At 45.3% G+C, this 142,781-nt stretch overlaps 1 protein-coding gene and 1 long non-coding RNA gene across 3 annotated transcripts in view; one reads left to right on the plus strand and one right to left on the minus strand.

Moving 5' to 3' along the window:
• The first annotated feature begins 4,576 nt into the window (after window positions 1-4,576).
• On the plus strand, window positions 4,577-117,723 carry SCRIB (scribble planar cell polarity protein). Of its 2 annotated transcripts, none has more exons than XM_059815399.1 (46): window positions 4,577-4,738; window positions 25,092-25,209; window positions 25,457-25,535; window positions 26,979-27,068; window positions 27,765-27,821; window positions 31,650-31,713; window positions 32,983-33,057; window positions 33,147-33,291; window positions 33,651-33,769; window positions 34,416-34,615; window positions 35,442-35,608; window positions 36,210-36,334; window positions 37,308-37,433; window positions 37,995-38,228; window positions 38,704-39,021; window positions 41,208-41,270; window positions 52,764-52,853; window positions 53,451-53,528; window positions 55,650-55,964; window positions 56,454-56,534; window positions 63,066-63,323; window positions 63,573-63,683; window positions 67,158-67,334; window positions 67,780-67,896; window positions 71,257-71,445; window positions 72,345-72,464; window positions 72,716-72,772; window positions 76,987-77,043; window positions 77,785-77,868; window positions 82,178-82,585; window positions 84,817-84,885; window positions 88,199-88,249; window positions 88,862-88,903; window positions 89,780-89,908; window positions 92,178-92,285; window positions 94,164-94,171; window positions 95,870-96,021; window positions 98,626-98,794; window positions 100,412-100,501; window positions 100,811-100,999; window positions 105,263-105,427; window positions 106,108-106,247; window positions 106,621-106,658; window positions 107,523-107,597; window positions 110,835-110,886; window positions 115,371-117,723. In XM_059815399.1, the coding sequence occupies exons 1-46, from the start codon at window positions 4,577-4,579 to the stop codon at window positions 115,532-115,534; spliced, it is 5,925 nt and encodes a 1,974-aa protein (XP_059671382.1). In that variant the 3' UTR covers window positions 115,535-117,723. The 2 variants fall into 2 exon arrangements, with proteins under 2 accessions (XP_059671382.1, XP_059671381.1); XM_059815398.1 differs by lacking the exon at window positions 94,164-94,171 and adding an exon at window positions 95,569-95,616 and having other exon boundaries at window positions 89,783-89,908; window positions 95,856-96,021.
• A 22,598-nt stretch (window positions 117,724-140,321) lies between these two features.
• LOC132316784 (uncharacterized) overlaps window positions 140,322-142,781 on the minus strand; it is a 3,710-nt gene continuing 1,250 nt past the window's right edge. The window contains exons 3-4 of the long non-coding RNA XR_009483939.1: window positions 140,986-141,074; window positions 140,322-140,862 (exon numbers count right to left, since the gene is read on the minus strand). This is a non-coding gene — a long non-coding RNA (uncharacterized LOC132316784). The remainder of the gene's footprint in view (window positions 140,863-140,985; window positions 141,075-142,781) is intronic.

Here is a 142,781-nt window from a genome sequence, read left to right on the forward strand (position 1 = left end):
TGTATGAGCTAATTACCAGACTTTTCATGGGCAAGTCTGTGGAGAGTTACTGCCGAAGATGTCTGTCAGTCTTTCCTGACAATCCATGCCTGGATCTCCCTTGCATAGATCCTGCAGCAGAGCTTCAGCTTTATCCCTACTGTTCCCATTGACATTAATTAGTCCTCTCAGTGATGATACTTCTTTCCTGCAAAGACCTGGCACAGCTGCTGCTGGCAAAGATCTCTCTCGCATGTGCATTTTGCACTGGGGGTACCCTTATTTCCTCTTAGATCTAACCTGTAATTCCCAGGGACTGGTGCAGAAGAGCTTTAGCCTTGAAGCTGTGGGTCTTCCTATTCTCTTTGACCCAGCTTCTTTCACCTTGGCAGTCTTTTCCCCGCTGTTCATAAAGCTGCCTTGGCAATTGGTTAGTTTTCCATAAATGGGACTGTATCACCTGAGGCTTTCATCTGCTCTTTCAATGCCCAGTCCTTGCTTCCTACAGAATAAACCAAGTGGACTTGCACTAAGTGACAGCTGTACTGTTTCAGACAAAGGGCCCTTCCTGCCCGAGGCAGTGGCCTGTGCAGGTTCCTAGACAAAAGTGTAGAACAGGGCAAGCACGGAATGTATATGCTTCAGATGTCAACAACTTACAGGTAAGGGTTTTCCTAAATTAGAGGCTGCATCAATTCATGCACCACGAGCTAAATCCTCATTCTGGGGCATCATGCAGCACTGGACTTGGTGAATTTCTCATCCCTGAATCCATGCAAGATCCACTGAAGTAGTCAAGCGTGGCTGTCGTCAGAGCCCTTTGTACAAAGCTCTGCTTCTTCTCCCACTGTCTTTGACCTTCCTCCAGCTGGGTAGGAAGCTGAAGTACTTGAGGATTCTAGGACAGAGTTTTTTGCTCTGGGCCTGTTTCTGTGAACTTCCCGCAGAAGCTGTTGTAGGTGCCTCCATGGGTGATGGATCTAGCAACATTCTAGGGGGGCTCTGAGGCTGAAGGAGGCGAGTACCCAGAGCAGCAGTCTGCAACAGAAAGAGCTGTCTGGCTGTTTTTCAGGACATGCTCTAGGTCCAAGCTTCCCGATGAACCTGTCGTTTAATGAAACTTCATGGCGAATAGGATGCAGTTTTCCAGTGAAAACAGAAAGCTGAGTGGCTTAAATTTTCAAGCACTGCGGGGCAGAGGAATGGTGTTCTGCTCTGCAGCAGCTAAGCATTCAAGTATAATGAAGTCCAGCCACAGAAAACTGGTTGTTTCAGAAACTTAGTCCCGCAAGTTAAGACAGCACCACACAGAGACGGGAATAAGGCTGTGATGGGACTTTTCCAGTAATCTTCGACACACTTTATCCTCAGTTTGGTTTGCAAGTCAGTGTGTGTGTTAGCACTGATTCAGCATCAGATCCTTCCTGCAGTGGGATGATAAAACCCTGACAGCGGTTCAGCACATCAGAGGCAGAGCTGGGTTAGTGCTGCACCTGTAGCAGCTGGATAGAACAAGAGAAGCTTAAACAGAAAATACAGTTTCCTTCTTTACCAATTAGGGAAGATAGGCTTCCAGAGAAAAGCACATCAAATCCCTGATTTGTTGAGAATCAATCAGGTTCAGCGGTGTTTCCATCTCTTATGGTTTGCAAGATGAGCAATGTTAGGTGCCTTCAGAGCTTCCATAACCGCGGGCTTGTAAACGCAATCCTGTTGGGGCAGCTGCTGTTAAATGGCTTCCATTGCTCAAAGGCGTTACAGAATTTTCGTTCTACCTTGAAGATTTGAGCTCTTTAGTAAAACCATTTTATTCCCACTTAGAGCCCTTGAGAATAGTATCAAAATGATGTTAGCACTGGGAAGATGTGCAGAGTTCATAAACGCTGAGATTTACAGATAGATTATTTTTTTTCCCAACTTGCTGAAGTTGGAAACCTAATGTTAGCAACCAGTTTCATACCTGCTCTTGTATTAACATCTTTATTTAGCTTTGATGGGTCTTTTCTTGTTTTTACCCTTATTTGTGTACTTTCACAGAATATGATTTCTTGCTATTATTAGTGTTTTAGTAGGCTAGATGAATCAAATTTATAAAATCACCTTCCTTACAAGTTTTCAGTTACTCTGATAGTTCTAGTAGCTGGTCTCAACAGGGACACAATTTGTAAGCTCATTTTTTTTCTTGAACTATAAGTGACCAGAACTAGGCATTTCAGACATCTGCAAGTACCTATGTGATCAGTTGCTTATCTGTCTACTATATTCATTGGATACATCCAAACACCCCTCATAGTTTCAGCTCTCTCACAGGCACCCTTTTTGGGTTGTTCTCTATTCTGGGTGAATTGTTTCTGTTTCTCCTACATCATGTCTAACCCGTGAGCCCTATGCATAACTGAAGATCTTGTTCTTGTCTCTCACATAACCTTGCATTTGTGCTGAAATTTAGGCAAACCTATTAAAGAAACCATCTTCAAAATATCACAGTTTTTGCTTTGTTGTGCTGCCCCTCCATTTTCTGGAAAACACAGCTGGGAGATTCCTACATTTTGGTACAAATGCTTGGAGCTTGTTGTAAAATATGAGTTTCAACTTTCTGTTTTCCTGATGGCTGACTCATCATCTATCTTACAGTTCCTGTAGTCACCCCCATTTTTTTCCTAGCTGCATTTGTGATTTCTGATGGGGTACTACACCAAGTGATGCATTACAGTAGTTAGTACTTTTGCCCAGAAAAAAACCGATTTGTGTTAAGTCGTAGGTTAATGTGGCATGATTTCTCTATTATAGAATACACTGCAATTGAGGCAAATGAAAGATTAATAAACCCAAATGTTTAAAAATTCCTTCCTTCAGAATTTCACAGTCATTGCCCATTACTAACAGTGAAGCTGAAAGGCCCTGCAGTTGCTTGGATAACTCTCACCTCCTTCTGCTTTTCACAAGTGCCAGTGCCTCACTCTTTCATGTCACTCATTTATTAGTCACTTTTCATTTCTATTCGTTGCAGAAATATTTCTGACTCTTTGCAGTATGAGGAAAGCAGAGTGTATAAAAGGAGCCTGTGTACTGCCTTGGGTTGGTTGGTGTCCGAGGCTGTTCCTGGGGTGCTGGGCTCTACCCACTGTCACACAAGTGCACGTTTTGAAGAGATGCCCTATTTGAACAGTGAGGAATGAACAATTTATCTCTAAAAGTTTTGCTGTGAGATGAATGTCCACTCTAAGAACTGGTGTGGAGGTAGAGACCTGTATGCAAGGCAAAAATAGCTGGGACAAAGAATCTTGTTTGGAGAGCTGAGTGTAATGACTGGGTGACACAGCTGGGCTGGAGGTGGGAAATTAAGAGATGGTAAATTTAAACGAGCAGAAATAACTGGCCAAGAAAGATAGAGTGATAAAGAGACCAGGAAACTGTGAAAGCAATACAGGATGAGAACAAGGAGGATTGCATTGTCCTCTGGATAACTTAGAGGTAACAACTTACTTTGGACTTTACGCTTTGTTGCAGAGCAACATCCTAGGCAGTGTATCCCAGAATTGAACGCACGTGTAGATTTTAAACCTAGCCTGTCACGACTGTGCCTTGCTGCGTGTGGGAGTGGATGGAGATGGTAATTGCTGTTCTTTATTTCTCCTTTTGCAGCACTTGTTTTACAAGCCTCTGTTGTGTGCCCCTTGACTCATGTTCTTCTGTGTGCAGGCATTGTTCGAGCTCTCTTCATAGAGAACCTATTTCATACTTCTGATAGCCTTCGTGTACTATCTTTAGAAGAGAAATGTTGATGCCTCACAACTTTACACAGGGGCAGAGGCTTTTTTCAAAGTATTTTCCGAATAACGTTTTGCATCATAAACTTGATATCCAGCAGCTGCCAATTAGGAGAGAGTGTGTGTGTATATAAACTATTTAGGAAGTCATCACCCTTCTCACTGTAAGTAAAGTTGGGGCGATTCTTCCCTGTGATGTTACTTCTCCGGGGTGAAGCGAAGAGCTCTCGGGGCGGAGCTGACCGCGCCGCTCCCCGCTGTCGCTGGGGTGGCACCGCGGAGCCGAGACACCCCCCTCAGCGGCGCTGGCTCCTGCTCCCACAGCCGGCCCCGCTTTATTCCCCCGGCACCCGGGGCCGCCGCTCTGCCTCCGCGCCCCGGCCCCGGCCCCGCCGCCCGGCGGCCGCCGCCCCTCCCCGGGCCGGGGCTGCCCCGCCCGCTCGGGCCTGCCCGGCCCGGCCCTCCGCCTCAGCGGCGGGCGGTCCCTGCGCACCGGCCCGAGGGCGGCGGGCGCGGGGCAGGGCGGGAGCGGGCTCCGTTTCCCAGGGACGCTCGCGGCGGGCGGCGCGGCCCCAGGAGCCGACCGGGCCCGGGCGGGAGCGGCGGAGCCCGAGCGCAGCGGCCAGGCCCGAGGGGGCGGCGCGGAGCCGGGCCACAGCGCGACGGGGGCCGCCGCTCGGCCCGGCGCAGCCCTGCCGGAGCGCCCGCCCCCCGCACATCCGGGCCCTCCCTCGGGCAGGCCCCTTCCCGGCGCGGCGGCTCCCGCCCGGGCCCGCCCCTGCGCGCCCAGAGCCGATCGCGGCCGAGCCCCGGCGCGGCCCGGCGCGATGCTGCGGTGCATGCCGCCGCTTTGGCGCTGCAACCGGCACGTGGAGGCGCTGGACCGGCGGCACTGCTCGCTGCAGGCCGTGCCCGAGGAGATCTACCGCTACAGCCGTTCGCTGGAGGAGCTGCTGCTGGACGCCAACCAGCTCCGGGAGCTGCCCAAGGTGAGGCCGCGGCCCGCCGCGGGCCTCCCGCGCCTCGGCCCTGGCCCGGCCCGGCTGGAACGCGCGGCGGTGGGCCGCCGGTGGAGGCCTCGGTCTGCTGCGGCCCGGGGAGCGCGGCCGCCGCCAGGCCCCGCGGTCCCGGCTCGGCCTGGCGGGGCTGGAGGCCGGCGGAGCCCGGCCGGGCCTCGCGGGAGGCCGCCCCTTTCCGTCGTTCTCTCGGGGCCGCCCGTGGCCGCCGGCGCCTTCGCCCCTCAGCCGCCTCTCGGTGGCCCGGGAGCGGGGCGGGCGGGCGCTGCCCCGGCCTACCCAGCCCCGCTCCCGGGAGCGGCCTCCTCCCGGCTGCGCCGCTTTCCTCCCCCCGCGTCCTCGGTGGGGAGCGCGGCTCCGGTCTGTCCGAGCCCCGGCCGACTTCCCCGAGCGTCTCGCCCGGTCCGGGGCCGGGCGGCGGAGCAGAGGGGCTGCGGGAACCGGCGGGTCCAAGCGCCTCCGCTGTGGGAGCGGGAGTGCGGGCACCGGCGGCCGTGGGCGCTTGGCTGGTTCGCCACGGGAAGGAGAGTCCCTCGCCTCGGGAGCGCCCGGCGGGCGGGTGGGTGGGCGCTGTGAGGCTGAGCTCGTCTGCTCGATAAAGGGGTCTGCTGCCCGCGGAGGGGAAGCGCTTTACCTCCGTCAGTAGTCCTGCGAGCCCCGCTGACTGCTAAGCAACGCACGACGTGAATTTAAAGACTGGTTTAATCCGTAAACCACAAAAGGTATCAACTGCGTTTATTAAAAGTGATAGAGGTGCTTTACACTTATGATCTGGGACTTCAGCCTGCGCTTGCAACTTCTTCCACAATTCTGTTTAGTCACAGAGCTGTCTGCACAGGTAATGCTGGTGGTAAATCCTTAGCGTGCTGCCACACACCATGCCGACATGATTTCTCTGTAGAAGCAGAGGACTGGAGATCTGCTCAGCAGACAGCTGCTGCCTCGACCCAGACATCTCTGACTCCCAAAGGGTTTGCTTTCACAAGGCAGGAGTCTTGGGTACAGGCCGAGCTCTTGTGTTTGGGCCCTGAAGTACCATTCAGCAGGAACTGAAATGCTGATGTTCCTATTCTGCTGGGTAAGCTGGAGCGTAGGACACTGCAAACGAGAACTGGAATTTGAACCTGCCTCCCAGGAAGGAGAAGGCCTTAAGACGTTACTGGGCTATAGGATATTCTGGAGGAAGTTTTACCATGTATCCCCTGTGGAAACTACCGTTTTAAAAAAGTTAGTTCAGTATTACTTGTGCCGGAGAGAGAAAGTATTTGACTGTAGCTTGCTTGGATAGATGCTCGTCAGTGAATATAGACTAAGTCACCCTTTTATTAAAAAATTGAGAAATAGGTCATTACCTTTTGTTTTAAAGTTTCTTGTTTAATTACTGACATGTTATGAAATTTGCCATGAAATCTGGAAAAAAAAACCCCAAACCATGCAAACCATAAAACTTGTTTTTGATTCAGGCCAACATAATTAGGTTCTGTTTTGTTAAACTGTACAATTTATGCATCCCTACCTAAACAGATTCTCTTGTATAGAAATGGCAGATTCTTGCTCTCCTGATGTCTCTAGTATTTTTGTGTTCTCTCTACTTGCATTCCTTTGAATTACTGTGAGCCAGGCTGCTTGTAGGATTCAGTTGTGAGTGTGCCTTGTTCAGGTATGGAGACGCTAGTATGATATTTATCAGCTCTCTTCCATCATGTAGCTTGGGATCTTGTTATACTTTAGGTGGGGATATTTCTCAAACTACTGGAAAATTTTTGTTACAGGCAGGTTAGGACTTATGAATGAGTGTAAGCCTTCTGCAGAGGAGGCTAATTGCGACATATCTGCAGTGAACTCCCCAATCCTTGTGCTGCTCAACTCCTTCATATCCTGCTGAATAGTCACAGTCCTATGTTGTGTTTACATTGAACCCGTTTGGGCTGAGGTATTATTGGGTTTTGGTTAGCTTTTGAAGAGCATCTTTTGGGATTATAAATGCAAATTTTATACTGACGTTTTATTTACTCTGTGATCAGATAGATATAATGCTGTCTGTGAAAGCAGGTACTGTGCACCGTGTCTCCTTCCTGTTGTCACCCAAAGAGCTTGTATTTGTGAACAGCTGTTGGGTCTGTTGGGCTTGAGAGCATCAGAGCTCTTGCCATGGCCTATCCTGGGATCGCAGATTCCTCTCTGGTGTTTGAGTTCCCCCAAATTTTTAGACTCTTCTGGCAAAGAATTATTAGAAAAATGATAGAGAGCAGACGTATAAGATTCTGGTCCTCTTGTCTCAAAAGAGATGTAGTAAAGTCAGAAGAGGTACAGAGAATGGGGAGCAGAAAATGGTGTGCTCAGACCCAATACACAACAGCTTTTGCACAAGGGAAATGGAAGTTTACGAGATCTCTTCAGTCTGTCTGAAAAAATAGTGCCATTCCTCCATCAGATGACAGAGGTCTGGAGTATCGCGAATGGCCTGGAGGGAATGAACAGAGAGCAACTGACCACTGTTTCTTCCTACATGAGGACTGGAGGGCATTAAATGAAACCAAAAAGGGCTCAGTTCAGAGTAAATTAAATAATTTTTCATGCAAAATATAGTTAAGCTGAAGTGTGGAACTACTTGCCATATGATGTAACGGATGCGCAAAGCTTACATGAGCTCAGGAAAGAAGTGGACCAGTTCATGGAAGAGAAAACGACCAAAACTGAGTATATACAAAGACACCATCTTGCTTGTGCTCATATCCCAGGAGAGACTTAAAGGAAGTATTGTTTTGGACTAGCTGTACTCGCACTCTTCCGCATCAAGTAGTGTCTGCAGCTGCCCTGGGCTTTCTCCAGTCCTGACGGGTTATCAGCCCATCCCTAGCAAAACCTAATTGCCCTCTCCCTCACAAGCAAGGTGAGCGTCAAATACGTGCAGCTGGGGAACAGGAGGGGAAACAAGCAGAGCACCCCTGAGTGCTAACTGCTCCTGAAAAAAGCCAAGGAGCTGGCGGATGCTGCCTAGAGGTGCTGTGCCCTGGAGACACGTCAGGAAGAGTGAGCAGAAGTAGACCCCACAGTCTTTCCCCTTTCCAGCCCCCCACCAGGTTTCTTCCAGCTGGTGCCGTGGGTGGTCCAGAGGCAGTTGATAAGGAGAGCTGCAGTTTGGTGGAACGAGGATGCAAGGTTAGATCCACCTGAGGTTTGACCCAATATGTGTCCTAATGGTTTGTGCTAATGGAGCTTACCTGAGCAGTGAAGAGGTGCACTTTTTAGTCCCAGGCACACAAACCATGCGCAGGAAGGGCATTATTTAAGGATATTATGGTTGGCGGCCATGGGGGTAGGGACGGATACCTAATGTAGGAGTAAGAATCTGCATGTTATAAAAGGTAGATACGGGATGAAAATTGAAAATTAATTGCCCGTCCACCAGGGAAAGAGAGGACAGCGATACTAGATTTGGGCACATATTTTCCCTGAGGGAGGGCAATGGGAGAGGTCTTTGGTTGGGGTAGGGAGGATGCTTTCCCTTTGAGGAGCACTTCATAGAAACGTGCCTTTTGTGTGAGAGAGAGACTGGGAGGAGAATTTGTGTGTGCCACGAAGGAAGATGGGGGGGAAAGGGAAGTGTGCTTGTTTCGCAGAATAGGGCTGCATGTACCCGTTCCTTGGGAGAAGAGTTTAAAGGACTACTGAGATGTGCATGTAGGGGCGGGAGAGGAGAGCAGCAAATGGAGATCAGTTAGAAAAATGTGAATGAGAGTGTATATACAGTCTTCGGTAGCAAGTTTGACCAGAGCAAGTTTGTTTTTAAGGGCTCAGGCAGGATTTTTGGGGAAGGCTTCCATGTGGATGTGATTTTTGAAGCAAAAGAATGGAGGGGCAGCTGGCTTTTGGAAAGGTCATCTTGTTTTACAGTTAACAAACAACTTCCTTTAAAAATGTTTGAATTTATCTGACTCCTCTTCTGTGAGTTTTCTCACCTAGCGCCCACTACCAGGCCACCTCTGTCTGACATGCTTTTATTTGTCTTTATTCCACTTGTTCCAGAGTCCAGAAACACTGGCAATCTCTTGCTCTTTCTGTGGCACCGTTTTCTTCTGTACCAAAACTTCCCATGTCCCCTTCCTGCTGCTGTGTTGCTCTTGATCGGATTAGATGATCTGCCTGCCTCCTGGCATTTCTGAATGACAGCACCGCACTTTCCTGAGCTCTCTCTTCCAAGCTGTAGAAGTGAATGCTTGTTTCTCTCCATCCTGCAGTGCCAAATACTCTTCTGTCTGCTCTTGCTTCTTTTTTCTTTGTCCAGCGTGGAATCTTGCCTGTTTTGAGTCGAGATTTTTCATTGTGGTGGCTATATTCTGGTTGTTTGAAGTGATAGATTAAATCTGTGTTAGGAGCATCTGCTGCCTTGTTGCAGGGATTTGCTGCCAGGGTGATACAGCACAATTTAATGGGAAATGATAAATTCCATTTGATAAGTTCCCCATGCTCTTCATGAGGGTGTCTGAATTCCAGAGGAGGAAACGCCTTGCTCTGTGCTGACTTCTGCTCCACCTGGTGTGCATAAAGCGATTTCTGCAGGACTGCGAGCGTGTAGCACACTACAGCAGCAGGATAAATAGCAGATCCTTCAGCTAGGGGTAGAGGTTTCAAGGATACAGCCTGCTAAATCATTACATGAGAGCTACAAAAACCACCCGACTCATTTAGTCTGCTCTTCGTGAGCACTTCAGAGGTGCAGGTCTCACCAGAAAGGAATGAATGCAGTCTGGAATTCGGAGGAGGTGGACGGAGCCGGTTGCAGCCCAGGAGCAGAGCGTGATCAACAGGGATCCAGAGGCTCTTGGTGTGCTTTCAGAGGAGTGCTCAGGTTTGCAGTATGGGAAGGCAAAAGGGAGAGGTCAGAAGAAACCTGGGTGGAGCAGAGCCCGTAGGACCTGGTGTAGGAGTAGGGACTGAAAATTATGAACAAGTCCGTGCGGAGGAGGGAGGAGACCTGTCTTCTGTGTCTGCAGAAGTATGCAGAGGGACGGGCCACTGCTGGAAGGATAGCTGGGCAGGAAGCATGGTGAGGTTGAGGGGGCAGGCTGAGGGATCACGCAGAGAGGGGAAAAAGGAGGAAATTAAAGAGCTAGCTTTGATACCAAGTTTTTGAATAGTGGCGGTGCTGAAGAGGCAAGCTCTAGGGATGTCTGATGGAGGGGTTGCAGTTTCTCTGCTTTGCTTTTTCCTTATGAAAGCTCCCATGACAAATTGGGCCCAGTGCAGAAAACGTTTTTTTTTTATACTGTCCGGTGAGCTGTTATTAGCTTGCACTGGGAATTATGAGAGCTGGACACCTGGCTAGAGCACCAGGGAGAGGAGGCCTTTTGGGTCCAGTGCAGATTCCTTCCTGTTCTAGCTTGTTGCTATTTGCATCTTGGCAGGGCCATTTCCAGGCTGGTAGAAACAGTCCAGGTTTCAGTGGTTCCTCCTGTTTGGCTGCCATTGGCCTGGGGCAAGAGCATCGGTGTCCTTTGTCCAGAGCCTGGGATCCTGCTGCACTGAGCAGGGTGAAACCTGAGAGCGGTGTTTGTCACTTTCCCAAGACAAGGTGGGGCCTTGCAAAGCTAATTAAGAGCAGCTTTTAATTTCCTGGCATCTGGGACCTGCAAGGAGGAGGATCTTGGGGTTTCTTTACTTCCATGGAAGAGTAAAGCTGCTCCTTTTAATCTCTCCATGCTATTAGCCCTTCCCCGAGAAAGTCAGGGAACCACGAGTCATCAGTGACTGGACTCCTCAGTGGTTCACCATGCTGTGAGGAGACTGAGCGAGCTTTGGTGTCCATTAAGGCATGAGTGTGCCGTGGGTGCCTTCTCTTGTTTTGCATGTGAATTCTTTGCATCACAGGCTTTGTCAAAACTGCAAGCTGCATTTGTTTAACAAAACCAGCCAAGAAACTGGTTTCACTTGATTGTTATGAGACCTGTGCACAGAGTTGGCATGCCTCTCTATTCCTTCCAGGAGTTCAGGAGCCGCATGAGTTAATGTGTACAAATGGATGTGGTTTGTTTCTCCAAAAGCCAGGTATTCTGGATGTGCCGCTGCCCAGAAGTTGAAATAAGTGCAGGCCATTTCACCCTCATCCTTTTCTCTCTGTGCAGTAACTGTCTGTTGTGTAAATCCTGGGTGGTGATTAGGGGGATTGAGGATCTGTGCTGGAGTGGTGATAGCTGAGTATAGGCTCAGTTGTGGGAAAAAGAGCTAATAAAACTCTTGGACATACAAACAAGGAAACAGGAGCATGGAAGTGATTTTATGCTTTAAGGTCTACAAATAAGAATTGACTATCAATATTCTGTTGTCTGTGAGCTCCAAGGAGTGTAGTTAGTTTTGTTGTTGGACAGCATGTGGGCATGCTTCCTTATGTGGCTCTCAAAAGGAACTCAGGTCTTGGAGAAAGTTCAAATGAGTGTAACAGTGAGGTTAAAAAGGCATACTGGGTGGCAAAGAGGTTCAGTGAAGCAAACAGTTCATGAAGATTTAGGTGACTATGGCCTAAATGGTGCTGCCTCTCACCAAATCTTCCTGTGCACTGGTTTTGTACAATGTAGGGAGGTCATCAATGAAAGCATCTACTCAGTCTTTCCCCTGGGTTCAGCTGACCCGGTTATTGTAAGCCTCTAGATACGTCTCTGTCATGTGGTTAATAACGTTTTCCATGTCTTTGGGTACATCGGCTGCTAAGTTGGCTGCTTGGAACGAGTTTGCACCTTTGGTATTCCTCCTGTTCCTCGGTGATTATTACTGGCAAAGGTTCACCTTCCCTCACTCGTGTTCCAGGACGCTGCCTCTAAAGCGTAAACGTGATATCACAGTGGCCCTACAGAGCACTTGCTCATTACCTGATCTGCTTTCAACTCTAAGATCTCTCCTTATTCCCTTTGGCTATTGCTGGAATATCTGCCAGGAATGATTTAGGTGGTGTTTCATTGATGGTTAGAGGTGAAGGCAGGACTAGGTTAACCCCTTTGGGTCTCCTGGCCTGCTATGTATTCCTGGATTTCATAACCTTGTTTCACCATTCCCTGATAGAAACTCAGATGAGGCAGGGAACAGTGGTGAAAGAGCACGGTGGATGGCAAGACATGTTGCTTGCTGAGGCAGAGGGATGTGATGGCCCGCAGAGCTCTTGCATTGCAAAGGTTCTCTGCGGTTCCTGACTCCTCCTTTTTCCATTTCTAGTTCAGGGTATTTAATGGTGTATGTCTGAGCTGTTCCCCTGAGAGCTGCTTTGGCACCTTCCTATTCTTTGTACTCTTCCTGTTCAGAGGAGTTGTTTGTGTCTTTTGTGTCTGAGAATCTCCTGCTGTCCCCTTCCACACAGGGACGCTTAACTCTTCTTTAAGACTTTTCCAGTCCCCGAAATGCGCTTCTGTGAACCCCGAGTGTACAGTCTGCTGTAGTCTGAATGCCCTGCTCTGTACCAATTAATAAACCTGATCTTGTCTGCCTGGTCTCGGTTTCCCGGTTTCAGGGTTAGAGCTTATTTGTTGGGGCTTTTTTGTTTGTTTGTTTTATGGTGCCTCTCAGTGCTGGAGATGCATCTGTTGTGTAAACTTACAGGGTGATACGATTTCTCCCTCAAGAAAATACAATCCTGTTTGAAACAATTGGAACAGGTTATTGTATAACTCTTGGCATTTTTCCCTGTTGCTAATATTTGTGGCATTACAGATAAGTAACTTACTTTTTGTAATTGCTAGTTGACCCTTCTTTGGTCAGAAGGTGGTTTCGAAGAACACTAGATTGGTAGATCCGGTCCCTTTGTTATACTGGAGAAGGGCATTCCGGAGGTGCTGGTATGCCAGGGAGGGGGCTGGGTGGGAAGAGCTAAATGGTAGAATAGATAAGAAAGGGGGAGAGGTCTTTGGATAGTTCTTGGGGTATATTAGGTTTTGCTTCTTCACCCGTAGTGGGGACGCTGTCCCGTGAAGCGTTTGTGTTTAAGATGCAGTAAAACCCCCCATCGCTCTTTGCAAGAGCGAGGTGTTAATTGTGGTGTTGTGATCCAATTCTGGCTTGGGGATTTCCTTTCTGTGGCCCTGAATTGGTTTGTCATTTCATTTGGACCAGAGATTCCACTCTGCTCCTCCGTGCAATCCTCAGGCAGCGTGCGGTCTGCAGGGGAACAGTTGCTGCGTCCGGCCCCAGCGGGGACTGCATTCCTCAGTCCCTGCTTAAATGCCTGGGAAGAAGCAGCTGGTGAGCCTTTGGCTTGGAGACAACTTGCTTTGTCTTAGCTGGAATGTATTCCTGACGCTTAAGTACTTTTATATATTTGAAATACATTCCTCAGGGCCTGATAGGTGGGGTTAAATAGTCGGAAATCCGGCTGGTCTGCCTTAGGGAGGGCTGTGTCCCAGCAGCCAGGGAGCAGCCTGCGTGTGTGTAGGGTCGGTCTCCTCCCCGGCTCTGAGCTCCGGCGTGTGCGGGGGCCTGTGGAGCCGCTTGTGTTGGGTGCGCTCAGCGTGCCTGCCCTGCCTCGCCAGGCCCGTCCCTGCGTCTCCTCCTGGTCCTGGGTCTGCCTGGGGTGGGCAGGAGAGGAGCGTCCCCTCCTCCTGTGCTGTGTGGGGGCTGACGGGGAGGGGAGCACCCCTTTGCTGTCCCTGCTGATGCACAGGGAAGGTGGCCTGCCGCGGCGGTCTGGCTGCCAACCTGAGCTTAGCCAAAGGCTGCTGTGCCTCGTGTTCGGCTGCTGCAGAGTATCAGCTCTTTCTCTTTGGGACTCTGCTGAGTTGCCGCCTTTCAGGTGTTTGTGATTACGTGCTTGTGGCCAGAAAAGGCCGAAGCCAGTTTAGTATCTGGCAAACGCTGTGAGGAGAGGAGAATGAAACGCTGCTGTAGCTGGAGTCGTTGTTTGGGAAGATCCCTTGTTTGGGACGGCAAGTGGTCTGTATCCCCTCCCTGTGGTCTTGCCCCATGCCGGCTCAGGTGGGTCAGACTGAGTCTCCAGGTAACTGGCACGAGGATCTCTGAGGAACGCCCAGGTGCGAGGGTCTACCCGGAGAGTAGTAGTGGAGCCCTCCCCTTGGCTGCCGCACAGGGGCTGAGGTACGGCCTCTCTGCTGGAGCCCCAAACTGATGTTCTCATCTCTCAGCAGCGGTGATCACTTTTTTGACCTCTGCTACCATTAACTCCATTATCCTCATAAGATTTCAGATGGAGTGATTCCTCTTCTTGAATCTGGCTGTTCTGGGAATATACGTTGCTTGTGTCGTTTCTCTCAATGCAGGGGAAGGCGTGTCTTGGGTTCACTGCTCTGGTGATGCAGCCGAGTGCTAACTGGAGGCACTTGGCTCCGCTAGAAGCGGACTGACTCCTGCTCTGCTAAGGGAGCTGTGCAGCCTCTGGGACTGGCGTCCTGCCCGAGCTGCCCAGCTGTGGGATAGAAGTCTTTCTGGTTCTGTGTCCTCACCTGTAAGGTGTTGGCTTTGGGCACAGTGACTTGGAAGGACTGAGATTAACCTTAGAGCTGATCAACTCCCAAGTGTTTTGCTTTGCAGTTTTTGCTTCCAGCTCTGCTTGAATCTGTCTCATACAGCTGGCTTTCCCCAAAGGCAATCCCGCTGGCACAGTCATCAAAGATCAGCTCTTTCTTTCGTCACGGATGTAAAAGGAGGGACCCCAGTTCTGTTCACACTTCTCCTACCTGTAGGTCTCCGAGACTGGAAAGGCAGACATGCATGCTCCTGCGTCCTGACGCCTTGGCTGTGGAGCATGCAGCAGAGTCTCTGCTTCCTCCATGGGCAATTCTTAAGATGTCAACCCTGCCTTTAACCAGGAAAATACGAATGAAACACGAGGCTCAAATACGTGATCTGGTTTTGCTGTGAGCATTTCGAGGAGCTGCCTGAGCTGTGGCATTTCACTGCTGACGGACACTTCCTGCCCGCGGTGGCAGAGTCCTGTGCATTCGTTCTGGCTGGGGACAAACACAGAGCTCTGCTGCGTGCTGCTGTGAGCCCAGTCTGTGGTGACATGGGAAACCAGGCCCTCTTCTTGCTCGTGAATTACCAGGAGAATTGTAATTATTTTCCTGCTACACAGTCTGATCCTGCCTTTAATTAAACATGTGCTGTCCTGCTGAAGGCGGTGGGACTGTACCAGCAGGGTTTGACAGTTGGGCTTGAAATTCTGTTAAGAGTAATGAGATGTAAGGAGGACCTGTCCTTATCACTGGCACTTCCAGGATCGGAAGGGTTAGCAAAAGCCTTGGATCCCCTTAGCCTGTGTTGGAGGAGGAGTAACACAGCAGGCACTGTTGGTGTGCTCAGTCCCTGCAGCAAAATCACCTGGTCCAAACACCTCTGGCTCTGGGGCTTCGTCTCGGAGGCAGCCTGGGTTGTTGCAGGTTGTTTTTGAGGAAAAGGAGGCATCTGAGACCCGCTGTTTGGCTAGGAGAGCTTAGGAACACCTTGATAGTTTTGGCTGCAGAAGCAGGAAGGTTTTGTGCAATTCCAGTGTGAAGACCATGTTTACAGTGTAGACCCAGTTCCTGGTCTCCAGATGTCTAAATTGTCACCGCCTTATTTCTAAGATGTTGGCCTGTGTGTAAGATCACTGTGGCTCTATGGTTGTGTAAGTTGGGTGTCTGACTCCTCCTGTGTGCTCTGGCACACATCCTGCTCCCCTTCAGCAGTGCTGCAGCCATCTCACCTTGAGAAATGCCCCCCCCATCTTTAAGAGGCATTTCGTTGAAGCCTGCTTAAAGCATGCTTGCTTGAGGGGAGAAATGTCCCTACGGGCTGATGGCACTTGACAGCTGCCCCCCTCCTGTCTGCTGTTTGCAGCAGGGGTCCTGGTGCCAAGGCAGCCTCCGCGAGCTCTCTGTGCTGCAGGACAGCGTGGCTCCTTCTCCAGAGAAACTGGTAGAGGAGCCCGGGCGTCCCCTTGCCCTCCTCCCTCCATCTTGGGCACCGGGGAGATGGTTCCTCTCCAGGTACAGGCGGGAGCATAGGGGCTGGCCATCGGAGGAGAGCAGGAAGGTGATGCCGGGGAGCAAAGACCCCCATGTCCTAGTTACCTTCCTCCAGGATTAGGCATGGTGCCTTTGGTGGGACTGATGTTTGGGGTGTGAAACGGGACAAATGCCTCTGCCCAGATGTGTGGGACTGCTTCACACATATCTCAGCGTTGTGTGGTAGTGTGGGGAGTGCGGAGGGGATCTCCTTGCCTAAGCAGTGGCAGGTGAAGGTAGAGCTGGAGTTCAGCCTCGGGTAGGCCAGAAGCCCTTTTGCTATAGCCTCAAGAAAACAAAGATTCGGAAAAGAGTCATGAAACTAACCTGGACCTGGGGCTGACCTGGAAGGGGGGAGCAGTCTGTGTGCAGAAGCAGTCAGTGTTTTCCAGGTCCCAGGCTTCAGCACCCGAACGGCTTTCTCTGCTTGCTTGGCCGTGAAGATGCGTCTTTCTGCGGGTGGGATGGGAGCTGTAGGACATACGGGCTTGTGTTGCCATCCTGTGAATCATGGATGGGCACAGGGCTCTGGCCTTGTTGCAGAGACTCTGTGGCCGTGATTGCTGCGGTCTGGATGCCAGCGTGGCGGGCACCGGCAGTCTGCACGGGAATCTCGGTGGGCCTGGTAGATCTGTGTCCCTGACCCTGCTGTGTGTCATCAGACTGCCTGGGTCGTTCTGGGACTGAAGCCCTTTCTCTCCCTCCTGCCAGAGCAGCGGGGCCAGCTCCACCGTGCCTCTTCCGAACAGCCGGTGGCAGTGCCGGGGGGGCTGGGGTTACCCAGCGCTGTCTGCCCCGCTGAGCCGGGCTGGCTCTTTGGCTGTTAATCCCGTTTGGGGAATGGTTGGATTTCCAGGCCTGCCCTCAGGATTTTGTTGTTTCTGGGAAATGGCATATTTGAGTGGTAGCTCAGAGGGTTTGTTCTGATCCTTTTATCCATTGTCCTTTCTCCTTTTTTCATTTTCCACCTCTTGATCTGACTGAATAAGTGAGCAGGGGGAGGAGGCAAGGCTCTGCTAAGCATTACTCTGCAGAAGAAAGGAAGCCCTTGGGGGTGGTGTCCAAATTCCCAGCATCACTATCTGAATACTGTGGTTCTCTAGGCTAACCTAATAGCCCCATTAAGCTTTTTTTTTTTTTTTTTTATGTCCTGGGGCTTTGCTGCAGCCTCAGTATGAATGCTGGGAGCTTCATAGATACAAACAGTCAAAGAGGCAGGATTGAGGTTTGGAGAAAGTACATCACGTCAGCAAGCTGAAGAAACACAACTTAGTTGGAGGCATGCTAATGGCAGAGAGGAGGATGGAACCTCCTTCAGACATTTTCTAGGGCCTCTTACAGACAAGACACTGGGCTTACAAGGGCCCTTTATGACTTTGCTGTGTATATACATGCTGTGTGTGACTTTGCATGTGCTGGATTGTAGTGCTGCTGTTCAGAGGGACCTTGACAGGCTGGAAAAATGAGCCAACAGGAGTCTCATGGAGTTCAACAAAGGGAAATGCCAATTTCTGCGCCTGGGGAGGAATAACCTCGTGCAGCAGTACGAGCGGGGGACTGACCACCCGAAAAGCAGCTTTGCGGAAACACTGTGGGGCCTGGTGGACCACAAGTTGACCAGCAGTTAGGAAGAGCATTGCCAGCAGGTCAAGAGAGGTGATCCTTCCCCTCTAGTTCTGCTCTGATGAAACCACACCTGGAGGACTGTGTCCAGTGCTGGACTCCCGAGTGCAGGGAAGACATGGACAGACAGGATTGTGTCCAGTGAAGGGCCGCAAAAATGATGAAGAGACTGGGGCATCTGTGGTATGAGGAGAGGCTGAGAGTTGGGATCGTTCAGCCTGGAGAAGAGAAGGCTTAGGGGGATTTTACTAATGTGTATATGATGTTGGGGAGGAAAGGAGATGGAGCCAGACTCTTCTTGATAGTGTCCAGTGGCAGGACAAGAGGTAACAGGCACAGAGTGAAATAGAGGAAAGTCTGTTTGAACATAAGGAAACACTTTTTTCTTTCTTATTTTTTTTTTTTTTACCGGAGGCGTGGTCGAACACTGGAACATGTTGTCCAGTGAGGTTGCAGAATGTCCATCCTTGGAGATATTCAAAACCTGAGTGAACACAGCGCTCGGTAACCTGCTATAGCTGACCCTGCTTTGAGCAGAGGTTGGACTAGCTGATCTTGAGAGGTCCCTTCCAACCTCAACCATTCCGTAGTTCTGCTGGACCTGCCTCCATGATGCAAATTGCCTTTTTGAGTGAGCTGCTGTACTTGGAAATCTGCATCTCTCACTCGCTGTCCTGCTACATACTCCTTTGCAGTTTTGCAGACATTGGCTTTCTAGAAACTTACCCTGCTTTCTAAATTTAGCTGGAAGCTCTGTGCTAGCGTCGATAGGCAGTGAGATGCCTTCCTCGTGCTGATCGAGGCTGTGTGTGAAGGCAGTGGTGGTTAGCTCCATTCTCTCTTGCAGAACAGGAGGCAGCTCATGCAGCCAGTTTTGGAGTTGGACAGAGTTCCTCACATAATGAATGAGGGAGGGATACAGGGGACTGTCAGATTTCTCTCTCTACTCAGGAGTTAGGCGTTTCCCTCTCTTATTTTGGCCAGCACCACCTCTAGTGCCACCCATCTGCATTGCTGGGAGCAGTCACGACATGCTGAGGATGAAGCTCATTTCTAAATCAGGTGGGTATTTCCTCCTTCCTGAGTTCACTCTGCTTTCCCATGTAAGAGTTCACCGTTGACCAAAGCTGGAGCAGTGGGCTAACCTGGCTTATAAATTAAGTGCAGGCAAAGTGCATGTATACTGAACTCCATGGGATCAGGAACTTTTGTGCTTTTGTGTCTCACTGGGTGAGAAGCTCTGCAAAGTGGGGTGTCAGGCATCCTTGCATTACCAGTAAGAAATGTGTCCTAGATCAGTGGGCCTTGGCATCAGCATGTGAGGCTCAGGACTTTCTCAATACACAGGTATTTCAATTCCTCAGCAGAAGCCAAAGGTGAATCTGCCAAATGGAGCCTGTATTTGCTGCTACCGGTGTTTCTTGTTTTCATGAACTGGCTGAGCCTGTTACTGTTTCGCTGGATAACCTCAAATAAAACCGCAGTGTGCTCTTTGGAAATGTTCCTTGAGTGGGACTGACCTAACCATTGAAGATGAGTGCTGTTTGGTCAGGATGGCTCTCTGCTTGGCTGTTTGTAATATTTCAATTTGAAGCTGACATTTCTTTCCCTTTGCAATGACGATAGTTTTGACTGTCATAGCAGCGATTCTGCTCTATTAGTCTGATACTTTTGTTGTATAAAATTACTCTAAAGGCAGTGGTCTGAATCAAGAGGTTCATTAATAATTGCACTGGGGTTTCATCCTTTCTCACTTCTGCATATATTATCATATTTCAGTGTTGAAGTGGGTCTTCCAGAGTTCCTGAGACATCAGCCATTGTTAAGACAGAAGTAAACTCTTTCCAGTTTAATTGTGGCTAGCTGGACCTAGCTGACAAGCAAGTGTCATCTACTCTAACAGGAGTAGAATAAATAGCTCAGGGTGGTCTGTTAGCTTACCTGGAGTTTCTTGGGAACCCAACCCATTCACAGCGGGTAGCTGTGTAACTCGCGTAAGTGTAGCTTCCAAGTGACTGGTGTGGTTTAACTGTGAAAGGTTTGTCACAATCAGGGGTGTCCTAAAATTTTGATGGTTCTCTTCCATTGTTTATATTGGTTGCACACTTCAATATTTGTCTGGCAACAGCAAAAAGAGACATTTGAGGCTTTTTATTTGGTTATGCAAATGGACCCGTGAGCCTGACTTCACGTTGCGTGTACTATTGTTGGCAACGTTCTTTGTGTATCGTACGTGGCTACCTCCTCTCCACTCTTCCTGTTGGATGTTGTGCTAAAGGTGCTCGGCTTTCATCCTTGGTCCGTGTATTCAGAGTTCAGCTCCTCGTAGGGTCTAGCGGGGTGCCCTGGCATCACGGCGGGCCAGCAGCGTACTGGACGGACCGATAGGAGCACACCCACAGACTGGGGACTCCATAGACCACACTTCGATACCGCATCCATTGTGGGGCCCACAATACAAGAACGGGATTGCCGGACTGGTCTGAGTTCAGGAGAGGGTCCACAGGGTGGACGGGGGCTGAAGCACTTGCCCAGGCAGGACAGGCCGCAGGAACAGGACTTCTTCAGCCTGGAGAAGACACTGCGTCGGAGGGACTTCATAGCAGCCTGCCAGTGTGTACAGGGAGGTTATCAAGGAGACGGAGCCCGGCGGTGCATGGGGGAGGACGAGAGGCACAGGGCATCATTGAACTAGCTGGTCCCGTTTGGGTACAAGGAAGCTTTTTTTCACCGTGAGGATAATTAATTGGTGGACCTGGGGGCCCAGAGGATTTTTGGATCCTCCATCGTTGGAGGTTTTGAAAGACTTGACTAGAAGAAGGCCTGGTCTGAGTTCATAGCTGACCCTGCTTTGAGCAAGAGGATGCACTCGAGATCTCACGAGGTTCCTTCCAACCTGAATTATTTCATGATTCTCTGATAAAGGTCTGTGACATACAAAGGATTAGAAGAATTTTACTTCATTGTCCCTTTTGACTGAAAAATCCATGGATCTAGGTTGCCTTTTTTTTTTTTAAGAGATTGAAGTAATTTAATTTTATTTCAGAAATTATAGATAACTCTTGAATGGCTTCTCATATGTTTGCCTGCTTTTGTCCTTAGAGGGGCTGCCGAATGAGGGTGTTGCATCTGGAAACATGCTGCAGAGCCTGTATTTCACACTTTTCTGTCTTTTTTGCAATGTTACAATTTTGTGGAGTATTTCTTTTGGCTTATACTGCTTTACAGGCTCTTTATGCCTTTCACTAATTTTCAGCCAATCAGTACATTAATGAGAGCAACGGCCTATGCATTTCTGATCTGTTATATTGCCATTACTCTGCTCTGGATATTGCAAGAACTTATACCCCCTGAATCTTCTTTCCAAGACAATTTTGTGGTTGTTTTCCATCTTAGCCATCCCGTAACCAGTCACATACTTCAATGTTAGAATATCTTTGTGACATATTCTGATTTACAAAGGCTTTTTCCCCTCCTAGTTAACCAGCTATGCTGTTAATATAATAGTACACGATCTTTGTTTTGAGCCTTTTTTTTTTTAAATTTGTAGTAACTTCCATCAGCTGGCTGAATTCCTGTGCACTGGAGTCCTTTTCATACCAATCCGTGTTCGCTTTGTGCGGTCTTTAGGCTTCTGGCATGCTAGGAAACAGTGAAAGATTGCTGCTTATTTTTTTTCTTCAAAGTTCTATTTTTGATCTTGTATCAGTCTAGTTTGGACACTGAATGGTCTAGGGCATGCAGATTTGGTGAATTTTTTTCTTTTTATATTCAGAAAATATTGATGTTGTATGTTTAATCTTAATAGAGACATTCAGTATAGTGCTAAATTTGTTACTTTTTTTTTGCCAGCTGTATGAAACAGGGTTAACATTGATTAGAAAACGGGGAATTGCCAGTCTCCAGAGAGACATTTGCCTAAGTTTTCACTCTTGGTTCCAGTGACAATTTTAAAATTAATTTGTTCTCCATTTCCAGTGTCACAAATGAATCTCTTCTGCAGTCTTGCTTTGTAAATTTGGCTGTTGGACTTACAAGTTGAAGTACCCAGTTCACAAAATACCGAACTGAAAATTACATGCATCATGTTAGATACAGTGTTTGCAGTCTTATCAGTTCTTGATTACATCATGTTGCTGTATTACATCATATTAACTATCATGTTGCTGTATTACATCATATTAACTGTACTCCTAGTAGAGATAAGAGCAAACTCTGACTGCTTGCTAGTTTTCTAAAAGCTTTGCTAGCCTAAGTGGGAAGCGCATCTGTTCTGCACTTTTAAGTGCTTATTCCTGAAGACGGTCCCATCTCTGAACAGCAGCCGAACAGCCAGCTTCAGCAGTGCTGGTCTACCTTTGCATTTCTATGATGCAATGGTAGTTAAGTCTACTAGACTGGTTATGGAAACATCGGTATTCTCTGCTGGCGAAACTGTTTGTGCTGCTATAGTAAAGACATTCGTGAGCCAAGCAGTTTGTCAAGGGAAAATACATACTTGTTGGTGTATCTGTGCTTCAGCTAGCAGTATTTCATTGACACAATCCTGTTGGTAAGGGGTTAGTGATGAGGAGTAAGTGGCTGGTACCTAACAATTCACAAGGTTTTGCTAGTCAGAGTAGACATGGTGGCTTACTTGGATTCTGCTTAACTTTCTTTTTTTTTTTCAAATAGAAAATCTTAATTCTTGCATGGGAACGCTGTAATTCTGCTTTTGTTTTTTGTGTCCTCCACTGATGACTTTTGAGTAGTTTGAATTTTTGCCATATCAGAATATTTTATTCAAGTCCAGCTTAACTGAATCTTAAGAAGTGGGATGTACTACTCTTATTGTCTTGCTATTTGCTGAATGGAAATTTGTGCACAGATCTCTTAATAGTCTGTCAGCATTGTGAGATTTTGGAGTTTTTTGTGTTACCTTTTTTAAAAAAAAAGAAAAAGCTGGTGGAGAAAAAATGCTGTTTAACTGATAAAAAAAGTAGTATACAAATCAAGGTATGTCTCCCTGAAGCAAAGTTAATTGGATGGGAAGAATTGCGAGATTGTCACGAGAGCCTAATTCTGAGGCTTGGTCTGCACTTGCCTTCACAGGCATCTCTGTTTGCATGTAGGTTCTGATCATTTTCAGTAAGGTAGTTATGCTAGTAAAAGGCCTGTTATGCAGTTTGTTCTGTTAGATTGCGATAAACTGCATGGATACAACTGCTGTGCTAGAGAAGGGTTATGTTGTTTTGATTTTGATGGCCTAGGTAAGAAAGTAAAACTTAACTGTAGGTAAAACCAAAGTCAATGTTCACAGCTGCCAGTTTGCCCCACTTTTTAAACTCTGTTCTGTCACTAAGCACTTCCCATATATATTGCAGTGCAACATATATCATGATTTTATTCTGGTTTATTTTATTTTATTTTTTTCTTAAAGGTGTACACATCTATTTTGAGACTGCCTAAAATCTGTAGGCAAAGCGCTAAACGTTTGGACTATAGATGTTCTGTTTCCTTTGTTATTTTCCAACTTGTAGACTCTAGCAGGTCAACACAATGTCTTGCTTGGAATTTCCTTGCATTCTAAAATAAGGAGAGGGATCTAGGAAACAATAGCAAATCAAGTCTCTAAACCTCCTGCTCTGGCCTGAACCTTTGTTGTCATTTAGACTTTCACCTACTTCCTTTCTTATTAAACTGATTTGCATTAGATAAACTGAATTAAAAGGAACTTGCGCTGTTCAGAGTCAAGAGGACTTTTTTTTTCCCCCCCTTCTTTTTTTACTTATTATGGTCTCCCATACTACTTTAGGACATCAGGAGTATGAATTTCATATCACCGCTGTTCACCCCAGAGCACTTCTCCCTTTCAGTACAGGGAGTGATGTGGAAGTACAACAACCTCAGTGTAGTGAAGGCTGTGCCATGTTTTGCAGTCCCTCAAACATGCACTTGCACCCAGCAGCGCTTCCTGACTGAGACACCTCTATGGGAAACTGCAGAGTTTTGATCTACAGCAGCAAAACTTCTCAAGTTACATTATGAGACCTCATCATCATCCCTTCTAGCGCGGTGAGCAGCTCTCTTTATGGTCTGTGTATCTTTTCACAGTTGTGTTGTGCATTGCCTTTTCATTCCTTACCCCTCCCTTCCCCGGTCCATATTACTGTTCTTTGCAATGTTATGAGTGACAGTTGTGGGTGTCCCACCACCCCGAACCTGAACAAATCTCAATACCCGCACAACTATTCCGGGCGAGGACTGTTTCAGCAACCTTTTATGTAGATGGATTACTGGAAAGACAACTGAGAAAGAAGGTTCAGACCTCAAATTCTTGTTTGATCCTTCTCAGTGTGGTCTGTGTAAGCAGCCCTGACTCTCTGGACATGTTCTCTGATCTGTAAGTAATCCCGCGATTACATCTTCTGTTGCTTACTGTAACTCCCTCTCTGCCTCCGGCATAGGACAGACAGGATGAATACATGTATTAGAAGTGGCTTCTGTATGTCACTTCGTAGACCTGAGTTTGTGCCTCACTTCATCGTTATCTTTCTTTTGCATCACGGCTTGAGTTACTAGCTTCTTAAGGTTTGGCCATCTAAAACTCATCAACTGTTAGAGGTGACTTATAGCACTTGTCTGTACCATGGCAGAACCCAAACACATAATCAGAGAAACAGTGTTACTACGTGTGTGTGCATCGGTCTCTGCCTTTATCTATTTGTGGGTTATGGGTAAACTTCTTAAAACTGTCTCATTTTCTGCAGTGGCCCAATATTGTTTGTTTGTTGTTCCCAGGCACTCTGAAACGATCCAGGAAAGGCAGCAAACACCACAGCCTTGGTTTCCATCCTGTCCAGTATCCTATGTCCGACAATAGTTAGAAGCAGCTGCAAGATTTGTTCAGTTGATAATTATAGTATGTTGAGTTTAGTAAACTTACTGAGAGGCTGTTGATGTCTGGAAAGAGTATGACTGATGAATCTTGTAGTTTACCATTTATAGCTAATATAATTGACTTCTGAGGACAAGGGTGGGTGTGAAGAAGTTGGATGTTGTTAGACTAGGAGACCTCTAGAGGTCCCTTCCAGTCAACATTTCTATGACTGTGGTGTTTCTAGAAAGGAATTTTCTTTCCTCCTCTAATTCTTTGTTACTTGGACCCTACAGATAGTTTGCCTGCCTCTCTTCTTTTCCAGTACAAGTGGCACAAACGCTTTCGCTGTTGGTGTAGGGACCTGTCGCTGATGTCCTGACAAAATGTACTGTACAGCAGATGTGTATGACTTCAGTCTGGAAGTCCCTTCATGTTTCTCCTTTGTTGGCTTCTCTGGACCAGACTCATAAACACTGTAGTGTCTGCTGGCAAGCTGCTTTATAGTGACTTCCTCATGATGCTAGTATTTGAATGCCTAAGATGAACTGTTATCTTACGAAACAAGGAACATCCATTTTGTATCCTACAAGGGAGGGAGAAGAGCAGTGGGATAATAGAGATGTTAAATGAATCATCAACCTAAACTCATTAAATGCCTTTCTTCTTTCACCCTTGTCTCTTTTGTAGACCTTAATCGGGGTTCTCATCTGTGCAGCAACTGCACTTTGAGGACCTCACCAGGACAGAGGTTATGAGAGAAGGCAGTTGTCTCCGGGGATGGATGCTCAGGTTTGCCCTGAGGTGAGAAGACAGGTTTCCCACAGAACTGCTGCTGACCCAGTTTTGTTCTCTCCTGTCATAGCCTTTCTTTAGGCTTCTGAACCTGCGCAAGCTGGGTCTGAGTGATAATGAAATCCAGAGACTTCCCCCTGAGGTTGCCAACTTCATGCAGCTGGTGGAACTGGACATCTCCCGTAACGGTAAGCTAAACGGGGAGTGGGTACCCCACAACCACACTTCTCTCGGCGTAGTAGTACTGCCTTGTGCACTCATGTTCTGGAAGAGGCAGTACCTTTTCACAGTCCTGCAGAGTGATCTCTTGTGGATCCTGAGCTATGAAAATATGGTTGTCTTACTGTGTCTTAGGCTGTCACCAGTACCTGGTGTCCCATTTTCCACGATAGGCTCTTCTTAAGCCTCTGTTTTCTTTCACGTATTTTTTTCCAGACATTCCAGAAATTCCTGAAAGCATCAAATTCTGCAAATCCTTGGAAATCGCAGACTTCAGTGGGAATCCTCTCTCCAGGTAGGAAGGCATATGCAACCCTTTTGTCCAGCTGAGAACGAGAGTTGAAGTTCCTCCTTCTCCCTAGCTTTCTCCAGTCTTCATCTTGTAATTGTCTTCCCTTGAAGTCAAGGCCTAGGATCACCCTGCCTTTGCCAAGACCTGCAGATGTTTGCTCTCTTGACAGGTGGAGCACTAAGTATAGGGAAGAGCTGGTCTGTGGTCCCTCTTCTGCGGGGCCTTTGGCTTAGATTGATGAGCCTTTAGTCATACTGTTGCCACTGGTGTGAATGGTGAGGACTTTTGTCTTCTTGGAATAAGTTTGTTACTCCTTTCCCACCCCTTCACCCCAGTGCACAAACCGGAATGGATGTGGACTCATGGTACTGCAGAAGAGTTGAGAAAGGCCTGCATGCTGTCGTCCTTGCTCTCTGTCTGTCGTCCTTGCTCTCTGTCTGTCGTCCTTGCTCTCTGTCTGTCGTCCTTGCTCTCTGTCTTCTTATTTTATAACTTAGGATGGCTGTCCTTTTCACTCTGTGTTTGGTCAGTTTCCCTGATATCTCAGTGCCCAGAGCTATGTCCAAGAATGGGGCTCTCTGCCTTGGCTCTTCAGTCTTCTGTCTCTACAGCTCTTAATCCATAATGTTTTGGGAATTTAAATGTGGCTCCTCTGCCTTGGTGAACCATGCTTTCAGGCACTGGTGTCTTGATGTATTGTCTGCCAGGGTCCCTGTAGATGCCAGTCTGACTCCAGATGCCTGCTGCCCTTGCTGCTCCTGGGGAAGTGCTGCCCAAGTTGCCCTTTAAACAGATTTAACTCTGTTTCCCTCTTGTGGTGCCACACACTGCCAGAATGGGACAAGCTTTTCAGTTGGTGATAATCCCTGTACCACAGGAATGACCAGCACTTCTACGCTAGAAGTTATTTTTCAGAGTCTTTTTGTGGCCCAGAGTTGTAAGATCTGTGTTGTGAGCAGTGGGGCAGGGAAGCTCCAGGAACTGCCTGTGAACAGCAAAGGATTTCTCCTTTTCGTGGGTCTTTCCCTGTCCTATTGCACCGTGGAGCTGTTATGATGATACTACTTGGTCCTGGGGAATGCTGCAGTGTCGTCTGCAGAAATATCCTTAGATGGGCATTTGGATTACTTGGTAGCCCTCCCTGCTTCCAAGTTTAAATGATCACTTGGCATAATTTAGTCTGGGATTTATGCTTGAGTATTGCAGAACCAAGTTTGCATACTTGGGCATGTAGTGAGTTTGGTACAAGGGGGGGGTATTGTTGTCTTGGAAAGAGGGCATATCCTGGATCAAAGGAGCCAGGGTCAGAGTTGGTTCGTGCTCCTCTTCTTTCCACATGTTGATACCAACTGGGATAAGACTGGCTTTTGGGGGATTTAAGTGAGGAATTTAGGGCTTGTTTTGTGCACAGAATTAATGGTGTTTTGTTCTGTCATGCTTTCACAGGCTTCCAGAGGGCTTCACACAGCTTCGGAGCCTGGGCCATTTGGCCTTGAATGATGTGTCCCTGCAGAGCCTCCCCAATGACATTGGGAAGTGAGTATGCCCCTGTTCCTCCTAACAGGGAGGAGGGTTGGGGTGGGGACACCATGCTGTTGGGGTGACGACACCAGCAGGAGGGGAAGAGCGTGCCATCCCAGTTACAGCTTGCCACTGTACTGGACATACTCTGTGAGCACTTCGAAGCATTATTCTTGTCAAAAGACAACCTTTTTAAAAAGGTGCCTTTCCTGGTCTCAGCTGCTTCTCCTTCTCTGTGGTCTGCGGCACAGGCAAGGAGTGCATCCAGGCTTCTCAAATCCTCTATCTTTCCTTATTTTATGAGTGCCTGTTTGCCCCTTTCCAAACAGGTGTGGTCTGTCTGATGATGTTGAAATGATTTATGCTGCTAGCAAATGGCCAAGACAAAGCCCATGGGGTGCAGTGTGGAGGGATTTAATCTTTTTGGGCAGACAGTCCTGTATGTGATACCATGTTTCCTTGTCCTGAGTTTGGGCACAGTGTTGTTTCCCCATGATTTTGCAATAACCAGTCACCTTCATCAGAAGTCATTTAAGATCCTGTTTGTTTTTTTGTTTTCCCCTGTCATCTCCATTCATGTGTACACACTTACATATATGCATTTGTGCAGGTCATGAGGGGTGGTCTCAAGGGAAGGGATATGAGCATCCCCTTGTATCCCTGAAGCCTTATTCAGTGAATCTGGCTTTCTCGCTCCCTTTTCTCTTGCAGTTTGGCAAACCTGGTGACTTTGGAGCTACGTGAGAACCTGCTAAAGACTCTCCCCACGTGAGTGTCTGTCTGGTGGCTTCAGGAGTCTCCTGCCTGATCGTTCTTACTGATTCGTCAGGGACTTGCTGTTTCTGTAGTACAGGCTCTAGTACTTTGCTTGGGAGGACTCAAGGCTTTGCACAAATTAGCTACATCTTGCTGAATTTCTGTAAATTGGGGTGAGGAGGGAGAGAGATGGTATAGGGCTTAAGAGCAGGGAAGGATGTTCAGAGTCTGTACTCAGCCTCTGTGTCAGGATTGATTTGGAATAGACAGGGTTCCACAAGAAAGCTGCTGGAAATGGTGAGAACCATTTTTCCTGGAGAGGTGGAGCAGATGATGGATTCTTTTGGAAAAAGAGAGAAAAATGTACTGATGTGGGTATAGGAAGAACTCTGTATACAGTGAAGTTCATAATTTGAAGAGTAGCAGAATACGGCTGAAGACGTATTTTGCTTCTGAAATCTCTGTTTTCTTGGGTATCCCTTCTGATTGTTCTGGTTGAGCAGTTTGTGGGAATGGGTGGGATAACTGGCTTCCCTGCAGCAGACAAAAAATAAGCCAGCAAGGGAGAAGAGGTAAGTCTTGTTAAATGTTTCAGAGACTTAGGGACAGAAATGAATTCCTGGTAGAGGATCTGGTTGGTAAGCTGATGCTATCGGGTAGATAGGATGTGGAGAACTAATGAGTCTGTACATTAATCTCTGGTTTGGAGCCCATGAGAGTTGTTTCTTGAGTTTTCTAACCTACATTAGCTCTGTCAGCTTGTTTTCTGCCTGCTTATCCATCCAACTGATGATTCCCCCAGTCTTCCTTGAATATGTGTTGGAAGGGATTCTACCTGACTTCTTTTTGAATAGCAATGTGTTTTGGGGCCACACAAACTCAGTGAATGTGTGAAGCATGCAACTATTGTCACCTTTCCTCAATGCCCTCTTACTATTCATGGCAAGTATTCAGTTTGGCTGCCTGTACTTCCCCCCTTGCTCCTCTGCTTTATTTAAAAAAGAAGGCAAAGGAGGCACCTGATGATACGGTGTTCAAGCAAGGCTTTGAGACTCTAAGCAGTCAGGGCTTTAGTCTTGCTTCTTCTGTGATGGCCATGCCTCCCTCACTGTGAGATGTTGCTTTGACTCTTCCTGATGGTTATTTTCCTCTGGGACCTGCAAATACAGGCTTTATATTACATCAGTTATATCTGCTTGTAGAATTCGTGTGTCAGCTTTGACCTAGAGGACATCACTTCCAAAAAGGAGCTGAAAGAGTCTTCACTGGTCAGCTCCCAGGCTTCACATCTGGTGATTACACAATGTAGAAGCATAGTTCAAATTAACACTGTCATCTTGTCTCTGATGCCAAAGTCACTGGATCTTTTCTGCACAGAATTTGTCAGCATTAACACCCTGTCACAGAAAGGTGATATTAAGAGACCAGCTGAGATGGCCCCACATGGAATATAGCTACAAGGGAGAACATGAGAGCCAAAGCTCTTTATGCCAGGCTGAGAACAGGCAAGCAGGAGAAGTTTGGGTCCTGGTGTTGGGACCCACTGCTGTCTGTTCCGTGTGTTCTTTGTGTTCATACAGACAGGTACCACCACTGTGATACACCATATAATCGAAGAGGTGCAATAGCTGCATCCAAAGTTGGGCTTTCAAACTGCAGTGAAGAATGGTCCCAATGGCTTTTCACCATCTAGGAACCAGCAAGTATCTGGAGTTTGAGAATTCAGTCTGTGATCAAACCCATATGGTTTCTGGGGAGATCTCTCATGCCCAGTGCTCCCTTGTTTCCCTATGTTAGATTTGTATGCCATTCAGCAAGATACTTGTAGCATGCTATGAGTCTTTGGGGTTTTTCTCTGAAATATAAGTCCAAGCTTGATACTCACTCTGCAGTGCAATTCCAGCTTCTTTTCATCTTTCCCCAATTCCCCAAATTCTACTTTTGGATGATTTCCAAAAGTAGAAGGAGGATCCTGGAGGCCAAGGCAATTTTTGTCAGATCTGTCAGTCAAATATGTGATCAAAATCAATGTCCAAAGAAATTTCAGTGGTACTGTCAGGTACTCTACCCGGTCTGAAGCTGTTGTACTTAGTCTGGGTGCAAATTGTGCCCAAGAATGGCTCTAAACAAGTCCAGGTGATCTTGCCAAAGAGTAGAATGACTTATTGAAATGGACGATGCTTTCAGTTTTCAAGGTTACTGAGTCCAGTAGGCAGATGGGCTTCAATACTGTGAATTTGTGACTGCATAATGCATCAGTGTCCTTTTGATTTTTGCTCTTGAGCTCCTTAAAAGATCCAGCTTGCAATGACCTTTACTTATCAAAAGTTAATTTCGTTGGTTATTCTTCTGCTGTCAACTGAGTTCTGAAACAGTTCGTCTTGTACAGCTGGTTATCACTCCTCATCTCTCCCATGTAGATGTGATGCAGCTTGCCAGTAATTTGGGAAGGGTAGCTCTTGTTGATGTATTCTCATGGAATAATGGAGGGTGATCTATACTGAGGCATTTTGCAACACCTCGTATATCAACGTGGATTCCACAGCTCGCTTGTTCCTATTTTGGGAATTGGAACTGTGAAGGTGTGAAGGGACAGTCAAGGCTGCTTCACGCTTCAGAGAAGTCAAAGAGCAAAAGTACAGTCATAATGAGAGACTGCTATACAACAGAATCCTTTTGATGATCCTGTTGTTAGACCCTTGCTTGAGTTAATACAATATCTCAAAATCCATCACTGTGTAAGGTAAGAACTTGCTTTTCCTGTGTAGCCCAAATACTTTTATAGCCTGGCCCAGCAAGACAGATCCCTTTTATTGCTTTCTCACAGATTTGCAGCCCCCAACTTCCTTAGTTTGGATGGTGTTGAGATGTATAGCTCTATTTCCAGAGAAATATAGTGATTTTTGTATTAGGACAATTCCGTATGAAGGGAATAAAAAGAACTGAAGACCCTCCCTACGGGGGAAGTGGGCAAGGCTGAGATGGCAGTTCTGCCCTAGTGTAAAGTGAGAGACAGCAACCCCTGTTTGAGGAAGTGGGAGTTGGAGTTGATGGGGTAGGACTGAGAGCTGAGGACACGTGAACACCTGGGCCATGTCAGAAGAACTGAATCCTGGTTTTGTGGGGTTGCAGACTGCAGCTTTTATATCACCAGATTGTAACATGTTTGGATGCTCAGGGCACATCCTTGGACCACCAGTGTTGACAGGCTTTGGTTCCCGTGCAGGCTTCTCGCAGTATCTTGCCTAGTGAGCTTCTTGTCTGTATGTCTTGACCTCTTCTGAGACATCATGCCAGTGTTGTCTTTCCCTTTCTCTTAAGCAGCATGGGCATCCCATCTGGGGAGACTGAGACTGTTGAATTTGTCATTCCTGCCTCTCCCTGCAGCTGTGCTCCCCTTGCCCTCCAAATATGTATTGTCCTCTGCTGACTCTCTCCTGTTATCTGTTAGTCTGTGCCCAGGGTCCCCATCCTTGCTACAAAATTGGGCAGCACTGTTAAGGTGTGGCTTGTCATCTGTCATGTTTTTGCTCAGAGTATTTTACGGTGGGAGGGGGAGAAGGCAAATTGGTGACAGCATGGAAACTGGCCCCTTTGGGACTGCTGGTGCTACTGAACCCAAATCCCTGGTGCAGATGGTCTGGCTTGGGGAAGGGTACCAACTCCCCTAAACTGCTTGGCTCAGAGGGACTATGGAAAAGGTCCCAATTGCCCCACCTGTTTTAGGAGTTATTAAAAATTATGTAATTTGTAAGATGTGTGTCCCAGATGCTAACCTTCTGTTCTTTCTTTCTTTCTTTTTTTTTCTCTCTTCCCCTCTCTACTCCCTGTATCTTGCAGTTCACTCTCCTTCCTTGTCAAGTTAGAACAGTTGGATCTTGGTGGCAATGACCTGGAAGTACTGGTAGGTGAGGGATGGTGGGGAGGGAATATGGGTGGTTGGTAGGGGCAGAACCCTGTACCTCTGTGGAAGCAAGTGGTTTTTCATCTGAAATGCAAAGGAACAGACCTGCAGGTTGTTTGGGAAGATTCTGATCTGCCCACCATGGCCTAGTCATTGTTCCCAGCATAATGTTCTCTTCGTGTGTTGGCTCTTGTGTCTTGCTTCCCACTGTCCTCATGCCCTGCTCTGCTCTTTCTAAGCATTTTTGCTCTGGAATGTTAATTCTTGCTATCTAGCTGCCTAAGGATCATTCCTTTCCACTGAGACTCTCTGGTACTTCCTTTCTCTTCTGTGTTGCACTGCCCCCAGCTGTTGTTTTTCACTTCTGCTAGGCCAACTTTCTGCCTTTCTCCTTTCTGATTTTCTGATCATCTCTACTGCAAAGTGCAGGACCGTTCCATGTTGCTCCTGGCAGTGAAGTCAGCCAAGCATGGGGTGTGTGCCCTCTGGATTAGGGTGCCTCCATGGAGGGCTCTGAGTGTAAGTGTGCTGAGAGCCAGTGCACAGTCTTGAAATTCGGCTTGTCTTGACATACAGGGACATCCAGTGATATTCTTTAATTTTGCAGCTATGGATTAAGCTGTTACTGAATCCTGCTCTTAATGTTCTGGAATGCTTTTTGGCAGAAACACATCTAAATTGGGAGGCAAAGGAGTTCGTTCAGCTTGCTATGCACAAGGCTGCAGCTTATATTTGTGAGAACAGTTGTCTGACGCTTGAACCGCACTCCAGTGGTGCATTAATTCCAAACCCAAATATTAATCAGTGTGTGTGGTGTTTGTGAAGTGATGTTATGAATGTATGTCCACCATTGCTGATGGTGCTGCGATATATCATGTTGAGTTGGCTAGCATTATCCAAATGTTTGTTTTCAAGTCTGAGAGGAGGAAGAGAAGAAAGACTCATTTCTTCTGTAAGGCCAGAATTTCCAAAACCCTGTTTAGTTTTTGTCTTGCCTGCTACCAGACAGTCCTTGCTGTTGTCTTCCATGTTTCCTGTTGGGACCTTTTGCAGCCAGTATGCCATCCCAGACATTTCCAAACATACGTGCTGCTATATTGTGGTACACCAACACGTTAGCTTCGTAAACCATTTGGTGAACGGTTCTAGGAATTGTGAAAGCAATAACAATGTCTAGCTTTGCAGAGGTGTGATGTGATTTGTAGCATCCTAGAGCAGCTTCTCCCCTGAGGAAGGGACTGATGCTATTACTGTCCTGCTCTGTTACAGCCAGATACTCTGGGAGCGCTACCAAACCTGCGTGAACTTTGGTTAGACCGGAACCAGCTCTCAGCCCTACCTCCAGTGAGTACCTGTTCAGGGCCATTGATTCACCACTTTGCTCCCTTCCTCAGCTGCTCCCTCGAGCCACAGTATCTCCTTTTTGATCCTAGGAGCTGGGCAATCTCCGCCGCTTGGTCTGTCTGGATGTGTCGGAGAACAAGCTGGAGCAGTTGCCCAACGAGATCAGTGGGCTAGTAGCACTGACAGACTTGCTCCTGTCACAGAACCTGTTGGAATGCATTCCGGATGGGATTGGTGAGTATTGTAGGATGGGGAGCAGTACAGGACTTCACTGCCCAGGCAGTGCTCCTGGCTGGGGGGCTTCAGGCAAGAGTGTACGTAACAAAGTATTAGGGCTTGATGGACATAGTCACAGTAGTTGAGTGCAGAAGCAGTAGATGATACTGGTGAGCAGAACTCTACAGGGCGAGTTTAGGTTCTTGATCTGCATCATGCATGGGTGAAACATGTGAACAAGCCTGGTGGGGAAGAAAGGTAGTGCCTGTATTATCAGGTTACGTAATTCCTGATGGGAGGCATTTTGGCCAGATGAACATAGAACAGCGTTATTGTCTCTGTGGCATAGTTCACACCTAGCTTGTTGCCCTGGCCAGGTCAGCTGAAGCAGCTCTCCATCCTCAAGGTGGACCAGAATCGGCTGACAGAGGTGACAGAGTCAATTGGGGACTGTGAAAATCTGTCAGAACTCATCTTGACAGAGAACATGCTGACAGTAAGTACACCAGCAGCCACCCTGCCTCTCCTGTGCTCTTCAGTTTAGCCACACGCCAGGGATCTTTTCCCATCTTCTGGCCCCTGAGCCGGATTCCTGAGCATGCTCCAGCTGCTCTCCCTTCAGCTGCTTTGATGCACAGTTTGACCTAGCTCACAGGCTTTTGAGAAGACCCTGGTGGAAGCTGTTTTCTCTCATTTTTTTTTTTCTCTGAAAAATTCTCTAGGATAGCTAGGATGCTGGCTCTAGGATAACCAATCCTGAAGCCCATCCAATGCGATGGGAGCAGGACTACATCAAAAGCTGCATTTGGAGAGGGGCCATGGAGTAACGTAACTTAAAACGGCCCTGCTGCAAACTGCTCATGATTTGATTGTTAAAACACAAGTATTGGGAATGGACAGATGAACATGAGAAAAATCTTGACCAGTGGTATTCTGAGTGTGCTGTGCTGAGGTGAAGAGTTGGCATGTAAGTCTGTGAACCTGAGGGAAAATCTGTCCCAAAGTTGTAGTGAGAACTTCATCAAAAATGTGTCTGTTAGGACAGAAGGCAGCTTTTTCCCCCCAGATAGAGGGCTTTGTGCCTTTATACCTTTATTGTACTGCTCTTATCTTTTGCAACTACTGAATCATCTCCTTCCTAGGCCTTACCAAAGTCCCTCGGCAAGCTGGCCAAGCTGACGAACCTTAACGTGGATCGGAACCGGCTAACATCCCTTCCAGCTGAGATTGGAGGCTGTGCCAATCTGAATGTGCTGTCCTTGCGAGACAATCGCCTGGCCCTCCTGCCATCAGAGCTCGCCAACACCACTGAGCTTCACGTCCTGGATGTGGCCGGGAACAGGTCAGCAGCAAGAAGGGTAAACAGGCTTGTAGGCGTGTTCCTAAGGAGGGTGCTATGAAGGAGCAGCATGGGCTGGGCCCTGGTGTCTTTTGGGAGACACTGGATCTGTGCTGATCCCAGGATGTGCGGTTTGGAGAAGCCCAGACTGGCTGCTTAGGGCTCTGGAAAGAGAGCATGTGTCTCTCAAGCTTTGCCTGTTAAACCCTTCTCAGTGTTACTTGAATACGGGGTAGAACTAATGCAGAAGTGTGGGGGCATTTTGCTGTGTGTGAAATAAAGATCAGGGGAAATCCCTGGTCCACTTTGTTCCTTCCTGCAGATTTTGTAGTTTTGTGTCGTCAGTCCTCAGGTGATTGATGCCAAAGCCGTGTTTATGATGTGCACAACCCCACAGTGTGCAAATATCTGTGATTGGCTCTGAAAGATTCTGCAGGTTTTAGCTGCAGTTCTGTTAGCTGAGGCTGGTATTTTTTGTAGCACTTGGAAGCTGACCAGAGCTTCTGTTTGGAATACTCTCTGTATACTGGTCCATGAAAGCATAATTTTTCTGTCTTCAAACCGCTCTTCAAAGTTCACCATTTTCACATTGTTGATGGGAGTTGTCCTCTGCTAAAAACTGATGAAGGTGGGTTACTGGAGTCTAGCCTGTGGGCTGTGGCAGAGCCATATGCGGCACGAGCCATTTCCTCCGGTGTGTATAAGAGTGAGGGATCCTGCAGTGGCTTGGCTCTGTCCTTCTCCAGTGCGGGTGAGGCAGTCTGGAGCTAAGTTGAAGTTCCTTCATTACCAAGTAAGTTTAACCAGCAGTTCTTCTTTTCTTCTGCAGACTGCAGAACTTGCCATTTGCTTTGACAAATCTTAACCTGAAAGCTCTGTGGCTGGCAGAAAATCAGTCCCAGCCCATGCTGAAATTCCAAACAGAGGATGATGAAAAGACAGGAGAAAAAGTTCTTACTTGTTACCTGCTTCCACAGCAGCCCTCTCCTAGCCTAGGTAAGAGACTGCATTATGAACTCTGTCTGCAGTACCATGTACTCTGGAGAGTGCTGTAGGGAAGAGGCCTTGAATCTTCCTCTCTGCTTGGTTAGACTGTTGTTCATTACTGAGATACTTATAGCAGACCTAGGCTCCTGAATAGCTGGTGGCAACTTTCCAAGGCAGAGATTGTTAAAACTGAGAAATTGCTACTCTGCCAGGTGGTAGAGAAGCTGCAGCCTAGTCTTCAAGTCTTCTGCTTTGATCTATTGACAGAGTAGTTCATTGTCTGTAAGGTTTGCTTCCTGTCATGATGTTATTCTTGTGTCAATACTTCTGATCTGTGCCTTAATCCTACCTTTTGCCTTAGTTCTTGGGTAAGGAGTGCTAGAGCTGAACCGTTCCGGTCCTTTTGTAGAGACTGCTGTAGATCTGGTGGGAGACATAGAAGAGGTGACAAGATCTGAAGGCTACGTCCTTTGTCCTCAAGGCCTCTGTGGTTTGATGCCCTGGGCAGATACAACAGAAGTGCCCTGATGGGTTAAGAACTGCCTTTCATCCAAGCTTACAACCCTGCTCATTCAGAAACTAGCTCCCACTGTGTTATCTTTCTCCCCAGAGAATCTTTTGCAGAACAGTGTGGATGAGAGCTGGACGGACACCAATTTAAACAGAGTCAGTGTGATTCAGTTCCTGGATGAACCCAAAGTAGATGATGAAGAGGAGTCAGGAGCTGAGAGACGGGTAAGGAGGAGAGTTTCTGCAGGTTTGTTAGCTCCCTATGGAAACATAGGCACAATCTAAACTTTTTTCCTAAGATGGGGAGCCATTATAGTGTTTGTGTTTCACCCTGTAATACTGCTGCAGACATATACTGTATTTTTGCAGTCCGAAGGGCATTTGGTGCCCTGAGGAGACAGGCAAGTATAAAAGAGAATTCCTTGAGAGCCTTTGTGCAGGTTTACGTTTTGCCAGCTGTCTTGTGGGAGTGGAGCTGTGACTGCTAACCTGCCCATGGAGCATTCGGGTAGTCCAGAGATCCTAATAGTCAGAGCACTGTCAGGACTGGATTTTAGTTGACCCCCCCCTCATGGGGAAGAGCTGCACAGCCAAACTCAAGCCAGGCAATCTCCACTCCTCCAAGCATGGAGCCAGATGCAAGCTCATGCTGTGGAGTATTCTGTTACTAAAGTAGCTAAATGCTGTAAACAGACAGCCTCAAAAACTGTGGAAGATCATTTTACTTTAATTGCAGATGCAAAGGGCAGGATAAAAGTTTCAGTTTTCAGCAAGTACTCTGTTGGTTTAAATCTATAGGATTTTTTTCCCCTTTTTATCTTGTGGAGAGAGATTCTCTTGTGATCTGAATCCTTCTAATAAATTGTATTTGCATCTGTCCTTGTAGCATGTATATGTTGCTGGTGTTTGGCGGATTTATGGGGGTTTTTTGTTTGCTTTTAACATGGTTATTAATTTTAGAATACCGTCTTTCTTGACTCTTAGCTGGGATGGAGCTAGCTAAGCATCACAAATTCTGGTAGCATACGGGCTTGTCAGACATGTTAAGAAACACCAGAGGAATTAAGAAGATATTCTACCTGTGTGTTCCTTTAGGGCTTTCTGTGTTGACACTTAATTTGAAGTGGTTCAGTCTTGAGGCATGGCATATGCTGCTCTGACTGTTGAGTCTCCTGCTCTGAGTGTTTTTCTTTGGTAGGGCTTACAGCGCAGAGCAACCCCTCATCCCAGTGAACTGAAGGTTATGAAGAAAGTGATTGAAGTTCGGCGCAATGAGGTATATGCTGCAAAGCCTGACACGGACCTGAATTCTCCTAACTCAGAAGTGAGTGCTGTTCACTAAGAAATGGATAACCATAGAGAACATGGAGCAGACTTGAGGAATGGGGAGGCAGTGTGTGTAAGCTGGGCAGAAAGAACTTAGTTTTGGGAAAGATTGGAAGGGACTGAGCATGGATTGCCTGGATTCCAAGGGTTGGAATCTGCCTTGTGGTGTCACCTGGGGCCACTGAGATAGAGCAAGAGATGCAACCAGGACACAGAGAACGGCGTAAGGGGAATTGTGTGCATTGGTACCACTTTTGTCATAACACAGGGAGAGGAAAAGAAGGCTCTGATATTCTCAGTAAAGAATGATGGGAGCAGAGTGCTCAGAGGAGGCATCTTGCTGCCCAGGTGTGATACTAAGAATAAATGTCTACACAGATGGTGGAACAGGGGTGGACCTAGGTGAGATGCAGCAGGCTTGGCAGGGAAAGCAGCAGGCAGCCTGAAGAAAAAGCTGGTTCTGTTGGTACTGGATCATACCCCACCTTGCACCAGTCACACTGCATTGCTCCATCTGCTGCTTTGGTTTCCATCTTGATTTTTACAATCATCTTCTCAGGAGAAGAGGCTGAGTGCCACGTCAAATCGCAGCGAGGACTCCCACCTTTCCAACAGCACTGCCTCTGCTGACTTCAGGGGAGAGGAGCAGGGAGAGGAGGCAGAGAGGAATTGGCCTAATGGGCAGGTGCCTGAGATGCAGGAGCTGGAGAAGGAGGCAAAGCCCAGAGCTGAAGAGGAGCATAAGGAAGCTGCTGACCAAGAGGAGGAAGATGTGGAAGTGGAATACAATGAGGTAGGAGCCTAGGAACTGCAGCAGGGTCATAATAAAAAGTGGAAGGACTTGAAAGTTTCAGAGAAAATGGTAAATGGATGTACAGAGTGTGATTTGGGCATCACTAGAGGCAAATATAGGCTGTAGAAGCCAAGTGCAAGTAGAGATTCAGGCAGCCTGTGGGAGCTGGGTCCATGGGAGACTAGGAAGGACAGTGTGGGAGCCAGACAGGGACTAGGGGAAAATCAGGGTTACAGGTTTGAGTGCCCTCAATCCCTGGAGCTGACAGAAGGTGTGTGTGGGTGCAGTAGTTGATATGGAAAAAGTCGAGTATGATGAAATATTAACGTGTATTCCTGCATCTTCTTTAGCGCAAAAGCAGCAACACTGGCTTTGCCTGTGTTGGTCGGGGCGGGGGGACAGCGGGTTTCTGCACTGCCTCCAGATATGGCTGGTACCTGAGGTTCACAACCTTTCTGGGGCTTTGCCATTGTAGCCCACTGTACACTTTGCTGAGGACACACTAATACGGAGTGAGGATGAGGATGAAGATGAAGAGCGACCATTCCCAGTGGAGAAACAGAGGCTTATCCGCAAGGACACGCCCCATTATAAGAAACACTTTAAGATAACTAAACTGCCCAAGCCAGAGGCAGTGGTTGCACTCCTGCAGGGGCTGAACAGTGATGGCGTCCCCAAAGAGGAAGAGGAGTTAGGAGGCTGCAATAACAACGCAGAGCCCGAGGACCAGGAGGAAGCGTGGGATGACGATGACAGAAAGAATGGAGCTTTATCTGCTCAGCCATCAGTGAAGGTAAGGTCTTGTGGGGAGGGGGGAAGGTCAGAGGGCTGCCAGACCTCCCTTCTGCTGCTTTGAACTACCAACCAGGTTGATGTGGTACCAATAAAAATGTTGGCAAGAGGCTCCAGCACTTCAGGAGCGACGTGCTGAGGGTGGGAGAGCTGAAGTTCATTCTGGGGCTCATATGATTGTCCAAGAGCTGTGCCATGTTGCTTATGTCTGACTCCTTGCGCTGTATACAGATTCTTGCACCCTCCCCATTATGTGTGATGTTGTGTTCTGTGCTGCAAGAACAGTTCTTTTGTCTCATCACTGACAGGTTCTTCTGTTCCTTTCAGTTGCCTCCTCACTTGCTGGTTGTTGCACCTCATTTGTAACAGGATGAGCTTTATCCCCGGATGGATCTAATCTCAAGCTTACGTTCAGGCTGCTTACACTTGTCTTGCTGCCACAGTGCTTCCTGGAGAGGAGTGGGTAGTGAGAGCAGACAGGAGTGTGCCCTTCCCATTGTTTCCACCCTTTGCCTGCCCCAGCACAGATGCAGTCTGATGAAGTGTGCATTGGGATTTAGGGGAACTTGTGCTCTGGAGTTTTGCCATTACCATGGGCCATGGGGCCGGGATTGGCCTTTCTGGTTATGCTGGGGGCTGATGAGATAGGAGGTACTTGGTTCTACTCAGCTGAATCACCATGTTTGGTTAGGGACACACAGAGATTCTTGCTTGAGGAAGATTCTCACAGTGGAATAGGAATATACTGATGTGGGACACTGCATGAGCTTAGACCAGTTCTTGCTGAAGTTGGCGTGATGATTTTGTGAGGTGTATTTGGCAGGCAGGGATCAGGATGTGGCTGAATCCCCATCATAGTCTGACACCAGCAGATCTCATGGGTGAGATGTGGGTCTCTGAACTGGTGGAAGACGCTGGAGTAAAATCTGTTCTTGCTGTACCGCATACACTCCAGACTCCTGGGATCATTTCCACCCCACACTGGGGTTCAGATGGTTCAGAGGAAGGTTCTTTCACTCAAGTTTGCTTTGGAGCCTTTCTCCTAGTGGATGCTTGCCTTGCTGTATCTGAGGTGATAGAGCTCATCCCTTGCTCCCTAGGGATGAGGCATGTAGTTTCCTTACTGTTTGTGAAGTTCTTCAGAATGAAAAGGAGTTGCTGCTGCTTGTAAGAATGCGTGAAGCCATTCTGAGTCACCTTCATCCAGGACCTGCCATACTTGGGAAATGCCCTCACCCAAAAAGCTTATTTTAGTCAGGGACTCAAAGCTGAGGATGCACTCACCCATTGGCAAAACCTGTAAAGTCTACATAGGCGTTGAGACCACAGGTTTAGTGTATCTATCAGAAAGTTACCTTTGTTACCGGCTAAGCCTTCTGCCTGGAAATCACAGGTTTCCTTTTTGTGGGGCTGGGTTGGATGCCCACTCCATGAAGGCAGATTCATTAGCTTGCCTCCTGAGCTGTCTTCCAGAAGTGGGAATGTGGGGAGTGGTGTCCCTGTGCAGTAGAGTTTCAAGTAAGAGATGTTGCATACATGCATTGAAGAAAGAGGTAGGACAGGGTGTGCAGGAAGCTGAATCCTTAAACCAGAGGGTTTTTTGCAAAGACAGTTGGTTTTCAAGAGAAATTCCAAGGTTTCCTGCATTTGGGAGCAGGTTCCCTAGGCATCTGGCAGGATGCACTGTTCCACTGGAGGCTCTTCCCTTTGCAGGAGGGACCAATGCAGTTTGATTTGGGATCGCTTCATTCCTGTGCAGCAGCTGGGTGGCACCAGAGGTCACTTTGTGCTTTTCTCCTGTGTTTTTTAATCCTTCCTTCTTCACTGAATGACTTGGTACAGAGGGGGTAAAATCAGCTAATAGTGTTCAGCTTGTGAGCTTGGTGATCACAGCCTCAGAGTGCCAACACAGACAAAATACGGCCTTAAAGATGCAGCTTCCAGTTAGCTGGGCCAAAGAGCGCTGACACTCTGCACGTTGTGAGCCCCGGGAGCAGCCCTGTCACTGGTACTCGCTGGTAGGTGGTAATCAGGAGTGGTGTGAGTGGGGTCTGCTCTGGTGCCATGTGGCCAGACCTATCAGAGTGGTGTGCGTTTGTGTGTTGGGTGGTGGTGGTGGTAGTGGTGGCGGGTTTGGTTTATGCTCCACTAATCCGCATGCCTCTTTGCTGGTTCCTGTCCTAACAGGGGGTGTCGTTTGATCAAGCCAATAATCTGCTGATTGAACCTGCTCGCATTGAGGAGGAAGAGGTCTGTACCACTCCTACTGTTCTCTCTCTGCCAAAAATCATTCAGTCTGCTTGATTTGCTTCCCAGGCTCACCCATTGTTGTAGGGGAAACTCTGATCTCTCTGGGTCAAGTGGCTTCTGGACCTGACTTGATCACAAACACACAATGATTGTTTCCTCCCCTGCTTTCACCTCCTTTCCCTACTTTTCCATACCTGAGGTGAGAATGGCTGCTGCAGATCAGGAGTGAGATGGAAGAAAAGTAAAAAAATCCAAAGGGGCTGAGGTGGAAAGTTCAGTTCCAGTTTGCGGTGCACTGAGGAAAGAGAAGGTGGAAGAAAATAAATGCATATTTCTGGGAGTGGTGGGTAACCCTGAAGGAGTAGAGGCCTCAGGAGTCTGCTGAGTGCTGCGTATGACCCTTTGGGGGAGGGAGGAGGATCTAACTCAGGACACTGTGCCATTGCATGAGAAAGGTGGACTGGAGCTAATGATTCGTGCATCTCGTGCAGCCCCCCCTATAGAATTCCCTCAAGTCTTCACACGCAGCACTTTGGGATGTCAGAAAGGGGCAGGTGGCACTAGAGGGTCCATAAAGCCCCTGGCACATCTGTGGTGTGCTGTGCCAAAGTTTGAAGTCCCGTGTCTTGCTGCCTTAGCTCATCCTCTGACTATGATTAACTTCCTGAATTTGTTTCCAAGTTTTCAGTAGGCTTGCGTGATCATTTGGGTCTGTGGGCTTTCTGCAGGCAGTGTTTCCAAGGAGCTGTTGGAAGCAGAGTGCTACTGCCCACTGGCAAGAGGCAGAAACTGTTGTCAGTACTAACGGCTTGCATGAAGGTTTCTTTCCTTAGGAAGTACAATGGTACCAGACCCATGTATTACATGAGAGTTCTGGCCTGGTTGTCTCTGTGAACTTGGCTCTTTGCTACTTCCTCAGGTGTAAAATGGAGGCTTTTCTTTCTTGGTTTTGGAGTAAGACTTTCTGGGAGGGAGATGACAAATCCTTTCCACTTCAGGCAAAACATGAGCTGGCTCAGATGTGGTCCACTGTTAGTGTGTCCTGAAGATTTGTCCATCTTAGCTCTAGATCACTGAGAAACATACTAATATTTCTTGTGTTTCTCTTTTGCATAGCTCTTCTGTCACTCAGAGGCAAAACTTGAGTATAGCCAGGTGCTTCCTGATCCCTCATTTGGGAAATCACTGCTCTTGGTCCTTCTTTCTGGCTGTTAGATGTCATGTTCCATTTGCAGAGTTTTCTTGCTCCTCAAGGTGCAGTGGCCCAGGAAACCTCAGTCTTGTATCAGGAAACAGTCTGCTTGCCTCTTCCTTGGCTCCTGCCTGTGCTCCACCTGCCATCTGATGGAAGTGCCTAGAACTTCTCTGTGGTGGATGGAGAGGGTAGCTGGTTAGAGGTCCCAGGTTTGCTCTGTTGTCCCTGCAGTCCAGTCTCTTTTGTGCAGATCTGCTCCCTCACTGTAAAGAGCAATGTGGTAGAGCAGCTCCCAAGGACAAGCATACTAGAGATCCACCAGATGGGTGGTGGTGGCTGAAGTTGCCCCAGAGCAGACTAGCTTTGGGAAGCAGGTGATTGTCCTGCAGTTCTGGGGGAGCGCTCAGCTCAGCGGATGGTTGCTGACCTCTCCAGTCAGTGATACTCTGTCATTTTAGTGGAATCATGCTGGGCACCTACCAGGGCTGCAGCTCATGTGGAAGACTCAGTCTCCAGAAACATCAGTGAAAGCAAACTGTGGGACTCGGGCTGAGAGTGCTGTGAGAGCTGAACTCAGGCACTGCATGGCTGGGACACCTCACTCATGCTGAGAGGGGTGCCTTTGCCATCTTTCCTAGCACGTCGACTGTGAAAAGCACGTTCCTCTCAGTGAGTAGGCAGAGGACAACAGGAGAAATTTCAGAGCCTTAAAGACTACTTAGCATCTGAGCAGAGAATTAGCCTGGGAAGTGACCGATCCCAGAAATAGCATTTGCCTGCTGTTTCCAGGGATGATTTCATGTTCTTGAGAAGAGCCTGTTATAGCTAAACCAATGGGCTGATGAAACTAAGCAAGACCATTGCGGTGTGGAGAGCCTGGTGCCCCTTGGGCAGCACAGTTTAAGTTCATAATGCTGCTACCACATTCCTTGCATAATTTTATACAGCTTTTAGAGAGAAGGAACTACTGATAGTGTGTTCTTTAAGCCTAAACCATTGTCCTGAGCCAAAAACTAACCTTGCCAGAGTAGAGCTGGAGACACATGCCTAACTTCTGTCGGCACCCCAGCATCAGGGTGTAGGGAGCCTGGTGCTATGTATGCAGCTGGTACTTCCAGAGCTCCTTTAGCTGTTAGTGCCACTGGGACTCTACTACAGTGAAAGAAATAATTTTGTTAAAGCATATGATATCTCAGAGTGGATATTTGGATTCCACTGCTGACTCTGTTCCCAATGTTTTGTCTCAGTCTCCATCTGCATTGCAGAAATGGCTGTATCTGGGTTGTAGGGAGGCTCTTGGAGGAGAAAAGAAGTGTATCGAGCTGCTATTTGAAGGCACGAGGTTGCACCTGAAGTCTGTTTGTATTCAGATAATTTATGAAGAAATAGTCCAGAAAGAGCTGCTGTGCAGATTGAAGATAATAGTGGAAAGAGGGTCCCAAATTCTGTTTACGTGACCAATGTTTCTTTGTCTGCAGTAATGGCTGATGTCATCCTTCTGTGTTTGTCCAGGCTTAACCCGTCTTCTGCAGAGCACCTGAAAATATAGGAGTCATGAAGGGCTCTGCACTGGCAAAAACTTGTGCTGACTGAGGAGCTTTATAGGTTTTTGCTTCTCCCGTGATGCTTTCTCCCAGCTGCGCAAGGCTATCTAGAAAGGCTATGCTGCTAATTTCCCTCCCTAGGAAAAAGCTAGGCTGATTTTAGATGTTCAAAGCACCTTGACTTCCTTGCTGAAGGGTGGAAAAGATCCTGTCAGCTGCTTCTGCTCAGATGTCATATCCTGTTGCTCTGGAGTCAGAAGCGAGTCAAGTCTTCTCCTTAAAGGAGTCTTGTCCCGTGGAAATTGCTCAGAAATACTACCATTTGTGTTTGAATGCAGACCTCGTGCTTGGCACCACGATTACTGTTTGCCAGAGGCAGACTGTGACAGCACAGCTTGGTCCTGAAGCATCCAGTGTTAAGGGGGTTCAACTTTGAAGAGGCTGGCCCACGTAGTGCATCGCATTGGGATGCCCAGCCATCATGAGCAGTCCTGTTCATCTCGGTGATGCTGCTGCAATGCTGCCTTTACACTTGGACCTCTGCGCCTTGGTCTGTTTTTATTGTTTACTGGGTGGGACTGCGTACTCATCAGGACATTGTCAGGCTTAGAATTCTTAAGTAGCAAATTTTATTTTCCCACAATGTGACCTGTAAATTTTAAACCCTGAAAAGATTAATAAACCTCTCTTGTATAATGCAAGAAAGATCATGTCGCCTGTATTTGCTCAGCTGGCTTGACCGGAATACACTTTCTGACAGAGCAGGGTCCTCTCGAAGTTATGAAAAGATGCAACACTCTGCTTTCTCTCATTTAATTATTTAAATGACTAAAGTTCCCATTGAGCAAGGAAAAATATGCCATATTTTCTGTTTTAATTTATCTGGCTTTTAATTTATTGCCATATGCCATATTTTCTGTTTGAATTTGTCTGGCTTTTAATTTATTGCCATAGGAATGTTTTTATGACCTTTTTCTACTGGGTTGAAGGGCTCTTAGTATTCTTTCTTATGGTGTGACCCTCCAATAGTTGGGAGGTAGGGATTGTAATCTCTTCTTGTAGATGTACAACTTCACATTCAGGTCTATTAAGGCACAGTTTGAATGTGATTCACCTACAAAGTGACAGAGATTACTTGTGTGATTGCTGCTTATTCATCATAATATATTGCTCTGTGTCAACTGCAAATTTTATCTGATCTGGAGCTTTCTTAAGGACCAAGCAGCAAACTGGGGAATGGTTTCTCACACAAATGCAGAACTATCTGCAGAGTTTCCTTTTCCTGCTCCAAGAGTGTGGCACAATCATCTGGTTTGCTTTCTCAAATAGAAAGAACAGAAAGCAATAGAGGAGTGTTTTTAACAGAGAGAGAGAAGATACCGTGTTTAAACAAAACACTCCACTGCAAGGCTGATTTTTCGCTTTTAAAATAGGAAAATGCAGAGTATAAAACAGATGTGGGTCTTGTTGCTTAGGACGGGGATTATACAAAACAACGTAGGCATTAAAATAATCCCTGTAGAAATTAATGGGGCTTAATTAAAGGCAGGCTGTGCATGCCTTTAAAAACTGGTCCCTAATTTGCAAGCTCAATAGTATTTTCTGACTGTGCCAATAGAGGAGAAAGGTAACTCCTAGAATAGTTTTGAGACTTTGTGATAGAAGATGATCACCAGCTTGGATCTGGGAACTGAAACGAAGCAAGATTGGGATAGGTTGCCTTTTCTGGAAGATACACTTTAGCCAAAAAAGCACTATGCTCAATTCAGGAGCAACAAGCTAAATTTACGACGAAGATAACCTAGATTAGTTGGAAGAAATCCTGAAGTCAGGTCTCCTACCACCACTAGCAACCAGATGCTATATTTTGTAAGTCAGTCAAACTATTTGTTAAATATAGATTGTTTCCTCCTGTTACTCGACGTGTGTGAACACACTCAGGTTCCTCCTGCTGGGAGAAACAAAAACCTTCTCCAGATTTCTACTTCTTGAATGATTAGAAAACTTACTTTCAAGCTGAACTCCCATTTGTTAGTTCATTGTTTTCATTATATTTTATCTTGAAAAATCTCTTTCCGGCTGTCTGACCCTTTGTCTGCTTGTCCTTGGTATGTTTTTATGGACATCAGTCGCAACTCCTTCTAGCCTTCGTTTTGCTAGACTAAAGAAACCAAGTTCTTCTAGTGTTCTCTTGTAAGATAGATTTCCGTTCCGTCTTTCTCACTGCCTTTTCATTCACCTGTTCTACTTGAATTCAGGTTTATTGACTGTGGAGAACATGACAGAGTTTATTCAGACTTCAGTTCACTGAATTCCGTAGTTTTTCTTCCACTTCAAATGTGGTAGTTTCTGTTCATGGATGGGAATTTTCTTTGGCTCTACCTAGCTTTTGTTCCTGCATTCAACATCGAGATCCTCAGTGAGTTTTGTCCTCCAGACTGTTGGTGTACTTAAAGATGTCTCTGCTTGTGTGTTTTAAAATGACTGATGCCAAGTTTAGTGCAAGAATTTTCTATTTATCTCGCTGTCACCTTGGACAAACGCTCTCTCCTACTGTGCTGTTTGCCCTTAGCAGCACGAAGTTGAAACAGATTTTAGAAGAGAGTTGTAAATTCTCCAGTCCTTTCAGTCTTTTAATTGTATATTAAATGATGGGCTAAAATGGACCTTTAGAACAGTAAGAAATTATTGGGCTAAGAGGAGTTTCTAAGTGAATTTTTTGTAGTCAGAATGATGCAAAATGAATGGGTATACCAATGATTTTACCACACAAAAAGAATCAATGAGAACAGGAATAAAAATTCTTTACTGCTGAAGAGAGGAAGAAATATGTGTTTCAGTGTCACTCATTCCCTCTGAATCCACAGGACTCCATGTCTAGTTTTTTTGTCCAATTTCCAGTTCTGGGAATGGTTCAAGGCTCGATAGTTTTGTCCAATACTCTTTTTGTTTGTCTAAGAAGTTGAATGTTTTCATTTCCAGAGGGACTCTGTCCTGATGCATTCCCCAGTTTAACCAGCCCAGTTCCTTTCGGGGTCCCCTCTTTTGCTGTTGATGTTTCCATGTCTGTGGCAAACCTGGGTGCCCATCGTGATGAGGAGGAAGTACTAGATTCTTAAATCCATGTTTCTGGAATTCATTAATGGAAGAACTAATCACAGAATCATAAAACAGCCTGTGTTGGAAGGGACCTCGAAAGGTCCAACCTTTTGTGGGAAAAGGAGCCTAGATGAGATTATCTAGCACCCCGACCAATTGCATCTTGAAAACCTCCACTGATGGGGACTCTTCAGCATCCTTGGGGAGTTTGTTCCGGTGAATGATTGTTCTCACTGTAAACATTTTTTCTTATATCAAGATGAAATCATATTTCTATAGAGACACACATACATAGATACAAATATTCATATATATCATGATATATGATTCATATCTATATGATAGCTTTGTATTCATATCTATATATAATACCAAGATTAATCATATCTGTATGAACAGAGTTTTTTATTTAGGGTTCAAAAGTCATAATATTTAATATTTTAAAAAATGCATCTTTTCTTCATCCTCATTTAATGAAATGTTGTTCACTGTCTTGGAATCTCTTTGGGGAAGGGGATCTGCAGGAGTACACCAGAGCATTTAGCATTACAGGTCGCCTGTCCCATCTGCTCTTAATGCTGCTGTCAGTCACTGGGGCTTGCAAACTTCTCTTATTTGGCGCTCTCTTTGCTTAGTACTAAACTGGCTGGAGAGGTGTCTAGTTAAGAAGGCAGTAAAGTGCTTAACTCCTCTGATCTGTATCCTACCATCTCTGCCTTGCAAGTATCCATTCCCTCGGTAACTAAAAAAACCATCTGAATGGATGAAGAAATGACATCAGAGCCATAAAATCTTGAGCTCATACCCAGCAGGCTGCTCCTCTGCCAGGGCAGGATCTTTCCTTCGTGTTCCTTTTTCCGTTGTTCAGTTTTAATTTAGTTCTCAACAGCTCATGCAGTAATCTCCCACCTTCCATTTGGTCACTGATATTTTCAGCCTATCCCCTTGTCCTTATGAGTTATTGCTTACTGAAGCAACCCAGATTTAGCTCTTCTAATCTTTCCTGGTGAGTCAGTGCCTCTGGCTCCTGAACTCCTGCGTGTCTCTTATGCTTATGTGCTGTGTAAGTATACCCTCTCTTTTGTTGAGGTGTTCCTGGAAAAAGGACACACTGAGTTGGATGTGACATCTGTGTAAAAACGTCTCTAATTGTGGGTGTGAGGGGCTTTCTTTGTGGATTAGGAAGCACAGACCTTAGCAAGACACGGTGATCCTTTCACTGGTATTTTCCCAGGTCCTAATAATCTGTAGTTTAGGTTTTCTGGACTGTTCACACCGTTGTACTAGATGCAGTGGAGCTGCTGTCTATGAAGTTGTCTAATGTCTCCAATCCCTTTTATACATTTCAGTTCTACAGTATTTAGTGGTAATAAATTATGTAATTTACTTGTGCTTTATATGAAAAAGCATATTTTTTTTAAGCCTGCTGCTGAAATTTCATTGGGTATCCCTAATTCCTTTGTCATTACAACCATGGAATAATAATTTCCTATAAAGTTAATGGCATGAAAAGATAAAAAGGTGTCTGTATCTCCCCCTCCTGTATTTGAAGCCTCCTAGCCTCCCCCCATATGGAACTATTAACATTTTTACTGTCAGTGATTTGGAATAAGATCAGGCCTGATGCAGTTCTCAGTAGAACACTGCTTCTTGATTCTTCAGTGAGGACTAGTACTTGACCTCTTCTAGTTCTTAGCTTGTATGATATACACCTAAAACCAGCATCATATGATCTCAGTAAGAATGTCTTCTGATAACAAGTTTCATGTTTTACAAAAGTCTTCTTATTAAATCTTTGCTATTACTTTATCAGCCAAGTTTGGAGTCTTGTCAAAGAATGAAATAGAGGTGTCCTTGGTTTTTGAGAGACCTAATTTTCATCAAATTCAGCTGTTTAGCATGAGTGCTATTTCTGTGTGCCTGGTAAGAGGCATGCACGTTCTTCAGTTAGTTTTCTGGAATTGGTGCTAGGGTGACAAGCTGATAGTTACAGGCATCATCCTGTGTAATCTCTTAGTCCAACAGCAGAATGTAAATGCTATTTCAGAGCATCAAGATTCCAGAATTTTATAAATGCTGTATAAGCATATCAGAGGTCTCAGTCAGTTGTTAGGACTCTTGGGTACAAGTTATCCAGTCCTTCTGACTTTTAAAATGGTTATTCCTTATTGATGATGTTAGATGGATTCTTCAGCTGCTGTTGGAGTGAAGTGTGATTCATCACCTTCATGTGATGCATGTACATCATCATGCTTCTGTCCAAATATAAATCAGCATTATTTATCGCATGTTTGTGTTTTCTGTGTCATTGTTGACAATCTAGTCTCATTTAAAGTTTCAAGTGATGTAAATGCAAGGATTAGACACGTAGATGCCTCCAGAGGTATAGCAAGTTATAAAAGATGCCTGTGCATGCAGAAACTTGCTGCCTTTGGGAAATAAAGGCCTTAAACCCCAAATCCCTTGGGTATGTCTGGAGGAACAACTTGGTCTTTCAGGAGGTTCTGAAGTAAACAGCTCCATGCTTTGGCAGTTGGATCCTGTGAATGTCTATTTTGCTGCCTCTGTGTCTGCTGTGCCCCTGCCAAGAGCAAGCTGCAAAAATCCTTAGCTGGCAGTTGCAAGGCACAGCATTGAATACTGTTTCAGGGCCGTTGGGCAATGCTCAGGTACCCCTGGCTGCCGCTGAAAAGTGAGCCCATGCGTGTGTGCAACATTTCTAGTTTCTCCAGAATGGTATACATTTACTCACTGCAAGTCGGAAAATCTTGCAGGATCGAGTGAATCTGTTAAAAGATAGCTATACTAAAAATGTATCAAAAATAGGTTGAGGTAGAATCAGTCCTTGTTTGAGTGTGTTCCCCGAAGACGTACCGGCAGAAACACAGGTGGGACTGAGGGAGAGAGGGGAGGGGGACATAACTGCTTTCTTGGCTTGTGCTTTGGTGCCATTGATGATAAATGGGTTTCCCCCTAGTCGTCGGTGGGAGTTCAGGGAGATGACAACTCTGGGCTGAAGTGGCAGCTTTTTCAATTTTTCCACTTTTCTCCTTCCCCAGTAGCGCTTTTTTATGGAGGGCATGGATGCTTGTCTGGGAGGAACTAGGCAGAAACTCTGGATATGTTGCCCACTTAATGAGGGTATGCCCTTTCTGCAAAGGAAGGAGCCAGAGTCAGTTGAGCAGCATGTTTCTAGGTGGGGAGCATCACAGATCAGTTGTTACCTCTGAGATGAGCTATTGCTGGGCGGCAGGTGGTTCCCTGGTTCTAGGGGAAGAAATGCAAGAGAAAAATACCCAGGAAAGTCACTGGCAAGAGTGATGGCAGGGGTGGAAGCTGTGCTGTCCCTGCTGTTAGGGCAGCTGTTTGCTGTGTTTCCAGAGTATCAGTCTAGACATCATGGAAGTCAAGGCAGCTCTGAAGCAGCCTTAGGACAGATGTGCTTTTGGGAAGAAATAACTTACTGATTTAGTGCAAAAAGCAGTGTCTGGGCTGTAATGTGAAATATTGAATATAAAAGCCATTGTAGGCTACTAGATCCAGGTCCTTCTTCCTCAGGTTCATACTCATGTCAATTATTCTTTTCATAGGCTTCAAAGCAACATTCACCAGTTCAGTTTCTTACCACGCTGTTTTTATGGGAGAACTAATTTGCTTTGGGAGTTTGAAATCTTCTTTCCAGCCTAAATATATTTTTGGCCAATTCAAGCCCATTTGCTGCTGTTCTAGCAGTGTCTTTAGGTTTAATTAGGTCTGGTTCCTCCTTGTTGTTTTGCTTTTTCAATGTATGCTGATAGATGGAAGGTTCTTAACCCTCGGTCCAATTGACTTTTCTGGCAAACTTCCCTATATTTTCAGTCTTGTTTCTACGAATTTGTGCAATCCATGGGTTTTGTTGTTTATCTTTCAGTTAGTTTACACAATCAACTTACTGTGCAACTGAAAGTGACTTTCTGTAACCAAGTGACATTGTATATCCCTCATTCGTTGTCAGAAATAGCAATCCTGTCCTATTGATTCAGGCACTGAGCAAAACCATTAGCTATCTTACTTGGAAATACCTGGATCCTGTTATTAGAATACTTTCTAGTCCTTGTCTGGAGACCTAGTTTTCCATCATCCTTAGAAGTTTTTGTGTAGAATATAGATCTTTAGGACATTACTAAAATCCAGTCAGACTGGAAGAGAAAAAGTGGTATTTGTAGTTAGATCCTAATAGACTTCTTCACGCAAGAAGTGTCAGTCTAATCTATAGCTGGTTTTAAAGTGTGCTATCAATGCAATGCTATCTCATGTCTACCACACTTCTCTGGCTCACCTGAGCAATCCTTGTCTTCCAATACCTGGATTTTACTCAGTCTCTAGGTCTTGCACCAGAGAAAATGTACTTATGGTCTGTCTAGAATCAGGGATTTCCTTACGAAGATCCCAGCGGCTTTCTGCTACGCTGTTGACTGGGCACCAAAGGAAATGGTTTTAGTTTTAGTTTCATTTTAGTTTTGCATTTCCTGTGGTGTTTTTTTTGTTTTGGTTTTGTTTTAAATTTAGCAGAATGTGAAGCCCCACAGGCTGTTGCTTCTGTCATTGTAGAAAGTGAAGAAGGATTTGAAGGGAGGGGTTAGGGAGAGCAAGTCTCCCGCTTCCTTTGCTGCCCATGCTGTGGCCCAACCTAGGCCAAGAAGACCTGATGTGGAAGCTAGACACCTCTGCAGCAGCCGCTCTCTGTTCTGGACTTTGTTTCCAGAGAAGTGACATCTGGAAGACAGCAAATTTGGCTCTCTCCAGGAGTCTGTGTACATCTCTGTCACTTACCTCACCAGCTCCTTGGTCCTTGGCCCTGACAGATCCCTGAGAGAGTCCTATCTATCCCATTCCTTTCCCTGTATCCTGCTACATGCTCCCTGTCTTCTTTCTCATGACTGGGGCAACGTGAACAGTTTAGGCTGGTGTCCTGAATATAAGCAATTTCAGTTCAAGTTTGTCCAAAAGTTTTGCTATTGGAAGTGGGCATAATTTGGTATGTAGAGGTGGGAGATAGGAAGGAGAAGAGACTTCTGGATTGCACAGCTATAGTCCTGAGCCTGCCTGTGCAGAGGGGAGAGGAAGGAGCCAGCTGGACAAAGCAGATGGCTTTTCTGGAGTCATGCATGGATTTCCATCAATAGAGCAAAGCCAAGTATCTGTCCAGGGTATTCTGGAAGAGGTGCCATTCTTGCTACTGCATGCTACGTTGGGGTGCCCCTTAATCTCCCAGTAGTTGTTTGGAATTACACCCCGAAGGGAGCCATGTGGTAGAGCTGGGCTGTGATGTGAACACTATCCCTGTTTCTTTATCCAGTCCCATCCCACTGCTGCTCAGTTTACTTTGTGGTGGGCATCTCATTCTGATGTGTTCATTACAGGCAAACTGACACTTGGTCTTGAGATACGGTTCAGGACTCAACTGCAAAAGGATTTGTTTGTTTAAATGTATTGTGAATTTGGTGCCTTTGAGGCGTGGATGCCACAGCTTACACAAATATCTGAGCAGATGCATGCAGATGAAGTTTATACTCTTGTGCTTATTCTTTAAGTAGTCATCCCTTGCTCTTTAAGATGTTTTGGGCATTCTCCCGGTCTGCACTGACCTGTAACCTGTGTCCATTCTGCTTCCAGTTGACACTGACTATCGTGCGGCAGACGGGGGGGCTGGGCATCAGCATCGCAGGGGGCAAGGGCTCCACCCCCTATAAGGGTGATGATGAGGTAAGACCCTGGACTGTGTAATTATTGAAGCACCCACTTTCAGGGACTAGTTCTTTGTAGCTGTTGGATGTCCCTATGTATCAGCTTTGTGGCTGGGCTGGGCTTTCAGAGCAAGGTGGGAGCAGCTCTCGACCCACCCCGAAGCAGGAGGCTGGCAGGGCTGACCAGGCTCTCGCTTCTGGAGCACGACGTGTTGCACCTTCCTGCTGCTGACCGCAGAGAGCAGCAATGACAACAGCTGTTTCTTTCCCGTCTGCGTCCTGATGTCCTGCCTCACAAGGCAAAGAGTATGGGGTTGTCTTCCACACGTGTGGTGGCATCAGCTGCGTCAGGTTCTCATCCCACTGGAAAGGGATTAAAGTGTCATTCCCTTTTCGCCTTTGTCACCTGTGGGGTAGCCCTGCAATGGGATTTCTTTCCCCTTTCTACCAACCCCTGAATGGGGTTATGTGGCTGTACTGTCCCCACATCCAGGGTATGGGATTGGCAAGGGATTTCCCCTTTCCCTTAAGTTGAATGGGATGGAGTGGTCTCTCTACACTTTAGAGAGTTGAGGAATGGGCTCCACCTCTTCTAACAAGTAGTTTTTGTTTCCAGGGCATCTTTATTTCCCGTGTGTCAGAAGAGGGTCCTGCAGCTCGTGCAGGAGTTCGTGTTGGGGACAAACTTCTGGAGGTAAGAACCTAGCTACTGTGAAGAAGTAAATGCTTCTAATGCCTTGAGAGTGGAGGGAAAAGTCCGGTTTGGTATTTATTTGCATTGTGCTAGTTTGTAGGCCAAATAAAGCATCAGGAGCTGTGCAAGAGCAAAACAAAAATTGCCCTGGCTCAAAGAGTTAGTTGTTTAATTAACGTTGCCGTTAATATTTTGCTGCTTTATAAGGACAAAAATTGCTCCTGCATTCACTCTCCCCCAACTCTGAAGTGTTGTGTAACCCAGGTGGGAAGAAATACTCAGCAGTCTGTGCCCCTGTCCCCACCGCCCCGGCCAGCCAGCCTCTACACATCTGCTTTCCTGTGTGGGGCAAAAGGGGACCTTGTAAGATAACTTCTTAACCAGGGAGCCAGCCATATGCCATGCTTGCCTGTCTTCAAATTATTTAAAAACATGATTAATCATACAGGATTGGGATGCACTTGAGGAAGAATTGATTGCATTATGGAGGGAGTAGGTGTCACTACAGCGCTGGACAGAGATCAGAGGAATAAGTGGTCTGTGTTGGGGGCACTGGCCTGTGTGCGATCTGGTGTGGTGTCTGTAGGTATCTCATGTACTTCTACTCACTGCAGCCTACATATTAGCAGTGGAGGCCTGGGCATTTGCCTGAGTAGATGTGCCAGTCTTTCTCACCACTTAACCTGGCATTGACCATGGTAGAAGTCAAATAAAGTGCAGTATGGTTCTGTAATGAGAAGTTTTTATATTGTTTCATGAGGAAAAACTTGATTCTGGAGTTTCAGAAGTTACCTGTTCACTTCTGCAGTTATCGTAGGATTGTCTTCATAATTCCATGGAGTTTAAGTCCAAAAAGGAATATGCACTTGACCTAGCCTGGTCTCTTGTGTACTTTAGGGCCTTAAGTGTCACCAAGCATCCTTGTGCTGCATGCATCACACTGCATTTTGCTGCAGAATGACTTCCAAAAGGGAGTCAGATCTTGAAGATTGAGAGATGATTGATTATTCCCTTTCCCAACAGTTAAGTTCATGGCACCCTACTATTTCATTTAAAGTAGATCCCTCTTCAGTTACAGGTTTGGGAAAAGACTATTGTTTTTCTACTTCTGATTCACTTCCCATGATGCCCATTCATCTATGCCTCCTGCAAAAGTGGATGTACCCACACAACATAACTCAGAGATTTGTTGTATTCCTTCTAAAAGACTGTGTTATGTCCACAAGTAAGACATGGCTGAGGCACATCAGACTTGGGTTCCATTCTCATTGGCTATGAATTGTAAGGAATACCTCTTTACCCCTGGAGTAGGGATACAGAGCATTGCTCAGTAATGAAGGCCATGATGGGAAGAAACCCTAAATGCCATGAAGTGGAGGAAATAGATTTGAACATCTAGTTTTCAGGCTGAGAGTCAAACAATCTTTCCTATAAGTGTGTGTTAATATGAAATGAGGTAGCTGCTATGGAAAGATTCTTCAGCTTCACGGGCCCCCACTTTGCATTTCCTCAGTCTTCTGATGTGGGTAGGACTTTTTTTCTAAAATCAGGGAAGCAAGAGTTGAGGGAATCAGGTTGCTTCCCTGAGAGCTGCAGAACCGGTGTCCTCCCTGCAAGTACTTTACTAGTTTTGTGTGGAGGGGAAGGAAATGGGTGTTTCAGGAGATGAGGAGGCAGATGTCCTTCTTCAAGGTGAACAAGAAGTTGTGTTGACCTGAGATGTACTGAGATTTGTTAGGGGAGCTAGTTCTGGGTGAGTGGTTATCTGTCTGGGAGTTTGTTGCCTGCTGGCATGATACAGGTGATAGGGAAGTTGGAGCTCCCTGTCGGGGGAGAATTCCTCTGAAAGGACCTTTACCATGCTTGGCAGGGGTTGCCCTGGCCTGGGGCAGGCAGTATGTGTTGCGGGAGCCTCCTGTGCTGTGTGAGCGCAGGGGAGCTCCTTTACGGGCAGCAGGTGAGGTCTGGGTACCCCTGTGGGAACAAGTTGTCGACCCAGCTCTGCAGGGGATGAGCTGTTCTTCTGTTGGGCAGCAGTTGCTAAGGCTGGAGCTGTCTGTGCAGCTGTTGGAGGAACTCCCCACGGAGGTAAGGGTTCTGCCTGGCTCTGTCTGTCCCCAGGTGAATGGTGTGTCCCTGCACTGTGCTGAGCATCACGTGGCAGTGGAAGCTCTGCGTGGATCGGGAAGCTCTGTCTCCATGACGGTTCTGCGGGAGCGGATGGTGGAGCCAGAGAACGCCATCACTGTCACACCGTTGCGCCCTGAGGATGACTACAGCCCTCGTGAAAGGCGAGGTGGTCTGCGCTTCCCAGAGCGACCTGAGGGGGCACCTCCCACAGAGAGATATTCTACCTGCCTCATGCGCAATGAGAAGGGCCTGGGCTTCAGCATTGCTGGTGGCAAAGGCTCCACACCCTACCGGGCTGGTGACACGGTCAGTAATGATTCCCTGGGAATGAAGGTGCTTGATTCCCGAGTCTCAGCACAACTTGTGGGAGCAGCACGGGGTCTTCCTCACTCATGGGCAAGCAGCAGTGCAGTATGGCCCTGGGCTGGTGGGCCAGGCGGGCTCTGAGAGCCAGAATCTGCTCTTAAGTTGGGGAAGGAGAGAAGTTCAGAAGGAGGTGGGGCTGTGGCTCACAGTCCCTGCCAGTGACATTTAATCTTGTTGCTGTCCTCTTGACATATATTCTGGGCTCTCGGCCACATGAAGGCTTTGCTGCAGCTGGAGGTTTTGCAGGTGGCTCTAGAAGCAGAAGAGGGTTTGTGTGGAGTGAAGAACAAATGGGAAGTGCCGGGGCAGGGGAGGGGTCTGCAAAGGGGAAAGGGCTGAGACCTGTCTGGTGTCCAGGAGCGATTCTGGAAAGCCAAGCCCTGGTGAGGGGAAGCACAGGCTGCTCTGACCCTTCTGACTGTGTTTCAGGGGATCTTTATCTCACGGATTGCAGAGGGTGGTGCAGCCCATCGGGACGGGATCCTGCACATAGGAGATCGCGTCATCTCGGTGAGTGCGGGTGTGCAGGGAAGGGGTCTGACTCAGCTCCCTGCTTTTCCTCATACAGGGACTGGTTTTCTGTCATTGATGCTGGATTTTGGGGGTCCTTTTTTCAGCTCCTGAGCCTTCTGGGAGAGCATTTAATCTTGGTGGTTCTACCCCTGCCTGTGACTGGTGGTGGGTGCAGTTAATGCCTCCCCTTTCCCCAAGAGCTGCGTGTGAGCGCTTCCCCACAGGAACGGCATGTGGCAGTCCGGGCTGTACTGGAGAGAGATGATATGACAGCATTGCCCTAGCCTGGTGTCCCTCCAGAGCCTTGTAGGACAGCCTTGGAGGGCTCTGCCGCAGCGTGGCGTGTGGGGAGGGAGGGAAGCCCTTTGGGGCACAGCTGACCAGCTCCCTGTGGAGAGCAGGGTGGCAGGGGTCAGCGTAGGCTGAAGTGGAGGGGTCTGCCTGAGGGTGGTGTGGAGCTGGGCAGGGCTTACTGCAGTGCTTCCTCCTGCTTTCGTTTGAAACTCCAGCCCCAGTGTCCCTTCCTGTTTGCGCCAGTGGTATGGATCTCACTGCTGCCTCTAACCTCAAGTCTCTCTGCCTAATGTGTCATTTGCTCCCCCTCCTGCGGGGAGAGTCTGCTGAGTCTCCTGACCCTCTTCCCAAGCTCGCATGCTGCCTCCGAGTGAAAGCTCCTGCATCCTGGTGCTGGTGGTGGGTTTCTGATCCAGCTGTTGTGGTAAGAGCACGTGTTACCACAGAGCTGGCGTGAGTAAACACTGATACAGCCTTGTCAGTGCTGGCTTCTGTCTGCTCTATTCCTAGGCTGGGGGCTGTGTTGTATTTGCTCTGGCACAAAATTTTAGCAGAGCTCTGGCCCAGGTCTGACATTCGTATCTTGGCAGGAGGCTTGAACTGGTACAGCATCTCTCACTCCTTGCTAGTGCTCCTCCCTCCTCCCAAAATCAAGCGCTGACCCCAGTTGTTGCCAGGTAGCCTAAATTATTTTGGTTTTGCTCATCTTTTGATGCTCCACTGGTACGGAGGCATGACTGAGAGGCGTAATTGCAGGCACAGAGTTTATCATGTGGTGTTGATTTGCTCTACCTGTGGCAAGGAGGAAACACAAGATCTCAGAGCCATAAGTCAAACCTGTCTCCACCCCCCATTAGCAGCTCTATTTATATCTGTGGGCAGCTTCATAGGAAAAGCAGGTCTAATTCCCTAGTAATAGCTTGCACTGTCTTCAGATTGCAATGTATGGGCTCAGAGCTTACAGAACCCAAGGCCCTTGTTAGATTTTAACGTGGCTGAAGGCCTTGCTGTCATTAGTCCTCTGACGTACCCTGCTGCAATGATGAGTGCAGTGTTGTTGCATAGGTAGGAAATATGTCCATGCTTGAGAGCATGGTCCTCTGCTCTCAAAGATGTTACCTGTGCTGAAGGGTGTGTAGTCATAAAAGGTTTGGTGCTGAGCATCAGCTGCAGTTCAGATCTTGTGCTCAGTTATAATGAAAGCAGGAACAAATGACTATCTTCCAGGAGAACACTTACCTAATCTGGACTGTTCACTTAACTTCTGTGACTTCCAGCAAGTGTCTGAGTGTTGTTTTTCCAGCAGCCATGCCTCCTGGCAGGAGCTGCCATTCTGCCTTTCCTGCTTGTGGGGATCACTGCTAAGTATGATATCCATGTAGTGGTAGTGTTACATCCTGAGGCCTCTCATATCTTCTTGGTGATACTTGTCCTCGAGAATATCTGCTTGCTGTAAGAGATGCATGAGCAGCTGTGTGAGTTTCACTCAGTCTCTGGCGAAATCTGGTGCTAGGTTAGAGCTGTGGGGCTGCCCTTGCCCAGTGATACTGGATGTTGAGAGAGTGTCCACTTCAAAGCAGTGCCCGCATAGCATCACGTAAATTCCCTGTTTACCAAGACTCTTTTGAAGCAATGGTTGCACGTTTTTATTGGAAGGCTTTTCAGGATGTGATGATGCCTGGGATGTGCAGTGCAGGTTGCATGTGTTCCCCTGTACCTGCATGGGGAAAGCAGGAGGACACTCGTTAGGATACGGGTGGTTTCATAGGTCCAGCAGGCAGAGGCCCATTTCCAAAGCCATAGTCTCCTAGTCATGCCTCAGTTCTCACTTCGCCAAAGAATTTTTGTTTTCTTAGGAAAAGAAATACAGCACAGCTTCATACTCTTCCCCTGTGCTCTAAATCGTCCTGGACTTCTCTGCAGGGGAAGGACTGGAATAGCTCTTTTTACTTAAGGGAGCTTTGAGTACATGGATTGAAGAGCCCAGCCTAGATCTGTCTTCAAAGTTAACACCCCACAAAACTCACCAGTGATTGACTGCTAACTCTCCGGCTTTCCCCATATTCTAGTGTGCCTTGAGAGTCATCACAGGCATCTTGAGGGCCATTTTGGTAGTGGAAGACATGGGGCAGGGAGCTGCAAGGGGGGGGGATGTTGGAGAGTTTGAATCATGGGATGGGAATCTAGCAGGGAGGATGCAGGATTGGGAGCAGTGGCTAAGGGCTGTTAGTTTTTTGGGATAGGACTGGGAGTAGACTGAAGAAAACTGATTCTAGGGGAGATTTAGGACAGTAGTAGCACTAGCCAACATGTGGGTGTCCTAATGAGAGCAGTCTGATCACTAAGAAATGTGCCAGAATAATATAAGTCCCTGGCACACAGAAGAATGTGTGGAGCTGGGAAAGGACAGATGACACTCATTCCCTTCCTCTGGGCACTTAGATAGCCGAACTGCACTGGTTGACCTTGTTCTCTTGCTAAACAGAGACATAGCAATAAAGGCCACTGAAAACTAGCTGTCCAAAAGCTGGGAAGGCATCATGATGGTCAGGTAATGGAGAAGTTAATGAGTAAAAAGCCATCAGGGGCTGTTATATGTGATATACCTCTGACTCAGGGAGTTCCTGTGTCCCTGTTCCCTAGTCTGGGGAAGTACCACTGTATACTTTTGTTCTGACCATTCTCATCTTCTTGTCAGTGGCGGAAAAATAACAGAGGGGAATGCGTGAAGTCAAGAGTGCGTGCTGCTACAGCAGGTCTGTCTGTGGAGTATGTTGGGCCTTGATCTGGTGATAGGAACCTAAGGGCCAAGTCTCTTCTGCATGTCATCTTTGTTAAAAATTGGTGTATCTGGCAGACAGGAGGACCCAAGGGGTTCCTCCCTTCCGAGTCCACTGGACACAAGGCTGCTGCTTTTCCCCATTCCCAGGTCCAGCTATCAGGAAGGCTAAGTGCAGGTTCCAAAGATGAAACACCCTGCAGACATGACTGGCCACAGATTTACACAGACAAGAAGGGAGGCAGTACTTTTACAGGCACACACATAAACACTAACAGTCCTCACAGGGCATGAACAACACAGACAACGTAACCCTGTTCCTACCCTCTGGCTAGTCAGGTTTAAGGTCTGCTACTGGAACATGCACATATACTCCCTCACTCAACACACATAAATATTCATGTTTGCAGGTCTCTTCAGTCTCTGGCCCAAGCATCACATTCTTCAAGGCTCTTTGGTCAGACCCTGAGCCTTTTATCCAGTTTCTGGGCCAGCTGTTGGGTCTTTCCACATTTTGGATTCCTACGTGCTGACTAGTCCGATTTGAATTTTACTAGTAGATCTTGCACACATACCCGGAATAGAGAGCAAACTCGCACAGTAAATACAAGCGCAGTTTGATAAAGAGATAGAGCAGACTGCGGTGATCAGGCACAGGGCTTGGCCAGGCAAGCATACTGACCAGCAGCCTGCTTGCGTGTGATCAGTCTCTTTTATTCTCCATCCTCTCCATTTTCCCATGCTTGTTCCTCCCCTCTCCTCCTTGCCCACTCCCCTTTCCCACCTGTGGTCCTTCTGCTAAACATCCCATAGTAAGTTTTGCACATTCCCACAATTCCCCTTAAAACTTCCTGTAGCAAGTTTGCTCTTCCCTGTGAGAGCTGTTCTGATAACCCATGATAATCTTGATTTCCTCTGCATATTGATTCCCAAGTTTTTGGTCGCACTTCTTTAATGTTACCATTTGAGTGAGTCCTTTAATGATCCATCCATGAGTGTCTTGAGTCTTGTTGCTGTTATCTGCATTTCATTAAGGTTTGTGCAGCTGCGTGTTTAATTTATTATCTTTTCTGCTTGTCGCCTTGTCTCTTACGTTCAGCAGCCATTACCCAGGTAGCTTTACATCCTTCCTCTTCCTGCATGCATGTGCAGACTGGCATGCCTTCACATCCTTCTGTTCGTGCTCTGTGGTTGGTGCCAAAGGTGTCCCTGTGGGGACAGTCCTGAGTAGAGGAGATGCTGTGGGGCCGAGAGTTTCCTGTTTGTGTCCAACAGCATAGGGCTGTCTTGCCTGTCTTCTTCCATGTCGTAAGGGGGGTAGCACGCTTGACTGTGGATGGGATGGGGCAGGTCGGGTGCGGGGGGTGGTGGTGATGTTCATGGAGGTTCTGGACAAAGCCTTGTCAGACTGTGCAGTCAGCTTTGTCCAGAAACTGCTGTCTTGGAAGGAGCTGGGGAGTAACTATAATATTTCTAGGAATGACACAGTGAGGAATCAGGCTACAAAATCCGGTTGCTGTGGCTGTTAAAGTCGCGTCATTATTTCGTAAGCTGATCAAACTCTCTCTTAACAGTTGTTATTTTAGCGTCCTCATTGTTCATTTTGGAAAGCTTTTCCAGAACCTAAGGACTAGAAACCTTTTAATTTTCAGCTTCAACTTTTTCATGGCAAGTTTTGTCCTTTTGACAGTGCTCTTCTAGCTTAGCTCTCCTCTCAATATTCTGTCCCTCCTACATTCATGCAGAACAGTTGCATCCTTTCTAGTCCTTTGAGTTTCTAGGTGTCGTGGTTTAACCCTAGCCAGCAACTAAGCACCACACAGCCACTCGCTCACTCCCCCGCAGTGGGATGGGGGAGAGAACGAGAGAAAAGGTAAAACTTGTAGGTTGAGATAAAAACAATTCAATGGGACAGAAAAGGAAGAAAATAATGATAAAAGAATATACCGAACAAGTGATGCACAGCGCAGTTGCTCACCACCCACTGAATGATGCCCAGTCGGTTGCCGAGCAGTGGCTGCGCCCCCACCCTGGCCAACTCCCCCCAGTTTTTTTTGTTCAGCATGATGTCATACGGTATGGAATATCCCTCTGGCCAGTTTGGGTCAGCTGTCCTCGCTGTGTCCCCTCCCAGCTTCTTGTGCACCTGGCAGGGCAGTGTGAGAAGCTGAAAAGTCCTTGACTTAGTGTAAGCACTGCTCAGCAACAACTAAAACATCAGTGTGTTATCAACATTATTCTCATCCTAAATCCAAAACAGAGTACTATACCAGCTACTAGGAAGAAAATTAACTCTATTCCAGCCGAAACTAGGACACTAGGCAAGCTGTTGTAAATCCTAATTTTGTAGGAAGGGCTCTCTGTTCCCCTGCCTGTCGTAGCAGCTTTTCTCTGGACATCTTTGTTAACTTCTGTTAGGTAATTATTTTAGTGTGTGAAGGATGAGAATAGTATACAGTTTTTCAGATGAGTTCTCTTCAGTGCTTTATATGAATGACATTGCTGCTTCCCTGTATGTGCTGGACGTACCTCTTCAAAGCGTTCTATCTTTCACTGATACCACAAGATGACTGTAGTTGTATTCTTGAAATTATTTGGCATAGCATATTGGATAATGTTTTCTTGTCCAAAAGAATTCTAGTTTCCCTTTTGTGTCAGCCAGTCAGTCACTGTGGACTAGCAGTGTCTCTTTCTCAGTGCTTCCAAGTCTTTTTATACCTGGGATACACTTTTTATGGCTTAAAACTGACGTCTTCCCCAGACTGCCATGGCTTTGCCCAGCATGGGCAGACAACAGCCCAGTGGCAGGTTCTGTTGCACATCAGCTCATGCTCTTCAGTGCCTGTGTCTGGGCTTTGAGAGTGATTGATAAGGGCATATGGCCTCGTGCAAAGGCAGCTGATGCTATGGCACATTAGTGTGCTGTGACATCACTCTGGGAATCACTGTTTTGTCGTCTTCCCATATTGAGATCTTTGGACCCATTCCTTTAATGCAACCTGTTGGGCTTCTTTTGTTGTGACTCAGTAGGAAAGCTGAAATGCAAAGCCAAGAAGGAGTGACAGGTACTCTCCTGCTAATGAGTGAGCCACAGCATAGTCTGGGCAATAGCTAGGTTTGTAGTGCTCCAGGAGGTGGAGCATTGTACTTGGTCTTCATGGTCCTCTGGAGCATCACTGGTGCTGTAGGGGCTTGGAGGTGTACACGGAAGGTGGGAAAGGGGCTGGTAAGCTGTCTAGAAAGAGGATTGTGGTCAGGTGGGAATGAGCAGGTGCCTGTGTCCCTTTGCCAGATAGGAAGGAGTGGGGTAAGTTACAAAGTGCTTTGGGGAACAGGGTTTCGAGAAGGGGCAGTGTTCCAGCAGAATGGGGTCCCTTAGGGTGCTTGGCTAAGTGCTTAAAATGACAGGGTGTACTTGGGTGATGGTCTGACACTGAGTTTGCGGGTTGTTCTAGATCAATGGGGTAGACATGACAGAAGCCAGGCATGATCAGGCAGTAGCGCTGCTTACCGCATCCTCCCCCACCATCGTGCTGCTGGTAGAGAGAGAGGGTGCAGAGCAGCTCAGCGAGGGAGACTCACCAGGCGTGCCACGAGTGCACATGCACTCCCCACCACCGCCTCCCAGCCATGGGGAGAGCCCACCAGAGGAGATGCCTTTGCTGCAAAGGAACCATCTGTCTAAAGGCCTGGAGGATCAATATCCCATTGAGGTGAGTCTGTCTGTTGGAATATGGGATAGTCTAATCTTGGGTATTTTTCATTTGAAAAATTGGTAGTCTGATGAGGGCTGGCCCACTGTGTTACTGGGGCATTGAGAAGTAACGGGGAACCCCCTTGTCCTGTGGGTGCTTACCTTGTGCTCACTCATGCAAAACATGCCTGACTCCATGTTTTTCAGTGTTTGTGGTCCTTATGTGATATCCCTTATTCCCTTTGACTCTGCTTCTTGTTCCCTCAAGGAAATTCACCTTGTAAAAGCAGGTGGTCCCCTGGGACTCAGCATTGTAGGAGGCAGTGACCATTCAAGCCACCCGTTTGGGATTCATGAACCAGGTGTCTTCATTTCAAAGGTAGAGTCCTGTGTGAGCAGCCTAGCAGGGGACGTTCCTGAGCTGTTTAATTATTGGGATTAAGATGAAGGATTTTGATGCAAGAGTCTGAGAAGTACAGTATAGATTTTTTTTTTTTAAATATGGGATGGGGGAGGGATGTGTGCATATGTAAAGAGTTAGCTTATACTGGACATACTGCTGCTGTTGTAGAAATCTAAATGGCATGTGAAAGCCTGCAAACCTGTATAATTCATGCTGAACTGTTTGGGGACAGTTAGCTTTGAAATTACTGAGCTTACGTTATCTTTTAATGAATCCTAGAAAGATGCAGGCATTTCATAAAACCAGTCATTACTCAGAAAGCGTTAGTGGGATGAACATGTAACTGCAAGGAAAAACGTAACTGCTCTTCTGCATTCAGGCCAGTGTCCTTCGACCCGACATTCTCTTTCCAGTGGTGGCATTAGCTGAAGCTATTTAGATACAGCACACAAGCCAGCCACTTGCTGCAGTTCTTTCCCTTTGCAGTCCCGCACATGGACACTCATTGGATTAGGGATGTTAGAGAGGACATCCCTGCCCAGCCCCTTCTGCACCCATATGTCTCTTGTCCCTTGGACATGCTGAATCTTTTTCCTCTAACACCCATGGCTGCAAGTCCCAAAACATCATTACCTGTCACCTGAAGAAGCACTCTTTGATCTGCTCTAAACCAGTGTCCCACTGGTTACACTTGAGTGCTCCTCCATTCTTGTGTTGCCAGTTTGGTAAACAGAAGTCCTGTATTCAGCTTATTCACCACCTTCAGTGTTGTAAACCTCATTCATTCTCCTTCCTCAGCTTTCTCTCCAAACTCAAGAGTTGTGGCCTTCATTTCTCCTTGCAAGGTGCTGCTCCATCCCCTCATTATTTTAGTAGCCTTTCTGTGGACCTTCTCTAACCCCACCATGTCCTCAAGATGTGGCATCACAGGATCATTCAAGTTGGAAGGGACCTGCAGAGGCGATTTGATCTCTCTGAAAGCACAGGACCAGCCTAGATCAGCTTGCTGAGGGCCTTGTCTATTCAAGTTCTGAGTATCGCCAAAGATGGAGATCTTGCAGCTTCTCTGTGCTCCTCTTCTAATGTTTAACTACTATTATGGTGAACGTTTTCTTCCTAATATCTAGTTGGATTTTGCCTTGTTCCAACTTGGATCCCTTGCCTCTCTCCCTATACCACTGTGTACCTTAGAGAAGCGCCTGGCCTCTGTTTTCTCTGTACCATTGTGTTCGGTAATTGAAGACCGCAGCAACATCTCCTTCAGCTTTCTGTTCTCAAGAATGAAAAACCCCTGGTCTGTCTGCCTCTCTTTGCATAAAGTATTCTATACACCCCTGTTCATCTTCTTGGCCCTCCACTGCACTTATTCCAGTTTATCAGTGTCTGTCTTGTACTCCAGATGCAACTTCACAAGCGCTGATTAGTGGGGAAAGATCACATCCCTCAACTCACTCGTTACACCCTCCACTGTTGCAAGGGCACACTGCTGACTTAGCTGTCTTTCACAGTATACTGGATCCAAGCCTCTGGCTAGCAACAAGCCTCCTGAAACAGCAAGTCTGTTTGACAGATGTGTGCCTCTGTCCCTTGCAGAAGTGGTTTCCAGTAGGTTTCACCTGACGCTTCCTGTTGGTGCTGACATGTGGTTCATTCTGGGATGGCTCCAGTGCCTCCTTTTGTGTAGTTTGTTACTCCATCTGCTACAAGGCACTATACCTATTTTTTAGATGTGTGTCAGTAGAGAGAAGGACTCTTCCTTCTGTTGCCAGCAACTTCAAGCTCCCAGCCTTCCCCAGCTTGGGAGCCTCTGCTAGTTGTTTAAGCATAGCCCCTAGCTGACCCTTCTTCTGTACAACATGGGATTTGGACTTTTCTCTCTGCAGGGTTTCCGCAAAGAGCCTGTTGCTCTCCTGTTCACTTTCACTGACGCTGTGCAGTATGCTCATCTCATCCTGTAGCTTCTTCACCTGCCAGCTTGGCACCTTGATCAGAGCACACCTTCCACTGGTGAGGCCACCACCAGCCTCAGGGAGAGGTCCCAGGCACTCCCTATAGCCCAAGACCCTGAAAGCTGTATCCTTCCTCTAAAGCGCCAGGGGTACTCCACCTGGTGCTGGGGACCTTACCCTATGGCACATCACCATCATCCTTGCACAGTCCTCGGCACAGTTTCTGGGTCCCCTTCTGCTCTGCCTTTTTGGCAGCAGAGAACTGAATGGTCCTGGAGATGTGGGTGATTCTGTCAGTCTTGGTCTCACTACCCTTTCTGATGATGCCCAAAATTTTGTTGGCTTTTTTTGTCTCTTCCTGCATGTGGAGCTCATGATTTCAGAGAACATGCGACAATGTCTCTAGGAACTTTCCTGAGTTACTGTTTTCTGAGTTCAGTGTTGCGTGCATGGTTTAAGGTGTTTTTCATAGACTCATTGTCTGTGCTGAAGCTCATACCATGTTTTCTTGACCCCTTTTGAAGTTCCCCACCACCAGGGTGGTATTTGGCTGTGCAAAACAGCACAGTATCATCTGCAGACCTGGAGATTTCACTGTTCACTACCTTTTTCAGGTCATAAATGGACATGCTGAATAACACCAGTCCCGCACCAATCCCTCAGGCACCCCACCAGTGAATCTTTTGTGTCCTGAGCAGCAGCTGTCCAGCCCTGCCCTTTGTTTCCTGTCCTTTAACCAGCTTTCAGTCCATTAAGATGGCCTTTCCTCCCACCCAGTGGACACAGCTTCTCTAATAGCCTTTAGACCTTGACAAGGGCTGTTTGGAAATCCAGAAGTTATGTCTACCAGATTCCTTCCTTCATGTGTTCATTGTTTCTCTCACAGTACTTCAGCAGGTCTAGGAGGCAGGATTTGTTTTTACCAAAGCCAAACTAACTCTTTCCCAACAAACCCTGCTTATCCACATGCTCACAGATCTTACTCTTTCTTTGTTGACTCCATTGTTTTACCAGGAACAGAAGTTAGGTTTGTTGATCAGTAACTGTAGCTCTCAAGATCCCCTCTAGAGCACTTCTTGAGGACTGGAGTTGTGCTGATGCTGTCACTCCTGGTATAGTGGCCATTTGTAATAGTAGATGATGCACTTCCGACAACAGCCCTGCAGTTTATCGTTTGAGTTCCTTCAGAGTTCTTGTGGGAAAGCTGCCTTCTGGTTACAGTCACAGGCAAAATAATGGAAAAGCTGACACAGGATTGGTTCAGATGGAAATGATAATGTGAGAATATAAGAACATATCGAATGACACTTTAAAGCAAATATTACTTAATTCTTTTCCAGTGTTCACAGGTATGTTACCTCTTGGGGAACTTCGGTTGCAGAGAGAGAAGTCAAAACAGGCCTCAGAGGATGTTGGAGGATAGCCTAGGGGCATGATCAGTGGCTCTCCAAGGAGAGATGGGATTTCCTTCTCTAGTTGTAATATTAATGATTCTTTGTAGGTCATTCCCCGTGGACTGGCATCTCGCAGTGGGCTCCGTGTAGGGGACAGGATCCTGGAGGTAAACAGTATTGATCTGCGCCATGCTACCCACCAGGAAGCAGTGAATGCCCTGCTCTCCAACACCCAGGAGCTGACTATGTTAGTAAGGCGAGATCCGCCACCACCTGGTATGCAGGTAGGTTTTGAGTAAGAGAACTGGAGGGAATTGCACGCTTTTTATAGAAGGATCACTTTGGAAGGCAATCTCTTACCTAGCTGGAAGTCTGGGACTAGGATACAAACTAAATTCTGGTGGAAATTTCCTTCTCCTGTGGCAGAATCCAGTCTCTTGTAAGTATATATCCAGTTGAGGACTGTGGAGGGTCTCTTGCCATGCCCATGGTGATACTGTGATCAGAGAATGATCAGATTTCATGAAGACCAGACCTGCACAGGAGACAGAAATACAGAAAAGGGCAGAGCCTCATAAAAAAAAGGAATAAACTGTGCCAAATGAGTGAAAGGTCTAATTTAGGTCCTTTTCAGGGTATTTAGAATATGGCCAGCTGCTAGGAGTGTTTCCTCAGCAATTCCAGTCTGAACTTGACCCAGAAACAAGGAGACCTTTTCTGTGTTTACAGGAAATATGCATTGAAAAGGCTCCGGGAGAAAAGCTGGGCATCAGCATCCGGGGTGGAGCAAAAGGTCATGCTGGAAATCCATTTGATCCCACTGATGAAGGCATCTTCATTTCTAAGGTACCAGACCACTAAATCTGCAACTTGGTTGCACGCAAGGACTGCTAGGGAAAAGGGTGATCCCTGTGGAATTTGTTTGATATGCTCTCTCCATTTTTCACTGGGTACATCAGTTCTCCTGGAGTATCCTCCATCCACTGAAGGAGGCACGAGGCACATCTATTTCCTTTCATATTTCCTCCTCTAGAACAGCTACAAAATTTCTTCTTACATTTCCTATGTTTGCTTTTATTTTGCCTTGTGTTTATTCTCTTACTTTTTTTTCTATAACATGAACCCATGCGTCTTTCCTTTTCCCTTCCATTCCTGTTGCTTCCCCCAAGTGCATGTGGCCTTCCTGCCCACTCAGACATGCATGCTCTTTCCTCCTTTCTTGAAAAGCATTATGAATTGCTCACCTTTCCTCCTGTGCCACGCACTGTGTGTGTAATTTTGTTCCCTTTCCTTTGTAAGTGACTGCTTGTGTCCATACTTATTTGTCATGACACTTCTCCCCAAGAAGTAACGCATATTTTCTTTTCAACAATATACTGTGTATAAGCTTATGCTCCTCCCGACCCTTACCAAAAAGTATTGCCTCTTCTGTCTTGTTAGCAACAAAGCATAGTGATAAGTGGTATAATTTTTGGTCTTGCTGCTGACCACAGGGGGTCTGTGGATGTTCCCATTAGTATCACTGGTTTCCTCTCTAACTGGTGTGGTAGGGTAGAAACTCTGCTCTAGCTCTAGAGGTCTTGATAATCCTTGCTGGACGGTGGACACTCCATAATTGCCAGTTAACCCTTTCTAATAATTGGCTACTTTCAAAGAAAGGGAATACTTGGCGTTTGTTATTACTTGGATATAACTTCTTTATCTGAGTTTTAAAGTTAAAGGAGTAAATTCACTCTATCAAAGTAATAGTTGCACATTCAGCTGCAATGTTTGTAATAGCAGTAAAAGAAAACCTAAGATTATTGTAACCTACAATTATTTTTAATGATTAGGGTAATTTTTATCTCATTCAGTGTTACAACATTTAGGGGTTTGGAAGGCTTACAGTTTAGCCCCATTGCAAGGTTAGTTTACCCCCCTCCACCCCCCACCCCCCTGCTTTTTTTTTTTTAATAGTAGTCTGGGGAGAAACAAAGCACTGAACTTTTCTGCTCTGCCTTCAACTGTGTTACTTCAGCTTGACCTCTCTTATCTGTCCTAACCAGAGGGTTTTTTCCTGCTTCTCTTATTTTGTCTGTATATTTGCAGTAACTGAGAGACAAAGCAGTGCTTTTTCTTCTTCCTCCTCTTTGGATGTCCTATTACTACCTTCTTTCTCCATAGTTTTTCTTAATTTGCATTTCCATTAAGTCCCTTAATTGTAATTTTTTTTTAGAAGTTGTAATCTGGTTCTTCCTTTTCAAAACCTTCTTGATGAAGTGTTACAAGTTGAATGCCATGAGAAGTATAAATTATATCTACAGTTTGAAATTCATGATCAGTCTCAGTGGGGATAGCTGAGTGTCCCTCAGTGACGTATCAATAATACAAATGACAGTTGGCATTAAGGACATTTTTCTACATTAACTTCACCTCCTCCCATTATTTCTGGGTGTTCTACTGTCACACTTACGCACTTGCTCTCCCTGGAAAAGAAATTGTGAGTACTCGGTCTTTTTCCATTGCATGTGACCACTTTTCTGCATGCACATGCACTCACACACGTTTAAGTGTTTTCCTTTACAGTCCTGAAGAAATTATGTGTAGGGATGCATGGCTGCTTTCTCTCCCCCAAAACCTTAAAAAAAAAAAAAAAAAAAAAAAAAAAAGAAAAGCATGCAGCATTTTTTCTCCTTTTTTTTTACAGGTACTTTATTAAACATATATCTGTTGTTTTTTCTCCAAAACAGCTCTCATAAATCCAATAAACACCCATGCCTTTGGTTTGTTTTGGGTTTTTTTGCCTCTCTGATCCCAGTAATATGTGGTGTGCAGTAGTCCTTTCTTTTTTTCCTTCCTCTGATGATGTTACCTGTGCTTCCATCCTACCTTGACAACCAGTCATGCATGTCTTTGCATTTCCCCCACCCAGCAACCAACTTTGTGTGCCCTTGTGCTCTCCTTATTCTCTTGTCATAGATCTACAGGACAGGCTTTGCTTGAGATCCCTGACATTGACATATTCTTTCTGCGAAGCCCTTGCGTAGCTTAGTCATGTTGGTTGTTTAGCTTTGAGACTGGGCCTTTGAATTGAAGCCATTTGTTTGTCTCTGGTGTTCCAGAGAGGTCTGTCTATATGCCAAGTGTATCGAGGTCTTCATTTGATCTAGCTTGACTGTATGTACGTCCCATTTTGTTCCAGGCTTTTTGGTTTCCCATTAGAAAAAGTAATGCCCATTTGGTGATTCTGTTCCTTTCCCTAAGGCCCTTTGTGTTGTGTTGTGTATTTCTGTTTAGTTCCTGATAGTAGCTTCTCCTAGCACCATTGTTCAGTTTTTTCTCACTTCCCCAGCTTGCATATTTCTCCTGAGCCTCATGTTTGCATGTGTTTTGGGTCTTTGGTATTTTTTTCTTTTCTTCCACTTTGTACCCACACCAAGTCTTGCAGTCTCTTTTCCCTGTTCTGAAGGGGAAAAAAATGAATGAAACTCCTCGCCTTTACTGCCTTTGTTCTGGTGGCAAAGCGTGGACTTTCATTCCCTCCTCAAACAATATGGATGCTTGCGCTCTTTAAGACAAACTCTGGCTTTCATGTGCCTTATCAATATGCTGCATGTAGTTGCTTCCCCGGGTGACAGCTTGTGTACATGAGGCAAGTATGAGTTCTTGTGACTTGCTGAGGAAAGAAAATAGGAATTACACATGATTTCTCTGAAAGAGAGGATGGAAAATGACAGACATGCCTAATTTGTTACGCCTGTCTGTACCATAAAGACAGTGAAAACTCTTTATGCTTCGTTTATCTTTATCCACAAAAATTATCCCTATGCTTGCATTTTCTGTCTCTCTTCCAACAAAAAATTATTACACTTTCTTTTCTGTGAAGATAAATCATAGATGCGAGAGCTTTCTTTCTCACCTGCTTCATTGACAAAAGCAGTTTCTTTCCTTGGGACAACACATTTCAAATACAGATTCTTTTTATCTCCCATAAGAGATTTCTTCCACACCTATTTCCTCTACCAAACTGTACACGTTCTTCCTTTTCTACCCTCTCCGTAAGTATATATAAGTACTTCCAGATGCTTTCCCTGACATGTATCCACAACCATTTCTCCCTGTTCCCTTTGTATGCTCTCCTCTCTCATTCCTTCTTCCTGATGGTCCCCGTGCTCTCTAATCTCTTATCTCCTTAGGTGATATCTTGATTCTCCCCATTTATTATAGGTGAGCTCCTCTGGGGCTGCGGCCCGGGATGGCCGTCTAAAGGTGGGAATGCGGATCCTGGAGGTGAATCATCAGAGTTTGCTGGGAATGACGCATACAGAAGCAGTACAGATACTCCGAAGCGTGGGTGACACGCTCCTTGTATTAGTGTGCGATGGCTTTGATCCCAAGGCTGCAGCTGCCATTGAGGTGAGAACTGAAGTGCAGGGTGCCCTTGTAGTGACCAGTACCACAAGGATCCCACCTCTTTCTTCATAGAAGATTGCTGGATTTTTCCAACCTTTTGCTGTAGATTTTTGGTTTTTGAGCTCCTAGATTTCGAAGTCTGGTCTCCTGCTATATGAACTGGACGTGGTTGCCTGTTTGAAAAAGAAATAGTCTTAAAGACTGTGTCTCTTCTGCTAGTTACAGAAGTGTTTCACGATATCACTGCACTGGTTAGAAATGTAGTTTTCAAGCTAATTTTCTCCAGGCTATTTATGCCCGTTTTTTCTTGTGCCAATGTTATATTTAAAGTAAATTGTTTGTCTGTCTATGGGCGTTTGCCTTTCCCCACAGGGAAACACTTACCCATAGCAATCCTATGCCTTCTCAGCTTTCTTTTTTCATAGAATTATAGAATGGTTTGGGTTGGAAGGGACCTTAAAGATCATCTAGTTCCAGCCCCTTGCCATGGGCAGGGACACCTTCCACTAGACCAGGTTGTTCAAAGCCCCATCCAACCTGGCCTTGAACACTTCCAGGGATGGGGCATCCATAACTTCTCTGGGCAACCTGTTCCAGTGCCTCACCACCCTCATAGTGAAGAAGAGGCATAGCAAGTAAGCTTTTTTAATTCTCCACTAGAATACGTACCCAATCCATGGTCACCTTATCCCCTTTCTGTATCTGTTTCAATTTAAATTCATCTTTCTTAGACCTCAAGTTCCTTGGGTAATTGACAGCTGAAATAAGGTTTCAAGTTGTGAAAGAGTTCTGACTTGCCTAGGATCGTCTTGGTACTCTCTGGCTGGAAGCCCAGGACATGGAATTTTTTGTATGGCACACTCTGGGTTTCCACCATGTTTTATTGCCTTTTTGCTTTGTAGATGTCCCCAGGAATTATTGCAAACCCTTTTGCTGCTGGTATTGGGCGCAAGAATAGCCTGGAAAGTATCTCTTCTATTGATCGGGATTTAAGCCCTGAAGAACTGGAGATCCTACAGAAGGTGACTATTCTGGGTACAACTGGAAGAATGTTATGGAATGGAAAAAGTTTCTGAAAATCTCTAGTGTCTCCCTTGGTGCATGGAATCTGCAACATAATGGGTAGTGGACTACCTTTTTATGGGATCAGCAGGTCTCAGCACTTTCATCAGGAATGCACTAGGATGGGACTGTGAAATCTTTATGAGGTTACAGGTGGTCCGAGGGGGGAGAGAGCACTGGGTGAAGTGGCTCTAACTTTGGTCTCTCCTAGGAGATGGAAATGGTGAGAGAAGCAACTCAGTGGGAGAGAGAAGAAATGGAAAAAGTGGTGAGAGATTTTTCATGTAGCAGAATCTGTTCTTGACAGCGGTTCTGCCAAGCCTGTGATCCCTAAGGAAAATGTCACAGATTATGTCTGCCGATTGTTACTGCCCCTGGGGGGCTTTTGGCCTTCTCTCTTCGTAGTGTACTGCTCAGTTACTCTAGCTGCTTTTTGGCTTTGCCATACCTTCCTGTGTACCTCTTTGGTGGTACCCTTCTGTTATTTACAGAGTTCGTCTTTGTTACCTGCCAGTACTTTCTGGCCAAGCTGCAACTTTGAGAAAACCGATCTATTAGCTTCTAAGTCCCACATTTAATCAGTTCTCTCTATACAGCACCCCATGACCTGACAGAGCTTTTATGAGCAAAGATGAGAACACACAGCTCAAAGTTGCTCTGAATTGAAGAAATGGCACTGTTAATCAATCACAAGTTCGTGCTCCTCAGTTTACACGATCATTTTTCTGATTAGTTATGAGAATTTTGTATTTCTGCCCACTATTTCAGCCTTTCACAGAAACAGATTAGCAGAGTCAAGCCCCTCAAGGACTTGGGTTTTCTAGTTATCTCTCTTAAAACTGTAAGTTATTCAGTCAGATTCTTCTGGAAGATGAGGGAAAATTGAATTCTTCAGTATTGTCTATTAGGAATCTCCTCTCCTGGCAGATACATATGTGTATGTTTTGCAGCCATTTTTTCAGGTTCCCAATTTAGATATACCTAATATTTCTCTAGGTTCTTTCTGTAGTTGTAATCACTCAGCTTTTTTTACATTTGCTACCTCACAAGAGGGTAGTTATGTTGGCAATTCTGGATGGAGGTGATCTTTATAGTTTAGTTAACACTTGAGATTTTACTTGTTTTGGAAAAAACAGTCGAGGTTTTGAATAGATAATGGCACAGACTGTAAGAGGACAGAACAATGAACAAGAAAATGGCCGTATGACCTTTCAGGCATGTGATATGTGTAATCATTAAAGATACATATCTTTCATATTTATATAATCCTACTTTGCCTTCTGTCAGTGGCTGCAGTGGGCTGTGCAGGGTACGATTTTATGAAAGACTGGGGTAGAGAGACAAAAGGGATTCAGTGTGTTGCAGACTCCCTTTGAAAGTTTTGCTTTATCTTTGGTGGCCTACAGCTTAGATTGTTGTCAGCATGTGCGGGAATAAGACAAGGGATTTCTATCTTAAGTATCTGCAAGGTGTTCTGATGGTGTTTGAGATCTATACTTAAATGGGGATTCTTCCAGTGGAATGACCTTACAGAATAATCTTCAACCTGATCTAGTTGAAGATGTCCCTGCTCATTGCAGGGGGTTTGGACTAGATGACCTTTAAACTTCCTTCCAACCCAAACTATTCTGTGATTCTATGAATAATTTGGGTAGGAAGGGAACTCTACAGGTCACTTGGTTCAGCTCAGAGCAGAGGCAATTTAGATCAGATTTAGGTTTTTCCTATAAAATGTCTTGTTCCTTGCCTAGGAAGGAACTGAGAGTGGTTTGTTGTGGTTTCAGAAAATCTGATTTCATAATGTTACTGTTACAACAAAGGGTATTCCTACCAATTTTATGTTGATAGCATATGAATTTGAATACTCTCTAGGAGACTTCAGGTACTATGAGTCATTATCAGCATTTCTAACACCTCTGGATAAAGCAAGAGCAAGTCTGGCCCCCAAACCATGCTGCTCTGAGCAGGTTGCATTAGTTCAGTCTTAGGTAGATGAAGGCTTTTCCAAAATTTATGCTGAGATTACTTAAAAATACCCCAGACACTTTGTCAAAAAAACCAAAAAATTTTTGCGATTGGTGATGTAGCCTTGGTCACATCTCATTTTAAAAAGTGCTGATGGTATTATGATAGCTTTTTATGGAAAACTTGAAAATTTTATTAAAATGTTTAATTTAAAAGAAAAAAAACTTAGCAATAACTAGACATTCAGCCATCAGCAATATTTCAAAACAACGGTGGGCATCTTATAACAAATATCATTAGTCTTCCTGGAGGCTGAACAATACACAGTAATTGTCGTTCATCTTTCTTGGATGTTTTATTTTTGATAGATTTTAAAGCAATGTTCTGAGGTTGCAGTGATGTGTATTTAAGGACTTCTAAGGTCTGTATTCCCATATACTGCCTTTTCTCTCACTATAGTGTGGCTTAGTATAATTACAGTGTTGTCTGTCCCAACCTCTGAAGAGCTGAGAAGTATGCTTGTAGCCTGGTGATCAGCAGAGACCAAGACTCCCCTCCAGAATTGCCTGTGCCTTTAAAAGATCTCATATTTTTTGGTGCCCCTTCCATTAGGGTACTAGGAGGAGGTACCAACGGATGCTCCAGACTCCTCTGACATCTCAGGATCCATGGCCTGAGACCCAAGAACAAAGACACGTTTTTCTGCTGTTGCCTTTTTTGCGTGACCTTGAAACTGGGATTCTGTCTGTAATGCTGGTTTTGATGATTAAATTTATAGCAGTGATGGAGCCAGCACTGTATGGTAGCCATTGTAATGCTGTAGGAAGTTCCCACCTCAGTGCCAGATCCTCAGTAATACTATTTGTGTCACCATTTTTGGACCTTTCCTCTAATACTTCAGGGTTTCATGTTCAGTTTTGTACAAGAGCGATAGAGATCAAACGTGTCTCCTTACGGTAGAGTTGCGAACTGAAAAAATGGAAAGAATTTTGACTGACTTTACTATACTCACCATTAGGCCTGTAGAGGTGTTCAAATACCACTGTTGCACTTGCTGCATACATCTCTCAAGTTCAGTTCTTTGATAATTCAGTTTCTAATAGCAATATAAGTTCCTCCAAATCTCCATGGACTGATTCATGGTGCATTTCTGTATCCCAACTCTGTAGCTGTAGTTATTTTTCTAGTCTTAATTCAGAGTTTCCTCAGGGTGCCCAGATGTTGTCAGAGATGAACTTTGAGCATTCCACAGCTCCATCTGGGCTGGCTGGCGCTCTTGTCTGTCTTCAGCTTAAGACCTTAGAGAAGGTTCGCCTACGAGATTACTGTCAGCTTGAACACTCACCTTACAGATAACACTTGTCCAAAATAAGCATAACCAGATTCAGAACAGACTTTAGCTTAAATACCCCTAAATATCCCTTTGGGTCTTGTGATCCTCCAGAGCATTAGTGTCTTCTCATGTTGCTCATTATTGTCTGGAGATCAGGGGTGTGACGCAGGACACTGATTATTTGCTAGTGGTAATGCACAGAAGCTTTTGAAAAGAAGGGCTTAGGTGCTTATCAGAATTTTCAGTTAGCTCCCTCTGTATTTCTCAGATGCCTTCCACCTCCCATCCTTCCAGCCTTGGGACTTCTGGACCATCTGGTTGCGGCTGTTTGGGAGGAGCAGTCAGGAGGGTTGCAATATGCAATAGAATGGAAGAACGATGCTGCTTTTGTCCACAGCCCTCACTCTGCAGCATCGGTGCTGGGCAAAAAGTCACAAAAGTATAAATGCATAGAAATCATTCTTTAAGACAAGTAACATTACCTTCCTGTTCCAGCTTGGAAGCAAGCCCATAGCTGGGGCTTGTGAGATTAGTCACTGGTCACTCTTATACCTGTGTTGCGCTGTATGACTAGGAGCTGACCAGCTGATTTTAAGCCCTGCCTTATGCTTATACAATTTCTGTCTCTATATATAGTCTTTTGGCTGTGATGCTATTAACAAGCATGTGATTTTTTTTTTTGTAGGTCTTTTTCCTTAGTGACAATTAGGCCTGTGCTCTGTAGATTTGTTTTTCCATTCCCTTCCAGTGTCTCCAGTCTGTGCTCTGTCAAGATGTCTCTTCTAGCAATAAGCAATCTTCTCCTTTCCCTTGGTGATGGCATAGCTTGTGCTTGGGGGGGGCTTTAGCTCCCTTCGCTTTTCCCCAGGATTGACCCTGCTGAGGATCTTGGAGACATCTGCCCTCTTCCCCTCATCTGGTGACACCCTGGCTTGTGTTTTACGGGGTGTCTGTTCCCATCTGTTTTGCTGGCAATAACCGAGCTCACGCAGAATTCCAGCTCCTCTTTCCCTAGGCCCAACGTATCTGCTGGGTTTCTGCTCGCCCTCTCCTGGCGCCAGCACTGTTCATGCTCCTCTCTCCCCCACTCTGGAGTTACTGCCCAGCATGGTGCTGACCTCTTTCCCTCTCTCTTTGCCTGTGCTGCTTGGATGCTGCTCTGACTCTGTCCTGTCTCATGGAAGGAGTGGATGCGTAGGGAGCGGGAGGCAGCCACACAGCAACTTGAGGAGGAGGCAGAGGTGAGGAGCACGGTGGGAGGGTTGGAGAGTCGCAGAAAAGGGCCGCAAATGGACTTGAAGGCCGGAGAAATCTCTAAAAGTGCTCGTTCCCCATAACTGTTGTTCTCCCCGCTGCCCCCCCTGCCCTGGACTTGACTTTTGGGTATAAGAGAAGATACCAGAAATTAAGAAATCTGTAATGTGATTGAGGAAGGAATGGTGAAAAGCAATGGCTAGAATTAGAAAGGCAGACAAATGCAAATGGGAAGCAAATATCAAATGAAATTGTACAGCGAGTGCAAGTTAAGATTGAGAAAAGACACTGCAGAGGAACTGTAGATTTGCACTCTCAAATGTCTCCAAATCCAGACTGTGGACGCCTTTCTGGATGCTATCTGGAGAAAACGGGTAGGTATGTCATGTTCGCCTCTCCCCCTCTAAGGGAGTGGACGTGTGCACATGGGGGCAGGAGGAATGGTGGGGATTTGTGCACAAATGGGTGACCAAGGGCCCAGAGCAGCACGTTCTTTGCAGTATTTCTCAAGCCTGGCCTCTGTCACGGGTCCCCATGGCTGTGTTTGGAACAATTCCAGGTTCGTTTCCAGGCAATGGGAACTTCCTGCAGAGTTTGGAGATAAGTCTTTGTTATTATGAGGGGTGGTTTCCTTTTAATTGCTCGTTCTAGTTGATTTTAGTTGACATCTGGCCTGATCTCTCCCTGGTGTTTGTGTTTTTTTTGCTCCCCCCCTTGCCCCTCTCCAGAATATCACCAGTGAACCTTTGAGACTGGACTATCGGACCCTGGCTGCTTTGCCCAGCAGTGGCTTACAGAGAGTCAATCGCACTGTAAGTGAGGGGCTATTGAGATGTGGGTCCCTGTGTGGGAGAAGCCGTGGTCGTTCTATTACCTGCCCTCTCCTTGTGCCCTGGTGTGAGAGATGACAGTACTCTTCTGCAGAGGAAAACTGGGAAGCAGAATTGTGGTAGACTTTGACACTGTCTGAAACAGGAGGTAGCCACAAAAGAAAGATTAGAAGAAGAAAATGAGGAAAGTAGAGAGCCAGGTCGCTTTCCATTTTGGAGAGGGAAGCGGCCTGTGTAATTGCCGAGATGCAAAAGGAAGTGTCTCAAACAAGGCAGAAAGAACCAGCCCAGCAGGAGAGAAGGATACGTGTGAATGGGAGAGTGCAGGGGATTTATCATGGAAGGAAGCAACTACTGAAAGCTGTAAAGGAGGAAGGGCAAGATTCTTCCTGACACAGAAGATGACGATGTTGTGTGTGCACCTTAGTTGTAAATTTGTTGTGGGATGGTGTGCAGAAAGCAGGAGGGATGCAGGATGCTGACGCCAAAAGTATTAAAAGAAAGTCAAGATCCATCTAGGACTGCAAAACACAAAGTGGCAGTGACTGCATATCATGACTTAGCCCTGATACAGCCTTGGATACTCCTGCGCCTGTGACCTGCATTTCAGTCCCTGATGTGTAGTGGCAGCTTAGCTAAGAGAAAACCCAGATTTCACAAACTTCACCGATTACAAAGTCATCTGTCTCCCCTGTGTTGTTTAAAATCTCACCTCACCTCTCCATCTTTGCTTCCTTTGGTCATGTTTTATCTTCCCTGCATCATACCTATTCCACTGGGTTTCTGCCTACTCCTTCACATACGTCCTCAGTCTTCACCTCCATTCCTTTCCTCCTGTTGCAGCAAGATCGCCCTTTGCTGTCATCATCAGATTCTGCATTTCCATGCCATTGTTTCAGGATCATCTCTTTTACCTTTGTCTCCGTCTCATTCCGTCCAGACAGGTCTCCTCTCCTATTCGTCTATCCTCTCATTGACTGCAGGCCCTCTCGCTTTTCTGCTTTCACACTGATTAGAGCCCTGCTTTGTCTCCAGCTTTGTCTCATTTTGTTCCTCCTTGTACTCCCCAGCTTTTGTGTTTTCTCTCCTGGCTGTTCACACAGGAAAGTATTGTCAAGAAAAGGTTTAACGTATTTTTAGCATCTCTTAGTGTAACTTAGTAGCTGGAAGCAAGGGGAAGCCAGCCTCACGCAAGCAGCTGCCTCTTTGCTGGACAGCCCTAGGATCGTCCAGAGTAGAGCAGCATTTGGGAACTTGTGCCTTAGCAGTCCATGTCAGCCCAGGAACGCCTGGCACTGGAATGTGGGGCCAAACATACGGAATGCCAGGGTGTATGGGCGGCACCTATAAATCTCCCATTTCAGGGGAAGGGCCAATTGGTGCCCATGTTTATCTTTTTACAGCTGTCGTTTGCCCAGCCCTGCCTTTGCTCTGTTTGAAAAAATATGCCTGCCTAAATCATGAGTACAGGGAGATACGGGCTTCAAGGACAGCAAGGTTCTGGCATTCCTTCAGGAGATGCACCTAGCCTATTTGGTGGCTGCCTGGAAGACTCAGACACGGATCAGTCCATCCAGCAGAAAACCATGTGGTTCAGTTAACAGGTTGTCTATCTCCAGACAGTCTGGCTGGATTAAGATGACTAATGCTGTTGCCCGGTTCCCATAGTATTTTTCTCTTTCTTCTTGTCTCTAGGCCAACTTTCTCACCATGTACATTTTCGTCTAAACAGCATCTACATATCTTTTGTTGCGGTATAGTTCCCTGCAAGGGCGTTGCAGGGCCTGCTGTTCTTCACACCGTTTAACAGGAGGAGGTGCAGACCTCTGTCATGACCGCTGTAGATTGCGGGTGGAATTTGTCATGAGGACTCCCCAAGAATTGCCCTTAAAGAAGGGGGCAGATGGTTGTCTGTCTTGGATTAATCTGTATTGCTGTGTATTGGTCCTTTTGTGAGTAAGATTTAACAGAGGCTTACTGAGATGCAAGCCTGGTTTGTTTGTATACTTTTAAAACCCCAGCTGAAAAATTCCAGCTGAAAGCTGCATGAGAATGCTCGTCTCAGTGATGCCTTCTGGCTGTGCCAGCTTCTCAGTAACTTGATGTCCGCAGAGTACCCAGCGCACTACAATGTCTGGATACTGCCATCACAGTAATAAAAGAGCTATTATAGTCGGTCTTCTGCATAGTACAGACTTGAAAACCATACCCATGAATGACTGCACCTAGCCACAGCAAAACGTTTAAAATCTAGTTTTGCTTTCTGGACTATAAGAAATGGAGGAGACTTTATATCTCTCAGTAGCGTGTCACCATGGTTAGTTAATTAACAATATGTACTTTCTCATCTGAATCTATTTCTCTTCAATTTTTAGCCATTGATTCTTTCTCTGTACTTGTTCATTAGATTTTAAATTAGATTTGTTTCAGTGTCTGGGGCGAAGTGGTGGATCAGAACTACAAATGCATTTCTTCGGTATTTGCCTTGGAGGACGCAGGGTAAAACATGATTGTCCTGTCTGCTAGACTGGGGAGTGACAGAGGCAAGGCTGGGAAGAGCACACTGCATTGCCAAAATCTTTGCTTACCTAAAATAGAAATTGTTGCTTGTCTGATAAAAATAGCGCACTGTGAAGTAGAGGGAGCGAGGCATCCTGCACTGGAATACACTGCTGCAGCAGAAGTGCTAGAGATTAAAGCAAGGGATAGATGAAGCTCAGTTTCAGTCATGTCCGTGAATAAAATAGGGATTGAGGCTCCCCATGGACTATCAGACTTCATGCAGTCTTGGTGAGATGCCCATCTCCATGGTGCCCTAAAAGTGTTGTTTACTTGTTTACTTTTTCCCTTCGTGCAAAGCAAAGTAGGCCTTGGTGATGGGATTCACCTGGAACCCGGGTTGGTCAGTGTTTGTGCTCTTCTGCTTGGCAAGGGAAAGCGGCAGTGGTGTCAGAGGGGCCTGGCCGTAGGACCAACAAACCCGCTTTGCGGTGGTGGATTGCTGGCAGTGTTTTAATTTATAGCATCCCCAACGAAAAAAATAATGTTCCTGAAAATACTTTTTGCCTGGCATAACTTTATGTGCACTAGAGCTCTTGCTACTGTAGTTTATGGCACTCTGGGAAAAGAAAGTTGGAATTTGGTATTTTTCGTTTGGGTTTTTTTGGTAGGGTTTTCTTTTTACAGTGGAAAGTCACATAGCTACAATAGCAAAATTTCTAAGGGTAGCACAGGCTTCACTGTCTGAAGAAATATGATATGAGCCAGGGCTCTGCCAACCACTGCTTTAGGTTGGGTTGGGGTTGAGGGGTTAGAGGAGGGCCTCAGAAATTCCTGAGCCTCTCAGCTGCCATTGTAGCCACCAGCCCACCCAGCCCTTGAGAGCTATTTTTGTGAATGCTGCCATGACACAGGAGTTGGAGAATGTGCTCTGAGCCGAAGAGGTCTTTCTGCTCCCTGGCAGGCACTTGGATAGAAGGAGATTTGATCATTGCTCTCTGATTATCTCTGCTTCCCTGAAGAAGGCTTTGGCTGGGGTAACAAACTCTCTTTTATAGTATTAAAAGAGGAAAGGTCAGTGCTTCATCTTGGATGGGTATGGTTGAGCCTAGGCAGAACTGGAGCTCTGTTTCAGCCCTGCCTTCAGTAAGAGGGCTCAAAGGGATCTGTGCTCTGTTAGCTGTTACTTAGCTCTCTGCTGGTGTGTACTTTGATGAATTGGGGCCATAAAAGCATGTTTGCCCATGCAGGTGTGATGGAAATGCATGGGGTAGACAATATGGTGATAACTGTGTTAATTGTGTGGAAATGCATTGGAATGAGGTGAGAGGTGTTCTTCTGCATGACGGTGCTGGAACTACTTGAAAGTATGCTGGGGTGAGACAGTTGATGTTTGGCCATGTGATGGTGGTTGAATTGAGGATGTGTTGCAGTGAGGTGGGAGAGGATGTGTGCTTGTGCAGGTTTTGGCCATCAATTTTGCTAGAGAGCAGCAGTGTTACTGGTGAGCCGCTGAAGTGCAGGCTGGAATGTGTATGAGAGCTGGAAAAGTGCAGGGAGTGTGCTTGTGCCTGTCAACTACTTGGTGTACGTACTGCATGCTGACAGCAGCATTCGGGATCACAAGATTGGTGGTAGAGTAGAAGAGAGAGAAGGGATGGTCGTGTGGGCATTAGTACTGGGATTCTTCTCTCCCCTGTCCTTCAGCATCAGCAGCTGCTCTGTATTTTTTCCCTCCTCTCCTTTACTCTGTTCTCCTTATTTCTTTCTGATCCTTTTGTTTTCCTCTCAGCTTGTTCAGTATAATAAGGCCAGCTCCAGAATGGAGGGCGACTGCGCTATGCTGTCTCTGCCAGTGGCACAGGACAGCCGGGATTCATACCCAGAAACAGCTGCAGGCCCGATCAGCGGAAGCGTGGCTGGCCTTCCTCAGGACCCTGCATCACCTGACAAGTGTACGAGCAGGGCAGAAAAGCCCCAGCTAGACAAGCAGGATTCCACGGGTTGCCCCTTGTCCCAGGACCAGATGCCAGAGACGCCAGAGCAAGAGTGTATGATCGACTCTCAGCCGATCCTCTTCAGTGAGAACCCCTTTGTGGTGGCCAACCGCAGGGGGAAAGCAGCAGGCAAGGCTTGCCTGGGGGGCCCGCCCCTGGGCTATGGCAGGGGGGGAGTGCTGAAGACCAACCTTTACTCCAAGGCAAGCAGTCCCGCGGCATGCTTTGTGTGGCATGCAATCACGCAGTCAAGGCCACCTGCGTTCTACTAAACCCCTGCGCATGCACTGGACCCCAGATGCCAGGCAGCACGAGGCCTGTGCGGGGGCTGGTCCCTCCTAACACATGTGCTTCTCCAGTGTCGCGTGCAGAGGCTGTCAGTCGCTGATGGTCAGTGAATTGTCTTCCAGCCACTAATGTACCCCAGTTATTGCCAAGTGCACAGGCTGCTGAGCCCCTTGTTGAGGGGAGGCAGTGATGTCAGGCGACTTCCCCCGTGTCTGCCTGGGTGGGCGAGAGTCGGGCTAGGCGCAGCGGTGTTCCATCTGCTGCGATTGTGAGTGGGGAGTTGGCAGGCCCTGTAGAAGAATGGCCGTGGTGTCACACTTGCGTATCTGGGCCTGAACAAACACAGCCGTTTTTAGACTTCTGAAAACTAAGAGGCAGTGCAGCTGACATAGTTAATCTGCAGCCTAGGAGCATGCTGTTCCTTGAAGTGACACATTTCAGTATATCTAGACTTCCAGATTTCAAGGGAGAACTTTGCTTTCTGCTCTGGGACATCTGTTTGTATTTAACTTTCTCACTGTCGCACAGGAAACCTGTGGCAGAGTAAGGACTAGACCCAAAGATACTGTGTTCCAGATTAACACCACACCACTCTCCCCTTCTTCCTTTCTCAGCCTTTCAGGAGGTCTGAAAAGCAAGAGAAGCAGAACAACCACAAACGAACAAACAGCCCCACACAGAGAAGAAAAAACAAACAAACAAAACAACACCCAGCCGTAGTTCTCTTCGATATTTTTAGCCTAGCTCCTTGGTGAGAATTTGTTTTTCACAGATGTGTAGGCAGATAAGCATAGAGCAAGGTATGTAGTTGAATCTCTGTAACCTCTCAGTATATTAAAAGTCAAAGGCTGTGGTTTGGACATTAGACATCCAGCTTTGCAGTTCAAAAGATAAAAAAAGCAGTGGTCACAAAGCACTGACCCTTTCAGAAGGCAGACTTTTTGCCAGATCAGCTATCATCAGTCTGGAGGTGGCTGTTGCAGTTAGCTGGAGCTAATCTAATTCCACGTTGCTGTCAAAAGGGATCAGTTCCCCCTGTCTGCATGTTCTCCTCCTGTGTGCTGACACCAGAACTGGAGCAGTTGTGTGTCAGCTGGGTTAGGGAGCTGAAGTCCCTGGAAAACACTATTGTAGAACAGCTCCTTCCTTGGGGATTGGTAAGCTGCATGTGCTGGCACATGGGAAGACTTGGATAGCAGTAGCCAGAAGCAAGGTGTGCAAGAACACTCTTTGCAATGGAGGCGTGGAAGCAGATCAGTTGATACTGCCACGTTCTCTGTCATTACAGTGCTAAGAAGGATTAGATGTTTTCTGTGCGCCCGCATAAACTTCAGATCATGTCTCCTGGCTTGGTCAGTAGAAATACCATTGCCCAAGGCTGACTTGAATCAAATTAACGTGATTCACTAGTGCATAAGTATGGTATTAATGATTGTGGAACCCTAGATTTGCTTAAACAGTTCTCTAAATCCCAAATGACCTGTTTCCAACTTTAGGCATCTAAAATACTTCTTAAATAGTGCTCCTTAATCCTGTGGACAGACTGCAGGTAATTACTGGGACTCGCTCTCTTGTTGTAGCTGTGGGGGCTGGCTGTAGGCTGGCTCAGCCTGAGCGTTGGTGATCGTAGGTTCCTGTGGAAGGGGTGAGTGCTCTGCCTTCCCTGTGCTCTGGGCTACTTGTAAAGGTCTTAACCAGTAGGCCAACAGCAATGGATGTGGCGGGGCATGAATCTTGTCTCCTTTCAGTTGAGAGTGGCTTTTTTTGCTCAGTGTCTATACAACAGGAGGCTTGCCTAGATTGTGGCCCAGTCTGTTGAGGGCTAAAGAGAAGTTGGGGGAGAGGATGCTCGGGGACGTCTCACAAGGCAGAAGGCTTTAACCTAATTCAGTTGGCCTTGCAGGGCGTTTGGATATGATCTCAGTTCCAATGTTTAGTGTCATTCCCTTGCTGTCTGTAGCGCTTTTTGCAAGTTTCTGCCATGTGACAGCTGCTGTTGGGCCCAATGCTAACTCTGCTCTCTCGCAGTGAGGTGGCCCATAGTTGGCCGTAGTGGTCTCCCTTGCCTCCTGGTCTCACTGCTAAGGGAGAGGCATGGAAGTTGCTGCTGTACAGTAACTATCTAGCTTTGTCTTCTCTCTTTCAGGCTCCTGCCGGCGAGTCTGGGACAGGAAATTCCAGGCGTGAAACCCCCTATTCTCCTAGTAATCAGCAGGTGAGACTGCCCCCAGGACAGGCAATACGGGGAGAGGCAGAGGCATGCTTCCAGGGCAAGATGGCACTGGGGCAGAAGGGCAGAGGAAGCTATGATTTCCATCCTTTGAGGTGGAGGGGTATCCATTACAGGAGGCAACTAGAGAACTAGGGGAAGAACTCTGCTCTTTCAGAATGTCTCAGAGACCCAGGAGTATAATTAGCCAGTCATAATCTCAGTGGAAAGTTATTGCTCTGAGGGGTAGCTTAATTTGCAGGGTAGTGAGCAGGGGAATACTTAAAGTGACTACAAAATGGTAGTTGTCTGTCTTTTTTGAGAATGGCCTCACCAGTGCTTTATACAGAGACTATTTAATTCTGGCTATTGGTATGTCAGTCAAAAGGGAGAAGTCAGGATTTGGAGAACCGTCTCGGGTCTGTAAACCAGTGCTGCTCAGCCTCCCGGAGAGATCCCTAGTTCTGTTTGTGATGCTGCCGGCAACCCACATCAGCTGTTTGGAAGAAAATTGAAGGATCCTGCAGCAGACAATTATAGGTTAGCCTACCCTCAGGGAATGATTTTTCTAAAACCCTTTGGTTAGAGACCAGCTTTCAGTCTGAAATGGGAAGTTTCTTTGTTTCTTGTAACTTTTTTTTTTTTGGTAAGCATTACTTAATCTCGCTAGCTGTTCTTAGTTCTCATATCAACTCTGATCTTTTAAATCTTGCGAAGTCTTTGATTTCACTTTTCATCCTGTGGCAGTAGGTTTCACAAGTTAGTTGAGCCTTTTGAAGTTAAATACTCTTAAATGGATTTTTAAAATTTTCCCTTCACAGTCATTACACATTACTGTTTTTTATATTAGGGGGCAGGAATGAACTGAAAATTGTACTTTGTACTCTATCCTTAGTCATTTTGTGCCTGCTGCATTCCTTTTGGAGTGCAACTGCTCTCCAACTGTTTGGTCCCACTAGCTCTGGCACTTACCTGATCTTTAGCTGAGTCATTTCAGTTCTCTAAGCTGGACAAAAGCTGTCTGGTTTTTTGCTAGGTTAGTTCAGCTTAGTGAGATGAATTGCATCATCTCGGGGTGAGGTGACAATTAACACTGACTCAGGAGAAGTGTCAGGACCGTGTGACTGGGAGCAGCGAATAGGACAGTAGAGCTGTAGTGAGCAACAGTTGAGTCCCTCTTCTATTGCTTTCTTGGCCTATCTTGCATCTCCCTTAGTTCTTAGATCCTTTGAAATTGAGTGGCCACCAGCGACACAGTAAGATTAGAAGATACTATTCATTATAGTAATACTACTTCAATGCTTTCTGTTCCAGCTGCATATGTGTACTTAATTTGCTTTTCTGACAGCAGTGGTGTACTGATCGGAGGTTATTTTGGGCTGTTTGTCTGTAAGTTTTCCTTTTACCACAAGTGCAAATTTTCTTTGAGATTGGGTTCTTTCTATCTAGAAGGAATGGGGTGGGGATGATACTCCTCATTCTACAGTAGAAAGAGTTCTAGATATTAATTTGCTCTGTCTTTAAAGATCCTCAACTCTCAGTTGAAAAAGAAGCCCAAATCCCAAAGGGTGGCCATGTAGCTGCTTGTAGAATGATTTAGGATGGAAGGTCTGGTCTAAGACCACACTGAGAATGGGTCGAATTAGATCAGGTTACTCAAGGCCATGTCCAGTTAAATTTTGAACACCTCTAGAGGTGGAAAGGCTACATGCATCTTTCTAGATGCCAGCTTCAACATTGGACTACTCTCATTGTGATTTTTTTTTTTTTTTTTAAACTTGTATCTCAATGGAATGTCCCTTGTTCCAATTGTCATAGGCGACTTCTGTAGTACCCCTGATGTTTTTGTTTATTAGTGTTTTGGCATTGGAGGCTCAGTACCAATGTCCTTCCCACTAGCAACCCTCTGACTATAATACCATCTGCTCTTATAACTTGGGATGGCCTTGCTCAATGATAAATTGATTGTCTTTAGAGTCTTATGGTTTGTCATTATCCAGTTCCTGTGGCAACAGTGACTACTTTGTCTTCTCATACCAATTTCCAGGTGAAGCTGTTCACTCTGTCCTCCATGGGCTCTGAGAAGAATAAACAAGGTCTCACTAATGCATTCTATGGAGTTAAGAGCACCACAGAAGCATTTTTGCCCATGCAGGCATATGCCTTTCCAATTTTAAGTTGGATGTCTCAAATTCCCTGTTATGTAGCACTTGGTGTAACTTGTAGTCTATTCTATCACTTCAGGTTTTTTGTATCATGAATTCTCTGTAGCTTGAGCAACATACTGAATAATCTATACAGCTTTTTTCCTTGTATTTCTCTTTTATCTCTGTTCAGAGATGCGTATGCCATGAGAGATTTTATTAATTTCTTAAAGCATTTATAGCCAATTCCATGACTTTGTCCTTTATTTTAGCCTTTTAAGGTCTTCAGCAGGTTTGCTCACTGCTTTCATTTCTGAGATCTAGCCTGTGTTATTTTGATAGCCTTTTTTCCTTACTTGGTCTATGGCTGTTATGAATTAGTGACTCTGGCAGTTGTTCTTGCAGATGCCTTGGTGTCGCAATGCTGAGCCGTTAGTCTTGCTAGCGGCATTCTCAACCCTGCATTCTGTACATGAGCTTTCTGTCACATTTACATGATTTAATACTTTTTGGATCAGAGCCTTCCGCAGCAGTCTCCTGCATGTCAAGTAAGGCCGTATCTGGTAGGTTTAGCTCTCTCTGGACAATGAATGTTATACAAAAAGAATTGAACAGGTCCAGCAGATAATACTGAAGGACACAGGGCAATCACAAGCCTTGTGGCTTGTACATTTTCTGGGAATTCAGGAGACTTGACCTTCAGGTTGTTGCTCCAGAGTAGAAGTTCCAAGGAACTGCATCTCTAATTCTCTGCCGCCATCTATTTTTAATGTAAATTCTTTGGTTTTGGCATCTTGTAGTCCAGCCAGAATTTATAGGCTTCTTTTGGAGCTCTTGGAGAATTACTGAGGGAAGTTGAATCCTTCATCCTGAGGCTGGCGTCATGATGGTCTTGCCTGGCCTTGAGTTCTGCAAGCTTGCGGGGGGGGGGAAGCAGGCGGGGGGAGGAAAGAGGTGTTTGTGGTGGGTCTGTGTGTGCGTGCCAAGGAGGGAAGAGGGGCTTTCTCCGTGGCAGGCAGCAAGGAGCTGCGTGAGGACACTGGCAGCTCTGGGTAACTGCAGTCTCTGTGCTGGGAAAGGTGCTTGTCTCAGCCTCTCACGCGGAAAACCCAGTCTCTTCGTTTTCTCTCCCATTCTCTCCCCTGACGATCCTCCCTGGCGTTGCCCCTCTCCAGACGCCTGCAGCCCCTCGGCCTGCTCACCTGTCAGGCAGGGAGACCCGCTTTGTAAGTGCCTGTTGGTGTGCAGTGTGTGCTGCTGCTCCGTGCTGCTCTCGCCCAGCACCGCTGCTCTTCGCCCCTTCCTCCGGCTTCGTGTTCCCCAGCTCTTGGGGCTTGGTGTGCACCGAGGGCTTGCTGCGCAGAGCAGTGCCCGGGGTGGCAGGCCAAGGCACAAGAGGCCGTTCCCTGCTAGCCATTGCTGAGATGGCATCTGTGAACGCTTCCTGGCAGAGAAGCTGTGGTGCTGATGGCTTTGCTCAAGCTCAGTAGCAAGTGCAGAGGGCAGGGGATGTAAACAAGGGCCGGGACCCGCTGAGCTGGAGCAGAGAGGGGGAGGGTGCAGGTCGGTGCCCGGAGATGTGCAGAGAGACTTGTGAGTGCCTTCTCATATAGCAGAGGAACTGAGAGGAGCTCTTGCAGGTGGGCTCTGGACTGCTCCCCACATGAAGAAGAAGGTATGGCAGGGGTTAGTATGGGACTTGGGGGCTTTTCCCTGTACAGGGTGGGCAGTGGGGCAGGGGAAGGGTTGGGAGTTTTGTATTTCTTTTTGTATGGAGCAGGGTAAACTAAAGGCTTCCTGTATGGACTCCAAATTTACACCTCTATTTCTGTTTTCAGGCTTCCATTAACTTCATTACGTCACAGGATGACAGTAAATCAGTAAGTACATCCGCCATAAGACTTTTTTGTAGTGTCCCTATGCATTCTCCAGCACATAGAGCTTGCCTCTTCCTTCTGTGTGTGCTCACTTCCAGCCCTGCAAGTCTCACTGTTGGCTCTTATTCTGTCTTCTTCAGTCCTCCATTGTACCTCGAGTTTGTACAAATGCACTGTCTTAAATATTGTCAATTTGAAAACTTGATGCAAGTGTTTTTGCAGCTTTTATTCCTGCTTACCCTTGCAGCTTTCACTCCTGTAGTTTTTGCTGGCTTACTCAATTCCTGCTTCTACTCTCTTTAGTATTAAATGTTTTGTTCACTTCCACACAGCATCCAACAATGATGATATCTAGTTCAAATCTCAGACTCTTGTCTCTGCTCTTATGTCTACATTTCTGACCCCTAGCTGGGTCTCAGTTCATTTTCATCCCAGCTGTTGCCAATACCCATTCCTGGCTGATGTTTTCCTACTGCATCTTCCATTCATGATGCTTACATTCTCCAAGCTTTGACTTACTCGTGCCATACCCCTCTGATCCTTGCAGCTGCTACTTGTATGGCAGATTCTTCCTTGTGTCCTGGCCTTCTCTGTAACCCATTGGTCCTGCCGTGACCCTGACTTGTCTGAATCTCTTTGCCTGTCCAAAATACTTGCACTAGAGGCATTGTTTGGTCTTTGCTTCAGTAGCTCTCCTTCCCAGTCTGGTAGCTGGAATCAGCAGCACAGCGAGGAATTGAGCTCAAGTGCATGTATTTGTCTTATTCACTTGCATGGCAGAGACATCTTGCTGCCCTAACTGCTCATTTCTGTTCTCTCTCTCTTTTCCCCCCACCTTCTTCCTCTGCCTTTCTCCCTGTTGTGTGGTATTGACACAAGCAGACCAAGCCAGGCGTGATTCAGCCTCTTTCCCGAGTGCGACAAAATGCTGCCTCATCTAATTCGGAGGACGGGGACAGCCCCAATCCCTTCCAGCAACCTGAGCTGTGCTTCAATATCCAGAACTCTGTAAGTGGCTTGGAGTTGCTTCTTGCTAAGCTATGTTTATCTGCCCAAGGTTGCTATAGTGCCACTTTTTCTGGTGGGTAGGCTTAACACACCCTCCCAGTGGTGATTTTGTAGTTGAAAGATCACATGCCTTAGCTGAGGTTGGTCTTATTTATGCATCAGTCTGGATGCCCTGGGTAAGAATCCATATACTCTTCACAAGTAGAGTCACGGTCAATGCATCCCATTAATTTTTATAATATAGATGAGCCTCACCAGCCTGCCTTGTGTCTTCGCTTACCCATTCAAGAAATTAGTATTGTTGAAACAGTATTGTGGCTGAAATCCCCAGAGCAGTTGCAGTTTTATATCCTTATTTATGAGGTGTTGCATTCTGTTGAGGCATAAATCTTCCAGAACCTTTGCCTATCAGCGTTTTGCGTCTTGGAGCAAAAGCCAATGCCATCTTGCTGATAGTAAGTTTTATGATTTGCAAAATGATTGGTTTTGAAAGATTCATATTCCCTGGGCTGTATGTTGATGGGAGAGAAAGGTTCAGGTATTTTGGTCTTTGCTATGACAGAAGACTTGTAAACCTGCAATATAGCCCTTCTCTTTTTATTGAAGCTTGTATGACGTGATACCAAATTAGAGACCTGATTTGCAGACAAACAGCTATATATAATCCATGTAAATGGCCAAGATTCACATACTTTACAATCTCTTCTGATTTTGATGTGCTGTTCATTAGCCTATGCAGAAGGGAACATCATCAAACAACATAATTTAGCCTCAGTCCAGGACAAAGAAAAACCACAGACACCTGAAACTGAGTTAGAGGGACTGAAGGAATGAAGCAACTAAAGGGGATTTGCCTTCTGGTAGAAAGAAAGGTGGTAGTGTCATTTCCCCCCTACTCCCATTCATTTCTGTGACGCCTTGAGCAGGTCATCCCAACTCTTCTTTCTCCCTGAATGTGATTCATTGTTGTGTGTTTTGGGCCCCTCACTACAAGAAGGACATTGAGGTGCTGTAGCGTGTCCAGAGAAGGGCGATGAAGCTGATGAGGGGTCTGGAGCACAAGTCTGATGAGGAGCGGCTGAGGCAACTGGGGTTGTTTAGTCTGCAGAAGAGGAGGCTGAGGGGAGACCTTATCACTCTCTACAATTACCTGAAAGGGGGTTGCAGAGAGGTGGGTGTTGGTCTCTTCTCCCAAGTGACAAGTGACAGGACAAGAGGAAATGGCCTCAAGTTGTACCAGGGGAGGTGTAGGCTGGATATTAGGAAAAACTTCTTTACTGAGAGAGTGGTGAGACACTGGAATAAGCTGCCCAGGGAAGTGGTGGAGTCACCATCACTGGAGGTGTTCAAGGAACATGTGGACGTGGCATTGTGGGACATGGTTTAGTGGGCATGGTGGTGTTGGGTTGGTGGTTGGACTTGATGATCTTACAGGCCTTTTCCAACCTTAATGATTCTGTGATTCTGCGATAGGAGGGGTAACAGGGAAGACAGGTGAGGAAAAGACCAGCAAAGACAAGTGACAAGCAGTAGGAGGGTCCTCTTGGACCGTATCAGATGTTTCTGAGTAAGTGGAATTCTGTGAAAGGAAAATTTGAGATCAAAGGCAGGTCTCCTCCAGATTATAGATCCCTGAACGGGTTGCCACTTTGGTTTAGGAGACTGTGACCATTAGCCCTGAAGTACATAGAAGTACACACTGGTCATTTTATAAACAGAAGTACAATAGCCACTGCAAACAACAAATGAGACTAATAGATCCCTTCCCATGAAGAAGGTCCCTTTAGTCAGAAATGCCAGATAAGGCCAGGGCTTATCTTTCATTTTCTGATAAACTAAATGTGGCTTGTTCAGTCCAAAGTAGTGGTTACAGTCAACTGTATAGCTGTCCTGTTCCAGCCCCAAAAGCCCACTGATGCAAGTAGGCACATGCTAGTTGAATTGGGTGGAAATCCTTAAGGACTGTGACAGCAATATGGCCCCTTGGCCAAGAGATCAGTCACAAAATTCTGGTCAAGTCAGTGAGGATCTGTACCACCAGAAGTATCATTCCTCCACCATCCAAGAAATCAAACGGGGCTGTGATACATGTGCTGCCATATATAGCATGTATACAACATGCTGCTCATGTTTCTGCCCAAGGCTGCAGGAGCTGTCCCTTATATATTCCACTCATCAGGCTTTGCAGGCTGAGAGTTGTGCTGTTTCACCCGTGTTTGGTTTTTTATAACATCTGTGGTTATCTTTACCTTCGGTCTTTGTCCTGTAGCAAAAGCCACCTTCACCACCGTCTCCTGATGAGATCCCCATCAACGTCAAGCAAGCATACAAGACCTTTGCAGCAGTGCCCTTGTCACACCCTCTGCTTGAGACACAGGTAACTGGTGCTGGCGGGGGGGGATGTTACACAAACAATGGTACAAACAGAAGATTGAGCATTGCAGGTGAGCAAGGGAAGTGTGAGAATAGGAAGGAAGTAGTGATTTGTTTCCTTCAAAGAAAACTGTCATGAAGGAGGGACATGTTGAGGTCCCCTTGGAAGTTGGAGTCTATTCTTGTTGCAGATGGTCACCCTGCAGAGTCCTGTCCATAAACATATCAAGTCCTGAAAGCTCACTGAATTTCACGTTGCTGTTATTCTCCCCAGACATGAGGATGCTGTTGTATAACTGTGCTGTTCTGATATAAAGAAACTCTCTGAACTTCCAGAGTCCTAGGCCAGGCTAAACCCATTCTGAGGAATTTTGTATTAGATTTTGATCTTTAACTTGATTGGAACTATTCCTTCTCCTCTCCATGTATTTGAATCATGGAACCATTCAAGCTGGATGAGGCCTCTGGAGGTCATCTGCCTAGGTCCTCCATGCAGGACAGGGCAACCTTTGAAGTTGTATGAGGTTGCTCAGGCCCAGTCCACTTAAGCTCTGAATTTCCAAAAATGGAGATTCTGAGGTCACTGTGGGCAGTCTTTTCCAGTGTATGATCATCTCTGCTGCGAAGAGTTTTTTCCTGTACGTTTCATCAGAATTTCTTTTACCGCAGCTTGTGCCTGTTGCCTCTCATCCTTTTGCTGTGCGCCTCTGAGAAGTCTGACCTTGTGCTCTGTAACCCCCCTCTAGGAAGTTGAATACAGGAATTGGTTCCCCCTCTCCTAAGCCTCCTTTCCAGGCTGAACAAGCACAGCCTTCTGAGCCTGTTTTCAACTGTCATGTCTTGCAGCCCCCTAAATCATTTTGATGGTCTCCCACTTGACAAGCTGCAGTTTGTTAGTGGCATTCTTGTACTGGGGAGCCCCAAACTGGGCACACTGCTCTTGTAAGTTCTGAATGGAAAGGAAGGATTGCTTCCCTGGACCTGCTGGCTGCACTGCAGTAGCCCAGTACGTGACCAGCCCTTACACTCACTGCAAAGGCGTTGTCCTGACCGATGTTCAGCGTGCTGTTGAGGCATCACCCGTGCTGCCTTTCCTGCCTGTCCTTCCTAAGAGCTTGTATCCATGTATGGCAGCACTCCAGTTATGCGAGCTGTATGTTTATAGACAATCATACTATCACTTAATTTACTAAACTAGAGAAACAAAACACTGTCCCCTTTGACACCTCGTGTTTGGAAAGACCCTGTTCTCTTAATCGTCTTACTGCTTTCCTTTTCTCCTGTTCCTATCTGAATTCCTGCTGGTACATCTTTGATGCAAATGAGATGTCCTATTGCACAGATTTCTTTATACTGTGGTATTGTTTCTTTGTTTATTTCTTTCTGAATCTTAATTGACAACACCTTTCTTTAGACATCAATAGATCACGCTCACCTTTTTCATAACCATGCTATACTGGGAGCTGTGGCTATTCTGCAGTGACTTGTGACAGCAACTTTGTGTTAGATCTAAGCTAATCCTGTCCTCCCACTGTTTACCTTGTCCTGTGTTGGTGCTCGTCTGGCCTCATATTGATCTGGTTTGGTAAATTAATATGGGTCACGAGTCTTTCTTTACTGTTTGTAGGGTTGGTTTTTGGCCATTTTAGCTTTATAGAGTGATTTACTCAGAGTTAGATGACTGTCAGTAGAAGCTAAGGCAAGTTGTTAGCTAAGTCCAGGATGAAAAGGAAGTGGAACTTGTCTCTGTTGGCATCTGCGACCCACCAGATGACCTAAGTTCATGAGTCAGATTGTATCCTGTACACAGATGATCTCTCCGGCTTCACAGTCTCTAGCTGATATATCGTGGTTTAAGAAACAACTACTGATCCTGAAGTAGATCCCCTTGTATTTTGCACTATTAAATTATTTTCATCCTCCTCAGATCAACCTCTCATTCCGGGATGATATTCCAAACTATTTTGAATTTTGACAATGCTTGTCCTCATTCAGTGGAGTGGGATGAATGAAATAATTTGCAGAGGTCTTGGACAACTCTGCATTTCTGTGACTCTGTATTCTGGTCTTTGCCATTCACAAATTTTATTCACACCTTCCTGGTTTCTAAGTCAAATTTGGCAATGAAAATGTTAAGCAAGGTGGTCACAAAACTGATCTTGCAAGTCTCAGACAAATCTATGCAGTTCCTTTTGTTTCAAAATTATTTATATTATCAAAGGAGGATATTAGATTAATCTTCATTGCACCTGTTCCATTTTAATCTTTTCTGTTCATTTTTGTTTTAATTATGTTCATATGTGAATATTTGTCCTGTTGAAATTAAATAGACTGATAGCTCCAATACTCAAATTATTTTTGCCTGCTTCTTGATTTTTAAAAATATATTAGTTATTTTTTAGATATGAACTGCCACCCAATTAAACAAGTCAATTAAAAATCCATGTTTGTCAGACTTGCAGTTTCACAGGTCATTTTATTCTGAATTTTTGAACAGTGATTATCTTGTCCCTGCAGGTGAGTGTATTGAGTTCTTAGGTTTTCTTCTGTGTTAGCAGCAATGATTTCTACTTCCAGACATTTGCTTCTTAGCTAGAAGCATTTTCTTCCCTTCTCTGTTATTGTGCTCCTTACTTAACACAAAATTAAAACTTTCAGTTAGTTTTTGGAGTACATTTGAATAAAGTTGAAGGTAGTCTACTTGCTCTCTTCTTGTGATTCCTTTTCATTTATATAGTTAAAAAACATAAAAGGTTTTTTAATAACTTTTTGGCAGTTCTCGTTTTACCCTTACTGATTTCTGGTTCACAGATGGATTTTGTGGATCAATTTCTTTTTCTACCCCCTGTAGTTCTACTCATCCAATATTCTGTTATTTATTCTGGTAAATACGGGTTTCTTTCTTTCTGATGGTGTTTCCACTTCTTAGAAGTAAATTTTTGATAGTTGCGTCTTTGATTTAAAGAAAGTCTAAGCCTCCTCCATCTTAAGCTAAGCCCTCTGCTCCTGTTCTTCACCTATTTCCTCATGTTTTTCAGTTTCTGCCTTTTTAAAAGTTGTCACCATCTGTTTAGCCCTCAATTTAACGTAAATCTTATTACTCAACAATGGCTAAGCCTAAAGCGGCATTGTCTTGTGTTAATTCTGGGACTGTTTTGTGAACCAGTCTGTCGGCTGATGTCCGGGACTACTGCTCTTTATGTGGCATTGGTGACACTTGGCTGGAGGGCTGGAGTGGTGGTAGAAAACTTTCTTTTCAGAACGTGCCTGTTTCTCTGTATTCTTAGGAATTGCCTGGTCAGACCAGCACAGAGAATCCCAAAACTGCCCCGGAGGTGAGTTCTGGTGGCTGGAGCTGGAAGTAGGATGGGGACTCACAGGGGATTCAGGCTTTCAGGGCTGTGGATGTGGAGACAGGATCACAGTATGGGTATACAGGGGAGGGCTGGGGAGGTGGAAGAGGGTGTGGGGCACGTGGCTGGGGTGGGCAGGTGCGGGGCACGCGTTGGGGGCGATGTGGGGAGGGAGGTTTGGCTCAGTCGCTCTGTGGGCAGTGCTGGTGTGGCTCTCGCAGGTGGCCACGCACAGCCCCAGTGGATTGCACAGCCCTGAGCAGAGATCGTTCCGCGAGAGGCAGAAGTATTTCGAAATTGAGGTGAAGCAACAGCAGATGGATAAGCCTCCCAAGCGTGTCTCCTTGGTAGGAGAGGATGACCTGAAGAAAATGAAAGAAGAGGAAGGTATGTTGGAATCTGTGCAAGGAAATTTGGCCTGTTAAGTGAATTGTTTCTCCATGGGAGGCGTGAGAGGGGACACACACCAGAAATCCGGCACTTCCAAAAGCCCATGGGTGGTTATTCATAAGGCCTGGTGATAGCTTGAAGTAAGTGAATGTTTAAGGAGTTTTGTGGATGCTCCACTGTTGCTATGTGGACTGGCGGAAGTGCTGTGGTGTTAGGGTTTCCTGTAGTTGGTAAACACTTCAATAAAATTTTAAAAAGCTACTAAAAATGATGATGTTTCTTTGTCTGCTGCTCAGGCTGATATGCATCAACATGGGGTTGCCCATGACATCCTTACATCTGACAGCAGAGCCTTTGTTGCTCAATATGCTGCTTTGATTTTGCACAGGGCTTGCAACAGGAGGGAAAATTACTGCTATTGATTTTGATGTAATTTCCTCCTGCTTGAGAGTTGTTTTAAAAGGTGATGAGGAATGAAGTTAAGTGGGGAAAAAAAGGGCTTCTACTGAAATCCTGTCCTGTTCCATAAGAAAATACAGCTGGAATTGGACTCCTGGTAGGGAGACTGTTGGCAAAAAGAGAGATGTAGGATCTCTCCTACATCAAGATCAAGATACACAGTACGGAAGGAGAAACTGTAGAGTAATGACGAGTTTCAGCTTGCATTTCAGCTTGTTTTGAGATTTGCTAAGTGAGGTAGATGAGGAGAAACATCACCCCTAATCAGGATATCTGAGTACTAGAATTTAAAAAAAAACCAAAAAACATCCCTCTGGGGAAGAGAGATTCCATAGTTAGGATCGTCCAGACAATAAATTAAGTTTTAGCTTACTCAGGATGAAACATGCCAATCAAATACCTCAAAGTGGTAAGTTACATCCTCTGGATCTTTGCAATTCCAGCACTCACGCAAAGATTTCTGCTGCTTTGCGGTCCCACTGCTAGCAAACTGCAGCATTAGAAATTTCAGCATATAGGCACACCTACTTGCACAAGTGTTCTGTTTGCATTTGTTTATTTTAAAAACGCTTAATAAAAGAGGCCAAGCAGTGTTATTACTTTGCATTTATGGTACACAGTTCAGAATAGAATAGAATAGAATATTTCAGTTGAAAGGGACCTGCAACGATCATCTAGTCCAACTGCCTGACCAGTTCAAGGCTGAACAAAAGTTAAAGCATGTTATTAAGGGCATTGTCCAAATGCCTCTTAAACGCTGACAGGCATGGGGCATCTTACCACCTCTCTAGGAAGCCTGTTCAGTGTTTGATCACTCTCTGGTAAGAAATGTTTCCTAATGTCAAGTCTGAACCTCCCCTGATGCAGCTTTGAACCATTCCCAGGCATCCTGTCCCTGGATTCCGGGGAGAAGAGATGAGCACCTCCCTCTCCACGTCCCCTCCTCAGGACGCTGCAGAGAGCAATGAGGTTGCCCCTCAGCCTCCTTTTCTCCAAACTAGACAAACCCAGAGTCCTCAGCTGCTCCTCATAGGACATGCCTTCCAGCTGTGTCACCAGCTGCGTTGCCCTCCTCTGGATGCACTGAAGTACTTTCACATCCTTCTTAAATGGTGGGGCCCAGAACTGCACACAGTCCTCAAGGTGAGGCTGGACCAGTGCTGAATACAGCAGGATAATCGCCTCTCTTGACCGGCTGGTTATGTGGAGTTTGATGCACCCCAGGATGCGGTTTGCCCTCTTGGTGCCAGGGCACACTGCTGAGTCCTATTGAGCCTGCTGCCAACCAGCACCCCCAGATCCTTTTCTGCAGGGCTGCTCTCCAGCCACTCCCCTCCCAAATTATACTTGTGCCTGGCATTATTCTGTCCTGGGTGCGGATTCTGCCATTTGTGCTTGTTAAATTTCATGCTCTTGATGATTGCTCAATCCCTCTGCAAGACCTCGTGTCCCTTGTCCCTTGAGAGAGTCAACAGCACCTCCCAGTTTAGTATCATCAGCAAACTTGCTAACTCCTGCATCCAGATCGTTGATAAAAATATGGAACAGAACTGGCCCTAGAATTGAGCCCTGAGGAACACTGCTGGTGACTGGTCACCTGCAGAATACCTGGCTGCAGAGAGCACCCTGCTCTCCGGCCCCTTTTGTCCCTGATACTCTTGTGACCTCTATGTCTGCCTGCCTAATGGTTCGCCTGGTCCACTGCCATGTGTGGAGGCCCATCACCAGCACTCCAGGCTTCGGTCCCTCCAGGAGGCGAGTGGGAAGATCAGACTCGGCACGTGTATGCAGATTTCTAGGGCTGTCCACTCTGGGGAAGGGGGCAGGAGAGCCTGCACGCAACTTCCAGTTTGAGGATGAGTACACTCAGCATGATGAACTGTTGGAAATCTGTTCTTCCACTCCTGGACACTATAGTTTCGTGAATAAGGAAGGAGGGACTGACGAAATGGTGTAGAGTTTGTCACATCTTAAGCATTAGTGGAGTGGAGGAGAAACAAAGGAATCCATGGAGAGAGTATGGACTTAAAACATCACAAACTTGCAGGGATGATGCGTCTAGGGACCTGCCCAGAAGTTGCATCCTTGTGGGCGTTTAGCGAGTGCTTTGTGGTGTAAGATGAGTCTGTCTTATTTTGGCAGCTCGAAAACTGCAGCAGAAACGTACCCTTCTGTTGGAGGAAGAGGCAGAAGAGGATGAGATGGTAAAACAGGTGCCTGAGATGAGCATGCAGTCCAGTGTCATCATTGAAGGAGTTGAGTACAAGATTGAGAGACTAAATGGGAGAACCATCCAGGCTCCAGCAACTCGGTAAGACAAGACTGGTAGCTCAGTACCATCCACATGTCAGAAGTGTCCCACTATCAATAAGTTTCAGGGAAGAGGGCTGGGCAGTATTTCTTCTTCAGCATAGAAATGAGCAGGTTTTTCTAGCTCTTTCTTTTCAGAATAGCTCCTTCAGCTGTGCACTTGAGTATGTAGAGATAGCTAATTCAAGATAAGCCCTGAAGCTGAACCTAGGTTTGGGGTTTTTTTAGGCTTTTGTTTCCTGGTTCTCCTGGACTTGTCCTCCAGGTTGCCTTGATGTTGTTGTTTTTCTAATTCTTGTGCATAGAAGTGGAGATTGAGAAAAGGCTTCTCATAGGGCTTCAGATAAAAATAAGGTTGCACTAGAATAAAGCTGAAGCTGTCCTTATCTGACTCACTCTTCTGAGTCTTTAGTACAAACATTCTTCTCTTCATAAGCACCTTTATTGTCAGCCTTACAGTGGCTGAAAACATGTATCCTGTAATTTTGAATCTCATTTCTCTCCATTGTTTCTGTCCAGTCTTTGTTGACGAACTTCTCATGCAATGAATGCACTGAGACCTTCCACCTCCTGTGCTGGCAGGGCAACAAGGAAGGACAGCAGCCAAATGCAAACCAGCTTCTTGGTTTGATGTGAAGCCTACTTATCCTTACTGTTTTCATATTGAAATGTGGGAGATTAGAGAACAGTAAGGCTGGATCCATCAGATGACTTTCAGTTGCTTATTATTTATGCTTGAACAAAGGCGAGGGAATGGAATAGACTGAATTTGTGTTTCTTGAAATATTTTTTGTCGTGCTAGAGCAGAAACTGAAATTTAAACAAAATAAACTTGAGCAGTAAAAATTAGGGCTCAGAGTCACAATGACTTTCTCACTGCCAACAGTAAAAATTAGGGCTCGGAGTCGTGATAACTTTCTCATTGCCAACTGAGCCACAGTAACTGTATGCATCTTCTTAACCTGTGGAAAACAGGCTTGTGTGACCTCCTTTCATTACAGATCAAACTGAGTAGTATCTGCATGCGCACAACTTAAGAGTGCAGATGGTAACTACAGGTCAGCTGATTTGAAGTTTGCAGTGATTTGGTTATAAGCATACAGCCTCAGTGTGCCAAGCAGTTGCACATAGAGTGGCTACATTGAGAATCACTGTTCTGAGATCACTCAGGGTTCGTCCCTAGCCCAGATGTGTGTTCACTTACAACCCAGGAGGGTCATCCTTTGTTAACATTCATGCATATCTGACATCAGCAAAGGAAAAAGCTGGAAGCAGCCGGGCTGCCTGTCACATAATGGCAGCTGGAGAGAGCCAGGCTACAACTGTGCAAGAACTTGTCAGCAAACACAATGAATTACATTTGAAGAGTCTCTGTGTGTTAGTGGATGGCTGACCTCCAAATGAAGAAAATGAGTTCTGATCTTAGAGAGTGTGAACTTTTATGACATCGACAAGGAAATGCTTGCAGCAATGGAGAAGGAGCTGTTGAGCAAAATCCTTAAGGGTTGTGTTTTCAAACTGAACTAATTGTTGCTTTCTGGGGCTTGGATCTGTTCCGAACCTTTCTTGGGTATGCCAGCCTGTGGTACTGTTAGCTGACATGCTTGTTTTGCTCTAGGCCCTCTGAGGTCAATGAGAATAACAGCTCACAGAGAAATTCACTGGAAGAGGGAATGAAGCCTGAACAGAGAACCAACTCTATGTCTGGGTAAGTGGATCAGCAGTGTCCTTTGCCTAGGAGCTGCCAGATGATGGAGCAGATGGTTCCTCCTCTTTAGCAGACATAGGGTGTAAAAGGAAGGATTTTGTGGAGAAAGGGAAACTGTGATCAGAACCAGCTTCTTAAGAGGAAACTCACCTCTATTATGTGTCCTTCCATCTCCCACGGTGATGTCCTTGGAAGTGGTACTAAACAGTTGACTGGGGGTGTTGGTCATCACCTTTTATCCTGAAAACAAGCAGGTAAGAGTTGTAGTGGACCAGGCTAGCCTACCTCTCACTGTTTCTCTCTGCCCAGGTTGAGTCCATTATATCTTGGAGCAGGGGATCCAGTAGCACCTGTGCGGACAGCCAAAGCTGAACGGCGGCACCAGGAGCGGTTGCGAATGCAGAGTCCTGAGCTTCTGAGTGGTCAAGAGAAGGAGCTTTCTCCAGCAGAACGTCGTGCTCTGGAGGCAGAGAAACGAGCAATGTGGAGGGCAGCACGGTGAGAGAGGAACCTTCATTGTTCTCTTCACTAGGCTAGCTCAGGAAAAGGGGACCTCCTGCATGTTGTTTGGATTATGTGGTATTAAAAACAGGGAATAAACAAGCCTTCCTAAGTCAGATGTTAGGGGAGGTTCTATAGTATCTGTTCAAACAGTGCAAAGCATCCGCCGCTTGGCTGAGCTCATCTGCTTCTGACAGCTACATGGGTGGGATGTCTCTTGTATTTCAACAGTGCTTGCACAATCATGAAGACAGTGGAGTTTTATAAAAAATGTAACTTAAACACCTTTACGTGATGGTGAATATATTCCTTCCCTCTCAGCGCACAGCTTCCCACGTCCTTTGTAACACATGAAAAAGATATTTATTGAAGCCGCAAGGTGACATATTCAAAATGAAAAACGGAAAGAGCATTTCACGTATCCAGTGTTGCTAGACTGGAAAACTTGCTGAAGCCAAGAAATTAGCAAGATGAGGGCATTCTTATCCACACAAGCTGTCTCATCAGCTATGAAAGAGTGATTAAAAATTGTTTTGGAAGAAAGAGAACTTCTTGCTCAGAACTTAAGACTTGAAGCTAGTCCAGGCATTTACTGTGTCATATAGTTCCTTTCAAAAATCAGTCAAGCTGCTCCTATAAGTAATTACAGTTTTCTTACCATAATGTTCCTGTAGGAGGCGTTCAAAGGACAATCTGAAACAGTCTCTTTTGGGGTTTGAATGAGGGCTTTTAGACGAACAGGGCTGCTAGTGACTCATCTTTGCTAGCCTGCTAGATAAGACTCTGGAGGGATTACTGTGAGTTGTTCTACCACTTGGCAATTCCAGTGTTTGTGCTTAGACGTGGATGCTAATGGTGCTGTTGTCTTCTGGGGAGGCTCTGAGGATGAAGAAATATATAGTGGGAGCCTCAATGAGAGCTGGCTAATTATTTAGGGCTTTGAGAGTACAAAGCTTCCCATTGTTACTTGATCATGTAACAGATCTGCTTATGGTTTGTTTAGTGCTGGACAAATGTTCTTAGTACCAGAGCTTTTGCCCTTCAAGAAAAACTTTCTTGGTATGCTCCAACTCTTTGCCTTGGATGAGTCCTTCGCCTGGTCTGTCTCAGCAGGAAATTTTTTCCTGAAGCACTGCCTTAGTTTCACTGCACTGCCCTGTAATGTCAGAAAGCTGAACAGGTCACTGGAAAGCCTGTTTGTTATATGGAACCTTGATTTGGAAGAAATTGATTTCTGTCATCTTGTAGCATGTTTGTTAGACCTTCGAAGCTGGCCCTTCTTTGAGCAGCTTTTGGATCAGATGACCTCCAGAGGTTCCCTTCCAAGCTGAATTACTCTGTGAGTCTATACTTAGTAATCTCTCCTTCCTCGGCTCCCCACTAATGGGGATGCCTGCATACAGGCATACTGATGAGTCAGGGTTGTCAACAGAGTATGCTCTCGCAGGGTTGTTTCCACCCTGTGCTATTGTTTCATGCTCCAAATACTGTGGGATTCTGTCTGCCGCTTTGATTCACTGAATGTTCTGCTGTATTTGACATCTCATGCCTGTTCTAGTTGATGCTGTTCCCATGGTTTCTGTGTCAACTTTTCAGGTGGCATCATTTGCAAATGGAAGTTCTGTGTTTTCATATTAAGCCAGGAACAACCCTTTTACAAATATACAAGTGGAAGAGAATTTGTAAACAATGCCTGCCAAAACAGACACATTGCCCTTGTGTTATAGGGCTAGAAGCTGTGTAGGTGTTGTGGAGCCAAACGTGCGCTTACAAACCATTGCTTGGAAGAGGCTGGCTGGGACTGAGATGACCAGATCCAAAGTCTTGCTCTGGCATATATTTCCTTATGATGTTGGACAGATCACCAAGTCCCTTTGTGCTGCAGATGCTATTACAGTCACCTCTCTGTGCACTTCTCTGTCTCACAGGAAGGCTATGAACATTGAATAAATTAAAAACTGACTGTTAATACGATGCTCTGTAAGCACCACAGTGTCGTCAGGAGTAGTCATCTTGCACAGAGTTGCTGCTCAGTCTTTGCACTGGGAAAAAAAAAAAGCTGTGCTGTTGTATTTGAGCCAACGAAACAGAAGTTGTCTGTCGGTCTTCTCCTCCTGAAAATCAACATCACTGTGCTTGGAGGGGCGGTAGAGACTGATCTGTCATCTCTTCCCAATTAGATACGCAGGACTTCTCTCCCTCATGCCTCTACTTCCCATGCGTATTTCCTCATACGATGGGGCAGGCTTTATGAGGTAATGTCAGCTCTGATTCCTCCTAAGCCTAAGCATTAACATATCCAAGGAATGCTATAATAAAAGCTTTATTTAAGGTGGGTGTAGAAAGGAGAAACATGGTGTTGCCTGCGCAAACCTTTGAAAGCAAAGCCATTGCAAGGACATTGCTCATATCACAGAATGTACATCACTTGCCTCAGGACTCTGTGTTCTTCCATGAACTTGTTGCTGTTGCCAGCAGATAAAGAAATCTGAAAAATGCTGGGGGGTGGGGGGGCAGGATTTTTTTAGGTGATCACTTGATTTGCTCCTGTAACATGAGTGTAAATCTGACTATGCTTTTGGGTTAGCTAGGATTTTGTTGAAATTGCTTAGGGCACAGTAAAAGTTCTGTGCATTACACTGTAGAAGGGTTAGTGAGTGTTCAGTATAGTGGTTTTGCCCACTATGGGCAGGAGACAGACCCCCGCATTCCAGACCTTTAGTATCTTCTCTTCTAAGCATGTTTTGTTCATGGAAAATGAACTAGTGAAGGGAGAGCCTTTTAGAGGTAAGAATGCATGACAAGCAGAAACTACTTGCAGCTGTCTTACTTTTCAGTTATCAGGTCCAGTGTTACTGTTTTTAAGTTCTGCAGACCAGGTTCTCAGCTCCACTTTGCTTCTGATACCAAGGTGTAGCTTTTATTCAGTTCTTAGAGAAGTGCCGGGCTGATTCCTTGGGTAGGGTTAAGGCTGTGCTTATTTTGGCATTGGCAGGAATCAGTCAGTCACCTTGTAAGACAAGGATGGACTGTTCCCTGCTACCACAGATCTCCCAGGATGATCTGGTCTTCTTAGGATCCGTCTTCTATAACTGCTAGAGCAGGCACAGTGACATGATGGCAGCCAGGGCTCAGGTTTTATTTCCACGGGCCCCCAGGCAGCGCTACATGTGCTGTGTGGGAGGGAGGACTGTATTGCCCTGCACATGGTGGTGCAGCCTCACTAACCTGTATTTCCTTCCAGTGCATGCCACTGATTTTATTACTTTCTTTCTAATCTTCTATCTTCTGCTTCTTTCCAGTTCTCTGGTCTGTGTGCTGTCACTCGTGACCCCATCAGTTTGCACCTTCTTGGGCTTTCCTTTTTCTCCCTGTGTCATCAGTGCTCTGCCAGGACATGTGATGTGCCCCCCATTTCCCCCCCCAGCACACACTCCCCTGTGCTCTGTTGGGACAAACACACTGGGACCCATGCGACATAAGTGTTCTGGGCACACACAGCCGCTGGCATTCGTGCCATAGGAGGAGTGTGATTAAGAAGGTACAGGCACATATCGAGGGGGGCAGGTGGCCAGCAAGGGCTAGATGCATCTGGGCAGTTTTCCTACCATGCACATGCTATTTTATGGGTGCACTCACCTCTTCAATTGCATATGTTCCAGGGCCTGTGGCAAATAAACCTTTTGTAATGTGCTTGTCCATTTTGCTTCCCCTTTTCTTGTGGTCAAACAAAGGTGCATGCTAACAGGTGGCCAGATACATGTATGCAAATGCACACTAAGAGACTATCAAATGTGTGCACACACACTCACTCATGCCCTGTACTCCCTTGGTCTGCTTCACACATACACACTTCTTTGTAACTACCTCCTGGGCCTTTTCCGTTGGTCTGCTGGGTGTTTCTAGTCCTCTCCTCTTAGCCTGTGAGGAAGGCAGTCTCTAGATGCTGAGGCTCTGAAGGCTAATGCTTCTGGGCACACCATCCCAAATTGCCCTCTGGAGGCTCCTGCTGCTTCTGCAGCAGTTGGTGTTGGACAGGATCAGATATAGGAGCCTGTTTTAGTCAAAGCTACCCCTATATCAGACTCGTAGTTCTCCTTGCCAGGGTATGTTCCTGTATCTGTTTCTTTCTTTCCCTGCGCTTGTCTGCTGCGATGTTCATCACCGTCTCCTCCTCCTCTTCTTCCTCTTCTTCCTCCTCCTCCTCCTCCTCCTCTTCTTCCTCTTCTTCCTCCTCCTCCTCCTCTTCCTCTTCCTCAGATCCTCAGCTCTTGAAGACAGTATTAAACAGTACGAGCAGGATCTGGCCAGGAAGCTGTACCAGTCCCGACAGTGGGCACCTGCTCCCGGGGCCAGGCCAGCTCAGATGTCTAGTCCAATGCAGAGTCACGCCTCAAGAATCCCTGGGTCAGGAAGCCAATCCAGGTGTGCACAGCCCCCTCCCTGCCAGCTGCATGCTCAACAGTCCTGTCTGTATCCCTACATCCTAATGCAGTGCTCCCAGCTGTGGCCTGCTGGGGGTAGGGAGGCAATTTTAGTGGTTGCTGGTGTTCGTTTCCCTGAGGTCCCACGGACTACCGACAGTTGTCTCGATGAGAATGAAGGGGGATGCTGGGTCTGTTTAATTGGGAGAAGGGAGCAGACATTCCTGAGGGCTGAACCCACTTTTTCTTAGCTATTTCATAATCTCCAGATGGCTGAAGAGGGTTAAGATGCAACACACTGAGAGCACAGAGTAAAGTCCTGAAAACTGATCCTACTTGTTTGAGCCCCTGCAGTTCCTTTCCCAGCTTCAGTTGCTCTCTCCTCGTGTATGGCACCTCTGGAAAGGCCTGCAGCTTCTCAGTGCATTGATGCTTAGCTCTAGGCTCTGTCTGATCAAGACATATGATGGCATGTGTGTTTCAGGATGACCGCAAACCAAGCTGTTCTCCTCTCCTACTTTGAAAGTCTGTCTGCCTCAGGGAACCAAGGGTGCTTAGTTTCACCTTTCTGCACTCAGCCTGTTGACTGTGGTCTGGCTGCTGGGCGCAGAAGGCAGAATTATCTCTTATTGAGAAGGCAATGTCTGATGTCTTTTTCTCCCTCCCTCATTTCTGAGGCAGGATGAAATCACTTGAACAGGATGCTCTTAAAGCCCAAATGGTTATTGCCAAGTCTAAGGAGGGGAAAAAACGGAGCACACTGGAGCAGCTGGCAGAGTCACCTTCACCTGTTCCTACCCCATCACCAACACCACTGGAAGGTACTGTATAGCTCTCTCTATCTCTGAGGAAAAAAGTTAATGCTTCTCTAGCTTAACTGGCTTGAAAGCAGACTGTTGAAAGCAATTTCCTCCTTTAGCCTAGATTGGAAGGTCCTTTGGGGCATATGGGCCTGATCTATGGCAAACGTGAGAGAACATCTGAAGTATGGTTCCAGGGAACCAGAGCAGAAATAAAACCAGCATAATGACTTTTTAAAAAACAGGAAAGAGGCATTTGTTCTGAGAAGGCAGTGTCTTTCCTGAGCATAGTCTTCTGTCACACTTAAATGCTGCTAAATGGAAGGGGCAGATTCAGGGAAGTGTTGCATATAATACAGCCATTCACTAAATGCTTTTCTGTCATCTTTTGCAGATTGCAGTTCCAGAAACGTCACTTCACCAGGAAGGCTGGTATGACATACTTCTGCTTGCCTTTGTTATCTCGCCTATAATCCTGGGATTTCTCGGTTACTCAACTTGGGTGTGACTGTGCATCTGAGCCATGGGATCCCTACTTAAATACTTAAGCCAGGTCTGGCTGCATGACATACAGAATTGTGAAGAGGTTACAGTGGATGGAGCTCTGCCATACCCATTGCTAGAGGCATCTCCCCCTCGTTTTCAACTACGATGTAAAATCTGTTTTCTGTTTCCCTGTTTTATTATTTCATCCTTTTCTTGGTTCTTCATTTCCGTGTTCAGGAAGCCTTTCACTTCAGAGACTTTGGCCCTTGTTTCATCAACAGCATAAAACTGAGAACTTAATCTGAAACCAGCATTTTCCTTTTCCTAAGCACTGTATAAATGCAACAGGACATTGTTGCAGAGAACAGTCAAAATTAGTAAGACAGACAAACAGAAGAGTGGGAGCAGCTGCACAGAGAGGGGACCTGATTTTCCCCAAGGTCACTCAATACAGCCAAGCCTGGATTGAAATCCTGACTGTGCTACAGCTATCAGGAATCTTGCCACAAATTTTCCCACGAAAATAGGTTTCCTACCTAACTTGGTGTGCATGTACATTTTACTGGAGCACATAATGTTTTCTCTGCAACTTGGAACCCTTGTCCTCACACCAGAACAGCTAAAAAGACAATGTCCCAGAGACGCCTCATTTTCAGAGGCTGTATCCAGGCACTCTTGGCACTAACTGAGAATGACACTCTGCTTCTGCTTTTATGTCTGTGTAGATTGCTTAGCTGCTGCTGGTTTTCCATCCGTTTCTCTCCCCTTACTCTCTCTTCTCTGTTTCTTCTCTTTTGCTGTCCCTTCTAGTCCATGTCTGAAAAGAAGTTTGACTACCGGGAATTTGCTGCTATTCCTTCCTCCAAACCCGTTTACGAAATCCAGGTATAAACTGCATGCTGAACCATCTATGAGATGGGTTAGGGCTTGATTTTGATGGAAGTGCCTGCCGCACATGAAGCGATGGCCTTCAGAGCAGAGGTTGAATGATTTGAGGAAGTCCTCTTCAAAGGCCCTGTCTGTGTGGGAGGCAATGACAACCAGCCATGCTGTATAACTGAGGGTTTATTGGAAACTTCAGTCAAGTGGAATGGTGAAAAAGTTGGTCCAGATGGTTTTAAAATTAATGACAAAAGCTTTGCAAATATAAAGCAGCTACATCTTCACCTTAATTGATCCTGAAATATTTTTAAGTGAAAGATGAGAACTAAAAGGGAAGAAAAATCTATAGAAATGATTGCCAACAAATTGCAAATTGGAGCAAATGTTAACTTCAAACTGGAATGTATCCAGCATCCTGCCCGAGAAGCAGCTGTGGTGACAATTCTCATATGTTGTAACTCTGCTGTAGATGAACTGTGAAGTAATCATGTGGTAAGAGAACACCAAGTTTCGAGGGTGAGCGCCATGGCGAGGTGGTTCTCCTTCCTAAAAGAACCTAATTTCATCTAAGCTGCTTTGTCACAGAATCACAGAATGGTTGAGGTTGGAAGGGACCTCTGGAGGTCATCTTGTCTGACCCCCCTGCTCAAGCAGGGCCACCTAGAACCAGTTGCCCAGGACTGTGAACTGCCTTTCTCTTAGTGTCTGGGTTAGTCTTTAACTGATTGCATTTCTGACAGCTGATTTGAGCAGATACTGTATGTATGTAATTTTTTCTTAGGGTTTTGGGTTTTTTTAGTTTTATATAAACACAATGAAGCAGATACCTGCAGTTACATTTGTGTTGTGTGCGGAGAGCTAGCAAGTACTGACATGTTGGTCTTTAACTTGCTGTCATGACACAAAGATTCCAGGTCCAAGGTGTCATCCCCAAAGCCAGGCTGACTTCAGCAGAGTTGCAGTTTGAGGATTCTCAGGCAGTTATATATGATTTGATGCACACTGTTGGCTGACTCCTTTCACTGGTGGTATTGCTCAGCCCTTGGTAGTCACTCATCTTTTTCTCTAAGAATCCTTTCCCTTTTGGGGTGTGCACCTGTCCAGGTTCTGTGCCAAGTGAGTTAGAGGGCTGGCCACTCAAGCCCCAGTGGCAGCTCTGGACTACCTGAGTTTCCCCAAGCCTCTGTTGAGGTCACAGTGCAGCACTGGGTCTTCATGCAGCTGAGAAGGTGCCTCCAAAGGAGGCTACACCTCCAAATCATCAGGCAGTTCCTCTGGACCTCTCTCAGCAGTGCAGTAATTAAGAGACCATATTTCTTCCTGGCCATAGTCACACAACTATGTCACTCACTTTGGATCAGTGCAGTGCTATTTGGCTGGGCTGTGTTCCTCAGCAATGCATGCCAAAGTCATCACAGCCCCCTGTGCTCTGCTCTCTGCTGTTCATGAAGAGCATGACTTCCAGCACACATTTGCTTTATTTCACAGAATCACAGGGGTTGGAAGGGACCTCTGGAGATCATCTAGTCCAACCCCCCTGCCAGAGCAGGTTCACCTAGAGCAGATTGCACAGGAATGCATCCAGGCGAGTTTTGAATATCTCCAGAGAAGGAGACTCCACAACTCTCTGGGCAGCTTGTTCCAGTGCTCTGCCACCCTCAAAGTAAAGTTCCTCCTCATGTTTAGATGGAACTTCCTATGATCCAGTTTGTGCCCGTTACCTCTCGTCCTGTCACTGGGCACCCCTGAAAAAAGACTGGCCCCATCCTCCTGGCACCCACCCCTTCAGTATTTCACAGAATCACAGAATCACTGAGGTTGGAAAAGACCTGTAAGATCATCAAGTCCAACCATTAAGAAGCATTAATAAGATCCCCCTTCAGTCTTCTCTTCTCCAGACTAAAAAGACCCAAGTCCCTCAGCCTTTCCTCATAAGAAAGATGTTCTAGTCCCCTGATCGTCTTTCTAAAACACTAAATCTTCATTTCTAAAGCACTAAATGGCTGAGATAATCTCCCCCTCTTTTCTGCCTCCTCCAATTTTGCTGCTTGCACAAGGTGGGCAAGTTTATATGGAAAAGAGGGCTTCTTGCACTCTCACAGCTGTGAAACTTCCCTAAATGCTTTCCATATAAGTATATAGAGCTGCCATCCTTTATCCTACAACTAAAGAAAAATTAAGCTACTCCTCACTTGTGCTCTTGAGCTGAGCAAGATGACGCCTAAAAGATAGATTTTGATCAGTAGTGGCCAGAACTTTCAGACTAGTTTGGCATTATTAAACTTGTGGAATACTGAGCTCCTCTGAAACCCTATCCATGCATTTGTATAGCTCAGAGAAGTGTTGAGCTCAGTGTAACTACTGGGTACAAACCTAGAAAGAGTAGCAGAAGTAAAAAATGCAGCCACTTTTGAAGTAAACAGAATACCTCAACAGCATCCTTTGACCTTTGTATCCTTGAAGCACTACATACAGCTAGATTAAACTCTATTTCAGCAAACGAGTAGGGCTTGGGACATTTATGTCTGTCCCGGGAGTCGTCCTGATTTTCAAGCCACCTCAAGTTCATGATCACAAACAAAGTTGTTTTCTCATGGTGTTGTCACTCTGGTCTGATGAGCTACAGACAGCTCTGGTTGTTGGAATGGTCTTCATTTTGTGAAGGCTTTAAAATTAGCAGGAACTGGTGGAGTTCCACGATTATCACTTTTAGCGATTTCTCCAAAGGTGTCTCTGCCATCTGTTGGGATGTAACTGCTTCCTATCCCACACCAGTTCTCTATACACACCTGAATGTAAAGAAGAAAGTTGATTTTACAGAAGAAGCTAGGCCTGGGAACAGTGCAGATGCAGAATTAGGATCCAGGCCTCTCAAGGAAATGTAGCTCATGTCTTTGCTCTCCTCCCATGTTTCTACTAATTTTCTGTAGTCTTCACTCTTTCTGCCTTTCATGTCACTTCCTATCCTCTCCTCCTTACGCACACAAAGTAAAAGGAGGGGGGCTCTGAGGTGCAGACACACACCTCATCCTGCAATTCAGGCAATGGGCTGCTTGACGTTAGCACAAAGGATTAATGTTGTAATCCTGTGCAATCACTGAGGGTCATGCCTCAGCTCCTGTATTACCAACACCTTTGAGGGCAAAAGGTTCTCTGTAGTGCGTTGGAAGGCTGGAGGTGGGGAATTACCTGGCACTCGTGTTACAGAGGTGCATGCTCACGTCTTCTGTTCTCTTCCAGTCACCTGATGCAGCTGATGACTTCAGATACATAGATGACAGAAATAACTCAGGTAAGCTCATGGCCAAAGTCATCTTTGTACGACTTGCTTCTCACCACGGTTCTAGAGGGTTCCCCTTTGCTTGCTTGTGGAATCAACCCTGAGGATTTCAATTTCTTGCTGCTTGAAGCAATGTCCTGTTTTGTCCATTCTAGATTGAAACCTCCAAACTCGCCACGTTCAGTTTTGGGTAGGATATTTGCATTGTGCTTTAATGATGGCTTATTTGCTGAGAATGGTGTGTAACAAGCATGCCTGGTTTTCTTCCAGTTTTGCGTTCTGGAATAAAGAGTGGTAGGAAGTGGGTGGGAAGTTTTGGCCTCTGTGACCTGCTGTAAGTGGGTAACATCCATTGTTCAGGATCTGCCTTGTGCCCCTTTTGCTAGAGCAAAGACTCTTGCTGCTTGCAGCAGGCAGATGCAGATAAATTCATCCTTGAGAGCATTTGGGTGCTTGAGTACCCAGGTGACTCTCCAAGTCTACGCTTGTGGATCTGAGTGCATGGTCATCTAAATATTAATTAAAGCTTCGTCTTCTCTATCTCTTCAGGCTGTCCTGGCTATGGTATGTCTTTCTGTCCCCAACTATAATAGACAGGCTCAGACTATCTCCCACTTTGTTCTAGGTGGCTGTAGTAGTAGTGTGGCGCTCAGCAGGACCTGTCTGCTCCTTAGTAGTAGTACTTCTGTTTCCTTCAACAGTTGATGCTGGTTTTCTTCTACCTGTTTTGCAGATATTTTTTCCCCCCTTTATTTTATACAAGGAACAGCTTCTCTCTCACTTTTATCTTGGTAAATCTCTCTGAGTAAAGGCTGCATTCCAGACAGCTGATCCATGTACGGGTCATTTCCAGAAGGAGGTTCTGCTGCAGAGATACTCAAGAAAAACTTACTTTCCTAAGAACAACATTTGTTCTTCATCCCTCAGAGTAAACCTCTCAACCCTGCATTACTCTCTTGAGGTAGTCCATTCAGTCAGTGTACATAACTAGGAGGTCGCTGAAGGGTCAGGAAATAATGAGCAATTGCTTAGGGGCTTCAGACCTCACTATTGCCTGTCATTGGTTTGGGCCCTCAAATAGAATAAAAGCCATAAAGAAGAGTGTGGTGATCTATCAAGAGTTTTTTAACCCAGTCCTTAGTCCTTAAGTAAACCTTAAGTCACCACTGTATGAGGCTGTGATGTCTGTGAGGCACCAAAAAAATGTAGGTGTTCCAAAATCAGTTTGGAAGGATAGCAGATGAAGATGCAACTAAGCTCTTTTGGTACAAAACAAAGCTCTCAAGTTTTTCTTAGGTTGTTCCCCCCTCCACCCCCCATCTCATTCTTCCAGGCAGTGTAGCATTCCAGCCAACATACAGATTTTTATTTTTTTTTTTACATAGATTCTGCCAAGTTATAACATCTGTATGAGGAATTTAAAAAATCCTCCTTTTCTGCATCAGTTCCAGCCTCCTGCTAGGCCTGCCTTTGTCTCTTTTCAGATATTCTTCTCAGAACATGTGGAGAAAATATTTGGAATAAAATATTTCTCTGGGAAAATACTTGAGAATTGGAGTGATTTTTACTTGCATTTTTCTTTACCGTAAAAGGAAAGGAAACCAGTTACCAAAGATGGAAGGAGTACATGCTGAACTAGTTCAAAACAACACTACGTGTGTGCATTCTCCTCCTGTGCCCCCCCAGCCCCAGATCCATTTGCAACTCCCAGCACTTCAGGCACCAGTTTGACATCTCCTATCAGGCCTTTCACTTCTGTGTGTATTTAATACAGCTTTAAAGAGATCTAATTGCTACATATAGTGACACCTTTTCTCTGGACACCTCTACACACCCTGGGATTTTAATCAGAATTATTCTGATCATGGACTTAGGGCTTTTTGATCATATGGTAAACTCCTAAGCATTTCCTCAACTTTGTGCTAGAAAAGCATTGTAACAGAACTCCAAGGATTTCTTCCTGCTGAGTACAGGAAATTGTTAGCTATCTCTCTTCTGAATGTGTTTCAAAGCCCACCATTTTCTTCTTGTCCATTGCAGATGGGCTCTGCGAAACAGTTTTCTCCGTTCTCAGGTCTGACTTCATGGTCATCATCTTTAAAATGTTTTTAAAAGCATTTATTCCAAGGTTTTCAAGAGGCCATGAAGTTATAGGACTACATAATAGCATTTTTAGGGTGGAACCGTGCTATGTGTTTGCTTTATGACATAACTTTTCCAGATCACTTAGAGCCGGGGTCTTTTGCTTTCCAATGTTATAACCATCAGGTTTCAGAAATACACCCTTGATAACTTTGTATTGCACTTATTACTGGATACCTACTTATGGTATGTAAGAAACTACTTTTGTCCTCATGGTCTTTGTCCACTTGGGATGTCTAACGTCTACAGCAACTTACACAGAAAAGGTATCTTTTTACCCTACACTGGAATAATCACTGCTGTATTATTGGTTTTATCTAGGACTCAGCTCAGCAACTCATATACACATAGGAATGCAAGATGACCTCTCTACCTTCTTGTATTGTTAATTTATACCCATCCATCCTTTTTAGCCACATCTCTACTCTAAAGACTTTTTATATGCGATTACATTTTATATGCGATTGGGATTATATTACTTTTATTGAGCTTAAGCATCATCCAATAGCATGAAAATAAACTTCCTAAGTCAGCATGAGGTTCTGGCTAGTCCAGTATTGTGTCAGATGTGAGCCACTGGGAATACCGAGAAAAGAGCATAAAAGAAGAAAAGCACAAAGTGTTTCCTTCTAGAATACTACTCCAGGCTACGACAATCTGTGTTTTAGCACTTTCTAAGCCAGAGGCCTTTAACTTTAGAGTTGTTTATTTCTTTCTTGACTCTATTCACATTTGCAGTGAATTTCACCTTTTACATCATTGCCCAGGTAACTCTGTAAAATCCTAATACCATTTTTTGTAGTTGAGTTTCATTTGACTACCCTGATACACAGGTTGGTATCATCAGCAGTTTCTCTCAATACAGTCTTCATCACTTCTATTCCTCATTAGTTACCAAATACTGACTCTAATACAGATAGCTGCTCTATGTTGTGATAGCAGGTAATATCTTCCTGCACTTTTTCTGTGTTTCAACTAATTTACCCACTACAGGACATGTCGTTTTACCCCATGGCAGCTTGTTTTTGTTAAGAGCTTTGGCTGAGGAACAATCAAAAGGTTTTTTAAAAAGTTCAGTATGTTGTGTTGAGATCACTTAACTTGCATGTTTGACGGGTCCTTTGGCAAATTCTAGTCTCAGAGGGTCTAAAAGGAATGACTTGCCTCTAAGCCACATTGCTTTCCTCCCCCACCCCCACCCCCCATGTGGATTTTTATCTGCATGTGTCCATGCCTTTCTTTTATACCTGTTTGCCTTGTTTGGAAGTCAGTCATCTGCCTACCAATCCCAGTATCCTTTCAAGATGTCAGATTTCCACTACATTCATTTGGTTCTGAGGCCTTTTCAAACAACAGGTTAATGCTACAGTTAATAGTTCAGGAGGGCTTCTGAATTGTAACTACTCATACTTGAGTACTGTAACAAGGGAGATACTGCATCTTGGAGTCTGGCTCTAGACCAGAGGGAGGGCCACTGGGTACAGCTCAGCAGACTGTGCACCTTTCATCTGATACAGCTCCATAGATTTCTGTATTTCAGGTTCTCTGCTACATTCGAAGACTTTAGAGAGGCTTCTCATGAGCCAGTTTGCACTTGAAGTGAAAAATCTGTGGTTTTGTGGAACTTTTTCCTTTTTACACAAGTATCTCACAATAGTTGCTCAAGCCAAATTATCCCAAAGGGCAGATGTTCCAGGTGTATGTCAAGGCACACCAGATAAGCTCTACCAGCTCCTTTCAGGAGGGTAAGGAGCTACTGTAACAGCAGTATACTTTAGATGCAGAACACATCCTAAAAGGCCTGAGACCAAGTTAACTGAGAGTCTGCCCTGCCCGAGTATCTTTCCTGGTGAGTTCTTTTGGTGAGGGACACAAGTCACAATGTAGATTTACAGAAAGGACTTAGCTGTCTAACTTCAACATTAAACAAAGCCAGAATGCTCACTTCTCTCATATAGCTATGGCATACCATACTGGCAGTCAGGCTGGTCTTTAGTGCATGCTACTCTGTTGAAACTAGTGAAGTGTTTGGAGTGCTAGCATACACCTGAGTCCTTTCAGTGTTCTTGATTTTTCCGAAGGCTTGGCACTTCCCGTAATTTTCAGTGAATTGTGGGTGTTAGGGACAGTTGTCTTCTCATGCATGTGACTTCCTTCCCAGAATCCACAGTAGTCAGTACATGAACTACAGATCACCTGAAAGTTCTGAGCACAGGATTACTGTAAATAGCTAAGACTTCAGTGCTATCTCAAATTCAGCACCTGGGTATACCCTTATGTCCACGTTAACTCTATCAGCTATATACTTAACCTGGCACTTTCTCTTAAAACCTTAACTTTTCTTGTCTACATAGTTCCCCAGGAGCAGGATGGGCAGCAGCCAGAGGAAGAGGAAATGTTAATAACACGTGATTCATCAACACCTACTTCATCAGCACTTGAAGAAATGGCCCTGTACAGCAGCAAACGCAAACTCCGACACAGCCGGCGCAGTTTGGAGGCTGCTGTCCCTACGTAGAAGATCTGATGCACCTGGGCGATGGAATAGCCCAGCACAGGGCTTTTGAGCTTCCTGTGCTCCAGGGACAGCACTGGACTGCCCACACTGCTGCCTCCTGGACTCTAGATGGGAACTGAGCACCCCAGGGAGCATTGTGGTCAACTAACTTCCTTTAAGGCTGTGATCCGCCCTCTTTTCTCACCCAGTAATGCACTGGGGCATGTCCTAAACAAAATGGGACAACAGTAGACTTATTGATGGCAAATTGAGAGGAGGTATGGGTAGGACAGTGGGCAGCTGCAGCTTGTTAGCCTGTAAATATTGTGTGTGGGGGAAGGGTAGGACAGGGAGAACATAGGAGTGTGAGAGTGTGTTGGGCTCCAGCTGTTATTTCCTCAACTTGGATTTTTTAGTGGTTAATATGGGAGCTTCTACTCTGGTATGAATTAGAAGGAAGGTCCAGCCTGCCTTTGCTCCTACTTAATTTCCAGTCTTTTGCCAAAAAGCATCTCCTTCCACCTCCCGCACCACGTCACCTCACTTTCTTTTGGGAGCATGTGGAAATGGGTAGCTTGGAGGCAAAAAAAAAAAAAAAGAAAAAAAAAAAAAGGAATTTCAGTGAAGTGCCTCCCTCTGACATTGACACTTACGTGCTGAAGCAAAGACGACTGCATAAGCAGGAGCCTGTGCCAGCTCTGTGCCACTTGCCTCTGTGAGCGCAGCAATCTATCCCATGTGGGAAACTGCTCCTGACAGTATTATGTGCTATTCTGGGAGACAGGTACCTACCTGGATGTACACATAATTGTGTGTATCTCATGAATGCAGTGTGAACCACTCTACAAGCACACTGTACTGAGTGTCAGAGGAGGCCAGGTATCTGTCTTCTGTCAGCACCATGACTGAATTGGTGAACTGGGGCAGAAATGAGAAAGGAGACGAACAGCTGAAGCAAGAGTATAGCAGTGTGCGTGTGTGACAGCAATAGAGAGCAGAATAGTTGGGGATTAGGATACGGTGGCAGAGATAGGAGGTGTAAACAGCAGATAACATAGTGGGTTAGGATTCAGGAAATGGGGAAGGGTAGGAAGTGGCATTGCTGGGGTCAGGTTAGGAGTAATGGGGTCTTACAGGTAGAAGGATACTAGTGGATGAGTCCGCTATGTTGCCCGCTAGCTGTGAAATGAAATGTGACGTTACAGGGGTGCCCAGTGTGGGGCTCTCAAGGAGCGCCTGCCAGGCAGGGAGCACAATGAAGTAGGATGGGTCTGGCCGATGCCTTGCAATAACTACACAATTCTACTCTTTGCCAACTTGTTGGCTTCAGGCCCCTTTCCATATAGAACAGGGAAAACACATGCTTGCCTGTGCAAGAGGAAAAAAATTAAAATGAAAAAGGAGCAGGGGTGCGATTCCTGGTTTCCATGAGTGGAACAAGGGCTGTGAACAGATTCTGTATCAAGTGAGCTCTGCAGATGTGGAGGAGACAGATGCTGCTTATAGCTCTGAAATCAGTCTCTGCTGCCCACTACTGAAGTAAAACATCCCTCTTTTTTTTTTTTTTTAATGCCTCTAATAGGGAGAAAGGCATCTGAGCTTGGCAGTAATCTGATCTGTCTACCCTGATACATTGGTGCTCTCTGCTGAACCCCTCCAGCAGTAAGACCAGAGTTGGACTTTAAGCCTTTCAGTGACTCAAAGTGGCTTGGGAGCGACAGGCACTTCTGCTTGTATATTTGCTGAATGAAAGAACTGGATGCAATTTCTTTTAGTCGAGAATCTCCCTTCATGCCAAAATCCAGTGGATCATTCTAACTGACTTCGTATGTTTTAATTTTACAGAGCTTTGAAGGGGGAACTCTGATAATCTCAAACTGCAGCTATGGCTGCTTCCATCATCAGCAATTTGGGCTTTTCCTTTTTAAATCTAATTTTAGCATTTGCTTTTTAACAACAGCAATTTTGGAAACAATCCTGGATTGGTTTTGGTGACTAACTTGTGATTCTTTTTTTTCTTTCCCTTTGCGGTACCTGGTGCCAGGCTCTGGGTTCTCTCCCATTCTCTCCTGAGAGACTCTGAGGGAAAATTAGCGCATCAAGACTGTAACTAGTGAAATTTGTACAACCAAAGAAATCTATTTTGTGGTTCAAGGATAATAAAGTTTACTTTACATTTTAGAACCTTTAGTTAATGTGGTTTGCCCTGTGTGAAGTCTGCAATTTCTGTATCAACACTTTGGTTCTTATCACTCACCTTATAATCTAGCAAACATACTAGTGATTTTCCTGCTTTTGTGTGCAGAAATTAATGATCGCCTTCCTGCCAGCTGCAGGAGTATCAAGATGAGCACGTGCTAGTCATGTAAAGTTGGTAGAAAACTGGCATTTATGCTGACAGGGGAGGAAGAGAATCTAAACCAGTAACTATTAGCTCCATCTTCATGTAGTTTGAAAGGGACTCCTTACTTTGGAAGTAGCAGATTCAGTCTTGGAGGGGAGGGAGGGGAGCAGAGGTTTCTGCTCCAGAGAAGCTGTAATACTGGGGAAAGGAAATGAGGACAAACAGGTGAGATGATACCTGTAGGATACAGTGGTTTAGTTATCACATCACTGACACCTGTTTAAAAAACAACATCCTGCTTAATGGCATACAGGAGAGGGAGGTAAATTCAGGAATGAGAAAAAAAAAAGCTATAATGTGCTGTTCGGTGTTACTACCTTTAAGACAAGTACCGATGCTAACTGCAGAAAGACTTAATTCTGTCCATACGAGGGGCTGATTAGGCACGAAATGTACCTATGTGCTGTGGTGCCCATGTGCTTCGTGCCTGGGCCTCTGTCAGTAAAGGCTGGCCAACGTGATGCTGCTGCCTGTGGCAGTGAGGACCAGTTCCTTCTGCCACTGCTGAGCTCTGTGGTGCCTGCTGCTCCAGCCCCTTGCCTCATGGGTGTGGGTGAGTTCACGGAGCACCAATCCTAAGGCTTTGGCTCCATTTGACCAACTGCCAGGGGTGTGGGGGGGAGAGTGTGTGTGTGTCTGTGTGTGTGGACACAAGTGTGGACACCTGGACACGAGTAGTAGCCTGGAAGTGATGCACAGCCTGAGCCCTGCTCATCAGCTGATGTCATATAAAACAGTGATACCAGCAAGATCTTAAGTCTCTTTGCTTTCTTTACTTGGCTCTACTTTAAAAAAGCAAACCCGCTATTTTGTTTACGTGATTAAAGTTTTTAAGAATACAGTTTAACTGGTAAAAAACTAACACATTTCCTGTAGCCCAAACAAGTTTTTCCTAGTCTGGGTCAATGGATGGCCACCAAGGTGTGCCACACAGAAAGAAAAGCAGCCTCAGTGGGAAGAGGGCAGAATTCCTTTTTCTAGACACAGTGTCACGCTAGACCTTGGCCTCATTCTCCATCCTTTGCAACTGTTGACTTGCAGATACAGATGGAAAAGGGGCCTTGGCAGGTGACATGGTACCACAGGAACAGTCTTGTCTTAGCTCAGCTTGGAGGGTTCAAGAGTCTAAAGTGTAGACTTACACAGACTAAAACAATATATTTCACAGGTCCTCTCCTATAAAATAGAATTTTTAAAAAATCTTGGTTTAATATATCTTTTTTCTGCTCACTTAGACTGTAGTTTTCTTGGGCCAAGTTTACTACTTTGTGCTTATATATTACCTAACACAACTGAGCCATGATTAGGACATACACAATAGTTACCACTTTAGACAAAGGCAAACACGTTCTCATAAACATCATCAGTGTCCTTGTAAGCAGGTCATTGGCATAATTTTTCTCAGATAAAAGCACATAGTAACATACACATCTCATAAAAACGCCAGCCTGAAAGTCTGCTGTAACATGCCCATCCATTGTATATACGCTGGGGCAGGTGGGTGGGTGGGAAGTCCACACCCATTTATCTGCAATACAGATTTCCCTCGAGGGTCCATGTTATAGGCCCCATTTCCAGTTAGGGTATGGACAGAAGGACGGACACAGGTGATTGCTGTGATGGAAGGTGGCCCAGGAGTCCTAATAGCAAGAGTTTCAGAACTAGAAAATCTGTCCAGCTGCTTTGCTGCTTGTATGACGAACCTGCTGATGAGAAGCGAGGGAGTAGGGCTTAATTCCAAATGTTCTTCCTGGTGAAGGTCTAGAAAAGGTAGTCGTGCAAGAGTGTCTGATTTGTCATAGCTACTCAAAGTATCCACAGAGCTAGCGTGCAGTCACCTCTGGTAGGATGTTGCTATTGGAGTAAAGACTGAGAAAGACAACCAAAAAATATTTTTCGGAACTTTATAGCTTCCCTTGGTTTTTAGGTGTGCTGGAAGGATGCTCTTATGTCTTCATTAACTTAGGAAATTTATTTAGGGTAGAAATTTTACTATAAATAGGAACAAAAAAAACCCAGTTCAATTTTATAGGGATAATGCAAAGATCTTCAAGGCTGCACAAATACAGAACAGAGTACAACTGGTTAGGTAGAAGGTTTGCAACAAAGAATCTTGCAGCTAAATTGCGTTGTATAGCAACAGTGAATCAAAGACACGCTACTGGGAGTGTGGAGGGGAAGTTAATGTCATACTGGGACATAGCTCTAGGTGCAAACTTGCAAGACATAAAGTAAAACCTGCTCTACATAACACTGATTTTTGTGCATTGTAGTTTTACTGGAGATTACCACATAGCTGGCCACCATATCTTGTTAAAAGCAAATGGAAAGGAGAAAATTATATAGAAATGTGGAAGACAGCAGTGGGAAAGAATTACAGCAAGCTAAATAAAAAACACAGTAATGCATATACAAAATTTTAGAAAGTAATTTGTTAATGTGGCACAGGTATGTAGACTGGGATGCTATCTGGTTTGTGACACTATCTGGTTAAGGGCATGTTTCAGCATGAAAGACTAGGACAAGAAGTAGGATAAGTACTAAGCACCCGGATACACAGAAGGAGGAGGAGGAGGAGATGATGATGATGATATTTGAGGAGCATTGTAGGATTATGTAAAACTTACCATGGTCTGTCTAGGGGAAGGGCCAAAGGTGAAGAAAGGGAGGGCTCAAGGTATATCAAAGAAGAATGGGAAAATGGAAAGGGAGGACGGGGGGAATAAAACGGGCTGGTCTTGTGTGAACAGGCCATTTGTATTGTTCTTGCCTATGTGGCTGCTGCTTGTGAGTATGTGGTGGCTGGAGAGCTACTCCTGTCTGTGTTTCTCTGCTGGTGTTTGGCTGTGTCTCTGTGTGTACACTGAGGATACGCTTTCAGCCTTGCTGCTGTCTGGACACAGGCCCAGAGGACCACAGAACAAGCTGGTTCTAGCAGAATGGGCCCTCAAGCCCACAGAATTCAGCTTCCCTTTAACAAATGGTCCTGTGGGTAGTACAGCTTTTTTAACACATTAGAAACAGAAAGCCTAATAGAAAGCTACTGAGACCAATAGCTAATCCAAGTTTAAAAGGGACTTTTTTTAAAAGACAGTAGTTGAGGAAAACCTATGCAATAATTTTAAGCCCAGTAAGATCAAGATCAGATAGTATGGCGAAGAGCTACTGTCCTAAACCTGTCCAAACAAAGCAGAGCATTACTACTCTGGATTGATCTGATGAAATCTACACTATTATCTAATTGAATAAAATGTTATAGAGACCTTCTATAGAAAGCTGGTAATGAATCAAAGACTGTAAGCCCAACAGCAGTAAAGATGACAGCGCCCTTCTACAAAGGGTAGGCCCAGTAAGAGAAATTTATGGCATTTACATAGACTATATATTCAAACTAATTTTTTCCAGAAATGGGGGGGAAAAAATCCCAAAACACAACCCTACAATTATGCAAGGCATAGTAATGCAATCTTAGCCATCAAGGGCCTAGCTCTAAAATCTAACTTTCAGAGAAATATGCATGAGTAGAGATGGAGTCAAGTAATTTGGAACTTTAAATCCACTTGAAATTTGGGATGACTACAAATCCTGAATCCTCACCTCTAGCAAGCAGGGGGAAAAAGAAGAAATTCTACACAAGGGATAACTCAAGCAGATGGGATGGAATCTTAGTGCTAAGCATGGACTAAGGCTGCATTTTTTTTTTATTCCTGAGATAGTTTGTGCTGAATCTTTTACCCAAAAGCCTGCCCCTCAGGTCCTGCTAAATGCAAGTTTTCTTGGTTTCAGGATTAAGTCCTGTCTGGTATTAGTAAACAAGGTGAGGTATGGAATTCTTGTGCTCCTTGCCTGTATTTTCCTCCATATAGAATGGTAGGCAGGTGTCTTGAATACCTATAGGATTCTCTTCAAGGATTGTCTATTAACAGATACAAGGTGCTATCATGGAAGCTGCAAATCACAACAAATTTACCCATGTACAGTCAGCTCTGAGAAACCTGCAACTTGGAAACACTTAGGATAACTGGAGGATGGAGAATGCTGTTTTTCAGTCTTGCCCACCTGCCACCAGCTGCTTCTGGAGACAACATGCTGGACGAGATGAATCTGTAGTTTTAACTCAGTACCACTTTTGCTGCTGCTACTTTTTGTAGTTGACTCTTTGTTTACAGATTACATTAGTGACATACATCATAGATGAAGTAGTGAAAGATCCTAAATATAGAGCATTGTAGGACTGCCACTATATTACAGCTGGCACTGCCACTTACCACTGTAGTTCGGCTTGCCCATCTCAGGGCCCTAGGCAAAGCTATTTTACTGGCTTCCAGGTCCATGCTATTTGAATACAGTGTGTTCCGGTAAATCATGTCTTGACACCGCTGGAAAGCTGCAACTTGTCCAAAAGGATAATAATCATTGGCCGACTGCATGTGGACAAAGAGCAGACACTGTCTTGCTAAGAAAAAAATGAACTACCCACCTAAACCAGAACTAAAGTGTCCCATACCAAAGTCTGTAACAGGCCCCAAACAGCTTTCCTGACTAATGGAGACTTGGCATCACAAAGATGCAGCCCTTTCTGGTATGAGCAAGTAAATGTTCCCCTCTCCACCATAAGGGGCAAATTCCTTATTTTCTGCAGTCAGACAACACCTGCCCCCACCCCAAGCTCATTGCCCTTCTTTGAGTTTTGCTCTACTTTTCTTTTTAGGCTGCTTGGTAACCAAAGCACAAACTAATTTCGCACCTTGTACCAAAGGGTATAATGAGTATATAATTGAAGCATTAGTTTAAATCAACCTATTTCACTTTGAACTGAAAGCAGTCAATAAGTAAGTGTCCATACAATTAGTACCTGTATCTTAGCTGAGATAGCACGAGCAAAACATCAGACTGTAATAACAATTACTCTTACTCCAGCATGGGTAGGTATCACCGGTATTTATGATACCAAGCACTACACTTCAATGACAGAATAGTTCATTTTGGGTTACTGTTTCTATGACATTTCATCCTGGTGGGGTTTTCTAAGAAAGCTAGGAAGATGTTAATGTCAACAGGCCTGGAATGGGCACGGACATGGTGATACCAGAATGCTTGATCCATCCATCCATCCCAGGTGTTCCCGTGCTAGCCAAATTATGCACTACCTGCTCTCCCTTAGTCTTCCTGATTGCAAAAGCAGGTTCGACATACATTGTGGTCAGAAAAACAGGTTTGGTCTATTGTCCTGCTCCAGTGACCAAATTCAGGGCTGCCCAATGGGTACCCCTGAATGGCCTTGATTACATTATTTGCATATCTTATGATCTTCTTTACCATTTCTTGACCATCTCTTTCTCTGCTCATCCCTCTTTTTCTTCATTTTGGTCTCCTCCCAGAAAAACAATGACCCTCTAATTATTTCTTCCCCTTTGGTCCCAGTTTTGCTACATTCATACCTAAATCTGGTACTTCTGGTAAGGTTACCTACTTATGGTACCTTTATATGGTATTATTGATATGGTGACCTAAGGACTTTTGGCCTATCAAGATTCTACTCCAAAAGGTCCCCAGTATTCCAGTTACCTGCAGCATTCCTCTGTTCCTCACGTAATTTTCCCTTAACTACCTGTGAAATCCAGCCACCCCTCCCAGCACTGTTTGCAACTTTTGTCAGCTTCTCACATCGTTATCGGTTACGCCCAGCAATTTCTCTCATCATGTCCACTACTGTGTCATGTCCTGTTCAAGTTAGCTTAGTCTCTGGCCAGTGGCTTACTCAGCTGTTTGCCTGTCAAACGCTTCCCAATAGAGGCAGTTCAGATGTAATCTTGTTTTCTTTTAGTTTATTGCACCCCTTTATGAGAGACAGGTGTTTGATTAATAATTATTGCATTTTCTTCCAACACATAGATATTTGTCTATATAATTTATCTCAATTTGCAATGAAATTTCTACTTCCAGGTCTATGTTAAAGTAGGGTTTTTTTCGTTTGGTTCATTGTTTTTAAAGTAGAATGTGTCCTATGGTACTGTGACAGCATGTATTGTGTACTTCAATTACAGTGCAAAAGGGACTGCAGCTAAAATGTGAACTTGCTGTTAAACACAGAGCGTTTGAATTGCCTAGGTGTCTTCCAGGAGATTGGTCTTACTGTGCAGTATTTCAGCATATAGTGTCCCTGAAAATAGCACTGGCATCACAAAATAATGATCAATCCCAACAGATAATACTAATAAAACACCATAAAAGTTATTATCGTGAGAAACAAATTCAGAAATAGTGCAAAGACTGGTAAACTGTGCAATGGCAACAGCCCTTGGTTGTGTTTAATGTGAAAGAATGTAATGTAAGTTCAGTATACCATGAAAACAAACCATATTAAAAAACAGAAGTGTAAAACCCAAACGATCTAGCCCTGAAGATAACTGGCCACATATGGAACCCTTTGGCTGAAAAATGCTCTCAGAGAGCACAAAAAAATGAATTCCATGCATTAAATTCCAGTATTACCTGGCAAAAAAAAAAAAAAAAAAAAAGAAAATTTATAAATATCTATTTCAAGAATAAGGTGAATATTCAACAGTCAAGGATTTTTCAAACCAATCAAGGATGGCTATGAAAATTAAAATCCAAAACCCCATTCTCTTTATAATGGAGTTTAGGGAGGAATGAGTAAGTGTTGATCATAAGGCTGCAGATGCTTTTCCAAGCAGGTGAAAGAGGTGTCAGAGGCTATCTGTTGCAACATATGTTCAGAATGGAAGATACCCAACCCTTAGAAACACATACCATCAAAAGCTTTTACTGCTCTGGAGAAGCAAGTTCCTGAATCTGAGTTCATGAAAAAAACACCCCATTTATGTCATTTATGTGGCAACTTCAAATATAAACCCCTACTAGTTTACCACTGAAGAAACCGGGGGGTGCTGAAACATTTAACTCTATTTATGTTACCTGATCACTAGTGTTAGATAAAAAGGCATGAGTAACATCCAGTATTACAGAAGGTTGGTTAGTGAATTGCTCTACTCACCAAGATAATCTAGCACTTACCACCTTGCTGATTTTCAGTAAAACAGCCAACCAGCTCGCCTCTGATTTGCCTCTGAACATTTAAGTTGTGCTTACCACCAAATGCTACCTCAGTTTTAGAACCACTCAAAAGTGATAATTTCAAAATGTTTTACTTATGACAAATACATTATTTGAAAGAAATGACAAATCAAACAAATCAGTAACGTATGAATTTTTGAAAAGTTGCAACATGCCTTGAAAAACATTCTTGCTTCATGAGACTTAATAAGTAGCAAGACAATGAATGATTCTTGGAAGGCACTATGGAAGGACTATAGTCATGATTTGTAAAGATTTGAGAAATGAGAGGATGATATAGTTCAAGTAGTAAACGTTGCACAAAATGTTGAGTTTGATGACAAGAACTTACAGAACTGAATGAAGAAGAGTTACAGGAAAATTAATCAGCGCAATTTGCTAAACAGCAGCAAATATAAAAATAGAAGACTGAAAAGCATCAATAATGGAAACACGGACACAAGTATGTATGGGAGCAGTAGGAAGTTCAGTGAAGGAAGCTGGAAAACATACTCATTTTCCATTCAAACAGTTAATTCCCAAATTTAATTTATGTGAATTTACAAACTTGCTTAAGAACATGTCTGTCAGTTGTAAAGGAGAAATACTGTAGTGACATTTTAATGAGAAGGGTTAAATGATCATGAATGGAAATATTCAGAAGGTTTTTCTTTCCCATTTTATAGGCATAATGGTAATCTGTCCACAGGACTTGAAAAATGTACATTAAAAAAATATGGCTCAGAATGACCTCTGCTGACAGAAAGAAAAACTGCCAGTCACAGTTCAATGGCTGGAATTCAGCAGAGGCTGAGTTAAGGAAAGCTATAGAGCTTTTTCCAGGTTTAAAAATGGAGTATCACCAGCCTGCTCCAGCTGTCAAGATTTAGTTTAGCACAGAAATATAGCTTAGACATACACATGGTTTAGTCCAAATATTTTCAGCTGAAAGGCTCATGCTAGTTCAGAAAGATTTTACACAACACATCATACAAAACTTCAATTACTAGGAAAAAATTTCTTTAGGGGATAATCTTCTTGACATGAACACTTGAAAAAAAAAACACCTGAAGAAAATCATAAATAAACAGAAAAAGAGAAAAGTAATGGTGAGTTGTTTAGAATAATTTATCAGATGCCTAAAATGTATTAGAGAAAAACTACTGGATTAGTATCACACCAAATCAAAACAAAAATAAAACTTGCTTGAGAGAAGACATGGAGGAAATCACAAAAATCTCTCTGTACACCCATGTAAAATGATAGATGTTACTAGCTAGCAAAGTCAGGAGGTGGGAAATGAATAACTGATATAAAGCAATAATGAAAATTCATAAATCAGTAGTCTTCCAAAAAAAAAAAAGCAAAAAAAAAGCTAAAGTTAAAAAAACCAAGAGCAGGGAGCTCTCTCAGCCTTTCCTCATATGTGAGATGCTCCAGTGCCTTCATCATCCTTGTGGTCCTTCACTGTACTCTCTCCAGCATGTCCACGTCTTTCTCGTACTGAGGGGCCCAGAACTGGACACAGCACTGCAGGTGGGGCCTCTCCAGTGCTGAGTAGAGGGGAAGGATCACTTCCTCAACCTGCTGGCAACACTCCTCCTAAGGCAGGCAAGGATACCATTCGCTTTCTTTGCAGGAAGGGCATGTTGCTGCCTCATGTTAAACTTGCTGTCCCCCAGTAGCCCTAGGTTCTTTTCTGCAAAGCTGCTTTCCAGCTGGTTGTTCTCCAGCACATACTGGTTCATGAGGTTATTCCTTCCCAGGTGCAGGACTTTACACTTCCCCTTGTTGAACTGCAAGAGGTTCCTGTTGGCCCGTTTCACCAGCCTGTTGAGGTTCCTCTGAACGGCAGCACGACCCTCTGGTGTACCAGCCACTCCTCTCAGTTTGGTGTTGTCTTCAAGCATGCAGCTCATTAATGAAGATGTTGAACAGGGCTGGGCCCAGTATTGACCCCTGGGGTACACCACTAGTTACTGGCCTCCAGCTGGACTTCGTTCCACTGATCACCACCCCCTGGGCCTGGCTGTTCAGCCAGTTTTCAATCCATCTCACTCTGTGTTCATCCAGCTTATACTTCAAGAGCTTTGCAGTGAGGCTCTTATGGGAGACCATGTCAAAGGCCTTACTGAAGTCCAGGCAGACAATATAATACAAATGTTCTACGACAGTTAACTAAGTCATCTTAGTTATTAAAGCAACTGGGCAAAGAAAAGCAAAAATGGAGGGCAAGTGTGCTAGGCTGTATTAATTGAAGTAACAGAAGTCCAAGCATGATTGAGTTAAATATTATGACACCGAAAATTGATCTCTGCTTCTCTGATTGTAAATTGCTCTAGACTATAGTAGGAGACACCCATCTCACATGGTGATACCTGAATTTGTGTGTCTTAAGCTGAAACCATGTATACATCTTATAGCCTCAAGAAAAAAAGATATGTAAAGTCAAAAAGGAAGGCAGAAGGTTAGTACATTACCCAAAGTCAGTGGACACTGTAACAGCAACAATTACTACCAGTTACTGACTCAGGCACAGGGACAGTCTCAGTGCTTCTGTCAGAAGCAATTTCTTCAGCTTTGTTAACAAAGTGGTCTCTCACTATCACCACAATCAGTGGTAATCTAAACAGATTAGATATACAGGCTCCTTTGATACTGTAGCCAAGTCTTTCCCATTGAGGTTTCTTGGAGCAATGCTGTAATACAGCAACAGAGCCACACTTTATTTTTTTAAAAAAACTTGGTAACAAATCCCATCCTTACCTCACACACTAGAGCAACAGTTCTGGTCCTTAAAGACTGTCAGCTGCTTTATCCCCTTAGTTTTTGCTTTATGCGCAATTCTTGGACTCCATGATATCCAGCTGAGAATGATTTATTCGTTGGTATGGCAAAAGTGATTTTCAGAGCCACTGCATGGGGCCAGCACGAACAAGTGTGGTCTGGCACAACTTTGCATTCTTTTTTCATATTAACTATTTTTCCAGTCTCTGAGAGGACAGGCAGAAGCAAGCAAACATGCCTCTGGCCATTTCCCAGAGAAGAAACATTTACAAGAGTCAAAGTTATTTAATTTCACTTGTTTTGGAAGAAAAAAAACCCAACCAACCACAAACAAGAGTTAGAAGGTCTTTAGTGGATATCAATGTTCCCAGGGCACAAGTAAGGTAATCAATAGACTTTCCTACATAGATGCTTGCCTATATTGGCTTCCTCATTTAAGCAACTCTCAAGTATCACAGAATCACAGAATCACAGAATTACAGAATCACTAAGGTTGGAAAAGACCTGTAAGATCATCAAGTCCAACCTGAAAAAAAAAAAAACAAAAAAACCCAACCCACCCAACACCACACAGCACCATGCCCATCAAGCCACATCCCACAATGCCACATCCACACGCTCCTTGAATACCTCCAGTACTACGAATTCATCCACATCATAACCATGGGAAAGTAACATCTCATTAATTTTGCAGAAACTGAAGTAAATGAAGTAAAATGAAAGAAAATGAAGTAAATCTGGCCAAAGCAGCCTGAGAACTACAGAACCTTCTTTTGGGAGAAATGGGACGGGAGTGGATGATAATATTCCCCTTTCTCCGATCCTTCCAATACCTCTCAGAGGGAGACTGTACAAGAGAGTGTTCACAGAGACAGGGGTTAGGAAACTGCAGCAGACTCTCATAAAGAAATGAGGAAAGAGATATAAAAAACAGATGTAAAAGCAATGCTTTAAGTGTCATTAATTTCATTATTTCAGTCACATTTCTGCTAACACTTTAATTTTGTTTTAAACATACCTCAACAAATGATCAAATAAAGTGTCACATTTTCTAGCAAAGCCTGCAAGTCTTTATCTGGGTTAGCTCCACTCTGATTTAGCAAATTTTTCTTTTTAACTTCCCAATGACATTAAATCAGAAACCACAGCAATAAACAAAGAGAAACAGGATAGAAAGAGGCGGGGGTGGGGAGAACAGGAGATCTTCAACTCAACTTCGTGGAAAAAAAGCGTTTTCTCCCTCTGCTACATCTACCACAGTCAAATAGGCGTTCAATTTTGAATATAGACATAAGAATCTCAAGGACAAAGGTCTGAGTTAATCCATCCTAATTTAGGGTGGGAAGCTAGAAGTATAATAAATATTTCAAAGCTCCTTAAATGTTTCAAGTCACTGTTTCTATTAATTCACCTAATAAATGGTAGGACCTCTACCTAAAAACCTACATAATTTCTAATAGGCAAATTCTAGTTATTATAAATCAAATTACTCAATATAAAGTAAATGAAATAATAAATAAATAAATAAATCTAAGTAAGCCTCTAAGGAAATTAGTTAGGCACTTTGTCTCTGAATTCTTCAGTCCAGCTGACTTGAACATCAAAGAAGCTCTTCTTCAAAACAGAAATGCTAAAACTACCACAAATCTGTACCCCAATCAGACAAGAAAACTGTACAAAGTTAATTTCTAAATGTAACTGTATGAATATTTCTCAGGAAAGCTATTGGGAAATAGCAGAATTTACAACAAATAAAAAACAAACTGCTCAAAGCAAGCTATGCGTATAGAAGGTCAAAAAAAGCAAACACAAAGTGAAAACTTCCCCCAAAATCAAACTTACTATACATTGCAAAGTGTATGTCAAGAAATAAACTCTTTGCCTCAGCTTTTCAAAAGGGAAAGGGCGGGGGGGGGGGGTGTGTCAAGAAAGACAGCTAATGGGAATGAGTAATAGGAAATGGAATTACCTTGCTGGAGGTATAGAAAAAATCAAGAATCCTATTATTCCCAAGAAGATTCTGCATAATTTCTACCCCAGAATTTGGAAGGGATGGCACACTAAATCACAAATCTAAATATAAAAAAAAATATTTTAAGAAATCTTTCCAGTGTAATATTACAACATAAGTTACTTAAAGCTGCTTGCTCACCCCAAGTCCTCTTCCGAATATCATGGGTTTTCCCCTTACAGTTCTGGAGTTTTATCATAGTACCCCTAGAGTGGCACAAATAGTCACTTGACCCTGGCCCCTGTTTAAGTTGTATGGCCCCGTTCCCCCACTCTGGAGAACTCCCCTCTTCCCCAGAACAGTTTCCTGCTTTTCCTTCAAGCAACCCAATAAATTCCTTCCTCCCCTTCACCATGTGGTTATCACCTTTTGGCATCTTGCTGCACTGTGCTACTCAATACCAGTCCTATCAGTTCCAGCAAAGAAAGAGGCACTAGGCTGAGAGCCAAGCAGCCTGGCTTATGTAACCAGTTTTCACCATACTCCTTTGTGATCATCATCTCATCATCTCTTTGGTGGACTTAGCAGTGCTAGGTTAACGGTTGGACTTGATGATCTTAAAAGTCTTTTCCAACCTAAATGATTCTATGATTCTATAATTCTTTATCCATCAATTTTATCTGAAGCACTCACTGCAATATTTAATTACTGCAGAACGCTGATTTCATTTCACTCCTTTATTTCATCTTGCATACAAAGTTCAGTTAAAGTGAAGAAAAAGAAAGTACAGAAATTGAGATAAGAGAGAAGGCCTCAGATGAGGTCACCCACTCTGTCATTCTGGCAAGTCAGTGTTCCTACATTCCCCTCCTAAAGGAATGCAGCCTAATACTACATGAAAACAGAGCTTGCAGTTTTACACCAGCTACACAGCTAATCATCTCTAGTAGTCTGTGTTTTGCTGCCTTTTATTTGTAGGACTTTAAGAATGAAATAGAGTCATTTGGAGTTCTTTTATTTCAACTTTCTTGGGGATGGAAGAATAAAGTAAGGGCCTATAACTTCGGAAGCTTGTGTTCAAGTTTCTGCTCCATTACAGATTTACTGGGCAAAACTTCAAACAAATCACTTCTCATTAGCAAGTTTTCTGAGACATGGAAAAATTCACTTTTTTGAGAGAGATGTTCTGGAAGAATTCTATTCTATTACAAAGTACTCAGCTATGCTGCTAATACTGCCCTACTAAATTCACTGACAATCCTTTTGACTATGGAATCATTGACAATTCCTGTTTGCCGTCACAGGAAAGCTGAAAAGTCTGGTTTGTATGTCTTACTAATACACAAATTAACGTTTTCAAGTACTTTCTCTGCAATTATCTCACTCAATATTACAAAAGGATTCAGTACTTCCATGATGCTTAGTACATTTTAGTTCTCTTTTCCCTAGTAAGCACAAATTACTAGTTCTTTTTAGCTTCTACTATTACTTGTCAGCACCAATACCCTTGTGACATTTGTTCCAATGAATTTTAAAACTGGTTTTCCAAACATTTTTCATTGTTCCTGATGATAACCAACATTGGCATTCAGAACCCAAATCGCCAAGACAGCTACAAAATTGCACCACTTGCACATACATATTCTTTCTCTTTTGGAAAAAAAAAGGGAAACAACTAGCCTGTACTGCCAAAAGTTAAAATGACTGGCTACTGACCTTATCTGCTGTAGCACCACTCCTGAAGAAAGGCAATCCCATTCTCCACCTTACTCCCAAAGCAGGCCTAGACATAGAAGCAAGTCATCGAAAAACATTCTCTACCAACACATCTTCCAGCTATCCTACCTCAGAACTATCTATTTTAGTAATTTTTCAGCTGGGTTGGGGTTTTTATTCCAGATTTTTTTTTCATTATTAAAGCTAGTCTTCAGCTTTATGAGTAACAGCTTTTCTGATGTTTTCCTGACATTAATTTTCCTGAAAGTAAGTACAGGTCAACAGCTTTATTATTGGTTGTAAAATAACAACATACTCTTTCCTTCGTAAGCCACACGTAACACCTGCCTTAAAGACCTCATGGTCCAATGGCACGGATCTGCAGATGTGTGCAGTCACAGTGAGGACAGCAACTGTATTCTGTATGCTGCTCAATAAGGCCTGAAATGAGCAATTCAAGCAAGACTACATTATCTGGAGCTAAGACTGAGAATAAAAATTAGAGACCAATTTAAAGGAACATCACAAAAAGGAAAGAAGCATAGGTAAAATGTCACAACTTTAATTCAGAACTTAAAATCAGGTACTAATCTTTATAGGGGGGCACACTGAGGAATTTAACTTAACAGCGCAGGAGCATGCAATTCCAAAGTGTCAGAAGTCAAGCAAGTGGGGCAGAAGGCTGGCTTGGCTGAGCAGGGATCTTCTTCTAGAACTTAAGTGGAAAAGGAAAGTGTATGGACATTGGAAGCAAGGACAGGCAACACAGGAGGACTACAGAGACGCTGTTGGTCACTGCAGGGAGAAAATTCGGGCGGCCAAAGCTCGACTAGAGTTCAAGCCAGCGAGTACTGTGAAGGACAACAAAAAGGGGTTTTTTAAATATGTTAACAGCAAAAGGAGGATCAGAGATAACATTGGTCTGTTACTTGATGAGGTCGGTCACCTCACAAATAGGGACATAGACAAAGCAGAGACGTTTAATGCCTTCTTCACCTCCGTCTTCAACACTGATGATGGGCCCTGGGACCCCTGCAGCCCTGTGTTGGAAGACCGTGACTGGGGGAATGATGCACTCCCACTGACCCTGAACTTGTTTGAGACTTGCTGCTCCAGCTGGAGGTGCATAAATCTATGGGGCCCGATGGGATTCATCCCAAGGTACTGAAAGAGCTGGCTGATGTTATCACAGGACTTCTCTCCATTATTTTTCAAATCTTGGGATTCTGGAGAGAAAATTGTCCCAGTTTTCAAGAAGGGTAAGACGGAAGACCCTGGTAATTACAGGCCTGTCAATCTCACTTCAGTGCTTGGTAAAGTTATGGAGAAGGTTATTCTGGGAGTTACTGAAAAACACTTGAGGGACAATGTAGTCATTGGTCATAGCCAGCATGGGTTCATGAGGAGAAAGTCCTGTTTAACTAACAATTTCCTTTCATGACAAGGTCACCCATCTAGTTGACTAAGGGAAGTCAGTAGATGTGGGGTTTTTTTTGATTTTAGCAAAGTTTTTGATACTGTCTCTCACAGTATCCTTCTGGACAATATGTGCAGCGTACAGCTAGACAAGTCCATAATACGTTGGGCAAGCAATTGGCTGATGGGTTGGGCTCAAAGAGTAAATGGGGTAACATCAGGCTGGTGGCCAGTCACGTATGGGGCTCCCCAGGGCTCAATTTTAGGGCCAGTGCTCTTTAGGGTCAGTGATCTGGACGCAGGAATTGAATGTAAATTAAGTAAGTTTGTCTATGATACAAAATTAGGAGGAGCTGTGGACTCCCTCAAGGGTAGAGAGGCCTTATGGAGAGATCTGGACAGACTAGAGAGCTGGGCAATCACCAACCATACATAATTTAACAAGTGCCAGATTCTGCACCTGGGATGGGGTAATCCTGGTTATACATAGAAATTGGGGGACGAGAGGCTGGAGAGCAGCCCAGTGGAAAGAGATCTGGGGGTCTGGGTTGATGGCAAGTTGAATATGAGTCAACAGCGTGCCCTGGCAGCTAGAAGGGCCACCCGTTTCCTGGGGTGCATCAAGCACGGCATAGCTAGCCACTTGAGGGAGGTGATTATCCCACGCTACACTGCACTGGTCCAGCCCCACCTTGAGTACTGTGTGCAGTTTTGGGCGCCCCAATATACGAAGGTCATCAAACTATTAGAGTGCGTCCAGAGGAGGGCAATCAAGATGGTGAAAAGCCTCAAGGGCAAGACTTATGGGGAGCAGCTGAGGTCGCTTGGTTTGTTCAGCCTGGAGAAGAGGCGGCTGAGGGGTGCCCTCATCGCAGTCTACAGCTTCCTCAAGGAGGGCAGCGGAGAGAGAGGTGCTGATCTCCTCTCTCTGGCGACCAGCGACAGGACACGAGGAAACGGAATGAAGCTGCGTCAGGGCAAGTTCAGATTGGACATTAGGAAAAGGTTCTTCCCTGAGAGGGTGGCTGTCACTGGAACAGGCTCCCCAAGGAAGTGGTTGCAGCACCAAGCCTGTCAGAGTTCAAGAAGCATCTGGACGACACTCTTACTTTAGTTTTAGGTAATCCTGCAAGCAGCAGGGAGTTGGACTTGATGATCCCTAATGGGTCCCTTCCAACTTGAGATATTCTGTGAACTGACTGCCCTTCCGATACAGTGAGTACCATACTGCTGATTCAGCTTTTTCAAAAGATCCCAAAGTCCTTAACGGCAGAAGGGCACGAAGCTATCTATTCAATATGCTGAGGTCATGAAGTCTTCGACTGCAGGCTTAAGCTGCCTGCCCGCAGCATGGTACTTCTCACCGCCAACGCCGAACGGGGGCACAGGGTGGCTTCGTCTTGCCGGCCGGGCAGGCGGCGGGGACCAGCCAGCCGCGGGCCGCCGCGGCGGAGCCGCCCGCCTGGCCGGGCACTGCCGTTCCGTCGCGGGTGCTGGGCTCCACGCCACAAACCCGCTCCCGACCGCCACAGGCAGGCGGGGACGCGCGTACCCCGGGCGCCTGCCACACGACCACAACCCGGAAGCGCCCGCCGCGCGGGTAACGGCTGCGGCGCGACGCCGTCAAGTGACGCGCCAGGTACGCGACAAGGCCGCCCCGCCCCGCCCCGCCCCGCCCGCCGCGGCCCCGCCCCCGGCCGGCCCCGCCCCGGCGCTGAGCTGGGTCCCGCGCCCTCGGCCGGGGGTCCCGGGAGCGGGCGGGCCTGGGCTGCGCTCCCCGCCCCGCCCGCGGGGCCGGGAGTCCTTGCTGCGCGGGGGCAGCGTTCGCTTTCGGCGAGTTGAAACTTGCTCCTGGCAGTTCCGGAGGGAGCAGAACTGCGGGAGGAGGAAAGGCTGCGAGCGTGGCACGTTCGTGCTCAGCCGGCCGAGTCCCGATAGCGTCAGCGTCTCCGCACAAAAGCGTTTCAATACACCTAAATGCAAGTTCCGTCTCTGTGAAGGACAAAGGCACATCTGCAAGTCAGGTACAGCATTCCCTAAAGCTTGCTGAGAGGTCTGGGGGGAGTGTGCACAGAAGGAAAGGGAGCGTGAGTTAGTAAGATCACGGGGTGTAGAACGTGCACCAAGACTACTAACGGCTCTGGAACAGACCCCGTGAGCTACACAGCTGGAAGCTGAAGTTAGACCGTTTCAAACAATAAAAAGGTGCAGTTCTTCAACTACAGAAACTACCTGCAGTTTTGTTGAATTCTCAATTATTTAATTACTTTAAACCAACGTTCTTCTGAAATACGTATCCACTGCTAAGTGATGCTGTTTCTCATCTTTTCAGGGAGGACAGAAGAAGGCACTCAGTACATCTTCTAACTTTAAAATCCATTCATCTTCTCCACATGCTACAATATTCGTTTGTATAAATAAAGACTAGATTAGAAATTAAATTGCGACTTTCATAACTGAGGATAGAGACTCTGCCAAAGGGATTGATGAGCTCTGGGCACCAGAGATCTGTTCCTCCTGCCTTTTTTGTGTGGGGAGACTTTAATTGGTCAGGCCAAGCAGATGTGTGTTTTCTCTTAATCAGATCATACTGGATGTTCAGCCACACTGAACTTGAATGCCACCCTGTCTGCACTGGGGATTTACCAGTCCAGTCACAGGTTAAGGCCAAGTTACCTGATCACAGGAACCTTCATTCCTTACATCATCTCCTGCATTTTTCCCCAGAAGGAAAGGATGGCAGTAGTAGCTGAACACTCTGGTAAGAAAAAAACAACACAACAAAAAAACCCCCACGCTGGTACCCAAAAAGTGCTGCTATACAAAAGATGCTGACAATAGTGATTCTTCCTCTTTTATTCCCCATCTAGCCCATTAATTTAAGGCAGTTTTCATTAAAAAAAAAACAACTTACAAGCATCATAGTGAAACTATGCAGGACTGCATTCATATTCCCACTCCCGTAATTCTGTTCAGATGTCAGTCCTGCTTGTTATAATAATGTTGGATTTCTCCACAGTCACAACTTGGGCGGGAAAAAAAAAGTTATCTACGATAAAAAATTACTATGAAGAACTGGAAGGGGAATGAAACAGGCAAGCTTCTGAAGAGACGTCTTCAATGTCTGTCAGCAAAGCAAGGTTGAGAAATCAAAGACTGCAGACCTATGAATTATTCAGTGATACACAGAGCATGCGTTCACTGCATAAAAAATGAGTGCCAGTTAGTATCTGACTTCTTGATACTGAGTTGGAATAAAAACAGGAAGATCCTGTTAAACAACTTCAGACTACATAGATAGAAGGGAGACAGCGAAGCTGCATTTAACCCAGATAATCTGACATACACAAATAGAGTGCCTGGAACAGATCAAAACCAGAAGTGGCAGACGTGATTAGTCACAGATGTTAAGTCAAAAGGAGCATCCACCATCTTCTTTTCCATTAAAACCGAGTCCAGGGGATCTGCAATGCTAAAGTAAGCAACTCAAAGGATGGGTTACCGTTCTCCAGGTCACCTTGGCTCGTCTCTGTTTATGGTGTCTTTGGGACAGATAATGTATCTGTTCCTTGTATGTCGGTGATCATAGAGGGCCAACTGCTCATTAATGGATGGGGAGCCAGGAGCCAAGCATGATAACATGGTCTCGCCAGCCAGGGTAGGGGTGTCGCCAGCCAGGGCTCAGTCCCACAATGCCCAGGCAATGGGAGCAGGGCAGGCCCAGTGATGATGGCAGACAGGGTCAGCTGATTGTCCAGACCACCAGACGAGCTTGTGGTGACGAGGCAGGTCTGAGGTCAAACTGGGAAGCCAGTCCACTGGTTAGGGTCAGGTCCAGTGATGGTGACCAGTGTCGGACACAATTGACACCCAGGCAGGTCCATAATGACAAGGCAGGTGCGAGATCAAGCTGACTACCTAGTCAGCCATGGGTTGGGGCCCAGATCTGTGGGGGCCACACCCCGGCAGGGGCATGCCTGTTGCCAGGCTGGACACCTGTACTCCTATGATGTAGCTCAAGCAGGACAGAAGGCCCAGGTTCGAGCTGAAATGGAGATCCTGCGCCCGTGGGCAGAAGGTATGGGTAAAGGCCATAGGAGAGGCTGTAGAGGGCCATTAAGGCCTACCCGTATGCTCAGGGCCCTGATATTTACACTGGATGTTTCCTCTTACCGTGTTTCTCCTCTGGCTATTGTATGAAAATGTCCTTCCTATTTGAGAATTACTCCATTGTCACTGCTCTCCATTTATAAAACGATCAGATTTGTGAGGTTCAGATTCTAACTCAGATATGGATATGGTTAAATAGTTTACGGAAATGAAAATGATACAAAGGAAGGCAACCAAGCACAATGCAACATGTAGAGCGGGCTCGCACATCATCTAGAAATACAAACTAGTGAATGCACTTTGTTCAGGGCAAAACACAAGTCCCTTCTGCAGGTCACCTTTAGTCAGTGTTTCGGAAAACAAAGACAGATCTCAGCTAGTCCAAAATAAGAAAACAGTAGGGCCTATTCCATCCTACCTTCTAAAACACTGACAATCTCCAAACTTTCCTTTTTTCCAGTTTCTCTTCCAGGAAAACCGTTAATTCTCCACAGCTAGAAACATCCTACTAGCCAGCACATTGCTGTAGAAGGCCAGTGGCAACTGTCTTTTCTAAAGAACGAACACTAACCTCTTGGCTGGTCTGAGCAATGGCACAGGTAATACCGTCAAACAAGAACAAAGACAATTCAATTACAAAGAAGAAGAAAAGTTAAATGATTGGATAAGTTCATGACAACACTGCTACGAATAAAACTAATGCCTTTCCAGTTTCTACTTCCCTCCTAACTTGCTAACAACAGTTTTCGGTCAGGACAGGCAGTGGACAAAATAAAGAGAAATGCTAGGTCCCCAAAGCCTGAGAGACATAGTAAGGGAGTGAGGACACGGTAAAAGACAAGCTCCTGTCAGGCCAGATTTTCATGATGCAATTCAGCCTGAATAAATCACTGATGAGAATGGTTCTCAACAACTGGCTTCCTAGCCACAGATTTCACCTTGATCAGTTAGAGGCAGTAGTCCTTCCAAGCACAGGCTGTCATTTTCTTCCAGTCCATTGTGAATCCCAAAGGAAAAGGATAACACCAATACCCTGGAGGCAGGTGTCGATGACCTTCTCACGTATTTTGGCCAGGTTCATCTATGTGTTACACCAACAAAAAAAAATCTAGAATTGGACTGAAGACAAGACAGCCTTGGACATGCATTCCCATGTTATCATATGTTTCTTTCCTTTCCTGCCGGTTGTGCCAATGGACTAGTTTGCGGAGTCATTATGTGACCTGGATCAGGAAACAATTCCAAACTTGAAAAAGTTTAAAACCAAAATTTTATTTAACAAAGTTTAAGGTGAAGTAACAGATGTATAGCTGCAGGTGTTAGAAACAAAAAAATTCCAATGAAATACAAGATGCAATCCAGTACACAACAATACAGAGCATCTTTATTATTGTGGACCACCCAAGGAAAGCCAGTAAAATTTTTTGTGTGCTAATCATACTTTATGCAGCTTCCTCAAATTCTGGATTAATTCTTTCTGTCACTCAACCAATTATTCTGGTCTGGGTTTCCTGCACTGATTTACAGCTTATGCATAATGTTGGCATCTCAGCTATTGAAATTATTCTTTGTTTTCAGTATTCTCTCCATCTCTGGTAAGCCCATGTGCTGCAGTGATAACCAGAAATGGAAGTTTTGTGGCCTCATGGACTCTTTAATTGTATGGCTCATTTGCATAAGCTAGTGGAGTGTTTTTAGATACATTAATTAATTTCACAACATAAGTAACTTAATGTAACTTCACCAAAATTACTTGATGCCACAGCATCAGTTTTGTTCATGCATCTGCCACTGCTGCTGTTATTTAACTCATGGAGGTGAATGTGTGTGCAATTTACTATGCACACTTACTCCTTTGCAGATCAGAAGCCTGTATGTCCCTAAGCAAAAAGGAAAAAAAAGAGTAATTTTGCCAAATGAGCACAAACTTTTAAGATCCAAGTGTCAATTTTGTGGCACTTCAAAACACAAATTTGTGCAATATCCTCCTAAACGCTGCTGGGATCCCTAATAGTACTTCTGTTCAGGCTATTGCAAAAATTGGAGTTCACAGAAATACTGTAGCATGCGCCTGATCAAGAACTTGGAGTGCTCTGTTGCTTCCTTAAAAGAGCAATGCAGGAAGGCTCTCTCAGCTGTTGCACAGTGGGTTTTACTCCTTCTTAAATTTGTTATCACAGAGGTGCTGCTACCAATGTCGCTGATGGGCGCAGCTTTGGCCAGCGGTGGGGCTGTCTTGGAGCCTTCTGGAACTGGCTCTGTCTGACATGGAGCCAGCCTCTGGTGTCCTCCCACAGAAGCCAGCCCTACAGCCCCCCAGCTACCAGAACCTTTCCACGTAAACCAAATATACCATTACTGATCACACACCCGTTTGCGCTATGTGTTGGGTTCAGCCCAGTGTATCACCAAGTTGAAATACAGACCCAGACAAAACTCTCTAGGATAGAGTAGCAAGGTCTCTTGGACTGGTGTGAGCAAAATGCAGTGGCCTGTACACCTTTTCAAGGTGTTCAGTTAGTGTTATTTGCTGCTTACTCTTAGAGTGCTGAAGTCTAACAACTGTAGCAACTGCTACAATCTGAAATTAGGTTCACTCATTTCACACTCTGTTTTATCCCCCTGTCGCATCATGTCATTAACCCAGATTATAAGCAATCTGGGGCAGCAAATGTCTCTTTACTACTGGTTCTTTGTTTGAAGGCACTTAGCATAAAAGCGCTCTGGTAAAGACCTTAGTTACAAATAGTAATTATCTAGATGCATTACTAAACTAATCCAGTATAACAATGCATACATACATTATAATTAGTAAAAAAAGCAAACAAAATTTACAAATGAATGCAATGACTGAGAAATCTTTAAAAAGAACCAATATTATCTTGGAAATTATATAGAAAAATAAACACAACCAACCTTCAGCATAAAAAAGCAGCAAAACTTTATTACTAATTACCGATTGGAAAAATGCAGGTAATACCATCACATTACAGTGTGATGATGAAGGCCTTTTTAGACCATTAGGAATACCCTTCTTGAAATCAGACATTCTAGTTAATTTTTCACTCAAGAGTGCAACAGAAACTGGCTCAGGAGATGTCAAACCTACTCAAATAAAGTTTATAGACCTTGGAATAGCACTATAATTTTGGTGATGTATTTGTGTATACAGCAATAGTGAACCTGAAAGTAAGTGTCCAATTTGATAATCAGATTTTTAAGTTAGTTTTGAAAAGCTGGAACAAAAAAGGTCCACAAATACAGTTTAAAGGATAGGGGGAAAGAGAAAACGAGAGATTTTAAAATGTTCACTTTATTTAATAATTAAAGAGAAGATTGAGAGGTGATGTATTTATTTTAGTTACATTACTGAGAAATACTTTAGTCAAACACAGGTTATCAGAATCAATGCAAAATTAACTAGATTAAATTCTCTGTATGGTATGACATAGAAGGCTGAAACAGAAGAGTGATGGAGTTTGTTTTGACCATAAACTCTATGAAGGCAAATGCCATTACACTGGGATTTTCCTTAAATAACAAATATCCAAGAAGAATAATTCAAATAGGACCTTGCTTGCTGACAGAATCTAGAGCCAAAGTTCACATGGATTTTTAAGTTCCTTTACAGATCATTTTAGACTCTATCACAAATCATTATTATTTAAGGAATAAAGGGTTTGTAAATTGCATCCATGGACATATTGACAAGCCCTCCAAAGACTATGAAATGAGTATGGGATGACTCGCCCTGATGTAGACACCCATGTAGCAGTCACCAATGTTCAGTCTGGTAAATTCTGCCTTAAACATCCATATCATAATCAAGACACTACCAGCAATCTCATCACTTTCTTTGGGCCTCAGAAAAAGATCCTTTGCAGTTTCCTGGCAACAGAAAAGATACATTATTGCAGATATTTGAATAATCAAATAAAATTCTACATCCTATTAGAGAGCAAAAATGCTCTTTCCACAGGAAGAGAAGCCAAGGAACTGATGAATCAGTACCTCGATAGATCTGCCCTCAACCATGAATTGTCAGCCTTCAGGTAGTTTCTTCCTTCCCTACTGTCTATGCATCTCCATTTTCTAGCATCCTGCAGCAGATCAATACAAAGGAGAAGAAATTGAAGACACAGTGGCTGAATGAAACAAAATAAATCTGTGCAGAGGGTGTATTGCAGGCCTGAAGCCTTCCGGTCTGCTTTCAAGTACTCTGAAGCCAAATTTGGACCCGAGTATCCCAAACTCAAGTGTGGAGTTATCTGTTCAGTCACCCAGGAGACCTAAGAACCATAAAAAATAGTCAAAGGCCAAGCTTTAAGCACAAAACTCTGCATTGTAAGAATGGAAAAAAAAAAAATAATAACCGGAGCATGACTTTGAAAGATATTTTCTGTGTAGGAAGGACAGAAATGAAGGTAAAGATCATACGGCAGCAATTACACATGCAAGCACATAATGTAAAGAAACCAAATAATGGATAAAGCGATCTCTTCAGGTGCATGTAGATTTGAGAAAAAAGTCTACCAGGTGTTTGCAAATAGCATCAAAAAGTTTATGTCCATACATACATTATCAGGAGGTATTAAAAAAGGAATAATGCTACTGAGAATTATGGAAATCCTTAACTTCCCAGACACAAACTGGAAAACAGATGGTAGTAACAATGGCTGTGTCTAAGCAGTCACACAGGTGATAACCAACAACTTCCTCACAGAATAATCCCAGAACCAGTAGAAGGAGATATACGTTAACATTTTGTTTTGCTAAGAAAGGGAGATTTTATTGTAACTCTGACCATAAAAAAAACCACCCTCCATTTGAATGTTGATTCAGTTTAAATTAAATGGAAGGACAAATAAAAACAGGCCTGTATCTAAGCTGCTTACTTAATAAGAGACAAGTGTAACTAGTCAGACTTACGAGTTGAATATGAAAGGACCTCGAAATTTCTTTTAAGACAAAGGTGCTAAAAATGCTTTTTTAGCATTGGCAGCAGAGAACTGGGTAACTCAGGAAGTGTATCCTAGGCTGTTCTCCTGTCTGTGAGTCTGACATACATCCTTCTTCACTTGAAGATGCTGCATTAGCACTGTAATGCCAGTTATGACTGAACTGCTGATAACTTCAGTCAGGGAAGGAATCACCTGCATCTCTGTAACAGACCTTTCACTTTCAATGTCAGTTTTCTTTGTACTTAGGGAAAATGATCAGATGACACACGCTCAAAGACAAGCAGCATGCAAGTGGCACACGCAGCCCTATTTGTCTTTTGCCACAACCTGCCTACATTATCAAGACAGAACAGAAGGTTCAGGTCAGCTCATGGATGAAAACCAGTTAGTCAAAGCAGAACCTGAGCAAGAAAGTGGTTATAATGTTAGGTAAATTAAAGTAAATGGAAGTATTTTGGAAAGCTTTCTATCACATATACACTTCTTTGGCTGAAGGTACACACAATTGGAGCAGCCAGTGTGTAGTTTAGACATATTATCAGACTCTCAGACATAAGCAGCTTTAAAGAAAACTCCCATTAAATATTAGGAAAAAAAGCCAACTGCTGTGAGGGTGTCAAGCACAGGAACAGGAGCCCACAAGGGCTGTGGGATCTCCCTGGATGTACTCAAAAAAAACCCAAGCAAGGCACTGAGTAACTTAATCTAATGAGTTCTGCATGGAATAGGGTTGTTGGATCAGATGACTCCCAAGAGATCCTTCCAACCAAAATTATTCTGACTTTATTCTATTATTTCTTTCTTAAGCTATACTCTCAGATAACAGCAACAATGAATAACACTTTC

Source organism: Gavia stellata, chromosome 3 (genome assembly GCF_030936135.1).
Source record: "Gavia stellata isolate bGavSte3 chromosome 3, bGavSte3.hap2, whole genome shotgun sequence".
NCBI classification, from domain to species: domain Eukaryota; kingdom Metazoa; phylum Chordata; class Aves; order Gaviiformes; family Gaviidae; genus Gavia; species Gavia stellata.

Bases quoted from the DNA above. Each gene is read 5' to 3' on its own strand.
- SCRIB (XM_059815398.1), top strand. From the start codon at position 4,577: ATGCTGCGGTGCATGCCGCCGCTTTGGCGCTGCAACCGGCACGTGGAG. The intron at 34,616-35,441 runs GTCAGCAGCAAG...TTTCTTCTGCAG, and splicing joins CTGGATGTGGCCGGGAACAG to ACTGCAGAACTTGCCATTTG. The intron at 71,446-72,344 runs GTGAGAACTGAA...TTTGCTTTGTAG, and splicing joins AGGCTGCAGCTGCCATTGAG to ATGTCCCCAGGAATTATTGC.